The sequence below is a fragment of the Amaranthus tricolor genome, chromosome 4 (genome assembly GCF_026212465.1).
Source record: "Amaranthus tricolor cultivar Red isolate AtriRed21 chromosome 4, ASM2621246v1, whole genome shotgun sequence".
NCBI classification, from domain to species: Eukaryota; Viridiplantae; Streptophyta; class Magnoliopsida; order Caryophyllales; family Amaranthaceae; genus Amaranthus; species Amaranthus tricolor.
Window position 1 is genome coordinate 2,798,872 of NC_080050.1, and position 140,013 is coordinate 2,938,884.

The window sequence follows — 140,013 nt, forward strand, 5'->3', positions numbered from 1 at the left end:
TTACATCAAAAATTCTGAATGATAAAAATAAATCATAAATTATTTTTGAACATTTTTTTAATATTTTTTTCGATAATTTATTTTAATTTATCTTTTATTTAAAAAAATAAAACTTACTATAATAAGTCTTTCGGTTACCGGGTTTACTCTAAGAAAATGCCCCTCAAAATTGGGACTATTCATGATTAATCAATAAGTGAGATTATTGTAGAAAAATCATAAATAAATTAGATTATTCCAAATAATTTTTTCTTAAATTAAAAAAATGGAATAATGTGAATTTGGAAAAAAAAAAAAAAAGGGGGATAGGAGTATTAAGAATAAGCTGGTTAATGAAAGTATAGGCTTTTTTGAAATTGAATTCAGAGAGAATCATTATTAGAGGGTCAAAATGTCGATCACGTGTAGTTGAATACAGCTTACGGCATGAATGATTAAAGATTATGACACTGAATGACATGTTACGCCATTTCATTAATCTCACTCTACCTCTTTCTTTCCTCTTTAATTCTTCCAATTCATCATTTTTTTTAATTTAGATAATAATTATTACCAAGTATGTGATGAGTTGAGGAAATTCACTCGATCTGATATAACTTTTGCATAGTTAATCATTTTATAATAATTATTAATTATTAAATATCTGATGGGTTATTAAAGTCATATATAAGGTACGTTTTTTGGTGAGATTATCTCATATAACATTTTTGTTTTATATATTGCGGCCATTAAGCAAATGTAAAATCTTGTTTATGATTGTTCTTGTTGCATATTTTCATAATATCATATTTTTGTAACTTTAATTACTGTATAAGCTGGATAACTTTGGAGTTTCACACTACAATATAATTTGCTTTTAATGGGATATATTTAGCGACATTTAATTTAAATGTCGCGATTTCAAATTTCTTATAGTATATATAGAGGATTTAGTAACAATTATTTGACCCTTTAGCAGCATAATAAAAAGTCACACTAGAGCTTTTTTCGACATAGGATCTAGTGATATTTCTCACAAATGCCACTATAAAGTATTGTGACAATAAAATATGCCACTAAAGACCAAATAAAGTGTTGTTAAATCACTTTATGGTGAAATTTAAAATAAAAACCAAAAATTATTACATTAAAAATATAAATAAGTGGTAATTTTTTTAATGCCACTAAATCCAATGTCAAAAAACTTAAATTTTTTGTAGTGTGATAACTTTGGAGTTGGACTTACAATCAGTTCCATCGGATTTAATGGGTTAATGCTCTAAATGATTGCTCTTAATGAGTCTTAATTTAATAATTACAAGTTTAGAAAGAATTTAAAATTAATTTAGAACTATATAATGGTTAATGTCTAGTATAGTTTTTGGCGGATTTGGGGCGGGTCTAGTCGCATGGGCCTTAACCAGCTCTAGACAGGGATTTTAGGTTTGAAAATCTTGGACTCATCCGATGCAATTTCGCTTAGTTAATTTTTTAAGCTCAAACGTTTACCAATTGAGTCTCTAAAAACTGAACTCGTGATTTTAAGGCAGATCTAATAAAATCTTGATCTCATAACTATCTATAACTATAATCTAATATGTGTAAGATATTGATATATCTAAGACATATTTTAAATTAAAACGATTACATTTCAGTTAATTATTAATGTAAGTGAACTCGATTCCAAACATGAGTTCAACCTATAATGTTTATTGAGATTGAGTCATATTTCTTAAGACTTAGATTGAGTCATATTGCTTAAGACTTGATTATGAAGGTTATAAGAATTCTTAAATGAAGTGTATATTAATATGTCTAAGAAATTGACATATTTGCATAATCTATCATATTAATATTAATATTAATATTAAAGTAATTAGAGAATCGAGTCTTATCTTATTTGAATTAAAAATCGTATTTTTCAAGCAAAATCATAAAATAAAATTTCTATCTAATTCTTCTCTTCAGTTAGTCCAACTTGTAATCTTAAAATAAAAATATTATAAAATATTAAATCCATAAAAATCTTGTAAACAACAATCAAAATCAATTAAGTGTCCAAAGTTTCACTTGATCAACTCATTCAAATTGGTCAAAATTCAACTTAAATGTGCATGACACAAATTGACATTGACTCATTAGTAGTCCTAGCTATCTCATAGCTCATTTTGACACATATTTAAGTCAATTATGAATTACATCCTATATAAAAATTATTTGGTACTTTTTTTAATGAATTTTTTAAAATATAAAAGTAATAAGGATGGAATATAATTAAAGAAGGTTGGAGTTGTACGAGGACAATAAATGGTGTAAAGTTCCATCATTTTCGTGATGAAAACCTCCCAAAAAGCATCGAATGGTATAGAATGAATGAGCAGAAATGAAATTTGAATAAAGAAATTGTATTAATAACTGCCTGAAACATAAAATGAATGAATGCATGATATGATATCAAAAGAAGAAACCAAAGTCGTGGTCATTTCCACAGTAAAAATATACTTCTAATTTTAAACTTGGGGGACCCTTTTTTCTTCCTATCTGCCCGTTTCAACTGCCCCCTCTTTTTGTCTTTTTCTTTTCTTTCTTTTTCTTATTTCTATGTTTATGGAAAAGGTATTCATCTTAGTGACTGATTGATTTCAAGTCAGATATTTTATGTCGATTTAATATTGAGTATCATGTGCATAATTTATATTGGTTTTATATAATACTCCATATGATTTGTTTTGAAGTGTATCAAAGTCGGGTCAAATGTCAACACCTCATGTCCATGATATATATTTATAAGTTTGCTACTAACAATAATATAACGTGTGTACTTGGTGTATAGGTATATGTTGATAATTTGATGAGATAAACACACTATATTTAAGAAATATCATTGTTTGTTAAAGTAATAGGTTAGGTAGCCTTTATTAGTAAAAAAAAGTTTTTGAAAACGTTACAATTTGTAGTCTTTTAAATTATATTCATTAATTTATGTTTTTTTATATATATTTTAGATAAATTATATTCTATTAGTTATCGTAAACCTGTTTTTACCGACAATAAGATACTTGTTTTTTTTGAAAGGACCAAACAACAATATACTTTATTAAACAACAATACCCAATAACTATAATTGTAACAACTATTCCACACAACTAAGAGCTACACACGACTACTTTGCACCTAACAAGCCAAATATAATATCACAATTAATAGCAAATTTACAAATATACAAATAATTAGGACTTAGAAGTATCATTTTCTTTTGATTTTATCTTCCTACTTTACATTGTGGAGTGTTTGTTATTATAGCACAAATTACAATACCAAATTGAGTTTTGAAATTAATAATTTGATTGGAGTTGATTGCTATGAATTTAAATAAATGTATCATGAGTGAAGAGGCTCTTTGGTCGTACTCTTTTTTATGAATATGAGTTTCCGCATTCTTTCATCTCTAGACTCTACTCATGGTTTCTTCTATGAGTGTGATATGTTGAGTACGATGATAATGATAATGAGTGAGTGTTTTATAGTTGTATTTATTAATTTAAAATTTAACTAAGAATTAGAAAAACCCAATAAGTGAACAAAAAAATTAAGTGAATATAAAAGAGTTTTAAAAGCACACACATATTATATGTAAATAATAATATAATTATTATTATAATGAAAAAAAGATAAGTAAATAAAAAGATAAAACAAAAAAAACGAAAACAAAGAATTTTCTCTCTCATGGCCCCGCTGTTATTATAACCACCCCCTCACATTCCGCTTCATTCATCACTCTCATCTTCTTCTTCTTTCTTTCTCTCTCCCCACTTTCATCCCCCCTTGAACATAGCCGTTTTTCTTGGGGGTAACCATCAATTTCTTAACCCACAAAATAATTTTAATCAATTAATTAATTATTATATATATATATATATATATATATATATATATATATATATATATATATATATATATATATATATATATATATTTGAAGAAAAACAATCTGAAGAATAAGAATAATAGTAAGGAAGTATTTGAATTGAGGGGAATGTTGTCTGGCTCGAGGACTTGTTTGGTATAGATCTTTTTTTGCCACTATTAACAGTCGTCGGACCAGGCTTCATTCCCCCCAAAATCTCATACTTCCCAAACAATCCCTTTTCAGGTTTACTTTTTTTCCTTTTTAATCTTATTAATTAATTTTCTTAATTAATTTGTTTTTTTGTTTTTTTTTATTTTTTGTTTTTGCAGATGATTTTGGTATATTTATAGGTTAAGGTTTAATATTATACAGATTGGTGTAATGATGATAGATTTTGACCTGCTGAAATGAATTCAAAGGTTTTATCATCATTACTCTGTTGAACTTCAACTAATTTTATTTGTTGTTTACTGGGTTTATGATGATGATAATTATGATATGATAATAATATGGCAGGTTTCTTTTGAGTTTTGTCAGTCAGATCTTTACTCTTTCCTTTTCCTTTTCAAATTCTTCATCATTTCACTTATCATTAACATCATTTTTATAGGGATTTGTCTTTCCATGTGTGTGAATCTTTCAGATCTACTTTCCTTTACACTTTTTATTTCTTCTTTTTTCTCTCTCCTAGGGTTTTTTCTTTCTAGATCTACAATCATAAACTTCAAAAAAATTATCAAATTATTAGCTCAACCAAAATATTGAGCATCAAAGGAACACGACAACAAGATTACAAGTTTGAATCTCATCTACCTATTATTCCAAATGGAATAATTAGCTCCGGAAAGAGTTTAATGTGTTGTCCTCCCAACAACTTAAACTTTTGAGTTAAGTTAATTTTTGATATTTGGGTAAGGAGGTTGATTTTAAATTAGGTGTTTTGTTTCAATTCAAAATTAGATTTTGTGTCCATATTATTTTTTACTTAATTAAAAATCTATTTTTAAGTCGGGTCAAATCGACTTTGTTTACAAAGTGATCAAAGGATTAGATCTGTATAATGTTAAAGGACATCACTACTGTAAAATAATGTAAGAATATTTTGATTTTTGAATTATCTGAATCTGTATAATATATATATTTCTTTATATTATCTCCCACACTAAATCTTGGTAATTGTTGAGCAAATTGTGGTAGTGTTTTCTCTTACTTTTATTATTGTATTTGAGTGAATGCAGGATACGAGAGAATCAGTGCACTATATTTGATGGTTCTCGTTTGTTTCAATCATACTTTGACGAGCTTTCTCTGGGTTTAAATTGCCTCGTTGTTCAATAATCACATAATTTATACTAATTAGACTTATATTGTTTTGTTCTAAATTTACAACATTATTTTATTCAGCCTGTGTATATATTGTAGATAAGAGATTCAAGTTCATAACTATTAATCTTATAAGACTCAGAAATTAGAAAATCGTGTCTTGTTTCAGTCGACTCAACTAAATTAGTGCCACTTTTTGTAGATAAAGTTTTAGATTCGATTTTTATCCGTAACATTTTACTAGTTTATCTTACATTTCAACATATTAATTTGCCAAAAAGAAATAAATTGAGCAATTATCTCAACAATGATTGGGGATAAGATATTTATTTGTATATATACTCCTATTCTATTCTAATAGAATGTTTGTATTTTAGAATAAAATTTCAACTAACATTTTTTAATTTTATATAAATTAACAAGTCTTAAACGAGAATGCTTTTTTTAAGATGAATCCTCATAATTATTTTGTTAGTTTAATTTAAGGTTATATATCATTTTAAAACTATAAAAATTGACACTTAAAATCTTTAAAAGTATAAACGATCACTTTATGATTATAAATAATTACTTTAATACACTAATATACTATAAATGATCACTTTAATTAATTTGATAAGTGTACCATGAGAACCTCTCATTTGCAAATGGATAATGAAATAAATACTTAAGTGGGATTAGGATGATTTCATCATCATCATTCATGAATCATCCCTATATATAACTTAAAAATATAAATTGTTTGCAGTATTAGAAATTTATAATTAGGGTTATTTGACTTTTACATACATTTGTCTTACAATACGTAATTACATAGAATTGAAAGAATAAAAGGGATTAGAATGAGTATTAATAGTTAATTAAATTGGAGTATTTATGGAATAAATGTAAGAAAGTGATTGAACAATAATTGAACGTCTGGTGTGTAGTAATAGTTAATACAACTGCAACCGAAGATGACTAATGGAGACTTCACGACAATTGCCATTAAAACAGTCACTTGCCAGCTAAAATGTGTCGAAATACAAGTCAAAAGAACCCTAAAAATATTATTGAAAAAAAGAGTTGTAAAAAAGTAGCTTTCCAAAGAAGAATGTAGGAATACAGATAAACGGGTAAAATTTTAAAAAGAAGTGTGAAAATGGAGTGGGTTCAGATTACCATGCTCAACCATCTTTTTGCTAAAAGCCTAACACTAAACCTATATACGCGCACACGACATATATGGTCGGAGTACCCTTGTCAATACCATATGATACATTATATCAGTCGTGTTCAGCGTAACAGTTTTGAATAGTCGTTAAAAAGCGTGTAACACGACTTTAAGAAATATCGTTGTTTTGTAAAGTAGCAATTTAATTAACGTTTGTTTGTGTATATAATTAATTGTTTGCCAAATGTTATAACGACTTTTAGCATTCGCAAATCAAAAATAGAGGTTTAAGATTTTCTCTACAATTTTTTAACAAATTATGTTTCAACAACAACCATAACCGCCATTAATTAGACAATTAAATAACTAACAAGCATAATCGTACAATTACAGTTACTCATAGTTACAGTGCACCACTTATACGACTAACAGCTATCCACACAATTACATTACGCTAAACAGGCCCATAAGCATGAAGCATGTATTGCACTCGACAGTCAAACACGACTACCATACAATCTTTATCTTTATCTTTTAATATAGAATGAGCAATAGCGCTAGCTAAATTTATGTTTATTTATTTTTCAAATTTCGAATAACACAATCATATGTACTTCTATAGCAATTTTATTTGTCCATGTTAAGTTCTAATTTCATATAAAATTTCCGTGTCATATTTTAAGTATTGACAAGTCAGACTCTTGAACACGTGTTGAACCTCGAAAGTCGAAACTAGGATCTACATTTCAAAGTAACAAAGCATAACAATAACACCCCTTTACAAAGTCTTTAGCTTTTTGTCTCAACTTTTACGTGTGATATGTGATGAGATAACTCAGTGTAAGTACTATGGGAAAATAAATAAAAGGTTAACAGTTGATTTGAAAAGATAAGGGTGGAGCTAGGTTAATGTTGCAGTACATGAGCTAGCAGATACTGCTATTGACTATTCTATTTCTTTCTGTCTCCATTTTTGTGTTTTGGGTAACTTTAGTGTCCGCGTGAATGCAAATCATGTTTGTGGTAAACGTTACTACTCCTACTAGAAAGTTTGTTTTGTAGGTTAAAAGATAAAGTACAAGTTTGACTATGTCTTAATGTCACTTCAAAATGTACTAAACTTTTAATTTAAATTTAATAAAAGAAATATTATAAGTGAAAGTGGAAGATAAATCTAATCTAAATTGAATTAATAAGAGTTTATATATCATATTAAAACTTTAAAAGCCTAAATTATTAGCTTAATCATTTAGTTGAATTGGTTTCTTGACATGATATCAAAAGCCAACTAATTAGAGATCAAGAGTTCTAATCACACCTACCTCTCATCAAAATTAGAATATTTCACGTTTGGTAAGACTTTAACCATCAGCTTGAGAATATTAGGTCTTGATTGCTAATTAAGTGTATTGTATATGTAAAAGAGAGAGATAGCTAGGTGTAATAGGATGATCGAAAGTCCAAGGCCTTATAGGATTTGATCTGACCCTCTTCATAGGGTTTAGTTCCTACTTTTAAGACTCAATGAATTTAGGTTTTCACTCGATTCTAGAAAATATAAATACTCTGGATCTAGGTCTAAGGTTTTTGACCCAAACCTACAATCAACTTGAGCTAAATCTGCCTTAAACTCAACCCATAGTTAAGTTTAAACTCTTGTTAATTTTTTTTAATCTGCATTTTAGACCTAAATTTGACAATAGATACATTATAAACTTAATAATGAGACCTTAAAATGTCAAAATGACAAAATATCAATAGTTAGATTAAAAACCTGGGACCCATAATGGACCCTAATCCCTTCAAAAATAGGGGTTATGTAACAACTAACAAGGGCTGAAATATTATTACCCAATGGGTTCGGGTTCGGGTTCGATTCTAGATCCATGTGAAAAAAATGGTCTAGTTCCGAAACTAGGAAAAGGGAGGAAGGGGTGAAAGGAAGGATAGAAAATACATGACCATCGGTTGTTTGTTGATGAAGGAAGGAAAATGAGAGAAAAATATATATTATTTTCCTTCAAAATCTTTCAACCTTTGAATTATACGTTGGATGGAATAAAATGTAGGACAAGACATTTTTCTCATTTAGATACCAAAATAATCAGAAGGGAAGTATTTGGAAGGGAAAAGTCTCTTAAATTTTAAACTAAACAAATACATCTAACATTAAATAACTCTTTAAGAGGAAAACTCACTAATCCTTCTCTTTCCTTCCCTCTTCCTCTTTCCCAAAATTAGGAACATTATATTCTCTCTAATTTCCTTCTTCTAAATACACCCTTCTCTAAAATTATTATCAAAATAAAGAAAAACATTTTTTTTAAATTCCTCCTATTTCTTTCATTCTAATTTCCTTTATTTAAACATAGTGTTAACAAAAAATTTGTCATGTAGATTGTACATGTATTGAGTAGCTATAATTGGTTTTTTCATAGCTATGTACTTTTTCTTGTCTTAGCTATAATAAGTAAATAATCTTAAGTTTGATTCTTAGTTTTCACATAGCTCTCTTTTTACGTGACCTATTTTATAATAAAAAAATATATTCTAGATTGAATGGGGTTCAAATATCTGTATGTTTTTATAAGATTAGATTAGATTGTAAATTACTTTAGTAATAGTAATAATTTTTTTTTTCTTTTAAAAATTAATTAAAACAACTATTGTGCTATTGATTAATGAATTTAACTATTTGAACATCTCTTTTATGTGAAAGTCAAAAGGTTAAATCTTATCAAAACTTTTAGGTAAAGGGTTAGTGAAAGTGCTACAATATATTAGTATCTTTAAAGTCCATGGTTGTTCACTTTATGTGGGCTACTATCTAATCAAGTCGTACTTATTGTTTTTGTAATATATATGTTTTTTTTGTTTTGTTTTTGACCATTTGGACATATTAAAGACCAATTATGAACCAAATCATATTGAACATACTAATGAATCAAACCAAAACTCTCCAACGATCTTTTATTAAGCCAACCTTAATTAGGTAAAGAATCCTATGTGGTTCTTAAAGGAAATGGAGATTTTCATGGCCTATATATATTTTGGATTATTTGTTTGAATATTGAAGTATATAAGGAAGACACTTGGAACTTATGGTAAAATAATCTAAATCTTGAAAAAAAATATTGTGAACTATTTTAATGATTAATTTTTTATTACAGTGAGAAAGATATAATAGCAGTATATTTTATGAAAATTAAACTATAAATTATTATACCACCATTTAATATCATTACCCTCAACCGAATTGATCAATGTCACACAACCTCATTGTAATATGATATTTTTTTTGCTAAATACACCTCAATACCAATTAGTTGTTAATTGAACATATGAAATCAAAAATTATGAATCGCTAATTTTATTTACAACAAGTGTTTTTTTTGGAAATTAAAAGATTTTATTAAAATCCAAAAATAAAAAGGCATCATGCAACAATCCTACAAAGGCCCCAAAAACACCTAAAGGGGCCACAAAGAAACAAAACAAAAACCAATCAAAATTTACATTAGATGTCCAAAAAATAAAGGCCAAATTAATCATCCAAGTAAAAACACAACCATAGGACTAGAAGCTCTACTAGCCACTCTATATAAAATAGCTTTCATAAGCTAACCGCTCGTAGACCTCCTCTCCATGAAAATACGAAGGTTACGCTGGGACCAAATCATGAACAATATTTCCACCCAACATAAGCTTCGAAGACGATTTTTTTAATTCTTTTGACTTGCATAATGAGAAAACTGAACAATGGCTTCTTGTATAGAGTAACCAAAGAACATATCACCTAAAGGACGAAACAACATACTCCTCACGTCCTGCACAAATTCACAAGTGTGAAGAATATGGTCCAGGGACTCATTAACCAACCCACATAAGAAAGATAACTGGTTTTTACCAAAACCTAACCTGAACAATCTATCACAAGTAGGAAGCCTCCCACGAGCAATCATCCAAAAACAGAATTTTGCACGAAGCGAAGGTAACGAATCACAAACTAAAGACTTCCAAATAACCAGATCATGAGGTTTGTAAGATAGCCAAGTAGCCAAATCTAACTTGGAACTTAAAGATACTCTAAGCTCCATGATTTTATTTAACATTCAAGAGCAAGTAGCTAGCATCTTTAATTCCATAAAATTTCTTCCTTTCACATAATAAGCATGTATCCATCTAATCCAAAGTCAATCTTTTATATTTTCAATTGCCCAAATTTGTTTCACAAGTGACTCCTCAATTCAAATAACAATGTTTGTAAGATTAAGGCCCCCACAACTCTTGGGCAAGAACATTTTAGGCCAAGAGACAGGGCTTTTACGCGAACCAACATTACCAGACCAAACAAAGGATCTACACATACTGTCAACCTTTCTAATTAATAAACTTCTTCGACAATAAAAAGATTTGAGCCCAAAAGGAAACCATACCATGACGCACACTACTCACCAATTGTACCCTCCCAGCATAGGAAAGTGAGCGACTAGTCTAATTAAGGATCCTGGCGAGGATTCTATCAACAAGGCTTTTACAATTAGCAAACTTGAGACGACGAGAAGAGAGAGGAACTCCTAGGTAGCGAACGGGGGGAGACCCTTCCTTCATCCCCAGAGAAGACAAAATAAGAGCTTTCACATCCTCTGAGACACCCCCAATAAGCACATTACTCTTAGCCATGCTCACAGTCAGATCCGAAACGGAAGCAAAATCATCCAACACCCCTTTAATGGTAGTAACAGACTGCACATCATCTCTACAAAAGACTAGGAGATCATCAGCAAAAAGAAAGTCAATTATCCAAAGGTTTTGACATTTCAGATGAAAATTGCAAATTTCAATCTTCGGCTAAGATATTCCATAGCAATAGCAAAGAGGAAAGGCGACGTAGGGTGTCCAGCAAGTTTTGTATAAGACTATCTTACCATGTCACGGACCCATATAATTTTTCTATTTCTCTAATTGAACACTTTAAATTGCAAGTGATCATTTTAGTTTTATAAGTGATCACTTTAAAATTATACACAAATTATTGTATAAGATGGTCTCATTGAGAGACATGCCTTACATACACGGATTAAATAACTCATCTCATACATATTATGAGAATATAGATTATTTGTTTGACGTCGTCTCACCTATAAAAGATCTCTAACAAGAGTAGATCAAAACTGTAAATGATCAACTTAAAATTATATTTAATTACTTTGAGCCAATCCAATAGAAATAGTCTATCATGAGAGTGTCTCATTCAAGAAATCAGCCCGTCTTGTATGAGACTATCTCACGGTGAGACAACCTCAAAACAAGAAGCACATAAGTTAAAATTTTTTATTTTTGAACCATTTAACCTATATAAGACATATCTCACTGTGAGACCGTCTCATGCAATAATTTGTGTTAAGAATTTGTGTTATATGTTTCCTGAACTTAAATTCCAAGAACCAAATAACAGGGGACAAAATCAAGCACAGCCCAGCATAGGTCCACCCAACTTTAAACAAGCCTACGAATACAAGGGCCAGTAGTCTTATGAATACATCCTCCTGTGGCCCAATGTTCAATCTTTTCGATTGGATTACCCAAATTATCTAGTAATGATTCTAATAATTCATCTCGGTAGATACAAGTTATAATGCCTATTTAAAATACCTATTTTTGTATCTTAAAATATTTACTTAAAATTTTGTAATTCCTAATTTAGATCTTATAATGTCCATTCAAAACGCCAACTTTTAATTCTTAAAATACATACTTAAAAAATTTATAATTAAAAAACTTATAACAGCGTACCTACTTTTAAAACTTATAACACCTACTTCAACCACTCTCAAGCATCATCCTCTCCTTCCTCCTATGTTGATCGCCTTATCCCTATATATTACAACATTCATCATTTATATTTCCAAATACTCAATATAAAACATAAAAATAAAGATTCTAAAATATATATTGCATGATAGTAAAACTCTCATAATACATTTTTCATAATTAGTTTAATACTACAAAATAATATAATAATGAGGATAAAATAAATGTTTAAAATAGATAATTAAAAAAATAACCTATGATAATAATAATCCCTGGATTTAAGTTTTTGGGCTTTCTATAAGTTTATCAAGTCCTTTAGGCTTCAAATGTAGAAAAAAAGTAGGAGCATTGGTGCAAAAAAAATGAAGAATAAAAAAGAGGAGTTGATTCTGCAGTTTTTTTTGAATACTTCATCATCATCCTACCCAGTGTATTCCGCTCATAGAAAAACAATGCACAGGGTCTAAAGAGGAAAAGACGGCGGCAATTCATACTCATAATGAAGAGCGCGGCCAAAAGAGTCCTTCGGCTCGTGTTTTTTTAAATACTTATTTTATCTTTTTAAATTAGTTGGACTGCCCAATTAAGATGGTGCTAAAAAGACCGTCTCTTTCAATAATTTGTGTTATTTTAATAAATTAAATTTACATGGATTAGTCTAATGAAAATAATCTCACCATAATAAAAATTTGTATAAAAACTTAAACTCAAAAACAGTATTGGATTCTCTTGAAGCTATATTTTCTAAATGGGTTGCAACTTGCAATATAATGGGCTTTAACTAGCGAATAGTTTGTTGCATTATGGGTTATCAGTTTACAAAAAATCGAAAAGAGTAAGCTTATTATAAAAAAAAATCCTAGAATAAACTTTTGGAAAGCTTTAATTTTCAAAATAAGCTTTTTTGTGTTTGAGCCTGAGATTAGGTATGTTTGATGTTACTAACAATCAACAAAAAAAAATTTAAAATTTTTTATTTGCTGTTACTGTTAGCGAACAAAAGGAAGACAATATCATAATGTTGAAAGTGACACTAAAAGTTTTGGGCTTCATTTACAACGCATGAGTTACTAGTTTGGGTGGCAATTCATCATCATCATCATTCTATCCAATGTATCCCGCTCACAGAAAAACTATGGACAGAGTCTGGGGAGGGAAGGGCGGCGGCAACTCATACCCATAAAAGAGAGCGCGACCAAAAGAGTCCCCCAACTCGAGAAAGATAATAAGACGTAGCTACACGGAAAGGATAAAAGAAATGCATATAAATAAAATAAATAAGTAGAACCAACTACAGAAGAAAATAAAGGAAAACAAAACTAATAATAGAAAAAACGAAAAAAGCAAGATGGCAAGAACACCAAAAGGTAGAGCTGTTCAAAACAAACCCGACCCGAAAATCCGACCCGAAATCGAAAATTATCCGACCCGAAAAATGGAAGTTTTTTAGGTTTACCGAACCGCAATTACCCAAACCGATACTTCACTCGAACCGTTTGATAACCGAAAAGGGCAAAATCGAACTCGAACTGCAACCGAATTTTATAACCGACATATAAACCTTAACCGATGTTACCCGAACTGAACAGTGATCGACCCGAGTCAAATCCGACCCGAATTATACACGTAACCGAATGTAACCTGACTAAAACCGATTAAGATCGAACTGTTTTTAACCCGAACTGATACCAACCCGATCGATTATTAATCGAACTGTTTTTAACCCGAAATGATACAAACCCGAACCGATTGTAAATCGAACTGTTATAAATTCGAATCAAATTTTCGCCTAATTTTAGCAAATTAAGTCCAATTTCAGTTTTCTAATAATACGGAAAAAGGAAGATCACAAGTTCTATACAGAAGAGATTGCATACAGAATATATATATATATATATATATATATATATATATATATATATATATATATATATATATATATATATATATATGTATATATATATATATATGTATATATATATATATATATATGTATATATATATATATATATATATATATATATATATATATATATATATATATATATGTATATATATATATATATATGTATATATATATATATATGTATATATATATATATATATATATGTATATATATATATATATATATGTATATATATATATATATATGTATATATATATATATATATATGTATATATATATATATATATATATATATATATATATATATATATATATATATATATGTATATATATATATATATATATATATATATATATATGTATATATATATATATATATATATATATATATATATATATATATGTATATATATATATATATATATATATATATGTATATATATATATATATATGTATATATATATATATATATGTGTATATATATATATATATATATATATATATATATATATATATATATATATATATATATATATATATATATATATATATATATATATATATATATATATATATATATATATATATATATATATATATATATAAACTAATTGAAATAAATTGATCTGCCTAATATTAGGGCTGGCAAAAGCTGACCCGACCTGCTAACTTGATCTGAAACCGACTCGAAATTAGCGGGTTTGGGTTTAGATTTTTGACCCAATTAATTAAATGGGTCAACCCGACCTGATCTGTTTATTAAATGGGTTAGGTCCAAGTTCAATATTTAAACCCGAAAAAAACCTGTTTAACCCATGTATTAAATTTAAGATGGATCAACATTTGCCAAATACTTCGTAAAACTAAGATAACACCAATTACCATGTATTGAGGGATTTGTCAGCTGAAGATGACTTTCAATAAGAAAGGAAGTTGTCAGTGGAATTTGTTAGCTGAAGATGACTTTCAATAACAAAGGAAGTTGTCCCACATCGGCCATGAAAGATACTAATAAAAGAAAATTCCATTAAATCACTTCCACAGATCTCATACCAACTTACGCAGTCACGCCATGAGCACAAAGCGAACTATTCTTTTTCCTTTTACTAAAGAATACCGTGTGCTCGCTGCATTAAGTGGCATACATTTATTTTTGGAGGAAACCTTTAATTAAGGTTAAATGGGTCAAATGACCTGAAATATATGAATTTAATGACCTAAAAAAAAAGTAGGTTAAATTGGTCATTAGCAGGTTGATCCGATCTGCTACAGATCAGGTCGGGGTTTCAATTTTTGACCCATTAATTAAATGGGTCAGGTTCAGGTTAAGGGTTTATTGACCCATTTTTATATGATCCGAACCTGAAAATGACCCAACCCGACCTGTTTGACACCCCTATCTGTTATATCTGATAAAACAATCGGTAATTATTTTTTGTAAGTAAATGAGCATACATCAATTAAAAACCTGACTATTAACTTATTTCGATATTGACCCGATCAATAGTTATCCGTAACCGATAACTACTCGAAAAATAAAGCTCGAACCCGATCTGTACCCGAAAAAACCGAACCAATTATTAATCGATGGCAACCCGAGACCGATTGACACTCGACACGAACTTCAATCGACACCGAACTGATACTAACCCGATAGCTTGAATAACCGATCTCTAACCGAACCGTGACTAATCGACTCGACCCGAGTGTAACCCGTTGTAACACACAGCCGAAAAATAACCGATCCGAAATGCAACCGAACCGAATAGCACCCGTCCGAAACCGACCCGATCAACCGAATAAACACCTCTACCAAAAGGTAATCTAAGAGGACATCAGTAGTTTAAAACATGGATGTGACGCCTTCAACTACCCCTATCCCTAATCAGGCCGTCAAAGAGGTTTAACTCATATAAGTCAACTCTTGAGTGGCAATCCATGAGCCCAAATAGGTCGTCAAATGCTGCAACAACGTACAAGAGCTTTCATCAAATTACAACCCATAAGAAACTAATAAGAAAAAAAAAATTTAATTCCACACTTTAAGCTTCTTAGATAATAAAAATCTCATTTTTATATTATTTATCCTTCAAAATTACTTTATAGTCGCTTTTATGAATCTTTAAGCTTGCACACAAAATCTTTCTTGGTTATGAATCAAAAGGTTCGATTTTTATCAAGTAGGAAACTAACATTTTCATTATTATATAAAAATCTCATTTTTATGGAGTATCACTTAAGCGTCAAAAGAATCAATTTTATTATCATGTAAAATAATCAAAAAATTTTAAATAAATAATGATATGAAAGTTGAATTTTTTATATATTAAGATTTTTATCATTAAACAAGATAAAGATGAAATTTTTAAATTTTAATATTTTAATAAAAGGAATTTTATAAAATCATTTGCACCAGTTCAATGACGTGGGCAGTGGCGGACCCAGGAATTTCAATTTGGGGGGGCAAAATCCGAACGTCACGTCGTTCGAATAATTTGATCGTCGTCCGAATAATTTTTTTTTTAAAGAAAAATAGAAAAATACAAGAAAAATAGAAAATTACAATTTACAATATCAAATCCGATGTTAAAAGTTTTACAATCCAAAATATTAAAAAAAAAAATACAAGCGTTCAAATAAAAATTACAAATTCATCCTTCGAGTTTTCATATTTTTAAAGCGATCAATAATCTTTTCATCAGAAACTTGTAGAAACACTTCCTTCTCAATGTAAGTAACCAAACAATCATTCACTAGCTGATCACCCATGCTATTTCTCAACTTATTTTTGACAAACGTCATTGCGGAAAACACTCTTTCTACACTTGCCGTAGCAACAGGAAGAATCAACATCAACTTGATTAGCAAATGTATAAGAGGAAAAGTCTCATGTCTCCTTGTTTTAACAAGCATCATGGAAAGAGAATTGATATCTTGCAAATCATGAAATCTTTCATCATTTTGCATAGAATCCAAGAAGACATCAAGTTGAAGATCAAGAGCCGTTAAATCAAAACATGAAAACTCTTCGGGATATAAAGAAGCAAGTTTAAGTATCCTCTCTTTATCAAAAGATGAAAAGTTACCTCTAGGACTCAGGGAAGCCATGCATGTAAGTAACTCCATGTTCTTCTCATTAAAACGGTTATCAATCTCTTGAAGATGCAAATCAATTACTTCCAAAAAGATTGCAACCCGAAAATGATGTAGATTTGTTGCTTGTTTAGCAAAACGTCTTGATCTTCCTTGAGGTACATATTGAGCATCCATAGATGGAACATCAATCTCGTGTTTAGTACAAAATAAAATGACTTTGTCTAAGAGACTATCCCATCCTTGATCCCTCATCTTTTGCAACACATTCGTTGTACTTTTAACAAGGTTAATGGCATTCACAATATCTTATTCCTTTCTTTGTAAAGCAACACATAAATCATTAGTGTAGCCAAAAATAGTCAACATGAAATGAGCCATAAGAATAAAATCAAAGGACTCCAAAGATCCTAAAACAACTTGAGCTTTGAGCTTATCATCCGGAGAGCCATTTTCTCCAATCTCCTCAAGCACTTTAACAATTGAAGGAAACAAGTTGATGATACTTATTAGACACTTGTAATGAGATCCCCAACGTGTATCTCCCGGCCTACTCAAACCACGTTCTTGATTCAAACCCGATCCACTTTCAATTTCCCCCACTTCCAAAGCTTGAGCCACTACTTGAGCTTGGTTTTTTCGAATAAGGTCTCTTCTCTTACAAGAAGCTCCCACCACATTTAACAAGTTTGCAAGTACGTCAAAAAGCCAAGTACAATTAACATTCTTTTTAGCAACCGCAACTAGAGTTAGTTGAAGTTGATGAGCAAAACAATGAATGTAATAGGCTCTTGGAGTATCATTCATAATCAAAGTCTTGAGGCCATTGATTTCACCCCTCATGTTACTTGCCCCATCATACCCTTGACCTCTTATCATGGAAGGACTCAATGAATGTTCCATAAGCAAGGACATAATGGCATTTTTAAGAGACAAAGCGGTAGTATCACCCACATGTAGAATGCCTAAAAAGCGTTCCACTACCGATCCATTTTCTCTATTAACAAACCGCAAAACAAGAGCTAGTTGTTCTTTTTGAGACACATCACTTGATTCATCGGCCAAAATAGAAAAGTAACCATCACCAACCTCTTCTATTATGCGCTTAGTAGTCTCTTTTGCACAACAAGTGATAATGTCTTTTTGAATTTTGGGAGATGTTAATTGACAATTTTTGGGTGCATTTTGGAAAGTATATTTTCCTATTTCCTCAACCTTCCCCCCCAACCACTTCAAAAGCTCAAGAAAGTTACCTCTACTATATGACTCCTCACTTTCATCATGTCCCCGGAATGCCAAACCTTGGCCCAAAAGAAATCTCAAACAAGTTAAGGATGCATTCAAACGAATATGATATTCGTTCATTTGAACCTCACTCGCATTATCAAATACAAATTCAATTGATGTCTTCTTTGCATCTCTTAGATTCACATATTTCTCATAAGCAATATTATGAGCACTTTTAATTCCTCCAACATGCTTCTCAAGCCTATCAGGTTTACTCCACGCTCTAAACCCTCCGACAACAAATGCATCACCCCCCTTGTTAATTTCAACATCCCTCTTGAACAAATAACAAACAAAACAAAATGCGGCATCCATTTCAACACTATATTCAAGCCAATCCCATTTTTTGAACCAATTCAAACTAAAACGGTGTAACCTACCGGAGATATCTCTTTGAGGGAAATCATGTGTTTTTGGTTGGCAAGGTTTTTTGAGAATATATGCTCTCCTAAACGGATTTCTTTCATTAGGGGGATAATCCATTATGTTTTTCCTCAATCCCGGGTCATGAGGAAGAAGTTCAACATCATACACCCATTCATCATCCAATGGTTCATCACAACTACTTGAACCACCTACTTCCATATTAACATCTTCACTTGGAGGGGAACTTAAAGGAGGACTTAGAGGGGAACTTAAAGGAGAAGATTCATTGCCTTCGTTAGATGTTTGTTGGGATTTCATTCTTTTAAACAATAATTCACGAAGATCGGGTTGTCTTCCCTTTACTTTTGACTTTTTCGAACAAGGTGAACTTGAATTACTTGACATTTCCTAATTAAATTAAAAATATGACTCATAATTCAATAATCTCACTTACCAAATGCAATAATCTCATAATTCCAATGCAAAAATCAGTTTATAAACCCACATCAAATTTTATAATTCCAATGCAATAATCTCACTTACCAAAAATCAGTTCATAAGAGAATAATCAACAACAAATTATGTTGAAAAACGTCATAATTCCAATGCAATAATCTCACTACCCATTGCAAAGAACGTCATAATTTTGTTGAAAAAACAACAAATTATGTTGTAATTCACCCAAAACAATCCAAATTTAGAATTTTCATAAGAGAATAATCAACAAAAAAATAAGATAATTAACAAAATTAATAAAATTAAGTTAAGAGAAACTGCGTACCTTCAATGGTAACTCGGGAAGACGATGGGACTGTACTCGGGAAGGCGTCGTCACTCGTCACTTCGTCAGCAAGGAGAAGAGCAGGAAGAAGATTGAGGAAAGATTGACAGTCGAAGTGTCGAACACTCAGAGTCTCAGACGAAGACGAAGACGAAGCGATTAAGCGAAGACGAAGATTGAGGAAGAGGAAGGCAGGAAATTTAGGGTTTGTTTGTGTCGAAGGTCAAGAAGCTCACCAAGTCACCATTGACGAAGCTCAGACCATCAGACGAAGATTGACAGTCAGACGAAGACGAAGAGTCGAAGACGAAGAGTCGAAGACGAAGCGAAGACCAAGCGGGCAAGCGAATGAGCGATGAAGCGAAGACGAAGAGGAAGGCAGGAATGAGGAAATTTAGGGTTTGTTTCTGGGTTTCTCTTTCTTCCGCGGTTCCGCCTCCAAACGCTTCTTTTCAATTTTTTTTAAATTTTTTTTTTTATTTTAAAAAACCGGATTTAATTTTTTAAGATTGGGGGGTCCACTGCCCCCCCTTGCACCCCTCTGGGTCCGCCACTGGACGTGGGGAGATTTCGAACTTGAAACCAACTGGTTTTTGCTCTTAGGGTTTTAATTTTTTAGTTTTTGGAGTTTCATATTTTACGTACATGACTTAGTACATGTGGGATGCACGACTATAAGTCTATAACTGTTCAAGACATATTTGTAAATTTAAAGAAAATAGTATTTTAGTAATTAACGGCTAGTCTCTAAATCAATACTTTTCAATTAGCATCATTTTGTAAAATTTTAGTTTATATCAAATATTTCCACTACTTAGGTTTTTTTAGATGACATCATTTTTTAAAGACATATATATTTCAATTAGACAAGTTGAGAAGAATTTATAAATGCAATAATCAAAATAAAAATATAATAAGTTGTCAATTTTTCAAATATCCAAAATAGTGCACTATTAGTTTTGTCTTAATTTGCCCAATTTGCTTTTGACATGATAGTAAAAAGTTGAATATAATAACTTAAAATAGTGAAATAGTTAAAAAATTAAAAAGAACATATAAATTAAAAATGGGAGGATTGTATCTAAAAAAATTATGAGAAAAATTATTGGTACAAACTAATAGACATATCAGTAAATGATATGGACGATAGTATAGCCATTAATATTATTACAATTTACAAAATATGGTACTAATAAATAATGATATGGTGGCATCATCCATGTTATTTTGGAGGGAAAATAGTTCATGAGAAAATGATAGATGGATAGATTTAGCTAGAGAAAATTTTGTCTTCAAGTTTTAATTTATTGGTTATTATTATTATTATTATTATCATTATTATTATTATTATTATTATGATTATTTATTCATTTATTTTTTTTGGCAAATAAAAAACTTTTTTATTCACCAGAAAAAACCAATATACATCAAAGCAAGGAAAACTCATATTTCCTTATTTGCATCAGTGTGGAAACGAAGCCCACCTTTTATGAAGGGTTTCCTCGTCCCACTCTTCATGTGCATACGAGAAAAGGAGAGGCCTAAATAACAACTAATATACTAGAGTCAGTTATAGAGTCCAAGCTATACAAAGGAGCTATAAGATTTACAGACAACAAAGAAAAAGGCAGCCAACAGAAAACAGCTGCACCAGATTAGAAAAATAGCAACAACCAGCTAAATCAGACCAGAAAGTAAACAATTCACAAGACTAGAAATGTGCAGTAGCTGCACCAGATGTAGACAGCAGCAAGGAGAGCAGGCCAATTCAGCAAGAAGACAAATAGACAACAAATTGAGAGCAGCAAGCAGGTCATCAAGCACTGTAGCTGAACAAGTCTGATTCCAAGAAACCAACAGGTCATCAAGCAAGAAGACAAATGTGGTCATCGACTGCACCAGGCAACAGTAGCATGAAGAAACCAGTAGGTCTCATTCCAAGGGGAAGCTAAACAAGAAAGCAGTAGCTTTAATTCTCCTTCAAAAGGCTTGATATTCAGCACACGACATCTTTGAGATATATTTGTCTTAACCATGTCAATAACACACCTGGAGATCGAACACAATGATTCTATATCACCTCATTCCTGCACTTCCAAATATAGTATATAATGGAAGCATTTACTGCAGTCATCACTTGTTGTTTTAATCGGGAGAGACTGCATTTTCTAAAGTCCATGCGAGTAAATGGCTTCAAAGCGATGCCTGTCCAAGCCTTAATTTCTGCCACACATAAGAGACTAAAATGACACTCAAAGAAAAGATGAGAGTGTGTTTCGGGGTGTATACCACACAATGGGCACAAATCATCATCCACCACTTCGATATGCTTTAGTTTGTCCTTTGTTCTTAGTCCTTGTTTAGCAGCTAACCAACAAACAAATCTAGTTTTTGGTATGGATAGCCTATTCCAAACTAGATGCCTCCATTTCACCTTTGGACTAGTCCCCAAACTAGATTTATATACCTCGTTGATTGAGTATTCATCCTTGCATATCCATGGCCTCAAGATTGCTGTTACTTAACAGAGTTTCTTTATTGTCCAGCTACTTGTAACTGGAGCATTGAAAATCTCCTATTTTGCACCTTTAGTATACATTCCATGGACCTACTTAACCACCCATAAGGTTTCCCTCATCATATGAACGTGCCAAGCTATTTTGCCAACCGCTGCCTGATTCCAAAACTGAATGTTACGCATACCAAGGCCACCAACCTTTTTTGGAGTGCAGATTTCTTTCCAATTAATGTTGCTAGGTTTAGGTGATTGGGAAACCCCAAACCAAAAAAAAGAACGACGAATAGAGTTCACAATATTGATTATTCTTTTCGGAAGAATGAAGATTTGGCACCAGTAAGAAGTAATCCCTATCAAGACTGAGTTGATGAGTTGTAATCTGGCGGCATAAGAGAGATGCTTACTTTTCCAAGAACTCATGCGCTTGGTCATCTTATCAGCCAACTGCTCACATTCGATAATACTAAGGCGTTTGGATGAAAGAGGAACACCTAAATATCTGAACGGGAGTGTGCCAAGAGCAAATTGAGAAATGTCTCTAATATCATCTTTGAGGGAGGAATCTATCCCAACCAAATAGATTGCAGATTTTTTTGTATTAGCATGAAGCTCTGAAGTATTGGAGACCTTGATGCACTCACAATTAACTCTAACTGAAGAAAGGTCACCTTTGTAAAAGATCATCCAATTATTCACAAAGCAAAGGTGTGTGAGGTTAATGAATTTGCATCCAGGATGAAGGCTGAATGTACCTGCAATGCTCTTCAAACTTCTAGACAAATACTCCATCCCAATAACAAACAATAAGGGTGAAAGAGGATCACCTTGTCTTAACTCTCGTTTTGCTGCAAAAATGTTAGTAGGAGACCCATTGATCATTAAGACATAACTTGTGGATGTGATACAAAGTCATAATGATTTTGATGAATTTGTGTGGAAAATTGAGAGCCACTAGCATCTCTTTTATGAATTGTCAATTCATCGTGTCATAAGCCTTGCATAGGTCAATTTTCATGAGACAACTGGGAGCACAACCTTGTCTAGTATAATGTAAACCTCAAGTATAATTATATGTGTGTGTTTACTTTTAATTAAATGAATCTAGTGATGATTGATATGTGATTATAAGAGACTGTGATTGAGGAGTTTTGGGGAAGAATTCTAAAACGAAATGTAATTTAGGTTTTATGATGTATAAATGGTAAATTGTTGAATGTTGAAACAATTTGTTGGAATTATTAATTAGTATGAATTTACGAAGATTAGAATATCAATACGATGTTGGATGTAGAAAGATTATGAAAACTTGATGTTCTTGAATATTAAGGATTCTTGTGAAATTACTGATAGTGGATAAATCTTTGTTGTTGTTATTAATCGAATAGTTGGATAATTGTAAGTGTTGGATATAACCCTTGATTTCATATGATTGGATGTTCTTGAAAGTATCTAGGGTTCGTGTGGAAATCATTAGTTGAATGGATAAATTAACTGTGTTCTTCTATCTGGATAGTTTGTTATTCTTGTTTGGTTTCTTGGTTTTAGTTGATTTGAACATAAAAGTGTTTGAATTGGAAATACAAAGGAAATTGTGGAGACGAAAGATCTTTACAAGAATATAAGCTAGTCTAAAGTAAGGTTATATATTTTGATGATATTGGGGTTTGGAGTTAGAACTTGCGCAATCTTTGAAATTAGAAATATTAGAATAAAAGCTCGAACTAAGATGTTGTCATAGGAGGAGATGTAATGAGTTATATGAACCTAGCTTGTAGCATCGTATGCTTTGTTGTGATGTTATATCTGTTATACTTCAGGAGGCGACATCATCGAGGAACCCTTCTAGTTATCGCGAAGAACCAGACCTAGCTTCTTGAAGTGTTCTTGGTGAGTAGTAGCAGTCCCTTAAAGGGTCTGGCCAGACTACATTCTTGAAAATAAATCATTTTGCTAAAGCTCTTTTGAAATTGAAAATTGTTGAGACAAATGTGGTTGTTGACTACTTATGTTGATATTACGATATGGTCAATGGATCGGGCTTGCGAGCTGGTCATTGACGAAGTTGGGGAACATTGTTTCCTACTCCCTATTTTTGAGGCGAGTTGTCATTCAGATATTGACTAGCTTCACCCGAGACCGACATAGCCTTAGAGCTATGGGGCACCTCTCGAACTAGACTCCTTGTGCGCACATAGATCTAGAAAACAGATGTTGCTTTTAAATTTGTTCGGAAAATTACTGTGTTTTGTTGTGTTGGATTGTTATTTCTCATTCATTTTAATCTGACTCTTTATTGTTTTCAACTTTTAGTTTGTTTACAGATCGGAACCAGTCGGAAATGATGGATTAGCGGAGTGGATTAGCGTCCCAAGGATGTATATTGAGCTGAGCACGTGGGAATTTGTGGTTTTGTATTAGGTTTTTGGATAAATGTATATTAGACTTGGTTATGTTGGTTATATTGGACTTGTAGAGAATTGTATGATTATCTTGTGTTTTAGTTAGATGTTTGGTTTGAGATTTAGCTGAGTTAGTTACGTTAAAGAGCTGGTGACCCTTTTGCTCATTTTTTGGAAGTGTGATTTCAGTTTATTGGGAGATGAACCCCGTGATGACCCGGTTTACTCAGTCAACGGTAAGTCGGGTATTTAGAATATCTTGACAAAGTAAGATGTTATGCATAATACTACGACCTGCTACAAAAGCTCATTGAAAATGCAGATGCAGATACAGATGCAGATTGGGCAGGAGATAGAGATGATAGGAAGTCAACATCAGGCTACTTTACTTTAGTGGGAGGAAATCTAGTCACGTGGAGGAGTAAGAAGCAAAAGGTGGTTGCCATGTCCAGTGCAGAAGCTGAATTTAGAAGTGTGGCAAAGGGAATCACAGAAGTCCTATGGCTGAGAAAGTTACTAACCGAACTGGAATTCACCCCTACACAGAGTTGTGAGTTATACTGTGATAATCAAGCGGCTATCAACATCTCAGAAAATCCAATTCAGTATGATCGCACGAAACATGTAGAAGTGGACAGACATTTCATAAAGGAGATATTAGAAGCCCAAATAATCAAGCTTCCACATGTAAAATCAAAAGATCATGTAGCAGACATTCTTACGAAAGCAGTTGGAACTCAGTTCTTTGAAGAAGTCTTACGCAAGTTGGGTGTTGGTGACCCTACGACCCAACTTGAGGGGGAGTGTTAGACTATGTATTACAGTTACGCGTATAGCGGTTATCTAATATAATAGCAGTTATTTAGTATAGCGGTTATGTTGGCAATATGGCAGTTATGCCTAGGAGCAGTTATTCAGACCTCATGTATATATTATCACCAAATAGTTGAATGAAAGATATACAGAAATTATAATAAACAAAAATTCTCGGTGTTAAACCGGAAATCACTTCTCATGACCAGCAGATGCTTGAAAGAGATATCTCTCATGTGAGGATGAAGATTCACGTGAAGAACTGACCTTCGACTACGTACGTGGCACCGCCTTCACTTTGGGTGGTCGGCCTCTCCTGCCCATGGCCGGATTCTGGTGAAGAATCGAAGAGACAAACGCACAATTAATCGCCTAGAGAGAGACACTCTCGCTAGTGTGAGAAGGCTTTTTGTAATTATTATTATTATTATTATTATTATTATTATTATTATACTTCTATTAAGTTATATAGATGTTTTATTGATGTACATAAATATATAAATAATTTTCCCCTTTATTTTCATAAAATATTAGAGGTGTTTGATGATGGTAATGTTGAAGAGAAAAATGAAACAAAAGTCTCAAAAACTTTTTTTTAGAGGGGATGACAAAATTTAACAAACAAAAAGCAAGCAAAAATCATAATTTTTTAAGAATCAACTAGGGACATATTTGTAATTTTGTAAACTAATCAAGGACATCTAGGAAAAAAATATTTTGAAATTGCAGATTTTAATATCGACAAATATATTGAAACTATTTTATTTAATTTATAGTAATGTAGAGAAACTTTTAAAAATAAGATGAGAATATTAACAAATCTTTTTGAGTTTAAATGCTTGATATTTCTTTTGATTTATATTGTAATAAAGAAAAAGCTGGTGCTACATAAGAATGCAGGGTGCACTATAGATTATGTCAAATCTCACATTATATATGACCTTAGATAAAAAAAACATTACACTTAGTAAATTGCATAATCATTGATTCATTTCAAACGTCATATTTTTCTGTTTCTAAGAAATTGTAAAATTAACGGTTAATACGAATATTTAATAATTAGTAGAGTATTAAATTATTTGTGTGAGATTGATTGAAGATGCGTGTATAACAAAATAAATTTTTTTTAAAAATAATGATAACACTATTCAAATTATAATTAAATATTGAATAGTAAAAAGAACATTCTAAAATAAACAATATAATTGCATTGGGACGAGTAAATATCGGCTAATCGCATTGAAGATATTTTCTTTCAACCAAAGTTAAAACTCAAAACGGATAAACCTAAAATTTAACACCATCCAATATCCACATGGCACCACGAATAACTCGAATAGGTTAATCTCACCACGTCACTCCATTCATGTGGCTCTATCAATCTATATAATCACACACGTCTGAAACACATGATTTTCAACACTAAATTTCTCTATCCATAAGTAGGGATGGCAATTCAGTCCGAATTCGATTCTAGTCCGACTCGATCCGAGGAAAATAATTCTATTCAAGTCCGAGGAAAAGGTTATCCGACTCCAACTCCGACTTCACGATCCGAATCCGAGTTAGAGACGGACCGGAGTTGGACCTTATTAAGAATCCGACACTCCGACCCGACTCCAACCCTAAAGGAAATCCGACTTTGAATTTGACTTTTAACCCAATATTTTGTTTTCTTTAAAACTCTAGACGTGACTAATTCAAGCTCTCTCTCATACTAATTGTAATTTTCGATTTTGAAAAACTACTTGGTATTTTTATTTAGATCAATCAATCAAAATACGACAAATCAGATCAAGAGAAATAAAATATGCCAAATTAAAATGCGAGAATATTTTGTTAAATTGTAGTTATAGAAATATTTCTCATGTTAAACTTGAATTCAAAGTACATATTTTTTTTGTTAAATTGTATTTGAATAATATATTTCATTAACTTCATATGCTTTAAATCATTAGTACAATATCACAACAATAAAGTTTGATAATAATCTGACTCCGTTGGAGGTCCGAGAGTCCGAGTCGGGGCAAACTTGGAGTATGCATAATCCGACTCCGAATGGAGGTGGACTGAAAAAAAGTTCGACTAAAATCCGGAGCAAAGTCGGAATATATATAATCCGAGTCGAGTCCGACCCATTGCCATCCCTACCCATAAGCCATAAATATATATTTTTTCAGAATACTCCACAAGTAAGATGATAGGAATTTAATTAATATTGGAGGTGGTGAGTATTGAACTCTCTTCTCACTTGTTTCGTCACAATGATAAAAGAAAAACTCTCCACTCAATTGTCACAATGATAAGGATCGGGTTGCCTTAAGTAAATATAGACCGGATTGGATAAGTTATGTATAATGAGCATATTTAGTCTGCATTTTAGATCATTCACTAATTTTGAAATACTTGCTACATCACGGTTATTGAAATTATCTATTCTTCACACTTATTTTATACTTCCTCCGTTCTGAAATACTCGCTACATTAGTCATTATGGTACTATTAATCTTTCAAGCTTATTTGTTATATTGCGGGTAATGTGCAAGAAGATATATAGTTAAATGAGATCTAATTTAAATCATCTAATCGTATACATTTAAAATATTAAATTTTTATAATTTTTAGTTAAGCATTGTTTAAGATATAAATGATTAAAATTACGCATTAGATTGCATAAAAAATGAAATGTAGCAAATATAGTGGAATAGAGGAAATAATATATTATATGAGACCGTCGTACCGTGAGACAAGCCCTTATAATTAATTAGTCTAATTTTCTAATCGATTACTTTAAGGTTGTAAGGGATCACTTTAAAGTTGTAAGGTATCACTTTAAAGTTGTAAGTGATCACTTTAAGATTATAAGTGATCACTCTATGACTAAAAAAGTGATCACTTTAAGGGTAGAAGTGAGTATTTTTTGATAATTTGTATATATTGGGCCAACTTAGTAGAAATAGTTTCACCGTGATACCGCATTAAGTATTCGAGAAATTGTGTACAATTATTATGTAAGATAACATATATAGTCAAGTGGCTTCTTATTTAGATTGTGTATTGAGTATTTTTATTATATTAATACTTTCTGATATTTAAGTGAAATATAGTAAGTATAATGGAATGAAGTGAGAAAACTATTCTTACTTGCAAGTTGCAACCCACCTTTAGGCACGCATGTTGAGGCAAAAATTGTACATGGTGAGTAGGGCTGCACACGGTCCGGTCTGGTCTGGTTTGACAGAAAAATCAGACCAGACCAGAAATTCCGGTCTGGAAATTTTTCAGACCAGACCAGACCAGTCAAAAGATCAGACCGGACCAGACCAGACCGTTCTAGAACGGTCTGGTCTGGTCTGGTCTACGGTTTTTTTTTTTTTTTTTTGAAATTTTTTTAATTGAGTGAGAATCTAAGATAAACGATAATTTGTAAACAAAATACATCATCAAATCCAAAATACATCATCATCAAATACATCAGCAATATCCTCCATCAAATACATCATCAAAATACATCAGCAATAGCGACTTCATCCATGAATATGCATCATTGCATCAAGGAACATCAATAACTGAAGGAGCCAAATTGATCTTCGATAACTCTATACAATAAAAACAAACATCAAAAAATATGATTTTATAAAATAAACATAATACTAATCATGATATGAAAGATCACATACCGTTCTCTAGTTGTGCTATATCCTCCAAGCACTCCTCAACTTTTAGAGAAGAAGCACGAAGCCAATCTTGACAAGAAATAAGAGCTTCTGCCATCTTTGGACTTAATGAACTTCGAAATGAATCTAGAACTCGACCTCCAGTACTAAAGGCACTTTCCGATGCAACTGTGGATACAGGAATGACTAGCACATCACGAGCTACAAGAGAAAGAATTGGAAACCTTGAACTATTGTTTTTCCACCATGTCAAAATATCAAAGTCATCTCCATCTTCTTCTGTAACCTCATCTAAATACTTGTCCACCTCTGTTTTAGTCAATTCCCCATCCTCACGAGACTCTTTGAATTTTTTAAACTTAGATCTCATAAGTCCTTTTTTCGGAAGACCAGGTTCTACATCTTTGCTAGAACTTGAAGCACCATCACTTTGAACTATTGTTGCGGATGTGGAATGAAAGCCTTTGTATTCATTATATAAATCATAAAGGGCATTCTTTACCCGCATACAAACAACAGAAGCATCATTATCTTTTGTGTACATTTGTCTTATCCCAAATTCCACAGTTTCCCATTTATATCTAGGATCAAGTACAGCAGCAACATATAGCATAACATTTAGTTTTTTAGGATCCCCCCAATACTTATCACACTTCTCTTTCATTCTTTGTGCCATATCCTTAAACTCATAATTAGGACTTTCACACCATTCTTTTAGCAAACAATCAACATCAGTTATATCATCAAAACAACCATTACAAGTAACATATTGTGAACCAGACACACGCAAAGTTAAATTATAAAACACTTCTAATAATTGAACTAAGCTCTTCACTTGGTCCCAATCATCAGTAGTAGGCTTTCCTAAACCATTTCCATAACCATGGGGATCTAAAAGATGCTCATGAAAATTTGGATCTTCCCCATCATACCTCTCAAATGCCAATATAAACTTCAAAGCAATGCTTAACATCAAATAAGTTGAGTTCCACCGTGTGACCACATCAAGAGACAACATGTTTTTTGATGGAATCTTCTCATCCGAAACACACTTATAAAACTTTTCAATTCTAGATGGAGAAGATAAAATAAATTTAACAGCACCTCGAACTTGACAAACCGCATCAGTAACTAATTTAAGACCATCATTAACCACTAAGTTCATGATATGAGCAATACATCTTACATGCAAATATTCTCCATTCAACACACTAGTTCCCCACGTTTTGACTCTTGTTTTTAAATAAGCAATTGCAGTGTCATTAGAACTAGCATTGTCAACAGTAATGGTCATCACATTTTCAAGACCCCAAGCAAGCAAACATTTCTCAATTGCCTTCCCAATGGCCTGACCTTTATGACTTGAAATTGGACAAAAGTTTAAGATTCTTTTATTTAACTTCCAATCATTATCAATAAAATGCGCAGTTAAACACATATAATTAATTTTTTGGATTGAAGTCCATGTGTCAGTAGTAAGACATACTCTCCTACAATTAGTTTTTAAAAAAGATTTTAGTTTCAACCTTTCATCCAAAAACATCTCGTAACAATCTCTAGCAACAGTCATTCTAGAAGGAACCACAAACTTATTTTGCATCTGTGAGCAAAAGTACCTAAACCCCTGGGCTTCAACAAATCTAAAGGGAAGTTCATCAACAATTATCATGAACGCTAAGCCTTTTCTACAAGCCTCATAGTTAAACATCCAACTCTTTATGTGAGCTTCTTGTCCCCCTTGTTCATTAACACTTGATTGAAAACTCAATTGTGTTTGAGTAGCATTTGATTTGTTATTGAGTGAAAATCTAGTACACTTACTTAAATGTGCTCTATAAGTACTAGTCCCATTTACACTAGGATTACACTTATATTCACGACCACAATAGTTACACTTACATTTATTTTCCATGTTTTTGTTTGTAAATTTGGTGAAGTGATCCCATATGTCGGATCTTGGTTTCACAACTTTTTTCCTTTGTTTGCTCATAACTTCCTCCTTTTTGATTTCATTACCATCTTGATCATCCACTTCATTTTCATCGCAAACTATAAAAGGTTCATCCATCGACATCGCAAACTACAATTGATCATCAACAATCTATTTAGTCTACAAACGAGTAATACCAACATATTAGACAAATGAACTAACATACAGTGAAATTGGGCCATTTAGATTTAATATCAGTTGCTATATCATGTTCAATACATGAGATTATTTCATTTAACATTCAATACTGCAAATTCGTCCAATACTGCAAATTCGTACAATACATTCTCAATTTAGAACCCTAATTCGTCCAATACTGCAAATTCCATTACTACAAATTTCAATTAACATGAAATTTAATACATGAGATTATTTCATTTAACATTCAATAAATCAATACTGCAAATTCGTCCAATACTGCAAATTCGTTCAATACATTCTCAATTTAGAACCCTAATTCGTCCAATACTGCAAATTCCAATACTGCAAATTCCAATTAACATGAAATTTAATACATGAGATTATTTCATTTAACATTCAACTGAAATCAACCAAAAGCTGTATATTTAAAACCCTAATTCGAATTGAAAACTGAAATCAACTGAAACAAAATTGAAAACTGTATATTTAGAACCCTAATTCGAATTTACTGATAAAAAGAACCCTAAAAAATCAAAAAATCAACCAATATACTTACATTACGAGATTCTACACTTGATTCCGTGGTGAATGGTGAGATTGGAGGAGGAGCGTCGAAGAACCACAGAAGCAGAGCGTCGTCGATGGGTTGAAGCTTGCAGAGTTGAAGGAAGCGAGGAAGAAGAAAAGTCGATGGCGTCTCAGACCTGGGCTGCTGGGCGCTGGGAAGGAAGCGAGGAAGAAGAAGATTCGATGGCGTGGCGTCTCAGACCTGGGCAGGATGCGAGGAAGAAGAAGAGAGGATGCTGGATTGCTGGGAAGCTTTTCTAATTTACGGGCGGCAGAAGAAGAAGCTTTTCTAATGTTTGCCCTAATCAGTAATCCCTAATATTACTATATTAGAGTCTATTACGGTTTATTGGTCCGGTTTGGTCTACAAATTTAAAAACCGGGACCGGACCGTAAACCGTTTAAAAGAAAAAAAAAATCGGACCAGACCATTCAGACCGTAGACCAGACCAAATACTTAAATTACGGTTTGGTCCGGTTTGGTTTACGGTTTAGACCAAACCCTGTTCAGCCCTAATGGTGAGTGAACCAACTAATGAAAATAAATAAAACCATAATAACTAATATCTTTCTCTAATTGGTTGTAAAGCTTTTTTTAAGCTAATATGTCTAATTACTTTCTTAATTCTCCGGTTTAAAGTGCGTGCCATGAGAGTAGGCTGCGATTAAAAAAAACACAGAGTAAGTATATTTTAGTAGTTGTGCTCGAGACTACTTGTTACAATTACTTACGAAGATTATTGTCCAATTACAATTATCTTTCAAAATATTTATTTTATTATCATTTCACGCTAACAACGACTTCGTTGTTTATTTAGGTGTTTTTGTGTTAATTAATAATAATAATAATAATAATAATAATAATAATAATAAAATTTTTAACATTTTTTAATTATTTTTTTGTAAATATTTTATTTAAATTTTTTATTGAATAATCTTTTTACATTTAATTCTTTTTAAATCTATTTTCAAATATAAACATTTACTCTAAAAATCCTTTGTGTGATTATACTATAGTTGGCAAATATAAAAGAAGGAAATGAGCATACTTAATAATATTATTATGTATTTATGATATGTACAATAATAATTTAGATCTTATGAAATACTTTAACTATCTTCAAATAAAATTAATTTATCATTTATTTTAATTTAATAACTGCATAATAATTACGTTATATATATGGTTAGTAAGTTTTATTGAAATTAATGGTGAACCGTGCTTGATATCTATCTAATAAGTCATATACTCAATAGCTACTACCTTTATTTCTTTACCTTCATTTCAAAAAAATAGCTCTAAATACAAATAGAGAGAACATAAAAAAGTGGGTAGAAGTGGCAATAAAAAGTTATATTTATGATGAGAAAGTATGAAAAATGTGTGAAAGATATAATTGGATTAAGGTTTTCGAAATAAATGTGGATCATAATTAAATATAGTACAACCCGTCTCGTATAAGACCATCTCATCATGAGACAAAACCCATAAAATTAATTAATTTCTCTAATTGATCACTTAAAAATAATAAGTGATCATTTTAACACAAAAATGTACATGGGTATAGTTAGTTTCATTATGAGGCCATCTCATTTAAGTATTAAAAAATGTAAAAATGAAATAAAAAGAAAAATAAAATAATTAATTAATTTGAAACGCAGGAAGTATTCTCTAAGTACTTATATCAAATAAATAAACTCTTAGTCTTTAATTTAAAAAGTCAAGATCCAAACTCCAAATCATGAAGTTAAATTTCAAAATCAATAATATTTTTTTTTTTTGAATTTACTCATATTTAGTTTTAGACGGTCACACCTTTAGACGTATTCTTTATTTTTGAATTAGTTTTAAAATTACAAAAAAAAAAAAAAAAAAGAACTGGTTTTAAAATTTAAGATTTTGACCCATTACCCATATATGTATAATAATATTGTGTGATTATACTATAATTGGCAAATATATAAAAGAACCAAACGAGCCAACATAACAGTATTATTCTTTATTTATAATACAAAAATAATTTAGATCTTATTAAATTAAATTAAATTAAATTAATTTATCATTTATTTCAATTTATAATGTTAGAGTATATAACATATCCTGGGACTTCAACCATAAGCTTAAGCTTTTGGTTGAATTGGTTCCTTGACATGGTATCAGAAGCCAATGTGACAAAAGGTCACGGGTTCGAATCTCAACCACCCCTCATTCAAAGTGGAATATTGAGCACCATGTATGAGGAGAACATGTGTTGCATCCACACTTCTAGCCCAAAGGGCTCTCGTGTGAGGGGGCGTGTTAGAGTATATAACATATCCTGGGACTTCAACCATAAGCTTAAGCTTTTGGTTGAGTTGGTTCTTTGACATATAAATTACATAATTGTTAAGTTATATACTCCATCCGTTCCATAATACCCGCCACATTTTCTATTTTTGGGAATTTCATATTACTTGCTACATTTCCGTTTTTAGTAATAAAACAATCATTTAAAGTTCTACTTACCCTTATTTTTATCCTACTCTATACTCTATAATAAAATACTATACTATACTCTATAAAGTAACCTAACAACCTATTTTTCCTTTTTCTTTTTCAATTAACAATAATAAAATACTATACTCTATAAAGTAACAATCAGTTACGGCGTAGATAAATCACTTTTCTTAATTTCCGTGCCCATGCAAATGTAGCAACAATATCAGAACAGAGGAAGTATATAGAATCAGTAAATTTTTTTGAAAAATACTCGTAAACCGTGCTTCATATACGAAGATTTATCTTGCAAGTGATAAACCTAATAGCTACTCTCGCCGTCCTAAAAACGTAGCTCCAAATATAAATAGAAAGAACATAAAAAATGTGGCAAAAGTGGTAAAAAAAAAAAGCTATGAGAAAATAGGAAAAAATATAAAAGAGATAGACAGACGATAATTAAAGAACAAAGGTGAGTCATTATCATATATACTTAATAGTGAAATAAAAAGGGAAATAAAGATAATTATTAGGAAGAGAGGAACTATTTTACTAACTACTTTAATCATCAAATGGACTCTTAGGCTTTAATTTAAAAGGTCAAGATCCAACTCCAAATCATGAAGTTAAAATTCAAATTCAATGATTAAAATAAATTCACAAAAACTTATATAAGACAATAGTACGATGAGACAGGTGCAACCGCCTAGAAACCAAGTTATAAAGTGGCTCAAATTGAGTTAATTCTTATTATTAAAATTTAATTTGTGTATATATACCTTATCATTATATGATTTTAAATTTGTACATTTATTTGAGGTTGATGTGATGGAAATTAAAAAAAAATTATATAATGCATAGTCGGAGAAAAAAATTTTGAAACTTTACTTATATAAAGGCTTTTTTAATATTTCGCTTAGGGCGTAAAAATGGTAAAAAAAAAAAAAAAAAATGGCACTTCCAAGGATTGGGCTTTTTCTATTGGTCACATAGAAATGATGGTCTCACATCAGATTTTCCTTAAATAATTTATTTTCATATTTACTATATTTAGTTTAAACGGTTACACCTTTATTTGACATATTCTATTTTTTGAATTTTATTTTTAAAAATTCAAGATTTCGACCTATTACCCACATATTTCCATCTATATCTAAATCTAAACCTAAAAAAACCCTCTAATTCCTAACCGCAATACGGCGTCATCTTTAACTATAGTACAAACTTTTGTGTACTTAAACCCAATCACACCTCTGCCAAACATCCCTCCCTCCCTCTAAAATATTTTCCTACTTCAATTTCCTTCTTTCTTTCTTATTATTCATCTCTTAAACCATGAATTACTCTCTAAACCTTCCTTTTTTCACCAAAATCACTCATCCAATTTCTTTTGTCTTTCTCTAGAATTAATTAATTAATTATTTGATTATTTCCCTTTATATCTTTCCTTTTTTTTTTAATAATATTCCTAATCAATCACTAACAAAAAAATGGGTGGAAATTTTCATCTACATCTACCACACAAAAAACATCAAAATCAAAATAATCAAGGTAATTCATCAAAGGGTAATAATAATAATAGTAATAATAATAATAATAATAATAATAATGGAGTAGGAATAATTCCAAAGGGTTGTTTGGCAATAAAAGTGGGTCAAACAGATGAAGAACAACAAAGATTTGTAGTACCAGTCGTTTACTTTAATCATCCTTTATTTATGCGTCTTCTTAAAGAAGCTGAAGATGAATATGGTTTTGATCAAAAAGGTACCATTACCATTCCTTGCCACGTGGAGGAATTTCGTTACGTGCAAGCTTTGATTGATCGTGATAAATCAATCAATCATCATCATCATCATTCACATCATCATCATCATCATCATCATAATCCTATTGTTAGCTGTTTTAGGGCTTGATCTGATCCAACCAACGGTCTTGATCTTTTCTTGTATATTTTCCTTTTATTAATTAGTTTTTGTTTTCTTAGTCTTTATTTTTGTTGGTTTATTAGTAGAGAAGGTTTAAGATGGTGATGTTTTAACATGTTATGGACTTATGGTTATTTATGAATTATCATCGTATACTTTGTCTCTGTTCAAATTAGTTGTTATATTTCTTATTTTCATGCTATCTTTAGCAATTATTTTTAAAAAACATAAATTCTTAAATGAGACATCTAATAGATGAGAAATATTTCATATATATTTTGTGTGTTGAAGTAATTATTTTTAATCTTAAAATAATAATTACTTATAAGAATGGGTTAATTTTATGGTAATACGGTCTCATATAAGACGAGCTATTTGAAAGAAGTAGTATATAATATGAAATTATGATGACATATATGTTTCAATTTTCATTTTAATTTTAGTTTATAAATGAATAGAATATATCTTCCATTTATTTATATGGAGTTTATAATTGTATTAGTTAATGTATGACTCTTTAAAACCTAATCCATTAAATATAGGAATAGGATGACGATGGTTATGATGATGGTAGAATTATTAATTATGTGACATGCAAACAAATAGGAGTTTGTTGTAACAAATTGTGATAATTTAGCATCATATTTTGGGGGAGGAAAGGGCACACCAACAAAGAAAAACAGGAAAAAAAAAAGGGGGATGAAAAAAGGAAAAAGCGGTGAGCTACTCGAATTATTTGACTAATTTGTAAATAGTAAAGACATTAAATGATTTTGATTTGTGAGTAAAATGTGTGTTATTAGTTTACCATGACGTAATCATCCTCACATTCAGTATATCTTTTAGTATATATCAATTTTAAAGATTAAAGATCACAATATTCACTTTTAATTTGCACCGATTGCAAAATGTGAGAAATTTAATGAAAAAGAAATTGAGATGGAGAATGAGATAAAAGATAATAGAAATGCGGTTAAGATTAAAAAAAAGTATGAATTTGTGGAGATGACATTAAAATAATAAGTGGGAATATAATAAAAAAGAAAAGATTACATAATTAATAGAACAAAATAAAATAAAAAGGGTGTAAATTGAAAGGGATATATGGACTATTAGTTTATCACCCATTGGTTGTTATTATTTTTATTATCTTCATGAGATACTTTTTCAAAAACTTCGTCAAGAAAAAAGTGATAAAGGGAAAAGTGAAGAGGAAATGATTAAAAGAGGATGGTTTTTAATGGTTTTATTTTAATAATTAACATAATATTTATCATAAAAATTAGTAGATGAGTGCTAAACTTGAAAATAGTAATAATAATTATTATATGTAGAAATTTGATGAACAACTGTATTAAAACTATACTTATTTTAAATTTTTATTATATTTTCATATGAAAACCAACTTTGATTTGACACTTGAGAAAACAAAAAAGAAGAACAAATACATGAATTAATATGAAGAATATGACATTTGTGTGAAGCTTATAGCTTAATACATTAGCCTTGAGAATATCGTTTTTTGAGTTAGCCTTGACATTATCTTCGTATAATTAAATTGATAAGATTTATGTTAAAATAATCTACAAATTAAAGGCTTGATTCTTTCTAATTAAAGTTAAAGATTACTTAAAACCATAGATTATAGATGCTCACCTATGATTTGTATTAGTGGAAACTAAAATAATTAGGCTTTACATCTCATTGATTATTTCAACTTCATATTGATGAGGCAAATGCTAACAAAAGGCTTGTAACTCGTTAACTAGCATAACAATATTTATGAAAGAATAAATTAAGAAGAAAACAAAACATAAAAAAAATATATTTTGACGTGTAATTTGGTGATAAATTCTAAATTTTATGTTATATTAGGTAATATAATTAATACATGTATAATTAATAGTTTAATATATTCTAATTTACTATTTAAAATTGATTTATTCTTGTTAACAAATACTCCAGGAGCATTCATTAGCAATATCCTTCTTTTTTTGAGTTTTATCCTATTATATAATACCTACTATATAGTATTATATTTGGTAATAAATTCTAAATTTTATGTTATGCCTGGTGATCTAATTAATACATATATAATTAATAGTTAAAAATTTTAACTTTGAGTGATTTAATTCTAAAAAATCCAATTTTTGATTAATATTTAAAACTTTAAAGTTATTTCATTTTAAAGCACTAAATGACCTCCTACCATTTTAGAAAGTTAGTTTTGATGCTTTTTCATATTTTTTTATGCAATTTTTATTTTTAAAAACTAAAAAAAAAATTCCACCTTAGTGGTTGTGGTGGCCGCGGCTGTGGGTGTTAGGCGTTTGGGAGAGGCAGGGAGCATAAGGGTTTGGATTCAACTCCTTTTTTGGGTTTTTTTAATTTTTTAATTAAAAACTGATTTTCATAGGAAAGATACGTTGACCAATAGGCTACCACATATTTTGTTTAACCCCTTTACTAATTTACCAAGGTGTCCAATGCTTTAAAACAGACATTTTCCAAATTTTGGATTTCTATATATATTAATCAAAAATTAGAATTTTTACAATTACATCACCCAAAGTTAGAATTTTTAAAAGTAATTTTTCCTGTTATTTATTTATATATTTACGGACAATGATTAAAAATAGGGTGTATTTGACAAATAGCTGTTGATATGATTATTGGTTGATTTTTGACTAGTTGAAAATATTACAAATAATTCATATCTTTAAGCTAGCTATTAAGGTCAGTTGTTATGTATGTATTTGCTAAAATTTAATTTTTGGTTCTTGACTATTTATTAAAGAAAACTGTATAAAATGGCAAAAACTAATGAAAATATCTACTTTTAGTAGCTTTTTGTTGGTTAAAGAGTTAGTTTTTCAGCCGACTTAAAATTATTTACCAATTATTTTTTTAGTCAATTAAACAGCTAAAAGTCAAAAATCAATCATACACATAAAAATCAAAGAAAAAATCAATTACCAAGCAATTACAATTCAAGATTTATAAGTGCCCTATTCTTGGTTTCTTCCCATGCACTATTGAATTCTGAAGTACTCCACTACTCCAACTTGTTAATTGATTGAGCAACTGAAATAGATTCGATAGTTGAACCACTGAAATTACGTCATATTTTTTGATGTATGGATAAGAAAATGTTGACAGGTTAAATTATCTACGAGTGTAATGACTATTGACTTGCGAAATTGATGCTATAATTTTCTTGGAGTATCATTTTTGGATATTTGACTATATAATTAAAAAATATGTTTTTCTATTTAGTATTTACTTATTAATTTCTTTTTATACATCAGCATACATATGTAATAGAGGTGTAATGTTGCATGAATATAATATAGTCAAAGTCATTGTCTATCAGCTACTTAATATCTCGTACAAATTAGTGTGATCTGAACATGTTGATTTATAAAAAAATATACAAATTTCTTATCTCGCAAGAATTATTATAAGAAAATAAACTACAGTCCAAGTCCTTATGAATCAAAAATAGAGAACCTTGCGAGATTTGTGAGTTTTTATTAATTATGAGGGAGTCTTGTATTATTTGTTATTGATAATAATGAAAGGATAAAAAAGTTATTTCATCTAAAGAATAAATTTTTGTATCTATGTGCTATTATTGTGGATATATATCTCATCTAAATCAGTTATTTTTTCTAACAAATTAAATTGGTATCAATTATCAAAGCCACGTTTGTGGTAGTAGTGATGGAAATTTTAATAGGTGGGAGGTTTCAATTTGAGCTATTTATTAGTAACAATAATTTTACAATATGGCAAAAAATGATGAAAGATTTGTTGATCCAAAAAGGTTTATGTAATCTTGAGGATAATAAACCTGTAGAGTGTAGACATATAGAGGAATTATAGTGGACTGAGATGAGGTTGTGTTCGTCATTAATTATCAGATTAGCACTTACATCGAATATCAAGTATGATATTTTAAAGATATATAACTCTTAAGATTTTATGGGAGCAATCATCAAAGATGTATTTGTCAAAGTCTTTTGTTAGTAAGTTCCTAAAGAAAACTTTGGTTGGGCTTTCTATGTAAAAAGATGGAAACTTGAGAGATCGTTTAAATTATTTTAACCAATCAATAAACGAGCTAACCAATTTAGATGATAAGTTATTCTCCTCTTGCCATCTTTACCAAAGAAGATAATAATATCATTACCACTTTATTGTTAGGGAAAATAATAATATTATTACCATTTTATTGTTAGGAAAAATATAGTTAGCTTTGAATGTAACCATTGTGTGTCTTCTAGAAGCCGAAAGACTTATGGTGCAAGAATCAGAAGTTGACACATTTGATAGGTTGTTGATAATGACTGAGGCATATGACAAAAAGAATGGGGACATAAAAAAATTCCAAGGTAAAGTGTCACTATTGTAAGGAAATTAGTTATATTCAATAAAATTGTAAAAAAGCAAAAGAGGACATAAAAGAGTTACAGAGGTCGAAAAAAGAAAATTGTTGGTCTTGTGCAAGTTGATGGTGATGACATTTTTTTAATACAAGAGTTGTGGTGTAAGTTGAGTGGATCTTTGACTCTGGGTGGAAGGAAATTTTTCGATCTCAGAGAGTTGTAAAGATAATAAGGTGATTACCCAGCCCAATGAAGAAGAGATGAAAATTGCAAGGTTTAGAGAGATGGAGATTATGCTTTGCAATGGCTAAAAAGCAACTCTAGCTCAGGAAAGATGTATACTTACCTAAGAGAGAATTTCAATCTTTTTAGGTAGGAAGGAGAAATTGGAGTATTATATTTACATGATAGATGGATAGATCATGATCACTAGTGGGCTCTTGGTGATTAGGGTTGGTAAAAGGAACGAGAAAACTCTATAATTACGAGTTGGGACAAGTTCGTCAAAACAAAGCATAGATGACTCATCAATTTGAGTTGGTAACCATGTTGGGTTTCAAGCAAGGTTCGTTAAGAAGTAAACAATATAGATATCATTATTATTTGATAGATTTTCTATATTATTGTTAGGTAATAATTAAAAAATTAGAAGTCAAATATAATCAGGAGAATATTGCTTTTTTTTAGTTTTCTAATTTATATAGGTTTTGTAATAGTGTCCTAGTAATAGTTAGTTTTCTAACCTTATGAAGTCTAAGGTTTTTTGTGAAATTCTATAAATAAGGGTGTTTGGTCTCATTAATTGTGAAAGAGTGTTTTAGAGTTTTCAAATGGAGTCTTGTATTATTTGTCATTAAAATATAAGGGTGAGAGTTCTCAAATAGAATATTGTATTATTTTTCTAACACAAATAAATTGATGAATATATATATATATATATATATATATATATATATATATATATATATATATATATATATATATATATATATATATTTATATATTTTCTTATTTCTATATGTAAAGAAGAATTAAAAAATGAAAGAACATACAAAATAAAAGAAAAACAAGAATTAATTACTCATGCAAAATGATGTATAGTACTCTTTATTCCCTTCACACTTGAGGTTATAATTTAGTTATTAAATAAAATTATCCTCTTTTGACGTGGGAAGACGCTTCCTTGAAGCTATAAGCCTCTTCTCTATAAAGATATATTTGTGCTTTAGTTGTTTAATCTTTGTATGTTTTGGCATATCCAAATAAAAATCCTACATTAAATAAATGTTATAAATAATATTGTTAATTAAGTAATGAAGATAGAAAAACTTATAGAGGGAACATTTTAGTGTTTTAACATTACCATAAACATTTGATCGAGTTGATTTTTTAACAAGGTGTTATAAACCAACATTATAAGAGGTCACAGATTCGAATCACACCGACCCCTCATTAAAAATGGAATGTTTCATGCTCAATATAAGAAGAATTTGTATTTTGTATTTATGCTTATTTTTGATTGGGTTGATTTATTGATATATACAACCATTTTTCATATACTTCATCATATCGTGTCTATGGTTTGAAACTTCTCTTAAATCCCATTTTCTACTTTGGATATTTATCTCACTACTATTTTGAAATAATTGGAAGAGAAAAAAAAATCGATCTAAGCTAAGTGTATACTTTAAATACTTTTGATTCATATTCCAAAGTAATGATATCCAATAAAATGTGACTACTAATATAATAGATTGAAAAAAAAATGTGACTACCAAATAAATAAATATATATATATATATATATATATATATATATATATATATATATATATATATATATATATATATATATATATATATATATATATATATCCATTCCTTGATCAATACAATTTGAAATAAAGATATAAGAAATCAAAGTCACAAATAGTAATGAAAAAATAAAAAAAAACACGTTAAAGATGATTTAAGCATGTGTTAAGTTATTAATGAAATCGAAATATATAGGTTTATAAGGTGGAAGAAAATCAAAATAATTAAAAAATAAAAATTCACGTATTGGTTCAATATTGTTGCTGTTCTTTTCTAACTTGTGTGGAGAGTGGAAGTATGATGTGAATATGATTATTTCATTTGACAATTGGTGATGGCATGCATTAACATAATTTGAAACAATAATAAATATAACACATACTATCAATACATATGTAGAGGGAAATTAAAATTAAGTATTTTGAAAATGTGTCATACAAAATCTGATGATAAGAAGAAAATAAATTAATAAATAGAAGATTCTAGTACTGAAAAAAATAGTAATAGATGGATACAGTATTCCACTTGTACAAACTCCATGCATCCAATAGTAGAATTCTAGAAAGTCTAAATTTCAGTTCATAATTTTGATACTTTGGGAATTTAATAGGAATGAGTTGGTGGGTCGAATTAAAATCAGAAAAATGAATTGCATGGAGCCAACAATTATTATTATTATTATTATTATTATTATTATTATTATTATTATTATTATTTATTATTCTTAAGAAGTCTATTTTTCAAAAGTCAGATATAAATCTCATGTCCTCCACGTTTATTGATAATAGATTATCTAATAGTGCCCTACACTTATGACCATGAACTTTAAATTGTAGGATATATACCCAAGCAAAGGGGCCCAAATTATAGAATTTCTTCTCGACAACTTTGGTTGGTAAATCATTTGATTAAGCTACTTCTTCATTATTTTCTAGCAGCCACTAGAGTGTTGTTTAGCTTGTATTATGGTATATAATTTTTTTACATTTTTCTATTTGATACAACAATTTTTCTAATCTATGCACAGGTGTATAGATTAATTATAAAATTGATAAATTTATTAAAATATAATTTATAATATTCTCTAAAATTGACAAGCGGTAATAAATCATTAAAGAATATATGCACTAGTTGTATAGGTTAGAAAAATCGCTAATAATTAAGATTAATTATACAAAAAGTAATATAAGGATAATTACAGTGAGACCAAATAATTGCTTAATATTTTTACGATATATGCTAAGAATAAAAGAATAAAATAACTAATAACTTATATGGAAGATAATACACTTAATTAACCAACTCATCTAGGGTCTATTTATATGTACTATTTGATTTTATTTGAATTTTAGTGAAGTTAATTGACCTTAATGACTACATACAACTTCTACGAGATATATATTTAGTTGACCCTATAGTAGTATTTTAAATTCCCCTTCCACACCAAACACAAAGTTACATGTGCAACTAGTTAATTAATTCATATATAATACATTCTAGATTGAGTTCAAATTTTATTTGTATTTGATTCCTAAAAAAATAACTATAGATGCAATGTATGATGTTTGAGTCTCCCATTACATAAAGGCAAAAGTCTTATATAGATTTCATCCACCTTATTTGAATGCACCAACTTAATAATAATAAATATTTTTTAATAATTATATTTAATTGTACTTATCAAGTAGTAAAACTTATTATTTTTATATTTTTTGACATTGGTGCAATTTGAAATAACATTGACCAAATTTATATAAGATTTTCTACACATCAGATAAAACGCATAAAAACAAACTAAAAAATCTTTAAAAATTCTCATGTAGTAACGTTTGACATTGCACTCTTATTCCACTTTCCATAAAGGACCCATTTAAATCTCTTTTTCCTTGTTGATTATGATTTTTTTTTACGCTTTATTTAATTTTATTGGAGGCATTTTGATTGATATAACGAAAAGGTCTTGTTTTAGTAGGGCCAGATTTAGCAATCAGACGTAATTGTTGATTAGAAAAACTTAGCCAAATGGAAAAACAATTTAAAGTCTAAAGATATGCTTTTAATGAAATCTTCTTTTCCAAACAATGCGTAGAAGATGTCATACTGTCCTGAATTTGTACTCATCACCCCTCAATATCACTTTGTTTAGCTTTCTACTTCAAACTGAAAAATAGACAACTTTGTGTTAAAAAGACTATAATAACCTTTAAAGAAATGAGTGTAAAATTTAATGGGATATAGGGTAATAAAATGGAAAGATTGAAATAAATAAGATTATTTAGCATTTTAATTCCAAGTATAAGATTGGGATAAACTTATGTCCCAAAATAAGCTTCCGTACGTCCAAGCCTAGCCTCGGCTAAGTCGCTGTTAGTAACAGCGAATTAAGGGAAAGAAAAAAATAATAAAAAGTTGAAAGTCGCTGTTAGTAACAGCGACTTTTAGCTTTTTTTATTTTTTTTTTAAATTTAAAAACTAAACTAGCCGTTGTTAATTAGAAAAATAGCCGTTAGAATGTGAAAATAGCCGTTGTAATGTTGTTGTATAAATAGGTCCATCATTTCTTATACTTCATTTTATCCTTTCTACATCATTCTTATTCTTTTCCATCAATTGTTAAAGTTAACATAAGGTATTTTGTTAGTTTTATTATTGTAAATGTAAACATTATTTTTGAAAGTTCACTAACGTTAATATATTATATGTATTATGTAGATGTCAAAGGAGCATTGTATTGAAGAGCTTTGTGATTGTGGTTATGAAGTTGAGATTAATACTGATTGGAGCGACTTCGATCCAGGGCGTGAATTTGTTGCTTGCCCTTTCTACTTGGCTGACGGATTAGGATGCACATACTTTCGCTGGATTGCTCCGGAGGGTAAAAAATGGCAGAGAGACTTAATAATACGGCTTGAGAAGGAAAAACAAGAGCTTAAAGATAAGGTATTTAATCTAAAGAGACAAATGGATGATATGGCACATAGGAAAGAAGAGACTGAAAGAATTATGAGAAAGTTAACTAAGCCTTCTTAGTTACGGACGCTAGTTTAACTTAATGCATGAAGTATGTAATTGGATTTGGATTTGTTGAACTTGCTTGAAATTGTGTTGAATGTTGAATAGCAACATCCTTATTTGAATATGATTGTATGTTTTTGATTAAATTTATGCTGCATTGTTCGCGGAATGATTCATCGCCCAAAAGTTTGAGTAGTTAACATCAATTCACTCATAATAAACGTGTGATACTACGGTAAAAATATATACATGTACATATATGTTACAATTTACACACAAAAGACCAACAGTTACAAATGAGTATGTACAAATGTTCAATAATTACAAAACTATTGTAATGCTAATCCTCCTCCTGTACCCTGTCTAATTGTGACGGTTTACGACGCCTCCTACGATAGTAAGATGCAGTCGCATGACGCTCGGGTAGGGGAGGGGATTGATAGTTTGATGATGTGGCACCTTGTGAGGACCCGACACCATAGTCCGGACACGTTAAGTCAACCTCCTCAAGATGAACGTCGGGTTGATGAGCAGATGACTCGTACGCGTACGTAGTGGTGTGGGGCGCAGTTACTTTCGGAATGAAGTGTTGAAACTGCGTGCCTAGGAGTATGCCTTGGGCAATCTCCCGTACGGGCTCCTCTTGGGAGGAGCCGATGACTGATGTAATGCCCTGTGCCTGCAGTAAGACTTAATTATTAATGAAATGTTTAAAGTGTAAGTTGTATGGATAATAATTAAAGTTGAAGAATACTTACAAAGTGTGTCATCGTCGGTGCTGCGGGATTGTACTGGGATGCCGCCAAGATACCTCGTGGTGTCATCCATCGGCGAGTAATGGAGAGGAACCACGGCATGTAATCCGCCGTAGTAGGTGCGCCTGCAGCCTCGATCGGCGCACCTTGGGCAAGCAGATCTAGCATGTGCTCCCAACGAGCGACATGCCGCCAGTTGACCTCTAGCCAGTTCTTGGGATCCCGACCCTTGCGAGAGTGGTGGAGCTCCGCTTCTGTGTCGCATGGAGGCGGGATGCCCTGTACCATCCCAAATTGGCGCAGTACGCGCTCAGGGAGATGCACTTCGACCATGTCGAAGCAGATCAGAGGTACAGATGCTCTCCACGCCCCTGACAATATGCCCGAGTGCTGAGGCAATGCAGCGTATGCCTCAGCGGGGTAAGGGTCCCATAGACACTAAACGTGAAAATTCGATTAGTAAATTACTCAATTTGATACTTATAAAACAAGTTGTGACTCGCCTGCATCGTAAGGACACTAGGGTCCAGAGGGCCTGGAGCTGTTGGATCCATCTCTCCTGCAATTAAATAATAAGTAAGCCTTATGTAATCTACAAATAATTAAGAAGTACTGAAAATGTGTATTTGTTTGTTATATAATCCTTACTTTATATACTCAAATATAGATACTATTTACCTTGACGTGCAAGTTCTAGTATTATGACCGTCAATACCACACCGTCGACAAGCGTTGCGTCTCCGCGATCCTTCGTCCATCTCGTTCGCGATCCTCCTGGACTTAGGTCTTCCTAATCCACGAATGTGATCTGGATCGTATAACACCTCAACACCGGTGTATTGAGGCCATGCCCTCTTATCAATTAACGGCAAGAAAATGCATTCATACGTGTTAACATAGCTCTGGGTCTTGTAGCAGGAGTCCACAAATCGCTCATAGGATAAGTGTCGTTTAATGCATACGGCAAGAACATGAGAACAAGGTAAGTGAAATATGGACGGTTTGTTACAAGTGCATTTCATCTCGCTCATATCCACACTTTGTATTTTACCACCCTTGGCCGATCCTCTATTACCACGCCCAGTCTTAACTTGGAAAATGCCTCGTCTGTAGTCAAATGCGATGATCTCATGGTAGTTTGCCTTCTCGGTGTTACGGGTGATAATTCTAGTGGCGTGTGAAGTGTACTTGTTTCCCCCAATTAACCACGCGTTTGCATTCTCGCGTCTTTTTACAAAATAATCATTAACACAATAGAAGGTAAACTCCACAAGAGTGGGTTATAGGCAAGAAACGCACACCCTTCATCACGTTATTGAATACTTCGGCCAAGTTCGTATTAGTAACACCGTACCTATACCCTCCATCGTGACATATTGACCATTTAGACATATCACCAACTTCATCAATCCAAAATAGTGCTTCACGATTAACAACACCAATGGCCTTCAATCCCTCGACGACTTTATTGGGTTGTCTTTGCTCTGCAGTCCTACCAAACATTTTCTTCAACTTCACATTACCCATTTGACGATTGAAGTTGCTTAACAAATGCCGCAAGCAAAACCTATGATGGGCATTTGGAGGTTGCCATTCCGGCTCCTCCATAGTTGCTAGAATGCCCGCATGCCTATCAGAAATAACGCATAACCCTGGACTATGCATCACATGCTTACGAACACAGCCCATAAACCAAGACCACGCGGCTATGCATTCTTTTTCGACCAAAGCAAAGGCAAGCAGGAATATTCCCTTGTTCCCATCTTGGGCAATCGCAGTCAACAACGTATGGCGATACTTACCATACAAATGTGTTCCGTCAATGGCAATAACGGGTTTGCAATACTTAAATCCCTCAATACTAGGTTGGAAAGCCCAAAACACGCGTTGGAAAGTTCTAATACTAGGACGGACATACACACCGACATCATTATCTTCCTTAAAGAACCACTCAAATACGGTACCGGGGTTTGAAATTTGCAGTGCCTTCAGGAAGCGTGGAAGAAGAGGATAAGAATCTTCCCACGTACCATAGATGGAGAGAAGGGCTTGCTGTTTAGCACACCAAGCCCGCTTATAGGTCACTTCCACACCGAATTGGTCTTTGACCATTTGCTGGACAACAGAAACCTTAATTGATGGGTCTTGAGTAACACAATTTCTAATACGATTGTTAATCACGGAAGATGTCAAATGAATGTGCCCAGCTGACACGTTTTCAGTACTTAAAATACAACCCCCGTGCTTCCCTTTATAAGTAATTATCTCCCATGACGGTGAATAGGAGGTCTTCCTAGCCCTAAGCCTCCAACCACACCCTCTCTTACACTTCAACGTGAGCACGGTTTGATTTGAAGTCTTAGTTCTGTACTCAACGTTCCTACGAATATGATACAATCTAACAGCGTCTAACAAGGCATTCTTGTTGTCAAACATCATACCCTTTTAAAACTCTCCTTCGTCGGTGTAGGTTGTATCACAATCCCAAGACCTCCAAGAGTTGTCCTCAATGTGTTCGTCTAGAGGGGGAACCAGTGCATAGGGTGTAGGGGCAACGATTGTTGGAATGTTTCCTAAAGTCATGTCATTAGCTAGAGCCTCCTCGTCAATACCCACATCATCCTCAGAAGGAGCTTCAACGAATTCATTACTCTCACTATAAACATCATCCCAAGGCTCATTTGTATCTTGTAAGTTAAAAGTAACATCATTTGACACTTGAAATTGAACTTGATTGGGTTCATTACAAGGATAAGAGGAAGATGGCATAAAGGGATTTTGGGTTTCTTGGGTAGGGAAGGGCGTATGAGAAGGAGCAGAAGGAGTTATATTCATAAATGCATTTGTTTCCACTACATTCACATCTTTGTTCCCTAGGGGTACCTCTTCTACATATAACTCTAAAGAAGGACTAGGGGTAGACCTTGAATACTCCCACATTGCATCTATAGCCTCCTCATCCTCAACCGGAAAAGCTAACAAATCTCCACTCAGATTGTATTTAAAACTTAAATTAACAGTACTTCTTGTAGTGTCAATGCCAATCCTAGAGCATATAAAATGTTTAAATTCATTCAAATCCATGTATGAGTTGCATGCAAACAGTTTACGTTTTCCCCCAACTTACTTAACATTATTACTAGTTGATCGAATTGAACCATTCCAAAAGCATACAACGGTGACACGAAATGAAGCCATTTCTACAACAACACATAAAAAATCAACATCACCATCAACTTCATAAATATATGACCACTATACATTTTACATTCAACTAATAATTCTGAAACAAACTTTTAAAAGTGAGGATCAATGTAAATAACAACTACATTTGACATAATCGTAGAGCTCAAGTGTAAATGTCCACTACACATGAAATACATTTTAAATTCACCACCAAATGAAAAAATTTATAATAAAAACGAACCTCAATTAGCTGTAGATCAAGAAGAATTACGTAATTGGAAGCTTGTCAACCTACATTAATGTGAAAATTGATTAAAACACAACAAACCCTAATTTTTCGAATATTGAGAAAAAAAACCAAAAAATATTACCTTAGGTCGATCTAAGAAGACTACAGCACTAATTACTGGTACAAACTTGAAACTTGATGACCTTAGTTGAAGGAATGAAGAAGGAGAAAGTAGAGATTTGCGGGTGAAAAACTAAATCGCGAAATGAAGTGAGGAAGAAGAAGCATTCTGGAAAATTATAAAGCTAAAAGTCGCTGTTACTAACAGCGACTTTCAACTTTTTATTTTTTTTTTCCCTTAATTCGCTGTTACTAACAGCGACTTAACCGAGGCTAGGCTTGGACGTACGGAAGTTTATTTTGGGACATAAGTTTATCCCAATCTTATACTTGGAATTAAAATGCTAAATAATCTTATTTATTTCAATCTTTCAATAAAATGCGTAGTTGACCACCAAATAGTAATGGGCTTTTGGGGGTTATGTCTATTTGGGCCTTTCTACCTTGGCTTTCGTAAAATTCATAGTTGATCATGATTGTTATCGTATTCAATGTGTTCCGCTTATAGAAATTATCTACAAACTCTGAAGAGGGATGAAGTACAGTAACTCATATTCATAAAGGAAAATGCGGTCAACGAGTCCCTCAGCTCGAAGTAGACGCTTAGATAGCGAGATTCCTAAAACGAGAGGGAGTACGTAAGTTTAGACCATTAATATTAAAAATAGTAAAAATAGGTAAATAAATAAATGCGTAGATGAGTGATCATCTAAATTAGCTAATTTTATTATGAAAATTAAAATTTAAAATTACCACATAGAGTCAGGTTGTATTTCAGTTGAAGAACAAGTACGAATTATTCTGGTAAGATTTTGAGTTTGATTCTCACTTAGCCCTGTCCGTCCAGTAATCCAAGAAAATCTTACATTTACCAAACATTTTTTTCTAAGTTATTAACCAACTAAAACCCCAATAGCCAATAAAAAACGTTTTAAAAAAACAATAGCCAAATACTTCCTAGAAAAATAAATCAACCATGACAAATCACATTGTGGGAGGAAAAGTAACAATAACAAACTGATAATCACACCAACTAGTCAACCACGTTCACGATCTGTGATAAATAATAAGCCTTGTCAAGAGCACCCTTCAAGTATATAAGGTCATGAGATTAGCCGATTTTGTCTTCCTAGATAAATTTATGATTGAATTCATACATAATAAGACCCGCATATAAGGAGAATTGATTGCACACAAATTTGATGAGGTTTCATCCTAAAACCAATTAGTAATAGGAGCAGTAGCCCATCAAAGCTTATATGTGCTGGGTGAAGGTTGTGTACATGATCTAGGCTCAACGTATATAACTCGTCTATCTTTAGAGATGGGCACAGACCTGGCCCGCAACTCAGGTTGCCAATGCCTCACTATTTATAGTGGCCAAAAGGGTGAAAGATGATGTGAAGCAGTTCATAAATAGATGATTGATGTTGGTCACTGCTGTTGTGGCCAGATGTCGATCCGTATAGTTGCAGGGCTCCCTTGGTTGCTATTGGGTCTGTTGTCCTGGCTATGCTAAACGTGCTCCTTTCCTCTGCTGCCCTCTGTCCAGGGCCCACATTATAAGGGGTAAGAGGGGTTTGTGCCTCGGCTAAAAGAAGATAATGACGCATTTATAGTTATACAAAGTCTTACGGTGAGACCATCTCTATTGGATTGACTCAATGTACGCTTAATGTCAAGTGATCACTTTTAATTTTTTCGTGATCATTTATTATAGTCTTAGAGTGATAACTAATTTTACAATTATAAAGTGATCATTATATCGACTCGTCTCATGGTACGACGGTGTTATACAAGACTTGCTAGAATAGTTAATATTTAGGGCCCATTATTTTAGTTTCATCCCGAACCTTTCAAATTTCAGGGCCGACCCTACCTCTTTCACCACTCACCAGTCAACTCACCAGTCTATGCAGGACTGTTGTTTCATGCTCCACTTAGTTTTTGCTGCTCAGCAAATCTGAATAGAATATGTTGTGTTTTTCTGCTCCTGGCTGATTTGGTAGTTAAATATTTTGCTTTGTTTGCTTAAGTCAGTTAGTGTGGGTGCCTGTGTACACGCTTTTTGTGTTGTTTAAAATGTCCGACATGATCATGATTATTAGTAAATTAAAATTCAACGTTTATACAATACTAATATTAGCCTGCAATCCTCATATGTTATTACGTACTTGTGGCTCTTTATATAATTTCCAATAATACCAAAAACTTTCTAATATATACTTTTCCCTGAATAGCATTCTCTTTGTAACAACCCAAGCTGCTAGTGATTATCCATAAAGGCTATAGACTGACTCCACAGACTAAGACAAGTCCTTTCAACATACTTTGGCCTCACTCGTGCACACCTGAGATAACTTCCTAAGAGGTCACAACATTCTAAAATTGTCCCCACCAAACACTTAATTGTGGAAATCTTAGCAAATAAACTCCCTTTAAAAAAAATTCACTTGTATACCATTCATACTTCCTCAGCCTCTTGATGTTTACAACATACAAGGATGGGCTTTATAACAAAATGGACTTTCGTTCTTATAAAGAAAACAACCTTGAACCAATGATATCTTGGTGCTTCTCTCGATCTAATTTGTTCTTATTAGATAATTAAAATGAGTAAATGTTCGTTTAGTTTTGTTTTCTTTGTAAATCAATTCGAATATTAAACTAACGTGTTTGCTTTATTTTTAAGGTTGGAAAACCAACTTTAATTTAATTTGTGAAATCCTTTAAATAGAAGTCCTAAGTAATTGAATAACGGATAAGGGATTATAAAGCAGAGAAGCGTAAGCAGAAACAGAAAAAGGGAGGAACCCAATAATATACATTTTCCAAAAATTAAACGCCAGAAATGAACAAGAGAAGCCCATTTGAATAGTTGTACATTTTTTGCCTCAATTTTCACAGCTGAGTTAAGACTTAAAAACTAATGTCATTCTTTTATACACATCCTTCCTATGCATTCCCGAAAATCGGGAAAAATGAACAAAGAAAAAAGGGGAGAAGAAAACTTTCCTGAACAACCTGTTAATTAGGCATGAATCTAATTCAATCATTTTCCTTTTTTATAAACCTTGTTTTAGAATAATTATACCTATTGATGATGTCTTGTATTTGAGCTTCGAATCGTCACCCCATGCAAAAATTTTGTATAGCCAAGAAAACTCAATTTCCCATCAGAGCTTCTAATCCAATCCTTTAATATTGAATAAGCAGTAGACCCAAGATTCAATTCCTGCAGTTAATAAGAGGAGATTTAACCAACAAAACTCGATTTACTTTTAAAACTGATCTAAAACAAAAAGCGAGTGATTTTTCGAAAAGTTAAACGTACTCTGGCAAGTTCCTCAACGGTAATAATTCTGTTTCCTTCTTGTTCAAAATGTTCGAAAGCAATAGAAGCAATCTGTTCCCAACCTTCCCGAGCCTCTAGTTGGTGTGTGCTGATTGCAGCTGCACAAAACTCATCAAAATCCATTTTTCTGTAAGAAAGGGTAGTCATCTGCACCAGAAGCAGCACATGAGGTTAGGACTTTTGAGCAATCTTCAATTTTTAGATATCAATTAGGGCGGATGCATTACCGAATTCAAGATATCGGGAACTCTAGATTCCTTCATTGCATCAGTAGCATTACTCACAAGAGCCTGGGAAGAAAACAATATACTCATTTGTTGATCGATGATACACTGGAAACAGGAAGCTTGTACGATAAATAACCAACTGGAAGATAAAAAGAAAAGACGGAAAAGAGCAGAAAATAACCATTCGGAAGTTCTCAAAGGAGACACGGCCATCTTTGTTTGGTTCCAGAAGTGCAAACTGAGCTCTCAGGTAGAACAACTCATCCTCTGTAAGAGCTTTTGAGACGGACTGTAGATCACAAAAGGGAAAAAAAGAAAAAACCAGATATTCAGTCAAAGAAAGCAGCAAAAAAAATTAGTCAAATTGGAAGATGTTCAAAATTTTATAGAGTACAGAATATTAATCAGGTCTAAATAAACCTATGATGTTCACTGGTATTGTTTGTCTGTCACAACTCTCTTCTAGAGTGTCATAACAAGCAAACAAATGTGCCGTGACACTGAGAAGAGTTGCATTGAAACATAACCAATCAAGATATAAAAGCATCATCTAGTTCAAGCCCCTGGCCTCTTCTATAAACGCAACTAAACTGAGAATGGGCCACCTAATTTCCAGGAGTTGGACCAACCCACAGCAAAACACAACTTGTGGATCAAGTGTGTGGGACAACACCTTAAGCAACTTCCAATTAATATATTGTTATAAAATAAACAGCACACCAGGGGGAGTTTAAACTAGAGCAACTCAGAACATCCACATATTTATGCATGAAATGACAACAAGATTCCCATGTTCTGATGAGATGATGCAGTCCTGAAGTACAGAAAGAAGATACCTGGTTGGGGATAATGATTTAATAATTGATTAACATGTTTTTCTAATCAGATTAAGCTACATTAGCTGGAGGAGAATCAAATAGATAAAAATTTTGCACTAAAGAAATAGATCCCTAAAACAATGTCACGCACTGACGAGTAGGTTCGATTTAAAGATTAATCTACATAGTCATCATTAACCAACTAGTCTGTCAGAATGCGCACTCACATAATCGGTTGACAATAAAGCCTTTACATTTGAGAAATGAGAATACTTAACTCCTCCCTTTCACTTACAAATTTACAAGAAAAAAAGTTTTCTAGGATTAATGGATAAAATAAAATAAATTCATATGAACAACCACATTGTATGCAAAAAAAAAAAAACCAAGAACGTTGCCAACTTGGCCAGCAGACTTCCGCCCATGTTAAATTTGGCAAGATATTAAGTCTAAACAATTTACAATTTGTTGCTGCAATTGAATCATTAATAGATACTTCAAAAAATCATGAAACAAATCAAGCAGGAAAAAAGGAAATATGATCTGGAGACACTTAAAACATTTGTAAATTATACAGTATTTGAGCACAGATCAGGAAAATAAATGTTAAGGTGTAAACATATCTATGAGCAAAACTCAAACTAAGCAATCAAATTCATTCAGCAAGAATACACAATTTTGAGAAAGACCAGGATGCGATATAAAACATTGAAAATAAAAATAAGGACAGTAACCCATTTCACGTAACATAAAATTTTACCTTCAGCGCGGCCCGTTTGAGAGGAGTTGCATGGAGATATGACTTTACCAATTTGTATATCAGTATATCTAGAGGAATAGGAATATTTTCATCCCGCAACCAAGGATGGGCTGTAAAAAAAACAATCTCTTCACATCACAAGAATGCAAAATCAACTCCTTATTGGATACTTAATCAAAAATAAGATTGACACTTGACCAGAAACTATGACATCCAATATTCCCGCTCAGAAAACAAGAGCGGGTATCTTTCTTAAACTTCAAACCAACAGTTGATTGAAATTAATCAAAGAGCATAAACGGCATAGAAGACTAGAAAGTTAGAAATGGCTTACTCAAAGCTTGGACAGCAGTCATCCTCTTCCTGTAGTCCTTGTTAAGCAATCTTTTTACAAAATCCTTGGCTTCTGGAGACACAGAAGGCCAAGGCACATCATCAAAATTGGGATCTGCTCTCAGCACTGCACGAAAAATTCCTGATTCAGTGCGGGCCCAGAAAGGCCTGCTCCCACACAACAATATATATGTGATGACGCCAATGCTCCATATATCTCCTTCTAGACTATAAGATCTATGAAGAACTTCTGGTGCGACATAGTAAGCACTTCCCACAATATCATTTAGCCTTTCATCTGCATCAAGAAAAAAGATAATTTCACAAATGAGGAGAAAAAGAGGAAGGCTCAGAATTCTAATACAAAATAACATCTTTTATCAAGTAATCTACCGAGCTCAATCTATGTTATCAACCCTAAATTAGGCAAGGCAGTATAATCTGATTGTTTTCAGTCCTGGATTACCTTGAGTATCTACCTCTCCGAGAAGTTCTTAGTAAATAACGGTTATTTATAAGGTTAATAAATCACCTTTATGTGGTAGGGTGTGATAGGGTGAGAGTTTTGTTATTTTAATTATCTTTTTTGTTGTTTATTTTAATTATCTTTTTTGTTGTTTATTTTAATATTATTCTTTGTCTTTTTGTAGTGATTTACAAATCACAATTATTGATTAGGAATTTTTGCTCCCTCTCCTAACCTTAATTGCTACAGTTTGCCTTGCACTGAATTCAAATGCGCAAGGAACATGCCTCTTACTGAGCGACAAAATTGGAGATAGAAAGAAGAGAAACCATACAAATAATCAAAAAAGAAAAAGGAAAGGAAAACTAAAAAAAAGGAAGTGTAACCCTAAGCTGCACAAAGCTGAAGCAGCCGTAAAAGTAAAATTCCCTCTTATAGTGCTCCATCTAAAAAACCTACAGAGATAAGGATTTGCTGGGTCACTCAATTTCCCCCTCCAAACACCCCCAACACACTCACAAACATGCACAGAGATGTTGGAGCCCAACAGGTTTAAAATACAACATGTAAGGCCTACAAAAATTTGTTTCCCTATAAACAGTATCAATCATTCTGAAAAAGTACTTCAATATTCAATGCAAATTTTCCAGTTTTACCATTCTTTTTTCTCCTCGACACAATTGGATATAACAGAAACAAGTGAATTTTAATTAATCAATGTTATCTTTCTAGATTAATAGTCTCTTTAATATGAGCACACAAAAAGGCCCATATTTTATCAGATATCAATGTGTCTACGATTCTTATTTAATATGCCACAATACATAAACATAGAAATGAAATTAAGCATTTTAAGTATATAAATATACAAAGCTTACAAAAACCCAAAAGTATTTACTTCATAAAGACGTTGCATTTTTTAACAGGAAACTATTCATACTGACTAAGGAATTCAGAAAACCTTAGTAAGTAATAACGCAAGTCGAAAAATACCTTTAATGGTAAGCCATAAGTCTTAACTGAACATGTCAGTCCTCACAAAAGTACATCGTCATTAGCGGTAAACTAACACCAGTATCTGTATCAACTAACAATAATGGGATATACTTTTGACTAGTACCTAGAGGAATTTATAAGGAAAACTTGGCAAGTCAATATCGCACAAGCATCAAAGTGATTAGCTGTTAGCTATTAAGACATAATTGTAAATAGAATACACAAAATACATAGTCCTTCCACCCTAATGAGAGTTCTTAGTATTACCTGGCTTAATAAAGTCAGAGAGACCAAAATCAATTAGTTTCATATCAGCATCATCACTTCTGGAGGTAAAAAGAAAATTCTGCGCCGAAAAAATGAGTTTTTAGGGGAAAAAAGTGATGTAAAATCATGTAAAAAGTAGAAGTATCAAAACAGACAGGTTTCAAAGTAGTAACCTCAGGCTTCAGGTCACGGTGCACAACACCCTGGAGATGACAGAAAGATACAACATTCAAAATTTGTCTGAGTATGGCCTTCGCGTCTTCTTCAGGATACCTTCCGCCTCTGAAAAAAATTTGATTCCTCAACTCCCAAGCAATCTTAGAATCCCCTTGATGAAGAATAAAAAGTGATGAGAAAAATTTACCTTGACAATATACGATCAAGTAATTCACCGCCTTCACATAATCTGACATAGCAAAGCAAAATCGAACACATCAATCCCACAATAAAAACATCACTTTGCAAATTTGATATAGCTATTTCGAGAATATTGAATTCACAACAACCCGACCCCAATAATAGAATGACCTTGATTATAAATTGTGATGGTAAAAAACGGAATGAATGGAGAAGAACAGTCCATATAAACGACCAATAGGACTGATATATGGGTTTATGTAGCCGACCCCAAATTTTGGGATTAAGGCTCTGACATTGATGTTGAATAACCCGACACCATACAGACATAAGATTAAGGCTCTGGCATTGATGTTGAATAACCCGACACCATACAAACATAAGATTAAGGGATACATGCAGAACTTTACATAACCATCAAAACACATGAGCAATTTATCAGTTATTAAGTCCCAAATATATCATTTTCAACTTCCAATAATATTAGTTTTTATCATTTTTTCCCAACAGAAACAATCAGTAATTGCATAAAAGAAAAACATTCAAAATTTAATTTAAAAAACAGAATCAGAAAAAAAAATGTTTTATTAATAATAATAATTTCAGTTCTTTTTATATCAGATAAAGACAACAAGACCTAATTTCAATTAACTAAAAGGCAGAAAAACACTTTAAATAAAACTAATAGTGACAGAAACTGCACCAAAAAAGTGCATCTCATTGAGTACCATTCATCTAATATCCTATGATATTCGAACAAAAGCCAGCAGTATAAGAGAAAAATAGATAGTTCAGAAAATGGTGTGGATAATGCATCAATAGACTACAAAGAGAAGTTTCTATCTGGATAAGAGAAAAGACATACTCCATTACAATGTACACATTGTTCGAGTCCTCGCATGCATCATAAAATTTGACCAGATGTTTATGCCCTGAAAGGCCTCTAAGAATTTTTACTTCCCGGCGGACATCTTCAATTGATATTGCTGTCGTCATCTGCTCAAGAAAAAACAAGTCATGAGAACAAACAATAAATGAGTAACCTTAGATAGTATCACAAATTTACTATAAAAGATACGTAACGCCAGAAGTAATGGAAACAAACAGCTTAGTTCCACAATTAGTAAATTTGCAACTTGTAATGACAGTGCTGATCATGTCAGAAGTAGTCGGAAAAACAAGAAGCAATATAGGAAAGAATATGGACGAAGAATATGCATCTCACTAGACAGGAAGAAAAAAGAATTTTTAACTGGCAGGACAACATTATGCATGAAAAGCCACCATAAAATGCTAAGAGTGCAACTATCAACATAGCAGTAGTCACGAAAAATTTTAACTTTCATGCTACTCATCAAACAAGCCAAACTTTAAAGTCTAGACTAAAGCTATATCGTAACAAATTGAAAGTCGACATTATATTCATTTGCAAAACTACTTAAACCAAGTAGAAGATAACCAAAAAGTTGATAAAGCCCAAAATCATATATGCAGAGCAAAAGGTATTATTTGAAGCCCTTCATAAAACAGATTACTATTTCCAGAAACTCTGGTATTCTCAAACCTGTGAGCAACCCAATAAATGTTCCACATTTTGTTATGAGCAACCCAAAAACTGTACTATTTTTGTTTAAGTGACTAGACTGATACTAAAATCCAAACCACCAACTTAAAGTATTCATTTTCCGTTATAATTATAAAACAAACTGTCCACTTACGCTTCTCCAACTTCATCTAAATAGAAAGAGTTGGTTATTAATCATGGATCACATAATACTAAGTTGCTCTTACATTTGTTTCGAAAATTAAAGCTTGTTATATGGTTATTAATCGTGGATCACATAATGCTTTTTGTATAACAATGAACGTTCATGCATTCAATGCCTGGATCAAATGTAAAATTTTACAAGATCAACATATCAATATAATGACAGATTTTTTTAAGATGGTAAATTGGTAATGAGCAGGAGCAAATTGCAATGGTCTTCAAGAATATAAATAGTTACCAAACAAAACCTAACTAGAACTAAGATTATACCAAGTTACCAACTTAAATGTTGAAAGTTCTGACATCTTAACTAGGGTATTTTGACTGATCTATCTAAATGTGTAGCAAAAAAAACGAAAGAATAAAAGCTCTGAATGTAATTACTTCACAATGTCCCACGAGGGAAATGCCAATGCCAAGTACTTACAATCACACATCTTGTTTATGTGCAAGAGAAAATTTCCCTTATTGTTTAATGTTGCCCCATTAATAGTGTCCTACATCACTCATTCTCAAAAAAGATGATAAAGATTCTAGAAAATCCTTTTCTTTAGGTATAATTTTCCACCGCTACTTCTATATCCAAATGGATTTTTCTTCTTCATTCATTCTAATTTTTTACCATGTCAGTTTTGTGAGTCTGATTAATTTATGTCATTTTTCTCTCATGTCCTCCAAGTCAACTTCGGTTTTCCTCGTTCTCTTAAGTCTCTCGAGCTCCAACTTTATACTTTATCAGTTCGTTGATACTTGTCTTTGCACATACTTAACTATCTTAAACAATTATCTTTCATTAAGTAAATAAATTAACAAAGTTCATCCAAAGTTCTAATTTCTAAGCATCCCCAAATAAATTGCAAAATCAATATAAACGCGTACTTAACAAACAAATCAAAATTAATTAGTTGCTACTTGCTAGTCCATTGTATCCCCGTATGGTCAAAGTTCTAGATAAGCAAAACCTTGTAATAAAAAAAATCTTGTTTATTATTAATCCTTAATTTGTAATCTGAAACCAAACTACAAATATGTGGATCCATCAAGAATGGACATAAAACAAATGAATGCGGTATTTTCGACAATTGCAAGTGAGCTTTTGTTATTGCTTGCAAGGGGAAGCCCAAATCCATTTAGTAATTAGGACATCGAATAGTTTACAATATGGATCAGAATGTTGTGCTTTTAGAAAAGGGTTATAGTCGAAAGATAGTAGTAGCGAAAATGTGAATGTTTTGATAGATGAGTGGGCATACATTGAGGGATAAAATTCGAAACGAAGATATAAGAAAGGGATTAGGAGTTGCAAATATTGAGGGAAAGATGAAAGCAAATTATTTAAGATGGTTTAGACTGCAAAAACGGGGTATTAGCGAATCGGTAAGGAAGATAGAAGCTCAAGTTCGGAAGATTCGAAACAAGGTAAGGAAGACTGAAGATGGCCTGGAGGACATCAGTGGAAAATGATATGAATGACCTAGACTTACAAATTAAGATGGTATAAAATTGAAAAGAATGGAGAAAAAATTTCATGAGGACCATTGAAACTTATATATTGGTTCATGTGGCAAATCACAATCTTTTGGGATTAAAGTTCTGGTATTATTGTTGTAATATCAAAATCCATTAAGATTTTCGAAATGACCAAAGGGAATAAAAAACACATAACAAAAGAATCTAGGTAGTCTCTACTAAAGGAAGTAAGCACCCCTTATGATTGGAATAGTTCCAACCCTAGATAAAGTTTTGCCCAATAGAGAGGTAGTATCAATAATAAAAGAAAATGCAACCTAGGTGATATCATGTTCAAGATATGTTAATTCAAAAAAGAGGACCCTAGCAATAGGCAGTCATAGAAATTCCAATAATCGAGTATATTAGATTTGGTTATAGCGGTATAGCATCTTTCACCTCAACCTAGAAAACTTTATTTCCATAACCATCAAACAAAAAAGGTGGTCGGAGCAACAAATTAACAAGTTATCAAATTTCTTGGGCAGATATAATGGCATTGCTTGACTGTGAATTACATAATTTAACATGATGTGTAAAGAGGCATAAACTAACACACAAACAAAGCCAGCTCCTTTTTTATCATGTGGTGCTAGAATCAGATTTCCATTTAGCTGAGTTGCAGCCCATTGTCACATGATTCCTTGATCTCCTCACGAATTGTGAATCGCAAAAAGCATATTATAGTCGGTTTTAGGGGTATTTTTGGGTTTACTTTGAATGAATTGTGAATTCAAAAGATTCTAGGAGCTTTGTAGACATTAAATCGTTTTGATAATCTAAGAAGGAAAAAAGCAGGTCCTTGGAGCAAACAATATTCAAATTTCAAAACAATTCAAAGGCTGAGATATGTGACCAAGTTTCCTGAATATCTAAAAGCGGAAGCACGCCAACTGGTAACCTAAAACAAGCATTCCTCAGCCTGACAAAAGAAGAAATATTAACCCCACTGAAATTGAGAAGGAAACACCTTTACCAATGGCTATCATTAACTACTTCAGGGATAGGAATACCACATTTCACGAAACACACTGATAAATCGAATATTAGAAAAATTCTAGGATGTTCATCAGCTTGATGCTTACACATGCCTTAATAAGAATGCCATCACTCTAGTAAGGTACAAAAGTATAAATAAAATCAATCTGCTAATGCATTTTCTTGGCACTTTTTTAAATATTATAATAATAATAATAATAATAATATTACAACGATTAGTTCGTTCCACTGTAAAAGCTTAAATTGGAATTTCATAAGCTGCACTTGAAACCATCTTTGACCAACATAAACTTCCAGAATCAATGCCAATAACAACCAAATAAAACGTGTCCTCCTTTCATTCCAAAACAAATCACAATTGACTATTTGACTACGTCTCAAACTCTGTCAGCTTCAGCCATCAGCCCATCACTCTCCATCAATACACCATCATAGTAAAAACAAAAACAAGTAATGTAATAGAAGTAAAAGTATAATTTTGACATAAAATTAAAAGTCAAAATGAATCCATCAAAGTCAAACGTGACCAATGTCATTAGAATCCAAAGTAACAACAAATGAAGAAGTAACAAGATGATCACTTCATGAAATCCAGTAAAGTCTCTACAGAGATTCCAATCAATTCCGGCAACATCACCATCATAAACACCACATTTGAATAAAAATAATAAATAAAATTGTACTTCTACAAAAGAAAACAAAAATTCACAAAAACCCAAATCGCCATTTACTAGTATCAACCCAAAATCAACAGATTAATGCTTCTTCCAAATTTCTACTAATTCACAAACACTACCACTATTATTACCGACTTCTGGTTACCCGCCTAAGCAAGAGCCATTTGAGCGCCAAGGAGACAATGTAATATTTTTCTTGTTTTTGTGGTATGATCATCAATAAATAACAAACAAATTTTCCAATCCAAAACAAAAAGTACAAGAAACCAAATATTTTAACTCAACAAAATTAAAAATATTAATTATAATAATAATCACCTTCGCCTTGGAGATGATTTTAACAGCAACAACTTGATCCTTAAGCTCGCCTTTCTTACCCTTAGCACAACAAGTATGACCAAAATGACCTCTTCCAACTTCTTTGCCTAACTCATACTTTGCTCCAAAATTCTTTCCATAACCAAAAGTCTTATCCAACATTTGTCCACCACCTTCATTTCCGCTGTCCTCTGGTATCGTTCCTTCCTTCGGCTTCCCTTGTCCGAGTCGTTTTGCAAGCGACGCTTTAATATGTTTAGCCGGAGATGGAGGTGGAAACGGTCTTCGAAAAAACCTCCTTGGCGTTGATCTTGCCGGCGACGGCGCAACTCCAGCGGGATAAGGACTCGGCCATGGCGAACCTCTTGTCGGAGTATTCCTTACCGAAGGATTATTCGAAACTTCCGACACCGGTAACGGCGATTGCGGATGAACTTCTTCAGGTGCTACAATTGTTGTTGCAACGTCTCCATTTTCACCTACGGCAGCTTTACCACAGCACTGCCCCATCAAAAGTAGAGGATTCTATAAATTAACTTCCTTTACTATCTATCTCCTAATCTTCACCGTCTGATTAAACGATTAAATCAAACAAAAACCAGTCAAATTGAAGTAAACATCAAACTGTTAGTAAAGTAGGGTTTCTGTACACCAAATTTGACACAGATCTCGAAAATTCTCACCGGAGAAAGAGATCTACAACCGGTGAAAATAATCGAGTACGAGGATGAATCAAAGATCGCTGAATTAAGCAAAAAACAAAGAGTAAGCAAAAAAAGATCTAATTCTTGAACTACTCCATGATTATGATGATTATCATTGAGAAGGAAGGAGTTTTTGCAGAATTTGGATTTTCTCTCACTAGAAATGAAGAAGGTTGATGGAGAAGCTGGTTGAAGAGTAGTTTCAGTAGTTTGTTGATGGTCGAGTCACTGGGGATTTGGGGGTTTCTCTCTGTAAAACAAAAGAAGGTTTGGGGATTTGTCTTTTTCTACTTTTATTTAAATTGTTAAACGCCAACGAGGAAGTAAAGGAAAAAACAAAACGGAAAAGAAAAGGAGGGTGAATTAGGGAAGAGGTGTGTTTTTAATCGGGTGTAGTTGGGTGTAGGAGAATGATATTGAGATGATGGTTGATATCATTTGATCCTTCAAAATTTCCAAGATTTCTTTACAAAAGTGTTTTATTTAATTTGATGAAATATATATCACTTCTTTTTAAACAAGATATTTGGTATGATTATCATTATTCGTCAATTTTGAATCTTTTTTTTTTCGTTATTTTATTATGTATTTGTTTTATTCTTTTTCATTTGGAATATTACATTTTAAGGAGAAAGAAATTTGATTAATAATATTTTTGAGACATATTTATAAGATAAAATATATATATATATATATATATATATATATATATATATATATATATATATATATATATATATATATATGTGAGATCTTGTTAGATTTATCTTAATATATACTATTTGTCGTATATTTTTTATAATTTTATATTATGTGTATTTAAAGATATTAAGGTTTAAAATTTGTTTTAAAAATTGTGCAAAAAGTAAAAATAAAGAGAAAAAAATGAAAAAAGAATGGATTACGAATGTAAATTCTACTTGTAAAAAGTTATCTTGTTTGATTTTTACGACTTATCCATTCATCTTAATTTTTGATGTAAAACATATATCATATAAGTAATATATTTTTTGAAGAAAATTTATTAGTTTTAATTCATTAATTAATTTGTTTCGTCTCAATATAAATTTTATTAATATTAACTTTTATAATTTGTAATGCAATCATGCATAATTAAGGTGAATCAAAAATTAAATTAATACATTGGGCAATATACATTATGCTTAATGCATATTAACTTTAATGAATTGGACCTGAAAGACGATCTCTCGACAGAACTTCTAAATATAAATTACACTTTCTTATGATATTGCTTTTCCATCTAAAGTACTAAGATACTCGATTGTAAAAAATCAAATCACATAGAAGTACAAATACCAAATTAACTCACTTGGATTCAGATTCAGTATTGACGAAGCCACATAAATTTTGACTCCACTTAAATTTTTTAAATAAATATTTTTGCTATTACATTTGAAAAAAATGTCAATTTGACTAATAAAATCCAAATAACCTTTGGGCATTATTATTATCTAACAATTTTAATTCAACCAGTCTTTTAAGATATTTCAAGCCCTAATTTATTAAAGTTTAATGTATATTCTTATTCTATATTTTTGTTATTAAATTATAGATAATTTCTCAAAGAAACCGTTTCTCACAAGAATTTATGTTACATTTGTGATACATGAGATGTTTTGAATCTTTTTGTGTTGGGTAATGGGTAATTTTAATGGAATTAAAGTTTATAAAATGAAAAAATCAATCTACCCTAATCTTAATTTTAATGTATGATTTAATATTAAATTTTATAATCAATTTTGATTTCCTCCAATTGAAAAACAATAAAGCGATGTTGGTGGTGATAGGATTTCGACACGTGTTCTTAGGGAAAGTGAGGATGCAGGGGATACAATGGGAAGGAGGCGCATGGGATGAGACAGGTCAGAGATGACGCGAATTAGCGCATGCGTCGAAGGTTCGAAAATGAGGTGTCAGAGTAGAGCCGGTGGTCAGTTAGTTGTCTGAAACATGGATATTCAATACGCTAGTCAAACCGGCCAATTTAGAAAGTGCGTTATTAAGCTTCGCTACCTTTTTTATTTTATCGTCACTCTTATTTTAATGAAATGACGAAAATGCTTCTGAACTTAAAATTTGTTTAACACACTTTAATCTCACTCAATAACACTTTTATCACTCTAAAAGCACTAAATCAAAACGTAAAATTTCTGAAGCTAAAACGTAGGAAAAGAAATATTGAACACTTTTATCGCCACCCTACATGTATTGAATTTTCAATATCGCCCCTGCGTAATATACGAACTCAAACACAGTGACATCTCTCTAAAATCTACTAAAAACACTCTCTGAGTTAAAACAAGCTAAAAGTTGGAATCGATTTACAATGGCTAACCAAAACGACTATGAATCTGATTCAGTACGTAGTTTAATCGATTCGAATGGTTTTTTTTAACAAAAAAAATAAATAAATAAAAATTGATTTATATTATTTTTTTAACACTCTCTGCGTAATACACGTTTTGTGCGACTCAACCACGACCCAATCGCACGTTTTATGCAACTGCAATTTTTTTTCCCTTTTATTTATTTAAATTAATTTATATTTTATATTTTGTATATGTTGTAGTATATTATTTTTTTAGTAATTTATATTATTGTTAATTGTACTATTTAAATTATTTTTAATTTTTTATTTAAATTATTGTAGTAATTTACAATTTATGTTGTAGTAATTTATTTTATTTATAATTTATGTTCTAGTAATTTATTTTAATTATTTTATATTTTAGTATTATTTAAATTATTTTATTTTATATGTATTTTATTTACCTAATTGTTTACCTAAATATTTATTTTTTAATTTAAATACTATTTATTATTGATTGTAAATCTATGTTACATTTGCAGGACTATAAAAATTTAGGGGACAATGTAGATTACTCTGGTAAATTTATTACGGATAGGGAATTTGATTCTATAAATGAATTACATGCTTGGGCCGATTAGATTGCAATAGGAATTGGCTTTAAATTTACACGTGCTTCATATAAACAAAAAAAAGGACGTTCTAGAGTTAGTTTGTATTTAAGATGTCACCACTATGGTAATATTAGAGGTGATTTGCATAACTTAGATAACGCTACCCGAACGGGTATCAAAAGTAGAACATGTAGGTGTAGATTTATGATCGTATGTAGTAGTCGTAAACCAGGGGAAAAACCTTGGACGGTGAGAGTGTGTCCTGGTGAAAAAGGAACACATAACCACTCGTTCTTAGTGTACATAGATGATCATGTAAGGGCAAATAGGTTGACTGTAGATATTCAGCAGCACATACGAGACCTTAGTGCCACCGGCATGCAACCGCCTTTATCATGACCTCAATTAGACATAATTATCCTGGTTTTTTTGCTAGTATGAATCAAATATATAATGTTAGACAATCAATAAGGAGAGAAGAGATGGAGGGTAGGACTCTGCTCCAACACTGTCTTTATATGGCCACATAGCATAACTACGTGGTTTGGACAGACTTGAACAGTGAAGGGCAATTGAGTAGATAGTTAATTGTAAATCCCACATCAATCCATATGATACGTACATGGCCCTATGTTGATAGATACGACGTACAAAACAAACAAACAAAAGTGGCCGCTTTGTGAAACAATCGGAATGACGCCAACCAATCACAACTTCTTGCTTGCGTTTTGTTTGATGTGAGATGAGGCGGCTGTGTCATATTCGTGGTTGTTGGAGAGATTGAGAGATATTTTCGGCAGTGCTCAGACCCCAAACGTAATCGTAATTGATAAATCGTTCACTAAGAATATTATCATAAAAAAAGTTTCTATCACTACAAAACTTCATAAAAAAAATACACCAAAACAAAATATCATTATTTCTTTTAAAACTTTAACAAAGAAATATAAACTTAAAATACAAAATATTAACTCGAGTTATAGTGGGTCTCATATTTAATAATAACTTAGCATTGAAGAAACTAAAAAATTGAAAAATGGGTCAAAATTCACTGAATTTTGAGTCAAATTCAAATCGGATAAAAGATTAGCAACTCAAACTAAGTGGAGTCGCAATGCCATAGTGGCCAAGGATAGTAGAGATTTACGGAGTAAGCTCTTTTTATTTTACATGATTTACAGATTAAAATTACTTGTATTCATTAAATAAATTTTAACAATTGAAATTGAATTAGCGAATTGAAATTTGATGATTGGAATTGAATTTTATTGATTGAAACTGATGTTTAAAGTTAATTTACTTATTAAAATTGACTTTTATTGATTAAAAGATAAAAATTAATCGGTACCAATACCAATCAAAATAAATTTTATATTGAACTGATTTTAGCTCAATGACTTTTACTAATTGAAATTCATTTTTTCATATTAAAACTTATTTTTAGTAATTGTAAATAATTTTGAGTGTAACAAGTTTAAACGTGGGTTCATTATAACTAGTGATTAATGTTAGTAAAACTACAATCCGCCATACACTAAAAACCGCCATCTAACTACACCTCATTGCTCACACCAGCTGCTGCTTGTCGGACAAGTCTATGGACTACCAATATTATTACACTTACGCCTCGTTTGGTATATGATATTAAAGGGCGGTAATGGTAATAAAATTAAGTAATGAAAATTTTGATTGTTTGGATGCCTTCAATGGTAATGGATGGTAATAAAATAAGGTAATGAAATTACCAAAAATGGCCATTTTCATTACCATCAAACAACATGGTATTAGGCGGTAATGGTAATGAAGTATTACTGTGGTAATAAAATAAGGTAATGTTGTTTCGAGCTGAAGAAAAAAAAATAATGAAGAAAAAAAAAGGTAATGTATGTAATTATCCAAAAAAATATTATTATTAAAAAAAGAATCATTAGATAGAATAATTTAAATACAATAATGCATTTAAATACAAATATACAATAATGAAACTATAAGAGTCATTACCATTTTTTATTACTAACAACCAAATGCAATCAATGGAATATTATCTTCCATTATCATTCTTTAGTCATGCACACTAAACAAAAGAATCTTCATTACCAATTCTCATATCCATTCCTTCATACTATTGTCATTACAACATTTCATTCCCATTACTTCATTACCATCAACCAAACGGGCCGTTACGGTAACGAAAATTAAAGGAGAAAAATGAAAAAACACTCTTTTTATAATTCTTATTGACTCAAGCATTAAAAGTGATCCTCATAATTAACCGCCACTTATACAAGAATGACCTGTTACATCCACCTTGTGGCATTGGTTCCTAAGAAAACAACGTCATAGTACCAAAAATACCAAATAAAAGGCAGAAAAAGCTTGTGATGTTGGCTTCAAAATAAAATCGACACCACAATGTATTTTTTATGTTGGTTTCTTAAAATAAATATAGGCAGATGAAAAAAATAATAAGAAAAAATAACGTCATAAAACTTTTTTAAAAATAAATATAGGTCTAAGATAGAAATTTAGAAAAACCCATTTCATGATTTCCAATAAGCTTTTGAAGTCAATGCCAAAGGAGGTATTAGCGATTTTAGGCAACCCGTAGAACCTCTCACAATGTGAACGATTCTATGTAGTCTAGAAAAATTGGCTTACATATGTACAATAGAGTCAAAATTAAAAATTTAGTGAAGAAGTTGGAATTGGAAATTTGGTTTATTTTGGCATTATTTTGATCAAAACTTCTAAGGGTAACCAACCGTTCAAATTCATAGTCTATTATCTTTTTAATAAACCATTCTTTAATATTTATAATTTATGATATAAGAGTAAATTACGAATCACAAAACCAACAATAGTTTAGTGGATCAAAATAGTAAAAGAAAACTTAGAATACTTTTAAGAGTTGAATTTTCTTTTCAGTCTTAATTAGTTTAGAAGTTTATTTTCTTCTTAATTAATTTTGAATTTTTTATATCATGTATAAGTTACATCAACTAGTCTTGCTAATGTACGATTAAAGTCTGATTCAATTAAAATTCATTTATTTCGGTCTCATTCAGTTAAGGAGAACATTTTTTCATCTTCAGCACTCTAATATAATCACACTATACGTAAACCGCATATTCACCTAGAATAATTTGAAGTTTTATTGATTTTTCATAAAATAATTTCTAGGTTTAATCAGTTGGGACTTGCTCAATTGTTATTTGTAGGGCTGAACATAGTTTGGTTTAAACTGTTAATTAAATCGGACTAAATCGTAATTTTAATATTTGATCGGGTCTACGGTCTGGTTTGGATTTTTTCAAAAAATTATGATTTATGGTCTGGTTCCGGTTTTTTATTTTTTCAGACCAAACCAGACCGCAAACCGTTCTATGACCAAAAATCATAATTTTTTTTAAAAAGATACGTTGATACCTAAATATTTCGAAATGTAGTTATTTTTATATAGTAATATATACTTGAATAATGTTAATGCAATCAACTAATTATAAATTATTATATTTGGTGATTATAGGTGCGAAATATTTGTATAATCACATATATTAATTTGGGAAAAATATAAAAAATAAAAACCATAGACCAGACCAGACCGTTGTAGAACGATTTGGTTTGATCCGATCAAGTGATTGAAACGGTCCGGTCCGGTCCGATCTGAAAAATTTTCCACATCGGAATTTTTGGTTTGGTATGATAGTTATTTGTTGGGATTATTATACAATGGAGTAGGGATAATGAAGCAATTAACCAACGAGAAAGGGGAAGGAAATCAAATTACGTAATTCTAATTTAAAATTGTATTCTAATCAATTTTCTTTATTGAACGTCATTAAGCTGAAAAACACAAATGAAAACAAACATTAACCTCCATTTCGCATATATGCAAGGCTAAAGCAAAGCATGGCAGCTTAATCTTACATAAATATTTGGATTATTCAAAAAGGCAATGCTTTTTGGATAGATCAAACATACAATTTTATAATATGTGTCTAGCATGATGAAGACCATACTATAATAATATACTAATATATATTATAATTATATTTATAATTTCTCCAATTTGAAATATATGTTAAATTAGTATTTTTTAGCATTATATATCTTTCAACTTAATTTTATTTATTGTGGTTAATGTTTAATAAAAAATATAATCAATTGATAACTTATTTGAATTGTCTAATTACATATTTTATAATATTAATTTTTTATAATTTTTAGTTATTTAAAATTAAAATATAAATAATCAAAAAATAATATAGTAAATTGCGTGATAAATTAAATCTAACAAGTATAATGAAACAGATTAAGTATAATTATGACAAAACTAATAATCATAGATTTAATTACGTAGCGTTGGTGATAATGACATGTATGGGTATGGCGGTGTCTACCTACCCGATTGATAAGTTTAATGATTAAAGTATATAAATATACTTCTCATTCCTTCTAATTATATATTTGGTTAGCAACCTTGAAAAGAATCTAAAAAGTGTTTGTGATTTAACTTTTGATTTGAACCACGCACTGAATACCTTTTTTGATTAATTAATGAAATTCATTAGGGTAGTTGTTGATGGATTAAATTTTTATAAAATGAGCCAAAAAAAATACTCATTTCGTTTTTTATTTTTTTATTTAGAATTTGAAAAAAAACCAAAATAATTAATAATAATTACTCATAAGATACTATTAGACATGAGTAAAATAATGTAAAAAAATAAAAATTTTATTAAAAAGTAAGCGTAATAATGTAATAACTATTTAAATTTTATTGGGTGTGTATAAATATAATTACATATAAAATTAAGTAAACTAAAATAAAAACTCATGCATTGCACAAAGTTGTTAGTGTATATATATATATATATATATATATATATATATATATATATATATATATATATATATATATATATATATATATATATATATATATATATATATATATATATATATATATATATATATATATATATATATATATATATATACACACACACACACACACACACAATGTTATCAGTATAAAATTATATAATATTTCTTAGAAAATAGGTTGTATGATTATTTCATATGGCAAATTACTACGTGAATGTTTATTAGATTGTATGTTATGATAGGATTTCATTGGAAATTGAAATAGAAGTTAACTAGTGTAAAAATCTATGCAATGCACGATTTTTTTAGCATCGATATATATTAACATATGATCTTAAAAAAATAAAGTCAAAGATATTATGCAATAGAAATACTCAATTTTAACAGTTATATGTATATAAATTAATTTTGTAAATTTGAAAACTGTCAGCAATATGTTAAGCAGTATATTATATTCCCTAACATACTCAATTAAACTATAAATAAACGTTAGTCGAGGATACTTCAATGTTAGACATATTAGTCATGATAAATTTTTGCATAATTCTCTTTAGTTGTGACACTTAAAATTTTTGACGCTTTTAAGTATAATACTCCCATATGAGTTGTATAGATTAGAGTAAGTGAAATAATATCTTTAAATTATGTTGTTTACTAAAATAGACAGATTCCAAATGATAAGCAAAAATTTTAAAATTTTCAAATGAGGTAAATAAAAGAGAACAAAAGGACTGCATAATATCATATGTCCTAGTTTGGATTCCCATTTAACCCTTTATTTTCTCAACATATCCTGTAATATTTTTTTAAAAAAAAAAAACAAACTTTAAGCTAAGCTGTAAAATTATGTTTATCTTTTTAGTTTGATTCACGCTGCTCCAACTTGTTCTCTTCTTTAATTTGGTATGTCATCTCTTTTATCTTGGATAGTCTATTACACAACACAAGTCCTGTAAACCAAAACAAAAAGAATAATACTTGGTTTATTAAATACTTCCTTCCTTCTAAAATACTCGCTACATTACTATTATTGATATTATTTATCGTTCAAATTTATTTTAATATTATTGTTAATATGTAAGGAGAAATATAATCAAGTGGAATCTTGTTTGAATCGTCCGATCGGATACTTTCAAAATAGTAACTTTTTATAATTTTTAAACGTGTATAATTCAATATATAAATAATCAAAATAATGCATTGTATTGCGTAAAAAGTCAAACATAGTAATTATAGTGTAACGGAGGAAATACATCCGAATCTTAGATCTCACATAAATTTGATCTATAATTACCGATTTAAGTTTTTTGTTGACATGATTCTTTGATATGAAGTCAAAAACCAACGTAATAGAAGGTTACTCATTCCTCATTTCAAGTGGATTAGATCATACTTAATGTTAGGTATTAGTATGAGTCTCATGTAAGACACATGAAGAATATATAACATATTTTGATGTATAAATATTAGTTGAAGTGTTTGGTTGGTATGGGTCATTGACATATTTAATCATAAATGAGGAATAGGAATAGGTCATCTGACTCTGTTTTTATTTGTTGTTCATTTTAGATTTTTTTATTTTACGAGAGAAAAATTTAAATAAAATCAAAATCAAAGAAATGAAGGAGTTTCTTTTATTTTACTTATATGATAACTATTTTGGGTTAAATTTTCTTGTTTCTTTAAAGTCTTGTGTTGCTATACATTGTCTTCAAATTTGTTTAATTTCATAACTAACAATGTCTTCATTCAACTTGAGCTAATAATAATATCAAGATAGGGGAGATATTATAAATAATTAAGGTTTGCCAAACTAATCAATTTGTTTGAAAAATGGGTATGTACGGAAAGAAATATGTCTTAAATGTTATTTCTTTATACTTCATTTCATTTAAATATCCTTCTATAAGACATGTACAATAATAATTTTTGAAAAATAAATATTACCCAGTAATAAATACTGGGTTTTTACCCGTATTATACATAAGATATGTAATTTTTACCTTGAAAAAAATATATGCAATGAAAGTTTAATGCTAGTTATTTTAATTTGTTAACGAATGTTTTAAAATTTTGAAGGTATTTTAATAGACTCTGTGGTTGAACTATGAAATGTTGAATTTAGTTTGTGAAATGTTGCTTAGTAATCTCCGTTGATTGTTTTCATAAAATTTAAAATGTCCAAGTGTATAAATTATTCCTAATGAAAGCTTTGAAGAATGAACACTAAAGCTATATATCTCTAAGTATAGAAGCTTTGATAGTACTTGACTGCAAACAATATGTTTAAAGTCAGTATTTTAAAAAAGGTGATAGTTGATTACCGTTTCATCCATTAAAATCAGATGAATTGAACTCTTTTGTTGATCATTTTCATTCTTTCTCCACATGTAGATCACTTGACACTTTATTTTCAGAAATCCGATATCATTAGCTGTAGCTAGTTCATCGAGTAAAGTGTACTGATTAGCCATTGTTTGTTTGATTGAGCCAAAAAAAAATGATGGGTGCTTTATATATTATGAGATTGTAGGTGATATCTTAAGATTATTACAATTAATCTAAGCATTCAATTAAGGAGAATTACTTTGCATTCAATCAAGGAGGATTAACTTTGTGTGTCCTTTCAAAATTGAAAAGCTCATCAAATTGATAATGCAGTAAAAAAAATGAAAAAGCTTTTATTGATGAAAGTCTTTTAAGACTTTGAATGCCAAAGACCAAATGCAGAGGAATGCCAAAGAACAAATACAAAGCAATGCCAAAGGGAGAAAAAAAACAAAAGTTGTTATTACTTGATAATTCAGAGAGCTATTTAGTTCGTGTATAGATAAGATCTTATGGAAAGACCGTCTCACACAAAAATTTATTTAAGGTTATAATTGATAACTTTAACACTATAAAAAATGATAACTTTAGGGAGCAAATCTCCTTTGCGACCGTTGTATGTATGCGGCCAATTCAAATTTCAACCCAACAATTTTTAATGCCATCATACTTCAAACTTTTCAAAATGCCTATTCCAAGGCTCAAGATCCCAATAATTAAAAATGTACAATTTAAGTATTCAAAATAAACATTTCAAGACTTAAATTCAACATCATACTATAAAGATTTAAATGTCTATTCGAAGTCTTAAAATGTACTCCCTCTGCAACACTTAATTTGCACCATTTTTCATATTAGTTTGTTCTATCCATTTTTCACCTTTTTTTGGCAATAATCTGATGCTCTTTCTTTTAATCTCATTCATAAATTTATTGTCTATCTTTATGTTAACCACTCATTTTTATCATCACTTTTTTTTTGTCATATTCTCCAACTCAATTTCCCACTCCACTAAATTTCACTGAAAAAGTATTGGGTGCATTCTCGTAGGGATAGAGGAAATATATTCAAAAGCTTAAAATATCCATTCCAAGGATTAAAAAGCCTTTACATTCTTTTTCCAAAAGGATTAAGTTTAATGTCCTACTTCAAAATTTAAATCTCTATTACAAGGCTTAAAATGTCTCTTCTAATTATTAAAACCCTCACTCAAAGCCTTAACCTTCTTTTTTTATATAAAGTTTGAAAGTTAACATCCTACTTCAAAGTTTTTAGCGCCTATTCTAAGGACTAAAATGTCAATTTCAAGGCTTAAAATGACCTTTTCAAGCCTTAACCTTCATTTTTCAAAAGATTAAGTTTAACTTCGTTTTAAAGGTCTTTTTAAGTCTTAAAATGTCTATTCCAAGAAGTAGATTGCCTACTTTAAAACTTAAAATGGCAACACCAAGTCTTAAATTGTCAATTTAATCCTTAAAATGTCAATTTTAAAGCTTAAATTGCCTACTCTAATACCTAATTTTAATCTTCTACTTCAAAACTTAAAATATCAATTTTAAGCTTTGAATAGTCAATTTCAAGCTTTAAAATGCCAGTTTCAAAGCTTAAATTGCCTAACATAAGACGTTTATAACTGCTACAACTAGATAATTGAAATGTATCCAAATATAATGACATAGTTGCAGTCTTGAAGATGTCATGGAAAACAAGTTAGAAGTCATAGTGCTACATGGAGATGGAGGCTAATGTAGATAATCAATTGAAGACATTTCATCATCTTCATCACCATACTCGTTATCATCATTTACCATCATTGTCTTTAGTACCAAACCATATATATCCCATGCACATCCACAAATTAAGATCTTGATATTATGAAAGTAATTCAATCTTATATAATCAAGCAAATAGATATACACATAGACGATCAAAGAAAACGATCGAAGCAGACAATTGAGAAGAAAGAAAGATTGATGTAGTGAGGAAGAATTAAAGAAATAGTTGTTTTCTTTTATTTTGCTAAATGGGCTATGAGGTCTCACACATGAAATTGTCTCACGGGAGAAATTTTGAAAATTAAAAGTAATCATTTTAAGATTAAGTCATCACTTTTAGACAATATATATATATATATATATATATATATATATATATATATATATATATATATATATATATATATATATATATATATATATAAAGTCAACTTTGTAAAAATACTTTGAAAATTTGTTATGTACTTTAGTTCAAAGAGAACAAGAGCCGGTATCTCATTTATTAAACTAACGGCCCGTACAATTTTACAACGATTTAACAGGCCCATTCTCCACTAGTCGGACACTGAGACTTATAATGGGCCATGCTACCCTTACCTATTTCGGAGATTTTGTTAAACTTCTTGAAACTTGATAGCGAATTGGACCACAATAAACTAAGCACATATATAACATAAATTTTTATACACAAATTCTCATATGAGACGATCTTACGGTGAGACTATTTTAATTGGATTGGTTCAATTATATTTATTTAGACGGTCTCATAGTGAGATCATTTTTATTAGACTGAACATTTGATATGTTAAATTGATCACTTATAATTCTAATGTGATCAATTAGAAAAATAGACTAATCATATAAATTTTTCTCATAATGAGACGGTCTCATATAAGATGAGTTGTAAATATAAATACTATATAAATACTCCAATTCCAAAATTTGATTACAATTGTAAATTTTAAACACAAATTATAGTATGTTATGGACATATATGACTAGTAGATTACATACAAAGTTTACCATACACACTGTTATTGTAAGTTTGAAGAAAAATTATATACTAACGGCCCGTTTGGTACATGGTATTAGAGGGCGGTAATGGTAATAAAATTAAATAATGAAAAATTTGGTTGTTTGGATGCCTTCAATGGTAATGGATGGTAATAAAATAAGGTAATAAAATTACCAAAAAGGGCCATTTTTATTACCATCAAACAGCCTGGTATTAGGCGGTAATGGTAATGAAGTATTACTGTGGTAATAAAATAAGGTAATGTTGTTTCGAGCTGAAGAAAAAAAATATTGAAGAAAAAAAGGTAATGTATATAATTATCTAAAAAAATATTATTATTAAAAAAAGAATCATTAGATAAAATAATTTAGATACAATAATGCTTTTAGATACAAATATACAATAATAAAACTAAGAGTCAGTACCATTTTTTATTACTAACAACCAAATGCAATTAATGGAATATTATCTTCCATTACTATTCTTTAGTCATGCACACCAAACAAAAGAATCTTCATTACTAATTCTCATATCCATTCCTTCATTACTATTGCCATTATAACATTTCGGGTGGTAAGTGCAAAATATAAATTATGTATAAATTAGGTTGAACCTAATAAATATTTAAATTTATTACGATATTTAGAAACTATTTTGACCATGTATTTGGTTGTTATATATGAGGTGTTGTACTTTGACGTTTCTTGGTGTAGATGTCAACTATATAAATGAGTATATTCCATATATTTGAGATTTTGTTATCAAGAGCTATGCTGAGAAATTGCATTTGAATTGAAGTCATATTTGAATATAAAATAAAATAATATAACATAAAATAATCTTGATGAACTTATTGATGGCATGAAAGTAAGAAGGCCTAAGATCACAATTTGATCTAGGTTCCACATAAAAGAAAAAGTGATATTTGTTGTTTAGAAATGCAATTTTAATTTATTTGAAATTTCAACGAACATAATAATAACAAAGAAAATGAGTAGGAAATATATTAAGAAAATAATTAGGTTTAGGGTTAATTGTTTCTCAACCCTGATAAAACAATACTACTAGGAAGCATTCATCACCCAATAGTTTATACTCACTCCAATTCAACACTAACGTCTTATTTGCTTTTTGGATACTATTCATCTCTTACTTTTAATTTGTATTTTATAAGTTAAAACATAGTCAATTGAAATCTTGTTTTATTCGTCTCAATACAAGGATTATTCATATTAATTTTCCGTAATTTTTAATTATTCACCATTAGAGATATTAACGATTGAATAATTGTATTGGATAGAGTGTATAAAGTAAATGAACATCAATAATGAATTGGAAGGAATATCTATTTAAATCAAACGTAGAATTTTTATTAAGATGAATATATAAAGATGGGGTTTTTTAAATTAATTTTCCTAAAAAAATTTAGGTAATAGAAGTATATTTCATGCAATATGTTTCGGTAATAATGTTCACAAACACCCTCAAATTATATTACAAATTATATCTTTCTTTAAATATGTCGAAAATTGATTTGGACATCGAAAAAAACGTTCTTGTAATATAAATAAATAAAGCCATCTTTATCCTTTCTAGTTTCCTACCATCAATGCAATCAAATTGAACTATTTATTCAGTTCACCAATGACCTACAACTCATCATTGGTCACATTTAAATAAAACAGCTTGTCTTGAAACTTTCTTATCATGAGATGAATTCATATAATTAGTTTATTTCTACAACTGATTACTTTAAATTTATAAATAATCACTTTAACACACTAAATGTCTATGGGTCAGCCCAATAGTTATAGTCCTTTCCATAACACCGTTTCATTTACGAATTTGAGTAAATAAAAACAAATTTTGCAAAAAAAAGTATATATTTATAATATGAGGCAGATATATTTAGTCACGCTTTTAAGATCGAATTCAATCGATGGAGTAGAGCTTAGAGGAGAAGATAAAAAATCTTATCATGTGCAGGTCCAAAATATACATCAATGGTCCCCTTTCCTTAGCTAGTGTTGTCGCATGGGCACTGGCACTGCCCTTAATATCTGGCATTACATTGTTCTATTTCCTTTCTTTATATATAGAAGTATTATTTAGGAATATCATTTCTAGCAACTTGTTTTTTCAATATATTAATTAATAATTTATATTATAGCTCGTTTTATATAAGATCGTTACAGTGACTTTAAAACAAGAAAATCATAGACTAAAAGTTTTTAGCTATTATTAGACTATTTAGCCCAAGTATGAGGCATGTCTCATGGTGAGACCGTCTCATACAAGAATTTGTGTTAATATTATATAAATATTACTAACCCTTTTATTTTATTAAGGATTTGGTGCCACTAGTTTAAGGACAAATCAACTTCCTTGAAAAAGAAATACTTGTACAAGTTTAAGTTATTACAAAGCTTTTGCTAAGGGTGTCTCTATTTCACTTGTTGTGATTGATTGGTTGGCTTAACCCCCCAATAGATAGCTAAATCCGACCCAAAAAATATGCTCAAAATTTTAAAATTGAGGTATAACCATTAAAATAAGATAAGATGACCCTAAAATATCCAAGTGACTACCAAACCTACATGCTTTAATTAAGTACGTCAATTTCATTAGAGGAAGAAAATTATTAGGGTAGATGCACATATAGTGATTGTGGATTCCACCGGTATTTAAAAATATTTTAATGGAGTATTTTTTTTATGGAAAATAGAGTAGTTAGAATTAAGCTTTTTTACGATGAAACTTTTTTAAAATAGAATCTATAATTTAAAATAGTATCTACAATAATGAAGATCAACGCAAATTAAGCAAGAACACAATGATTTAACGGTACCGTACAAGGTAACTGATCTCTCTTCAAAATGATTATATTTCTTTAATAGATTCAACAATATAAGAAATATAGCCCGTTTTGTATGAGACTGTCTCTCGGTGAGACGACCTCAAAATAAGAAGCCTATAAATTTATATTTCTATTATCAGATATTTAACCCAAGTATGAGACATGTCTCACGGTGTGACTGTCTCATACAAGAATCTGCGAAAAAAATTAATCTCATTCAAAGATGAACTAACTCTTAATTAAGAACTCGCAAAACCCTCCAATAAAAAAGTTTTCTCACTAGTACAATGGCAAAACTAGCTAAGGCTTACTAAGCCTTTCTCTTGCTAGTACTAATCCTCACACCATCAATATATTTTCTGATTAATAACCGACTTTTATAGCCAATTAAATTAGAGAAAAGCAATCTCTCATAGCACAACACACACACTATGAATGATCAATAGTTATCTCATGCGCATTTGCTAGACCCGTTCGGACGGGCAAATCTGCTTATCTGCATTTACTGGATTCTACAATAGGAGTTCATTCGAACGCTCCTCCATGCACATTCAAGCACCCTGGCGTTGCACCTCATCTTGGATTCCTCGAAGCTTCATCGCCAAAAGGCACTCCATCCCTTGGCATCCCCATCATCCTCAACAACGATACATGTGTTATGAATTGAGTTATTAGGTGATCACTATCACCTCTATGTATAGGTGATTTGACTCTTGTGCTAATATTTGTAATTTAAAAGAATTAAGAGTATTTTGCGATTACCTTTTTCCTTGAATTGAAAAGAGTTGTATCTCTAATACGATAATGCTACTGTTGAAATAGATCATAATATGATATGTTGCATACATTTTGTAAGTTGTTTATTCATGTACCTATGAATAAAAATAGAATGAATGTAATCACTATTTACTCCATATATGTTGAAGAACTCAACAATTTTATCTATGATTTTGTGATAAAGGGTGCTCTCCAATCATTTGAATAGGAATGCAACACATACATGGGGAAGCTCTGTAAGGTGCTAGCGTGACATTTCGCATAACTTTTAAATAACATACTATAAAAATATATTTTTCTATTTAATTAATATGATATGTTAGGGATAAATTTAGGAAATATTGGGTGGTAAATTTAGGACATAGAAATATTTACAAGATATCGCGTTTATCTTTTTATGGTATCTTGTATGATATATATTGAGGGAAATGAATGATAAAGAGAAAAGGGTTTTCATTGAATTTGTCATGATATTAGAGCCGATGGTTCGATCAAAATTTAAAAATGATAGGTCCGAAAAGAATGACGTTTTTACCTTAATTGGTTACTCCCACATGCTAACTTCTCACATGCGAACTTGACGGGAGTTCGCATGTGAGGGGTTATCCCACATCGACAAATTGAAAATGGTGTGCACGCTTTATAAGCAATTGAAGACCTTCTTCCCATTGCCATATGGTTTTGGAATGGTATATATCTCCTTAGTTTATGAAGTGCGTGCACCTCATGTCTCCGCATTAACGTACTGGCATTCACAATAAGTCCAGCCTAATTTCACATGGTATCAAGAGCTTAGGTTAGGGCAAAATTCATTTTTTTTCATAGCCGTCTTCTAGAATGGCCAAGGACGATGAGAGCTCTTCATCACAACCAACCATGATCTTGAGTATCACCTCGGCTCGAGTGATCACCCCGGAATCGTGATTACTCCTGTCAAATTAAAAGGTCCGAATTATGATGAATGGGCAAAAGCAGTACGTAGAGCCTTGATTGCAAAGTGGAAATTCAGGTTCGTCGACCGCACGATTACAGAGCCTTCAATGGGATCTTCGAAGCACAAACATTGGGTTGCTGTGAATTCAATGTTAGTATCATGGATAACTAATACTCTTGTGATGGATTGCGCTCTACAATTGAGGACTATGACGTGGTGTGTGATTTGTGGATACATCTCAAGCAGAGGTATTGTGTTGTTAGTGGACTCGGGTGTGCCATTCAAGAGATTCCTTAGGAATGTGCAAGCAAGTATCATCCTAGTCGATGACAGAATATTTCAGTAGATTATCCAAGATTTGGGGTGAATTAGTACAATGTTGTCGTGTTCCCCAGTGCACTTGTGGAACATGTAAGTGTAATATTGCAAAGCAGGTGGTTGCTATTCGTGAGGAGGATTACTTACATTATTTTCTAATTGGCTGGCCTTGATGATCTATACGAGGAATCATTGGCACAATCTCCACTTCCTTTGGTGGATACGGCCTATCAAACGGTGATCAACACTGAACGACTTCGTGCCAAAGAGGGACGACCAAAGGAAAATGTGATGACTTTTAAGGTGGATGCATATGGCAAATCGGATTTAGGAGATGGCGAACGACTTTTTTGTACTCACTGCAATAGGCTTGGTCATACCAAGGATGATTGTTATCAGTTGAAAGGTTATCCTGATTGGTGGGATGAAAATCAAAAGGGAGGATGGGGCCGTGGTCGAGGTGGCTCTAACTCTCGTGGTGGCAAAGGTGGTCGTGGTTCAAGTGGGGGTAGTGGAAATACTACTACTTCCTTCACACATCGGGCAAATGCCGTGCATGGTGGGGTTAATAGTAATGCTAATGGTGGTTCTTTGGTCTAAGGAAATCCTACACAAGGGCTTGTAGGGGTAACTTCTGATCAAGTACATTATTGATCTGCTCACTAAACCAAAACAACGAATAGAAGGTAATGCAAGTGTAGTGTGGATTGTGGATACCGGTGCATCTAATCATGTGGCAAATGATATTTCACTTATGAGGAATATCCAGACAACACAGAATTGTCCAGTGGGATTACCGAATGGTCAAGCAGTGATTGCGAATTAATAGGCTTCGGTCACTTTGGAGGATGATTTGGTGCTTGATAATGTTTTATTTGTTCCTCACTTAAATTGCAATTTAATTTCTGTGACTCAATTGAGTGATGAATCGAGATGTACTCTACAATTCGCTAACAAACTTTGTGTTATACAGGACCATTTGAAGAGGACGGTGATTGGAGTGGGTGAACGGTGTAGTGGACTTTATCTCTGTGGTGTGCCGCAAGCCAGGGTGCTAGCAGTGGATTGTGTGGTGGATCTTTGGCATCAACGCATGGGTTATCCATTGGACAGAGTTCTAAAGTTACTTCCACCTGTGAGTAACTTTGTTAGGAGACATAATATTGTTTGTGACATATGCCCGGGGGAAAACAATCTAGAAATAGTATGTGGGTTTGAACAATTATGGTCCAACTGATGATGAATTTGATGTATGGAATGCTGGAAGTTTTGAGGAAGTGAAAGAGACGGGCGTTGAGGTCCCAATTGTGGTGGCTGACCAAACCGCGGAGTCAACTGTGCCGCCCATATATTCAAACACAGCCAGCTCGCTAGGTGACTGTGAGGTATTTATAGGTGATATAAGGGCTGCTGACATTACTTCTCTCCCCACCGGCGTTCAGCCACTGCTGTTAAGAGTGAGGGGGGGGGGGGGGGGGGATGTATAACAATGAAGAGGTCAATTCTAGTGTAGAAGAGTTGGCTTGTGGGAAAAGAGTTTAAATTCCTTCCACAAAATTAAGAGATTATGTCACACATAACACTCGAAAGAATAAAGTCTCTTCACCATCTGCGGCATCACTTTCCTCAGGTAGTCCCTATCTTATAACATATTTTGTTAATTATGATCGTTTTTCCGAAAAACATAGAAATTTTATTACTACGATAACTAAGGCTCAAATTCCGTGATCTTTCAAGGAAGCAATGAAACATGAAGGGTAAAGAGATGCTATGGCATCTGAAATAAAAGCTCATGAAGATCAAGGAACATGGAGTTTGGAGGAACATCAAGTAGGGAAGAAAGCCCTTGGAAGCAAATGGGTGTATACACAGAAGAGAGATGAGGAAGGAAATTTACTTCGTTTAAAGGCACGACTAGTTGTGTCTTGGGAATCATCAGGAAGAAGAAATTGATAACAATGAAACATTTGCTCCAGTGGCAAAATGTCTACTGTTCGCAATTTCTTAGCATTTGCCGCTGTTAAAAATTGGAATGTACATCAAATGGATGTGCATAATGCTTTCTTACATGGTGATTCACAGGAGGAGATATAAATGAAGGTGCAACTAGGGTTTCAGAAAAATAATTCTAACAAAGTTTGCAGGATGAAGAAATCTTGTATGGTTTAAAACAGGCTCCGACATACTGGTTTGAGAAGTTGTCCATAGCTTTAAAGCAATATGGTTTTAAACAACCATATTCAGATTATTCTTTGTTCACCTTGTCAAAAGGTGGATTACAGTTGAGTGTGTTGATTTATGTGGATGATATGATTGATGTTAGGAATAGTACTTTTGCTTTGGAAAGTTTTAAATCATATTTAGGTGAATGTTTTAAGATGAAGAATTTAGGGACACTTAAATATTTTTTGGGACTAGAAGTAGTGCGTAGTAAACATGGTTTCTATGTTTGTCAACAAATTACTTCGACGAAAATATAGTCACAATAAATTATTTTATAATCATTAACCTTTGGTAACGAGATGTTTTCACAACAATTGTCTTTCTTCCTCTAATTCACTTCGGCTTGTTTTCACGCTATCGAATGCAGTATTTTGAACCTTAACATATTTTGTTACGTATAATAAAAAATTATAAATCTTTATATTTGATAGTATGCATTGAAAAAAACACAAACAAGATTTCATGTGACTATATTTTTTCTTATACATAAAAAATAAAATGTAAAATAATATCAATTGATGAATATCAACTACTATTCAAGTGTAGTAACTATTTTTGAACCCTAGGTTTGATCAACCACTTATAAGGAAAAGAAGTAGAATAACCCAAAGCATAAACAATGTAATAGACTCATCATTGAGGTATTCTTTCTTTGGTAAAGAGGATCTTTTCTAGCTTTCCCATGTTAGATGGTTGGTTGAAGAGTTATGAATCACAAATTCTTGTGAGAGACGGTCTCTTTGAGATACCATCTCTAATTGGGCTGACCGAGTATATATTTTTTAAATATTGTAAGTAGGCATTAAGAATAATGTAAGTAGACATTTAAGATATTAAAAGTAGGTATAAAGATTACGGTAAGTAAGAGATAAAATAACAGACACTGTTTTGGTTTTAAGCACTAATGCTATATTGTATTATTAAAAAACAGTTAAAACTTAACAAATATTTATACTAAATAACATAGTTAGGGTTCCCTTAATCATAGGACTACACTAACCCACTAACAGCCATTAATATACTAAAAATAGAACTTACTAAGTAAAGCTATAATATAAGAATTTCAATTAATTTTCTAACACTCCCCCTCAAGTTGGATGGTAGGATCCCTAACACCCAACTTGCACAAAGTATCTTCAAACGGAAGAGCCCCAACCGCTTTTTTCAGAATATCGGCTAACTAGTCCTTTGATCGCACATATGGTAGACTAATTATTTTTGCATCTAGATTATCCTTGATAAAATGCCTGTCTACCTCAACATGTTTAGTTTGATCATGTTGTACCGGATTTTCTGAGATACTAATAGCTGCATCATTATCACAAAAATCTCACAACTCCTTTCTGAAGGAATACCAAGTTCAGTTAGAAGTTTTTGTAACCACAAAGCCTCAGAGATGTCTTTCGCAATACCTCTAAACTCAGCCTCAGCGCTGGACATTGCAACAACCTTCTGCTTCTTACTTTTCCAGGTTAAAAGATTCCCTCCTACCAAGGAAAAAGATCCTAAGGTAGACCTCTTGCTGTCATGATCTCTTGCCTAATCTGCGTCTGTGTAGACTTGAAGATCCAAATGCCCATTTTTACAAAACACTACCCCTCTTCCTGGAGTACCCTTAAGGTATCTTAATATTCTATAAACTGCCTCCATATGCTGCTCTTGAGGCTTATGCATGAATCTACTCACCACTCCTACCACATACGAGATGTTTGGACGTGTGTGAGAAAGGTAAATGAGCTTTCCAACCAATCTCTGATACCTCCTCCGATCTACAAGAGTTCCAGTTCCATCCTCACTGATTTGCAACCCGCGGTTTACCATCATAGGAATCTCAATGGGCTTACAGTCTAACATCCCAGTCTCTGTCAATAAGTCAAGAACATATTTCTTTTGAGAGATAAAAATACCTAACTTTGATCGAAGTACCTCTATTCCTAAGAAGTATTTAAGTTCTCCAAGATCCTCCATTTTAAATTCTTGGAACAACCTCCTTTTCAAATGAGTAATTTCTTCTTTGTCATCTCCATTAATAATCATATCATCCACATAAATGATAAGACAGGTAATTAATTTACCTTGCCGTCTCAGAAAGAGAGTGTGATCAGAGTTACTTTATTTATATCCAAATTCCTTAATAGCTAATGTAAATATTCTAAATCAAGCTCTAGGAGACTGCTTTAGGCCATACAAAGCTTTCTTTAATCAGCAGCCTTCTCCTTTCAAAAAATGTTGAGAAAAACCGAATAGAGCTTCCATGTAGACTTCCTCAGTGAGATTACCATGTAAAAATGCATTTTTAACATCAAACTGATAGAGAGGCCAATCTTTATTAGGCGCGACCGAGAACAATACCCTTATAGTATCAATTTTTGCCACCGGGGAAAAAGTTTTTGAATAGTCGATTCCATATGTATGAATATACCCTTTTGCTACAAGTCGAGCCTTGTATCTTTCAATTGTCCCATCTGCTCTATATTTGATTGTATATACCCATCTACATCCCACAACAATATTTCTTGATGGTAGTCAGCACTTTTCCCACGTATCTTTTTTTTTGAAGAGCTTTGATCTCCTCTTCCATAACTTTCTTCCAATGCTTTTCTTTAAGAGCTTGTTCAACCGTGTCTGGAACTTTGTTGGAATATAGAGAAGTATTGAAGGCTTTAGCACTTAAGGAGAGATTATCAGGATCAGGATGCTTTATTGGATATCTGGATTTGTGATCCTCATGCTCTAGATCATATCTCTTTGGTGGAATGCCCCTTGTGCTTTGAGAGGGTAGCTGATACTTGGTACTTGTGCCCTGTGCCACTGGAACTTCTAACTCTTTTGCCTGTATTCATAGTTAGTTTCAAACAAATTCTCACATTGACTACGCACCTCGAGAGTAGGAGTAGAAAGCTCAAACTGAGGAAGCTCAGGTAAATGTTGCTCAGGATGTTCAGACAGTTGCTCAGAAGTAGTAAGAGGAAGATCAGGACCCTGAAAAATAGGACATTCGACAATAGGGCATTCAGTTGGAGTGCCCACTTGCTCTGGAGGATCGTCAGAATTAGTCATTAATGTACTTGTTAGCCAACTTAGATCATCTATTGGACTTTCCCCCTGACATTGAAGGTGGTTATAGAAGTACTCGGTTTCAACAAACTCACAGTCCATAGTGATATAGACTCATTTTTGGACAAGGTCAAAGCAGCGAGATCCAAACTGATGAACCCCATACCCCACAAATACACACTTGAGTGCTCGAGGTGCTAACTTATGGCGAGAGTGTTTAGGTAAATGGACATAAACTATACACCCAAAGACACGAGGAGAAAGAGAATTAAGAGAGGGTACAGGTGTATGTGTTCCAAGTGAATAAAGAGGTGTTTGATACAGAAGTTTCTTAGTGGGAAATCTATTAGTCAAATAAATAGTCGTATCAATTGCTTCAGGCCACAAATGTACAAGTACAGAGGATTCTAGCATCATCGCACTAGTCATTTCAAGCAAAGTGCGATTTTTCCGTTCAGCAACACCATTTTGTTGGGGTGTGTAAGGGCAAGTTGTTTGATGTATAAGGCCGTTTGTCGAAAAAAAGGATTTCATTTTAGCATTAACATATTATGTACCATCAGATTGAAGAACTTAAAGTTTCGTTTGAAATTGAGTAACAATTATGTTGTAAAAATTGACAAAAGTGTAGAATACTTCATATTTGTGCTTAAGTAAGAATACCCAACACATTTTAGTACAATCACCAATAAATAGAACATAATAAGAGAAATTATGAGAAGCACATTCAGGAGCAGGACCCCAGACATCAGAATGAGAAAGCACCAAATGTTTGTCAGTCTTATTAAAACTAATAGGATATGAATGTTTGTGACTTTTTGCCAAAATAGAGGGTTCACAATTAAAATCCAATTGCAAACTAGCTAATGATGGAAACAGACGTTTGAGATACCCTATCGAAGGATGCCCTAGCCGACGATGCCAAGTCTATTCCTGACTTTCTAATGATCCATGAGCAAGAGCTGCGTTACCTTTTTGAATATCCTCAATCAGGTGATAGAGACCATCCCTCTCAGTACCATGGGCAATAATCCTTCCTGTTTGAGCATCATGCACAATACAGAACGAGAGGTTAGGAGGATGGTACAATTAAGTTCCTTAGTCATTTGACTAATAGACAATAACTTGTAATTTAAATTCGGTACAAATAGATAATTTTGTAAGGAAAAATTATGAGAAATTGGAACATCCCCTGCCCCTTCGACACTGACAACGTCCCCATTTGATGTTTTAATTAACGTTTTCAGGGGAGTAGTAGAGGTTACGAGATCAAATTTTTATTTGTCATCGTGTCAGTGGCTCTACAATCGAAAATCCAACTGTTCGAATTAGAAGGATGAGAATGAGAAGAGTAGGTAGACAAGGCACTTAAATAATTTGGTTTTGGGATTTGTGGGGTCATGGATGGTGGGCTTTCCAAAACAATTTTATTGAAATAAACCCCCTTTTTTGGGATTAGGTTTTGGGATTTGCGGGGTCATGGATTTGCTCTTCCCCTTTGTGTAATGTGCTGAATTTATTAGGAGAGAGTGAGCCCTCTTTTCTCTCATTATATAAGACTTTAGGGGAAGGAGAGAGAGAGCTCTCCATTGCCTTTTTATTTTTTGTATCACCTTGGTCTATATGTACTCCTATTAAAGCTTCACTTAGAGCTCCGAGTGTTCCTCTTCCTTTGCTTTACCTACTACTGCACTTCCAAATTTTCTTTGATTATTTCGACTTAGATCTGAACCACCAGAGCTCCTAGCTTCACCTCTGGTCTCTCTTTTTCGGGAATTTGGCCACCACTCTGAGTATCCAACAAGCTTGAAGCATCCCTTCTTTGTATGGCCCGTGCCTCCACAATGAGAGCACAGAGTTGCAATTTGTCATCAATTCTTCGATTATAGGGTTTGCTTGATGGTCCTTCCCCTTTCGTTACAAGCCCTTGTCCAATTCTTGAGGATTCGATCTCTGATGAAGGGTTTGATGATGATTGCATTATGTCTCGACGTGCAATCTCTCGTCGAATTGCTGCATACGCCATTTCAACAGTGGGAAGGGGATCTTGATTGAGTAAGTCTCTACGATCTTTGTCCAAAGTCTTGTGAAGACCGGCAAGAAACTAATAATAATCGATTTTGTTGTATAATTTGATTATATATGGTTATATCTTGTGAATCTTTCAATGGATTGGGCATCCGTCTATCAATCTCCTTCTAGATTGATAGTAACTTGCTGTAATAATGCTCAATTGCCTCTTGACCTTGCTAGATTTTATTAGCTTTGACCGTTAGGTCAAAATTTTGCAGCCCATCTCTTCCACTACTATACATCGACTTGATGCCCTTCCATAAATCCCTAATTGTCAGATAATCCAAGTATTGATTTGCCAATTCAGCATCAATATTTTCAACAATCCAAGATATTACTATGGAGTCGTTTGGCCCATTTTCTAAAGGATGAATCATTAGTGGCTGGTGGATCTGCAGTTATGGGTTTGAGCTTTCCCCTTCCACTAATGGCCAAATGCATAAGCCTTGACCACTTTGTATAATTCTTGTGATTTAATTTTTCAGTGATGGTCACTATGGAAGAAGTTTTCTATGGGTCGGGTATTTAGTTGTTGAAACAACTCTAGTAATTGGCCCATGATAACTGGTTGTTCGGTGGTGGTTGAGATTTGTTGGTCTGTGTCTACCATTGTAGGTAAGTATTGGGTAAATGATGATACCCCTTTTTGTCTTTTCCGATCACCGGAATCTTTGACGTGGCTTTGATACCAAGATAAAAATAACAAACACTGTTTTGGTTTTAAGCACTAATACTATATTGTTAAAAACAGTTATAACTTAACAAATATTTATACTAAATAACACAGTTAGGGTTCCCTTAATCATAGAACTACGCTAACCCATTAATAGCCATTTCAACAGTGGGAAGGGGATTTTGATTGACTAAGTCTCTTCGATCTTTGTCCAAAGTCTTGTGAAGACCAACAAGAAACTAATATAATCGATTTTTTTGTATAATTTGATTATATATGGTTATATCTTGCGGATCTTTCATCGGATTGGGCATCCGTGTATCAATCTCCTTCCAGACTGATAGTAACTTGCTGAAAAAGTGCTCAGTTGGCTCTTGACCTTGCTGGATTTTATTAGTTTTGACCGTTACGTCAAAATTTGCAGCCTATCTCTTGCACTACTATACATTGACTCGATGCCCTTCCATAAATCCCTTGCTGTTGGATAATCCAAGTATGGATTTACCAATTCAGCATCAATATTTTCGATAATCCAAGATATTACTATGGAGTCATTTTGGTCCCATTTGCTAAAGGACGAATCATTAATGGCTGGTGGATCTGCAGTAATGTGTTTGAGCTTTCCCCTTCCACTAATGGCCAAATGCATAAGCCTTGACCACTTTGTATAATTCTTGTGAGTTAATTTTTCAGTGATGGTCACGATGGAAGAAGTTTTCTATGGGTCGGGTATTTAGTTGTTAAAACAACTCCAGTAATTGGCCCATGGTAACTGGTTTTTCGGTGTGGTTGAGATTTGTTGGTTTATGTCCACCATTGTAGGTAAGTTTTGTGTAAATGATGATACCCCTTACTTTTTGTCTATTCTGATCACCGGAATCTTTGACCGGGCTCTGATACCAAGATAAAAATAACACACTATTTTTGTTTTAAACACTAATGCTATATTGTATTATTAAAAAATAGTTACAACTTAAAAAATATTTATACTAAATTACACAATTAGGGTTCCCTTAATCACAAGACTACACTAACCCATTAACAGCCACTATTATACTAAAAACAGAACTTAATATAGGAATTTCGATTAATTTTCTAACAGTAAGCATTATGGATAACGAAAGTAGGCATTAAGAGTGTGGTAAGTAGGTATTAATCTTTGATGGGTTGGGTTTGAGATACGTCTCTCAAAAAAACGATCTCTCAAGAGACTAGCTGGTTATGAATAGGAATTTATGCAACTTCTTGCCACATTAATCTGCTAGGTGTAAGTCTCCTTCCAAAGCCCCAACACTTATAGCTTCTTTTCAGAGTAGGATACTTTGGGTGGCTTGAAAGCTACTTGTTTTGAATATTCTATATCTCTTGTTTTTTCTTTGTATTTTTGATTGTACACAGAATTATTTAGCAATTTTAGGGTAAAAAATCAAGGTTAATTAGTATCATGTTTAAAATCATCACGCTCATACATTAACATTGTTTCAATGAGTTTCTAAAAATATGTAAACAATATTAACATCAACAATAGTGTTTGACAAACAACTAATACCTTGTTAGAGTGACTAATTTGATCTGTTGATTTGAACATACTGGTAAAAGAAGCATGTTGTAGATTAGCTAAATTATAACAATAAGTAGTTTTAACTAATTAAACTAATTAATTTACTAAACACTAGAATTAAAGAATTGACCATCCAACCATCTATTTGTATCTAAATATATAAGCTAAAACTATCTAAGTAGTTATTATTAAATATGTATAATTAAATATACTAAGGGTTGAATTAGTATATTGATTATTTATTAGAGTGAAAAAGCAAGATATAACTTAATCTTGGAAATAAGGAAGTGTTACTTATTGTATTATTTCTTGATTTAGGCTAAGCATATTTTCTTGGAGTGAAACTTAAAGCAAATAAATTCAGAAAAATGCCTATAACTTATAAGGTTCTGTTTGGATCACCTTATAAAAATACTATTTATAAAAAAATTGTTCTAATTTGTAAATATCAATTTTAATCGATATTAAACTAAAATTTAGTTACAATTAATAAAAATCAGTTCACTGTCATTGTTTGTACATCTTCAAAACTAATTCCAGCTGGTTTCATGCATATATATTTTCATTGAACAAGCAATATTAATTCTAGTATTGTACAACTTGCCTTTTCTATGCATTACTCAAGACTTCCATCTATTTATATATCAATATAAGCATAAGTAATCACTCAAAAGGAAGAACATATACCCTTAAAACTAAAGACATAACTACACTTACATACTTAATAAAGTAGAGTAGTACTACTTGACTAGTATCATTGAACTATGCGTATAGGAAATGACGAGATATATATCTCCTCCATTCCAAAACCGCATCATCATTTTAATTTTTACGCACTCAATTCAATGCACCAATTTAATTCTTAATATTTTTAACTATAAATGATAAAAATTTATGATATTAATAATCTTTGAATTAAAATGAATTAAATAAAATCTCCCTAGACTATGTTTTAATTTATAGATTAAAAATTAATTAAAAATTAAAAATAATAAATAAATAGTGTATTACCTTATAATGTTGCAAGTAATATAGATGGAAGGAAATATTTTATGTCACTGTCCATTTGTAGATCTAGTTCTTGTAATATCCCCATAATTTTGCTGTATTATTTATTGATGAAAGAATCCGTGGTTGGTCGGCTAATTCTTGCACCAAGTATGTTAATAATAATAAAAACAATGGTAATAATTATAATAATATATTTTAAGTACTTGATCAAGTATAGTGACAAAATACTAGTCAATATGGGTAATAAGAAGATCAAATATTTTTAGTACAATTTCTGTCCTTTTTTTTGTAATTACTTTGATTATAATAATTATTCAATAACAATCTACTAATTATTATTATTATTATTATTATTATTATTATTATTATTATTATTATTATTTTAAGTACATGTATAATTTGTCTTGGTATTTTGGTATCTTATGACATCAACAAAAATAAAAATAAAAAAACAAAAATGAAGCTTTCTATTAATGACTTCAAATCAAAATGAAAACATTATTTGTAAGTAAATGAAGTATGACTTTTGTTTTTTCTTGCTTCTTGCTAAAGTATTGTCTAGATTCCTTAGGTATATAGGTTCATCATTAAGTAATTAATAAGTGGTCACAGGAGAAAAAAATTAATTAGTGTGCATTTTTTTTAATTACTTTTACCTACATTATATATATGATGTCATCTTCACATATATTTTTTTGAGATAAAATTACCATCTTTACATGTTATTCAAGTGGTTTTATAAGTGAAATAAGTTATTATTAATGTAGTTATACCTTACTATAGGAGTATTATTTACCTATTTTTTTGGGTAAAACTAGAAGATTAATTGGAACATATTTTTAACTTAATTAGCAATAAAAAGAATTAAGAAGTCGATCATTCTCACTTGTTAAAAATTAATAACCCATATGATTTTTGCCTTATTTGAAAAACGATTTTAGTTTGATTTTTGACTTTTGAATTTTTTTTAAAGGTCATATTTTTAAGTCAAAATTAGAAAACTATTTAAGTAGTTATTTTTCTTAAACTTTTGGGTTTTTAGCCCACAATTTATCTTCTATACAACAAATAGTCAACATAATTTTTCACCAGACATTTCATTAACAAATGGCTTAAATAACTAATAAATTTGCCAATGTTTTTGAACCAGCTAACAATTCAGTCCAATAATCATTTGTCATATAAACTCCTGTATACATAAAATTTTATTATGAGTTGAGATTAAATTTTTCAAGTTTATCAATTATAATTGCACAAATATGCTTTATATGAATAAGAAGATAAAAAGTCAAAACACAAACCAAACTTAACAAAAATTACTTTTACAACATCAACTCAAATTAGGTGCTAGTATTACTACTTTTCGTCTATTTTACAATATTGATTATTTATTATATTTGAAATCTTTCGATAATTAATAAAAGTAGTTAGAAGAGGTTTTACTTTATATTTTATATTAAAATTAAAAAATCAAATTTTAACTTTGGCATAGGATTATAAATAGTCATGTGGGATCTTATTAGTAAATTTTACATTAAAACAAATTAAATAAGAGCCCACATAATTATATTTTAACTTATAGATTAATAATAAAACACAATTTAAATAAATAGTATAATAAAAATAAATGGGACACCTAAAATAAATAAGAGAAAATATTTAATTTGAATATATGAAAGCTTAATTAAACAATGTTTTGTTTTATGTACATAGAGAGTAATAAGTAAAGAAGAGTCCTACAGTTAAGGTAACACTTGGCCATATAATAAGGTCACTTCCCTTGAATATGACTTAACCCTTAAAATAACTTAAGATTTACACTGAAATCAAGACATAATAATCCCAAGACAGGCCAACTACATTGAGATGTCTTAATCTTCATTGCCATTTGTTTATGAAGCATTCCATGTGTATTTAGTATCAGTATTCATGCAGTCACGGATTTGTCAGTACAATCCTTTACTTTTTTGTTTACTTCCAAAAAAATAAAACTACTCCCAACTCTTTTGAGGTATTATGAGCCCATATATTAATAGTTATAAACTTAGTCTGAAAACCGTAACTCTGAGAGACGTCTTTCAGACTTAATCCATTAAAGTTTAACATCTATTATTACTTTACATTTTTTTTTATGGACCAAACCAATCAGAGACAGGGTCTCAAAAAGACTATTTCTCACAAGAATTTGTAATAGTTATATTAGTTGGGATTAGAGGTGTTCCAAACAGATTTAATGATTTGATATTTATTCGATTTTGTTATCAAATTCGATTTTAAAATTAATTCAAAATAAAATAAAAATTAATATGGACACAAAACTCGATTTTAAATCGACCTGAAATACCTGACTCAAAATCAACTGGGTGACCAGAATGAACATCTTTACTTATATATAAAAGACGTGTCATAGTGAGTATTATTCTCGAGTCGAGGGATTTTTTGGCCGCACTCTCCTTTATGGTTATTAGTTGTTGTTTTTCTTCCCTCCTCAGACCCTGATATAATTCCTATAAGCGGAAAATACTGGGTATAATAATGCTAATAATGATGATAAAATAGTCTCATAATGAAACACTCTATACAAGAATCTTTAATCTCTTTTTATCTTCTTATTTTTGTTTTCTTTTTTTTTCCCTCCTCATAAACTCAATCCATTTCCTAATCTTCATTTCTACTCCTACATTCTTCTCCTCATTTCCAAGCTACCCTTTTTAATCATTAAAACCCATTAAATATTTCCTTAATCTTCTCATTATTTGCTGTTTTCTAGTTATGTTTATGTTGTTATTCCAAATCATTAAGAAATGACACTTTTATTCCGATCTAAATCGTGTAGACTCGGTGGTGAGTCAACTAGCTCACCTCCGAGTTCATCTGTTTGGGATGATTCAGATGGGAATGAAACAGAGGAGGAAAAAACAGAGGAATTTGAAGATAATGAAGAAGAATTTGAAGATTATGATCCAATTTCAACACCATTTATAAATACTCCTGTTAAATTAAGTGATAAAAATAGAAAAGAAAATAATGGGCAGTTTCCAATTTTAGCATTTGTGGCAACTGCATTGAGAAAATCATTGCTTGTTACTTGTAGTGTTGAAAGAGAAGATGTTTCTTCTTTGGATATTAGTTATCCAACCAATGTTCAACATATTTCTCATGTTACTTTTGATCGTTTTAAGGGTTTTCTTGGTTTGCCTCAAGAATTTCAACCAGAGATTCTTAAAAGGGTTCCTAGTGCAAGGTTAGATTTTTTATTATTATTATTTTTTTACTTTTGTTTTCATATATTGGTTTCATTTTATATAAAAATATTAAATTTATTGTCGGATTTTAATCATCAGCTTAAGTTAGTATCAGAGCTAATATACAGAGATAAATTTCCTAGGAGTAAGGGAAATGATCGAACCTTATTACTTTCAACTATTAGGCTAACACATGATTTTCGTATTTTATTTTTGGTTTTAGTTAGTTAGCTTTTTTATGTTTGTTTGGTGTTTTAATTGGTAATTAAAGATTTAAACTTTTGTTTGTGCATTTAATTGGTAATTAAAGTATGGGTATTGAAGTTTTTAACTTTTTTTTCTAATTGTTTCATTTATTAGTTTTTTTCTATAGTGTGATTGATTTAAGATATGAGGGTTATAAGAACTTACATATGCATGTTAAGAAGATATTGAGTATAATTATGTGTTGAAATCTAGGAAATTTGGGTTTTTTTGGATTGAAAGGTTGGCTAAAAAGATTTTTATGTTAATTGATTTTAAAAGGCTATAATTTGTTGAATATGATTAATAGGTAGTGATTATACGGTTTTTTGGTTTTAATTTACATAACCTTAGGTTACACTTGTTATGGAAGTAAATATTTTTGGGATAAAAATAAAAAAGAAAGATTATTGGGGATAAAATTAAAAGAAGATATATAATTGTTATATCAAGGGTAATAATTGTTGTAAAGTGATAGAGGAGGACAAATTGAGAAATTATTCTTCATATTTTTTGGTAAATATTTATTGGGAAATATTTCTAATCTGCTCTTTTACCATTGTGTCATCTTTTCATTTGTCATCACTTTTAAATTCACTTTTACTTACCATATTTTCATAGTTCATTTTTATTTTCGATGATATACTTATACTCTAATACAAGTATGCCCTTAAAATAGGAAATATGGTGACTAAAGAACTACCATAATTTAGTGAATATAGAATATATAGTAAAAACAAAAAACAAATATATTTAATAAAGGTTAGAAAAATATTGTGCATTGAATCTAGAGCAGCACATATTTTTATGGAAAAGCAATATGCAAAAATTACCTAATTAAGGACTGAATTAAAGGAATAAAGTTTGTAAATTATAGAGAGCTTCACGTGGGGAAAGATTATTTTTTACCATCCAATGAAATCAAGGATATTGATATTTCTTCTCTTTTAGTATTGGTAAAGATAATTGAGAATATCTTATACTTCCTTGGTTACTCGGTACTTGCTACATTTCTTTTTACACGTAATTTAATATATATTTTAATATTAAATGTTTTTATTTATACTGAACGAAAAATTATAAAATCACATATTAAAAAACTAGATTTTAAAACGAATAAAACAAGATAACTTTTTACTGTATTATTGCTTATAGTTATACATAAGTCGAAATTACCTAAACAAGATTGAATATGAATAGTGCTACTATTCAAATGTAGCAGAGTATTAACACTAACATATTTTAATTAACATAATTAGCTCTACATTCGGATGATGTAGTATGCCACTTAGGGGAATAACCTCGCAACCCTTGCATACATACTTACAGATTTACATTTTTGTTTGAAAATAACCCACATGTGATTGGTTTAAAGATGAATCTCATTGGGTTTGTAGGACTTGAGACCATGATTAATGATCGTTATGATCGTTAGACAGGACAACTTCTGAGCTAGTTAGTCACAAACTTAACGCTCGTCCCCTTTTATTGGACTTGAGACCATGATTAATGACAACACTTATATGTGGAGTTGTAGGACTTGATACCTATGTTTATGAAATATGACATATGATTCTATGATTAGATGGGGGTTTCCCTTCCCTATCTTTCCATATAAGTGTTTGGGATATGGGAGAAGCATCAAGTAATCTGTAAAATCTCTGTGTAAACTCATATTTCATCTGTTTTGAGTCTTCTTTTAAAAGAAAGCTTTCTATTTTGTTTAAGTCGGATATTTGAGTTCTAAATTGTATGATCATTCACACACATAAGCTATTTTAGTGTGACATCCATAGATTTAAATTGATGTGATGAGGCCTCAATATAAAAGTCCTCCAAATTTTAGCATTTATCTTTACTTTCCAAATGATTGTTTTTGTAAATTTATATGACAATATGTCAACAAATTAATACAACCAAAAGCTTACGCATATACTTAAAGCTCCAGATACACGCCCCCTCACACAAGAGCCTTTTAGGTTAAAAATGTAGATACGCGCAACACATGTCCCCTCATATGCCGCCAAATATTTGACTTGAAATGTGAGGGGTGAATAAGAGTTGAACTCATGACCCTTCTGTACGTTGGATTTTGATAATATATCAAAAATCAACTAAACCAAAGTTTAATCTGATGGTTGTGGCCTCATGATATATTATACTTTATCATAGAGGTGTTTTGAGCAGATAGTATGTTGGCTAGAGATTGTCATTTATGCATAAGACTACAATGTAACTGGCATTTTCTCAACTTTGTCTAGTGTTTGCTTTAAAACTCTTTACTTTTGGTTCATACATTGTTTCTTGGGATTATCTTAATATTTGAATTGTCATGTGTTTCTCCAGTGCGAGTGTGTTTGGCGTTTCTCCACAGTCGATGCAGTGCTCGATTGATGGAAGAGGTAATAGTGTGCCTACCATACTTATAAGAATGCAAAAGCGCCTATATGCAGAAGGCGGCCTTCAAGTATGTCTCTTGCACCAAAAGTGTTATTGGTATTGTGTTTATAATCCGTACATGACTGCTGATACGTTTATTGCTGTTCAATCTGGTTGAAGGCGGAAGGAATTTTTCGAATAAATGCTGAAAACAGCCAAGAAGAGAATGTTCGAGGCCAATTGAACAAAGGGATTGTTCCACAGGGAATCGATGTTCATTGTTTGGCAGGACTAATTAAGGTGTTCACATTATCCCGAATATGATTGTGCTGTATATATGTTAGGCCGTGACTATTCGTCTTATGATCACCCCATTGGCCCACTCGTGTGGAAACACCCATGGGGCACCCGTGGGCTTGAGCCCATAAAACCACAAGTAAAGAGCGTTGACTTACATACAATACATGATGAGTTTTACTCTTTCCCAAAACCGTATGGTATTAGGAGGATTACCCATCAAGTATTATATACAACTCTACAACCCACTATTTTAGTGATATGGGATCTTCATCACATGTGAAGTATTTCCAACACTGTATCCCTTAAAATGACAATTAGCAGCTACTGACCCATTGTGCAGATTTACGTTTCTGCATTTCAGCGATTCTGGCTGATCTAGCAATGCTTGACTGCACTTTGGCTCACTCGCTTTCTTCGTAGTAATACGTAGTAGGTTCTCAAGTTCTGATGTAAATACTCGTACTGCAGGCCTGGTTTAGAGAACTACCGAAAGGGGTTCTTGATTGCCTAAAACCTGAGCAGGTAATGCATTGCAATACAGAAGACGAGTGTACTCAGCTTTTGAAACTGCTCCCGCCAATGGAAGCTGCACTTCTCGACTGGGCTATCAATTTGATGGCAGATGTTGTGCAGAATGAACAATATAACAAGATGAATGCGCGGAATATTGCTATGGTCTTTGCACCGAACATGACTCAGGTGAACCTTAACTCCCGTTGAACACTCTCCTACTCTATTAGCTTCCTATTCATCTATGAAAAGCTCTTATTTGGGGCCTCAACCATAGGCTTAAGCTTTTGGTTGAGTTGGTCTCGTGACATGGTATCAGAAGCCAACACCCTCAAAGTCAAGTGAAATATTTCGCGCCAAAGTATGAGGAGGGCTAACTACAACCTCAACCAATAGCTTAAGCTTTTGGTTGAGTTGGTTCTTTGGCATAATATCAAAGCCAACACGACAAAAAGTTCAAATTTAATATCCTTCTCATATTAAGTGGAATATATAGCACCGGGTATAACGAGGATCTATGTTGCGTTCACACTTCTAGTCCAAAAGATTCTTGTGTGATAGAGCGTGATAGAATATATAACACCAAGGCTCAACCATCAACTTAAGCTTTTGATTGAATTCGTTCATGACAATATCTTCCATCAATAGCACGTTATACGACTTACATGATCAACTACACTATCTTTGAGTTGCAGATGGCTGATCCATTGACAGCATTGATCCATGCTGTACAAGTTATGAACTTCCTAAAAACATTGATTGTGAAAACCCTTCAATCAAGAGATGAATCTGCAGACAAAACAAAGGTTCTTTCATCATGTTCCGACTTCTCGGACAATGCTAGCAGACCTTCACACAAGTCTACTTCATTTGGTGAATTAATCTATGAGAAAATGCATGAGAAAACAACCAATGTTAATGATCAAGTACATAGCAAAAAGCTTCTAAGAAGTGTCACTTTAGACCGACTCGATTGCACCCCCGAGAAAAAACATCGAAAATCACATAAAAAGAACGAGGAGGGAAAAACGTATAGCTCTCCGATTGTTTCGGTTGTATCTGAGTCTTTGGATGAAGATCGAGAAGTCGAAGTTGGAATATTAGATAGAATAAATTTCAGGAAAGGGATGAAAAAACTTTGCAGGCATCCTGTTTTTCAGTTGAGTAAACAAAGAAAGCAGCTGAGGTTGGGATTGTAAATAGTAGATAAGATAAACATTTTCACTAGTTAAGTGTAGAATGACCATTATATGGTGTTACTCAAGGATTTGAGTACAAAATTCTTTTATTTGTGATGATGTTTTCCTAGTTTTGATGTAATTGTGTGAGTATTTTTAAGTAGAATCTAACCAAAGTTTTTAGATAATGCTTATTACAAAATTCATCATATATAAGTGTTTCATCTTTAATAATATCAATGAAATTGTGATTATATATCTTGTACATGATGATAATATAATAGATGAAGATGAGAAATTTTGATGTTCTCATAATAAAAGGCCTTCCCTTAAGAGTTCTTTGGTCCATTGTCTCTTGACTCTTGCCTCTTGCCTCTTGGAAAGGTAGGCTCTTCAATAGCATCCGATCTATACGAGTTGTCTATGGTTAACTATGCATTTCCTTGTGGTGACTCATACACGCCCTAACTGCGTAGCTACAGGAACTGAAATAATAATCTCCATTAACATCATCCTCCAACTTTCCACCAATAATCATACTCATAGATTTCAAGTCTCATTATACAAGTTCATATATAATTTTTTGTCTTTCTTTAAAAAAGTTTCAAGTTCATAACTCAAGTTTCATGATTCGATACGGTTCTCAATTCTCATATTATATAACATAATGGAGTATAAGAGATATGATATTGCGTGTAAAGTAGCGTAAAAATCACATAACAAACTAAGTAGACGCTTTCAGATTCCTCTTTTAAGTTCACTTCCTACAAAAATTAATATGTATAACAACATGTTCACCACCAATGAACTAACCTATAATTACTCTAACATGGTTTAGAACTAAGCCATCATCATATAACACCCAACTTAAATTCATAAGCATAGAATACACATACACACACTATACACATTTTTACTATTACGAAAACGACTAAAATTTTAAATTAGTCCAAAATAGTAGCTTAACAGTTTCAAACTCAAAATCCAACTTCACCGTCGCGTTTAGAATATATGAAAACCTACGACATTTTGATTTCACCGTTGCGTTTATAATTTTTAGAGTACCATAAGTATATTAAACATACTTCAAGGCTAAAAAGTGCCTGCAACGACGTTTTTTCGACAAATTAAAGACCTACGAAATTCACCCAATTTTCCTCAAATTTTACCAAGTAAAACACCAATATATTACTGTCAAAAAAATAATTTTCATGCCTGTGAACAACATCATCAATCATCAATTTTGATTTCATTACAATGTAATGATAACGATAATCGAACCTAAATCCAATAAAATTATTTGACTAATTAAATCTGAAAATTTCAACCCTTTAAAGGAATTATACTAAATATGAAAATTTTATTATCAAATCATACACATATACTTCAACATTTCAAATATGTGCATACATGCTCTTAATGTACTAATTCAGAAACAAATGTTCTAAACATTACACTTATGTATTCAAACAACTAAAACAACCCCTAATCATGTCAAATTACAAAAATCCAGATTCTTATTCTTATAATTTCATAATTTTCTAAGGAGCACAATTAAAACTAAGAATATACGAAGCAAGTGTAAATGTGTAATGAACGTCTTTGATTGTGCAACAAAGAAAGAAAATGAAAGCGCAAGCCTCAAAGAGGTTTTACAAAGAAAAACAAATGAAAAATAAAATGCAAAATGAGAACACAAGTGTTTATGAGGTATCTTGAATACCTCCCCCTCAAATGTAGTTTATTATAATGAATTCAACAATTACAAGTATAATAAACTCCCTTATCTTGAGAACAATCTCTCAAGATCACAAATACTAAAGCAAAGTAAGAACACTCTCAAGTTTCTAACAATGCAATAGCCCTCTCAACAATATGTGTGTTTGTGGTGTATGATACTATGAGTGATGAATCCTATTTATAGGCAAGGCATTCATCACCCTTAGTATTCCCTCATAAATCACCATAAACTCACAATTAACATCCAATTAACTATGACAATAAACATTACAATAAACAATAGAAGTAATGCACCACATAATTGCATAGTCACTTCACATTCTGACGAAATCAGAATCCTATGCAGCCTTCTGAACTTCCGCTCGACCCGAGCCACTACCTCGCTCGGTCGAACGAGCTTCCAGAGAAGCTACTGACTTTTCTGCACACATTGCTCGACCCCTGCTCGACCGAGCCACCCCCGCTCGACCTGTCGAGCCACTCTTTGCTCGACCGAGCGGTTGTTCGAGCCACTCACAGTCAGCCTCTCTTCTTGTTGCTTTGATCAAACAACTCTCATCAATCGTTCCAAACCTTAAACCACCCATATTCGACACATCTTTATCGACCCTCTCTAAAGTACAAGACAAAGCATGTTCGACTATATGTTTAAAGTGAACGTCATCACTAAGATTATTGGCACTTGCTTTAACAGAAAAACTTCTTGGTGAAGGAAATAAGAGGGAGCCGTGAGGCATTAGAGGGAGGAGGAGAGTTTATGTGCTTTTATTCTTGTGCTAAGTAAGCAGTCCGTCGTATATGAGACCGTCTCATAGTTAGACGACTTTGAAATAAGAAGCCTATAAGTTTAAGGTATGTCTCGCGGTGAGACCGTCTCATAGAAAAATTTGTAATAAGTATTTTTATCATAATGTATGTAAGTTAATTTAGGACGTTAAAGATAAACTTTTCAATTTCCTTAAGGGTCCGTTTGGTAGGTGGTAATCTATTGTGGTAATGGGAATGAAAATTAGTATATTTTTGGTTGAAAAATCTCTTGTTACCTTGATGATCATGCATATCCAACTTCAATTATTTCATTTTCTTCATAAAATTCATTGCAATGCATTTCAATTGAGAGATGTGACATTAGGTGGTAATGAAAATTTATAAATAAAAAAACTTTTGTGATCAAAGTTTCATTACGATGAGAATGATATGAAACCATTAATGAATTTTTACACTTACACTATAAAGTATTCTCATTACCACCATTTAGTACACTAACCAAACGTGTGTTAGCTCCTCCTAGCACTTGGGCCTAAAGGCTTATGGTGTAAGAATGATCCAATCCTATATAACTCCTTGAACATATAAAATAAGAGCTGATTTTCTGAGACACCGTTTCTTTGAGAGACGTTTTGTAACACCCCATGATTTATCGGGTTTAAAAAGAAAATATAATAAGATAAAAATAAATAAGATTATTAAATTATATTATTTTACATATACAATTATAAGAATAAAGTAATTAAATTTTAACGGTAACGAGTTTTATCACGTACGATGTAATCGCGTAACGTTTCTTTTCTGTTTTAACAATATCATAATAATTACTTAATTAATTAATTAATTTTTTTTAAAAAATAATAATAATAATAATTATTATTAGGGGAAATTGAGGGGGTGGCCAGTTGGTGGAGGCATGGGAGGAGTCTTGTAACTCCTCTCATAATTGTGTATTATGGCACAATTATGGCCATTATCTTAAGTGTCTATTAATCTTTAAACTCCTTTGATTTTCCTCACCATTTCAAAACTTCAAGTAAACAAAAAAATTCAGAAATTCTTTCTCCCTTTTTCCTCCTTGAATTCGGCACATTCAAAAGGAAAAAAAAAATTCTTGTTGTTCAATCCAATCTTTTGATCAAAGGGTAAGTTAATAGAATTGTTAATTATAGATTTTATTTACAAAGATTTCTAAAAAGAACTATATTTTATGTATGATGATATCCAATGACTTATAAGAGGATTGAATATTTTTCTTTTATATATGAAAATTTTCTGTAATAATCCTTTAATAAACTTTAATTTGTTAAAAGGATTAAGAAAAGAACTTCTTGATCAATATTCTTTAATTAAATTTAAATTTGTTATAAAAATTAAGAATTAAAGTTATATTGATATTTAAATAATTTTAATGGTTTACTTTTCTCTAACAAAATTTCAATTGTTAGATGAAATTTAAATGGTATAAACCAAGTAGTGTTGTTATTCACGAGATTGTAAATCCTTTAGCAAAATTTGATTTGTTTGAAGGATTGTGTTTATACATATACATTTTGATTTAAAAGGGTGATTTGGGTTTTACCATTCTCTACAAAATTTTAGTTTGTCAAGAGAATTAAGTATTTAATTTAATTATCATAATTTATGAAATTTTAAGTTTCTTGAAAGATTTTGTGAATGTGATCTTGTTAGATGTATTTTGGTCATGGGATTTAAAAGTTAAATCATTTGAATAATTTATATATAAAAATAATAATAATAATAATAATAATAATAATAGTGATAAAAAAATATTCGGGCAGCAGCTGTTCTGTCCCGGTAAAGGTGTCGATCCGGAAACGTTAGTCGTGTTCTGTTATTGGTTTGTGTATCCGATGCGTTAAAAAACTCGTTAAACGCTTGAAATAATTAAAAATAGTAATTGGATGTTAGAAATTATGAAATTTGGTACCCAAGGTAATTGATGTATTCCGGACGCACTGGTGAAGTCGGATTTTTCATTTGAATTTTCTAAACTGTCCGAAATGGCCAATAAAGCTTCTGGTCAGAAATTAAATTTGGAATCATTGGAAATTGGATGAAAACATTTAAAATTATCAAGTCTTAGTAATATCTTAGTAGTATGGAGTGGATTAAATGTGTAAACATGTTCTAATACGTGACCGTTTTGTGTGTGTGTTATTTAGGACCTCGATTCATAAGAGGACGAAATTCATATCGTGCTTAAACGTTGTTTGGTTGCAGTACTTAAAGGTACACGCTTAGACCATACTGTTTATGTGGCTGTGCAAGTAGTGTTGTTTCAAATCTAATCGAGGCATTGTAAATCACATAAGGATTAGACACCTCAAATAATATGAAATAATTAATTGAAATTTGAATTTATGTGCTTGTCACCCAAAGGGGTTGACGTTTGGTTATGTTACCCAAAGAGGTTAACGATTGGTTTGGATTATTATAATTATTGTTCCCATGGCAGTTTTGGATCATTACAGTCACCATGGGGGTATGCATACTTTAGCCTTTGTCGACCCGAACAGGACGGGCAACGTCTTAGGTCGGTGGTTGCCTTGGGATTAGCTCTCCCAAGTGTATTCCACCAAATGGATTGGTTTTATACTTGAACGACCCGAACAGGACGGGCAACGTTTCAAGTTAGAAATTATCTAATAATGAATGATTATACTTGAACGACCCGAACAGGACGGGCAACGTTACAAGTTGGAATTATCGGAATTATGAATGTATTAGAGCCTATGCATGCTAGGATGAACACATTGCTTGTTTTTCAACCTGGTTGATATTTGTATGAAGTCTCGGACGTGTATTGAATTGTTTCTTTGAAACCTACTGTTTGTTGTCTTACGACGACTAGTAGGTTGATTGCAGGTGGGATCTGGAGTGAGGTCTTGACTTAGAACCTGTAATCATCAAGACTATGCTATTATCTTTTGTATTAGATTATGAGTAGAATGAAACTCTATATTTATGTACCAGGAGATAGAGTAGTTTTTCTTTTCGCTTCCGCTACTTCAATTAGTTGGTTTAGAGGCCTTTAGGCTCTCTTTTAGGCTCTCAAGTTGTACGTTAGAACTTCCGCTGACTTATTATTTTTCACGCTGGTACTGTTTTTGTTTTATCTATATTTCTTTATCGACGGAACGTTGACGGTCCTAGAGAAAAGTCTTCTCTGAAGTCCAAAAAGGTGAACCGGAATTTGTATTATCATATGGATTTCCCGGTCACTTAAATCGGACCGTTACACGTTTTTTTGGCTCAGCCCATTAAACTTTAATGTCCACTTACTGTATCCTTAATGCATACTTACTTTATCATTAATGCCTACTTACAATATACTTAATGCCCACCGTAAAAGTATTTAAAATGCCCACTTACAATATTCTTAATGTCTACCGAGAAACTTAGCCTACTAGCCCACTTACGACATTCTTAATGCCTAGTTACTATATACTTATTGCTCTCCGTGTAAATACTTAAATACTTACAATACTCTTAATGCCTACCGAAAAACTTACTCTATATTTTCCTTTTTGGACTAGCCCAATTAGAAATGGTCTCTCAAAAAGACCATCTCTCACAACAAGAATTGAAAAAATAATCTCTTCTTAATTAAAATAATACATTTAAGGGAAATTTGCAAAGAAACACCTTTTAAAACCCCTTTTTTGTAAAGAAACACTTTTTATAATTTTTTTTTTGTAAAAAAAAACCTTTTAAGAGACCTTTTTTAAAAAAAACACCTTTAATCAGTTTCCGGTGACTTTTGTCAACTTTCCGGCGTTGACTATGCCATTTGTCAACTTTCCGACGTTGACTTTTGAGCTCAAATGGCATAGACAGTCAACGCCGGAAAGTTGACAAAAGTCACCGGAAACTGATTTAAGGTGTTTTTTTTAAAAAAAAGTCTCTTAAAAGGTTTTTTTTTACAAAAAAAAATTATAAAAGGTGTTTCTTTACAAAAAGGGGTTTTAAAAGGTGTTTCTTTGCAAATTTCTCTACATTTAATATTAAATAATAATTAATATATTAAGTACATAAAATGATGGGATGTTACGTTTAGACTGAGCTTAAATTCCTATCTAACTCGAGAATTATTGCACCAAATTAAGGGTGGATTGCACGCCTTAATTTGCCCCCAAGTACTTGATTTTCAGGTTGACGGATTACACTCCAATGGTTTCATTCACCACCTTCGTGTAATTGATACTGCAACCCAAGGATTGACTACCTTGTGGAATGCAAGATAAACTTTGAAATTTTATAATAACAATTCAAAGGTTCGAGTGTATGACCAACACTCAGGAACTCAAACAATCAATCGAGTGTATGGTCAGCAGGGACCTGTGTCTGATCTGGCAGCAAATCTACTGAACAACCGACCTTTAGTACTGTTTCTTGGAGTCTTCCCGTGATAGTTAGGAGGTTCCTTGGACCATGACAGAAAGGCCCATGTATAGAGATTCCAAAACTACCCTTGGTGTCTCTCAAGGTGCTCAGGTGTGCTGTAGGTGATGACTGCAAAGTCTACTGGTCAGTAAGATTCAGGGTCTGGCAGTCTTGTTCGTATTCTGTGATTTCCATGAACGCCTGTTGCTGTATGGTTTGTTTTACTTGATTGATTTCCTCCTTTTTTTTGATTATCTACCAATGTCGTCCTTGAGCCATATGTGCCTTGCATACTTGGTTCAACTATAAAAGAAGAAATTTTGGATAGTTTTTCAATCAAGGAAAAATCTTTTTGTATGTGACCTTTAACTTGCAGGGAGTCTCCCAACTGGAGACTAATAAGGGAACAAAGGTGGTTCTAACCATGTTTAGCATGTTCCAGTGTACAGAGCCCCAAGAAATTGGGAGTCTCAATATTAAATTGTGTAGTATATATTTAGTTTCTAAAGATACAAAATTGATAGAAAAATATCATAATTTTTAAACTTATACAGGGCCTTTAAAAATTTTTCTAACTTTTACTCCGCCCCAAGAGGGGAGGTCCGCCAAGTCCAAAGACATAAGGTCCACCTTGTACTTTCCCACCAAGCCAAAACTTCGATCCCTCAATAATACATGCTCTTCATAAACCATGATGCATAATCGTTTGGATTTTTTTAAATATATTGCACTGCTTTCAAAAGAAAACTTAACCTTCTTACGTCACAAAGGAGTACGTCATACTTCTATATTAATTTTTGTAATTTATACATCTTATGAGTATCATGTTTCCTTTTGTAATTTTTAATACTTTAATATTTTGGTAAATTACACATGTCCCGTCCCAATCATTCTTCATGGACCAAACTTGGCCGAGTTCAACTTAGCACGTGAACGTATTCCTCAACCATAATAAAAGTTGACCTATGCCCCCAACTATGGTTAAATACTCACTAGCTCAATTACGAACAAATGCACCTAATATCTAAATTTTCAATCAATATTATTGACTTTTTACAAAATAAATTGATAGAAGTATATCTATATACATTTATAATAAATAATATTATATTTTTACATTTATGATGAAAAATATCTTAGTTAATATTTATGGAAGAAAAAGTATTATGAATACTTGATAAATGACTTTTAGGTTTTTTTTTTTTTTCTTTAAGCTTTTGGCTTCATTGATTAAAGTCAAATAAATGTTTGGCAAATAGCGTTCTAGCATGTTGAAAAGCTGACTAATAAGTCTAGATGAAAAAACTAATTTTTTTTATGTTTTTTCATTAACTTTGGTTTATTCACCTGTTTTTTCTCTAATAAATCAGCTAATAGTCAATACCTAATCAATTTTACTAAATATCTCTCTAAATAATAGGTTAAAGCCAACAATCAACAGCTAATAATCAACTATCATTTTCAAGCACCCCTACATCAATGTTATATCTCGTGGAGTCACATTCTAGTTACAAGAGGGGTTAGGGGTTCCAATCCATGATCGTTACTTGTTGAGCTTTTGTTCCTTTTCTAGGTGTCACATTTTAGTAACCTTTGTGTTGGATGTTAAAGAAAAAGATAAATCTTTCTCATAGACTTACCGATTATCTTTGCCTAAATCAAGAGTAATCAATTCTTGATGGAGGGTTGCTTCAAGAGTTTAGATTTTTAACAATTGTTCGAATGCTTGGCCTAAAAACAAAATCAACTTGAAAATTAAACAATTGCGGAAATTAGAGTTTTAGAAATAGTTTTCTGTATTATTCAAGGAGTAAACCATTCTCCAATATATACATGAATACTAGCTTCTACTCTAGGGAACTAAATATTCTATAGATTAATTAAGGTAATTTAGAATAATCTAGAATAATCTAAATATATGAAATATATACTTTCCCACACTCCCCCTCAAGTTAGGTCGTGGGATCACCTATGCCTAACTTGCATAAAGTACTATTGAAGACCTCTGATGAAACGGCTTTTGTGAGAATGTCAGCTAGTTGGTCTTTCGATCTAACAAAGGGAAGACGGATGATCTTGTTCTCCAGTTTCTCCTTGATAAAATGCCGGTCAATCTCTACATGTTTCGTTCGATCATGTTCAACCGGATTCTCGGAGATGCTTATTGCTGCTTTATTATCACAATATAAAAGACTTGCCTGTGTCTGGTGGAAATCTAGATCTCCTAAAAGTTTTCAGATCCATAGAATCTCTGTGACCCATTTTGCTATTCCTCTAAATTATGCTTCAGCACTAGATAAGGCAATTACCTTCTGCTTCTTACTCTTCCAAGTGACCAGATTACCCCCTACAAGGGTGAAGTATCCTGAAGTAGACTTCCTGTCATCCCGATCACCAGCCCAGTCTGCATCTGTGTAACCGATAAGATCAAGGTTATCATTCTTTGAGTAGAAAATACCTTTATTACTGGTTCCCTTTAAGTATCTGAAGATCCTCAAAACTGCTGCCATGTGTTCCACTTGAGGTCGATGCATGAACTTACTTACAGCTCCTACTGCATAGGCGATATCTGGTCTCGTGTGAGATAAATAGATCAGTTTCCCTACCATCCTTCTATAACGATCTTGATTTGCCATTTCTGCCCCTTCAACAATTTGCAGACCATGATTAGCTACCATAGGAGTCTCTGTCGGTTTACAATATATCATGCCTGCTTCTGCCAGGAGATCTAGGGTGTAGTTTCTCTGATTAATGAATATCCCCTTCTTTGACTTTAAAACCTCTATTCCAAGAAAGTATTTCAATTGTCCGAAATCCTTCATCTCAAATTCTTGGAATAATTTGCTTTTGAGCCGATCAATTTCCTTAGCGTTGTTCCCAGTAATCACCATATCATCAACATAGATAACGAGACATGTAATTTGGTTTTCACTCTTCCTGAGAAATAGAGTGTGGTCTGAGTTGCTCTGTTTGTATCCAAATCCCTTCATTGCTGTAGTGAATCTTCCAAACCACGCTCTTGGAGATTGTTTAAACCGTATAGCGCTTTTTTTAGTTTACACCCTTCTCCTTGATTATATTCATCTGAGTAACCTGGTGGAGGTTTCATATAAACTTCTTCTTCAATCTCCCCATGCAAGAAGGCATTTTTCACATCAAACTGATATAGGGGTCATTCTTTGTTTGCTGCTATAGAGAAGAGGATTCGGATAGTATCGATTTTAGCCACAGGTGAGAATGTTTCCGAGTAGTCTATCCCGTATGTCTGTGTGTACCCTTTCGCGACAAGCCTCGCTTTATACCTCTCAATGGTTCCATCAGCATGATACTTGACCGAAAAAACCCATTTACATCCAACAGTCTTCTTGTTACTTGGTAACATACACTTCTCCCATGTCCCGTTTTTCTGGAGGGCCATGATCTCCTCATTCATAGCTTGTTTCCACTTCAGATCTCGGAGGGCTTCTTCAGTGCTTTTTGGAATAGTACTGGAATAGAGAGAAGCATTGAAGGCAACAGCTGTTTATGATAGTTGTCCATCATCCCGTCTACAAATAGGATATCGGGATCTCTGGGATTCAAACTTAGGATCATATCTTTTGGGAGGCATTCCTCTTGTACTCCGTGGGGGCAATTCATATTTCCTGGGAACAGTAACTCTACTTAGCACAATATCATCAGTAGATATATCAATGAAAGGAGGAGGAAAACTTGGTGTTACCTCTTGTTCGATCGGATGCTCAGGGACTGGAGTAGTCTGAGGAGATGGATTAGTGACAATGTCGGTGGCAATATCAGTGGTAGTGCCTACTTGTTCTTTGGGGTCTCGACTATCAACCAAGAGATGAATTAACCAGCTAAGATCCTCACTCATACTCTCCCCTTGAGATCGAGGCTGGGTATAGTAGTAAGATTGTTCAAAGAAGGCACAATCCATGGTGGTATAAAGTTTGTTATGGAGGGGATCATAACATCGATAGCCCTTCTGAGTAATGTCGTACCTAAGAAATACACAATTGACTGCCCGTGGTTCAAACTTGGTTCGTTCCCTAGAGGGAAGGTGGACATACACTACACACCTAAATATGCGAGGAGGAAGGGAATAAGAAGAGGGAACAAGGGTAAAAGTATGAAGGGTGGCAAGAGGAGTTTGGAAATTGAGGATTTTAATAGGGAGACAGTTCATGAGATAGGTGGCAGTAGCAAGAGCCTCGGGCCAAAAACGGACAGGCATACGAGCCTCAAACATGAGAGCTCGTGATATCTCAAGCAGGGTACGGTTTTTTGCGTTCAGCAACCCCATTTTGTTGGGGAGTGTCTGGGCAAGAGGTATTGTGGACAAGACCATGATCGAGAAAAAATTGTTTCATAGCAACAGAAATATATTCACCACCATTATCTGAGCGAAGGATCTTAGGTTTTGCATGGAATTGAGTAAGGATCATGTTATAGAGTTTAACAAATACATCAAAAACTTCAGATTTGTGTTTCAAGAAATAAACCCAGCACATACGGAAACAATCATCAACAAATAACACAAAATATGCAAAACAATGAGAGTTAATAAGTGGAGCTGGCCCCCATACATCAGAATGTACTAAATCAAACGGTTTGAGAGCACGAGTATGACTGGGTAAATAGGAATGTTTATGGCTCTTAGCCAGTACACAAGTTTCACAATTTAGGGACGTAGTACAACTATGAAGAGAAGGAAAAAGTCATTTTAGATAACCTAGGGACGGATGACCTAAACGATGATGCCAAGTCCAAAATTAGTGAGCAGGAGATCCGTGAGCAAGCATTGCACTACTATTTTGAATCACCCCATCAACATAGTATAGTCCATCTTGTTCAGTACCACGCCCAATGATCTTCCTGTCTGAGCATCCTGCACAATACAATTTTCAGAGGTTAAGAGCACAGTATAATTCAATTCCTTGGTTAACTAACTAACAGACAATAATTTATGAGATGAACTGGGAATTAACAAACAATTTTTAAAATGAAGAGAAGGAGAAATATTGACAGGCCCAGCTCGGTTAACCGGTACACATTCCCCATTAGTTGTCTGGATATGGGTTCGATTAGTAGGATGAGTTGATAATAAATCACGGGGATCAAAAGTCATTGCATCAGTTGCCCCGCAATCAAATATCCATTGAGAGTGGGGTTTATGGCTAAGAAGGCTTGGATATTATGTGGTGTGGGCCAGAAATATTAGTGGGTTTTGTATTTGGGCCTAAAGATATGGGTTGTATGTTGGATTTGGGAGTATGAGGTAGGGTTGTGGGGTTATAAATAAGAGAGTGAGTGAGAAGGGGTGTGCTTCCCTCCCCATGTGTTGCGGCTGTTTCTCTCTCTTCCCTTCTCTGTTTCTTGTTGTTGTTTATGTTGTCTCTTTGGTTTGTGGTCACTGTTTACTCTCCTTCCCCCTTGCTGCAACCCCTCACTTCACCTGATTCCACACATGATGATGGTTGGTTGGCAGTAGTTAGGTAAGCCTGGCCGCCGATCGGCCTTGCCGGTGCCTTGGTGGCGGCTTTTCGCTTCTGTAAATCGTTCCACCAATCGGGGTACCCCACAAGCTTGAAACATCCCTCCTTAGTATGCCTTGAGCCACCACAATGAGTACATCGAAGTTTTCTCCGGTCATCCTCTTCTCGGTTTCTCTGGAGGGTCTTGTTTCGCACGGCTAAACCCGATCCGATCTTTGAAGGACTCGTTCCCAGTGATGAGACGCCGTTCATTATTCTCCAGCGTGCTATTTCCCATCTGATTGTGGCGTAGGCTGCCTCCACAATTGGTAGGGGGTCATTATTGAGGATGTCCCTTCTTTCTTTGTCTAGATTATCATTAATTCCAGTGAGAAATTGATAAAGTCTTTGCCTTTGTATATACTTGTTAAATTATGTTATGTCCTTCGAGCATACCATTGGATTTGGCATTCTCCGGTCAATTTCTTTCCATAATATATTGAGTTTACCGTAGTAAACCTCAATGGCGTCATTGGCTTATCCTAAAGTTGCTGCCTTTGAACTCAGATCAAAGATCTGGAGTTCGTCTCTACCACATCCCAAGAGACTTTCAATTTCTTGCCATAGGCTTTGTGTAGTTGTATAATCCAGAAATTGATTAAGAATTTCTCCATCTATGTTTTCAATAATCCATGCTATGATCATGGCATCCCTCTGTTCCCATTGAGCATAATGGGGGTTTGACGGTGGTGGAGGTGCGGCAGTGATGCGACTGAGCCGCCCTCGACCTCCAATGGCTACGTGCATTAACTTGCACCATTTTGTATAATTGTGATATGTAAGTTTTTCTGAGATTTTGACAGTGGTTAGATTTTCGGTTTAGGTTGTTGTTTTGTTGAGTTTCTGAAACATCTGGAACATTTGTTCTATCTGTTCCATGGATATTACTTGTTTTAGTGTTTGTTCTTCTGAAAAATCTGCCATTACAGGTAAGATACAGTAGATGATGAGTCCTTCCCAGATCTAAACCCTATGACTCTGATACCATGAAGATTAAACAGTTGTGGAAATTAGGGTTTTAGGAATAGTTTTCTGTATTATTCAAGGAGTAAACCATTCTCCAATATATACACGAACACTAGCTTCTATTCTAGGGAACTAAATATTCTATACATTAATTAAGGTAATTTAGAATAATCTTGAATAATCTAAATATATGAAATATATACTTTCCCACACAACTATGACTGGACATGTTTTTTCTTTCAAAAGTTTTTTTAACAGTCAAGTTAGACAATTTTCGGCGATTACAACATAACATTCTTTTAATGGGATATATTTAGTGACATTTAATTTAAAATTTAAATGTCACACCTTTAAATTTCTAATGATATATATAGTGGATTAGCGATATATATTAGACTCTTTAGCAGTATAGTAAAAAATCACACTAAAATTTTTCGCGCCATAGAATCTAGTGACATTTCTCATGAATAGAAAGATATGACATTTATTATGAAATCGCTCAAAATAGAAATGAAATATTTACCTTTTTATGAAAAAAAGAGATATTTACTTTCAAATTGATGAAGTATTTTCTTTTATATTCTTGAACAATTTTTATAATTTAAGATAAAAAGTTGTGCAAATTTATATATAAAAAAGGCAACAAATGTGATGCATCATTCAATTTCACCACTGTTATGATTTTTCTGGTTGTATTCTTATAAGACCGACTTCATATAAGAATAAGCTCAAATATAAGAATGAGTGTTGTAATATCAAAAATGTAAATTATAACATTCAAATTACCATGTCAAACATTAAATAATTAAAGTAAACATTTAAATTACAAAAGTGCATGTTTAAATTTAGTTGAATTATTTAGTATATTTTACCATAATTTAAGATTGTCTTATAATGAGATCGTCTTAAATGAGAATATGTGAATTTTGATTACTCCTTCACCCATATGATTTTTCCTAAGTGGAAACGATCAAAGATTAAAAAATTTGGGTTGACTTAATTAAAGTGGTGAGGTCATGTCTCAAAATCAAGGTTGATTATTCATTTTAAGGCTCTAAAGAGAAAAACAAATAGGGCTCTTAAAAACTTAAAGCGTAATAAATAATATAATATTTATTTTTTATTTTTATTGTTGACATTTTAACTACTTTATAAAAAAATGTTACTAATAACTCATACAGTTAGTAAGAAAATGCAAATTCACTGCAACATAATATACTTTTTGTGAGAACCGTCCTCTCTTTTTCTCGGTTCTCTCTCTAAAAACTCCAATCTCTAAGTTGGTTTGAAGCCATGGGTTGATGGTAAGACCCCAATTTCTTCGTTTTAAACTTTTTGAATATGATTAAAATAAATATTTATTCTCTTTCTATAGAAGAGTTGTTTTACCCATTCAATGGGTTGATTCTATCCATATATATTGGGTTTTGATCTATCTCCTTGTGAGAGTTTGAGGTTATAAATTTTTGTCTCTAGTTGATTTATTAGTAGAAATTAATGCGATAACGCAGCAGACACCAAAATTGCAACTACCATCAACAACATCAAATTCAATTCTATCTCAAGACTACAACAGATCGAATAATCCTCTCGTAGAAGGTTGTATCAAACAAAGATGTAGAAGAGGATATTCGGAATCGTTAGATCTCATACACAACGATCGTAATTTTATTAATTTTGAATTATATTTGGTTAAAGTTGTTATGTACTTGCTAATTTTTATCTCTTATGTAGATGTCATATGACTCTTTGATAATGAATCAGGTACTATTAAAAAAATATACTTTTAGTGGGATATATTCAGTAACATTTAATTCAAATGTCACTATTTTAAATTTCTAATGGTATATGTGGTAGATTTAGTGATATTTAGTAGACCTTTTATATGTATAAATAAAAAACCATACTAAAACTTTTCACAGCATAGGATCTAATGACATTTCTCATAATTGTCATTATAAACTATAGTATTAATTACATACGTCACCAAAAGGCCAAATATGCAAATATAGTGTCACTAAATAATTTTGTAGTGGAACTGAAAATAAAAATTAATAATTATTACACTTAAAATACAAATCAATGACATTTTTTTTTATGTCACTAAATCTTATGTCGCAAAAATTAATTTTATTTTAATGATTATATCTAAATTTAATTCAAATTTATATGAACCGTGTATGTGAAAATACATTTATTGGACTCTAAAGAATTGAAATCCTTACCAGTATTCCATTTTACTCTTATTAATCAACGATCATGCTTAATGGGACGAAATAAAATGAAATATGAGGCAAATTAAGAGACAGTGTGAGTAATAGGTACCCATATATATAACTTACATTCATCTTGTACACACATGTTTTGCACTTTACATATATATATATATATATATATATATATATATATATATATATATATATATATATATATATATATATATATATATATATATATATATATATATATATATATAACTTACATTCATCTTGTACACACATTTTTTGCACTTTACATATATATATATATATATATATATATATATATATATATATATATATATATATATATATATATATATATATATATATATATATATATACATATATATATATATATATATACATATATATATATATATATACATATATATATATATATATACATATATATATATATATATACATATATATATATATATATATATATATATATATATATATATATAACTTACATTCATCTTGTACACACATTTTTTGCACTTTATTTTATATATATATATATATATATATATATATATATATATATATATATATATATATATATATATATATATATATATACATATATATAAATATATATATATATATATATACATATATATATATAAATATATATATATATATATATACATATATATATATATATATATATATATATATATATATATATATATATATATATATATATATATATACATACATATATATATATATATATATACATATATATATATATATATATATATATATACATATATATATATATATACATATATATATATATATATATATATATATATATATATATATATATATATATATATATATATATATATATATATATATATACATATATATATATATATACATATATATATATATATACATATATATATATATATATATATATATATATATATATATATATATATATATACATATATATACATATATATACATATATATACATATATATATATATATATATATATATATATATATATATATTTATATACATATATATATATATATATATATATATATATATATATATATATATATATATATATACATATATATAAATATATATAAATATATATATATATATATATATATATATATATATATATATATATATATATATACATATATATATATATATACATATATATATATATATATATACATATATATATATATATATATATATATACATATATATATATATATATATATATATATATATATATATATATATATATATATATATATATATATATATATTTAAAACCACTTTTAGCCCTTTCTCTAAATTTTTATCTCAGTTGGTACTTGATCATATGTACGCTCTTTATATTACCAAAGATTTAGGGTTCAGTTCCTAGTACACTCTACTTTGTAGATCTGTTTTTGTTTAATTTCGTTGAAATTACTTGCTGACCTAGAATCCTGTTGGAATCTGCCCATATATAAAACACCTAGTCTCTTGAGAGATCATCTTTGAGAAACGTTTCTCAAGTTTAATCTATTTAAAATTATTACATACTTACTGTTACTGTATATATGTATTAATCTGTCCTGATCTGACCCATTGACCCGCAACATAAATACAATTTTTAAAAAAATTTGCAACCTACGAATCGGATCATAGGCCAAAATTTAAATAATGCGGATACTCGATGAACCGCTACTAATAAAGGTAAAGACCATTATTTTTCAGATTTGCTTCAACAATATTCAACATACAACTAAAATGGGAAAATGTAGTTACCAATGCAACAAAAAATCGAACATCTACTTTAAAAGACTTGATCTCTGGGAACTGGATCCATGTTTTTCTCACTGATATGCATTCGGCAAAATGCTTGTTGGCACCAAGAAATATTTTGGTTGGCGAAATATACAAGATTGTTCTTTCATTTTTATATTTTGAACTTTTTTTTTTTCGATTTTTAGTCTCATCGTTTTTTATTGTCTAAAAATTTCACCTAAAAAATATCAATAAAATCTCCTACAAAATTTACACAAATGAATTCGGGTATCCGGTGTCCCGACCCGATTATAAACATCCCTACTTATGTTCTCTTTGAATTGCATCAAAGAGGAAGTAGGCAAGTTTTAAACAAGTGGTAATAAATGAAAAGAAAGAATGAATTGTGTCGATGAAATTAGAAGAGAGTTAAAATATATGGATGAGATTAAAAAAAAGTGATGAACCATCGTCAAAAAATAAAAATTATGCAAATTATGTAGGACGAATCAAAAAGAAAAATAATATAAATTCAATGAGTGGGAGTGATTCAGTACTGTTACAAGAGTACAGGTGTCGAGAAGTGGTTGGTTTAATATGGCATTTTCATAGTATTGCTATCTTGGACTTACTTCCGGTTGTAACCAAAATTTAGAAACCACAAATTTGTGGACTTAAAAAACTGTTTCCACTTGCAATAAGTTAGATTGTGATAATTTTTATGTACTGTCTTTATCTTTCACGTGAGGGCCGGGTCAAGAATACGAATTAGTATTAACTGCTTTAACTTTTTTCAAAACCAATAGCATTTCTTGTAATTAACTAGGTTATCAATACTACATGTTGCTAACTGTACTATATCATGACTGGTAGAGTGCTCATCATCATCATCTATATTTGTGCAATCTCGTACGGATCAATCTTAAAATGTATTAAAATAATAATTATTGGTATTTATAATTTTAAGGTTTGTATATAAAAATTAAGAAATTCTCTTTTATTATCAATTTTTTTTAGTTTTTTAAGAAAATCTAACATGAAAATTGAAAATAATTAATATTTTAAGTAATTATTTTAACTTTCTAAAAAAGAATAAATTAAAATAATAAAATATAATAGAATATGTCATATTTTCAAAGCAAATGTTATACTGAATTACATTAAAAATTCACTAGATTCTTTCTTATATATAGCCTTAAGGGTTGTATATATCATTCTCCTAAATAATAAGTGTTTTTATTTGACTAGTGTAATCAAGTGCAATTATTGAAAGACAAATTCGTGTGAGAGAATGTCTCTTGGAGAGACCATCTCCAATCGAGTCGGCCCATAAAGGAAAATGTAGAGTAAGATACTGGATGGGCATTAAAGATATTGAAAGTAGATATTTAAGATATTGCAAGCTTACTCGGTAGACATTAAGGATAATGTAAGTAGCCATTTGAGATATTGTAAGTAAACATTAAGAATACGGTAAGTAGGCATTTAAGGATGATGTAAGTAGACATTAAGGATGTCGTAAGTCGGCATTAAGGATGTCGTAAGTCGGCATTTAAGGATAATATAATTAGGCATTAAGGATATGGAAAGTATACATTAGCGATACGGTAAGTACACATTAAGAATACAATAAGTAGGGATTAAGAATGATATAAGTAAGCATTAAGGATATTGTAAGGAGACATTTAAAGATATTGTAAGTAGGCATTAAGAATACGGTAAGTAGACATTAGCTTTAATGGGCTGGGCTAGAGAGACGTCCCTCAATAGACCCCTCAATAGACCGGTTGTTATTGAAAAATACTTGTTATCATTAGGTTGATCTACATTAAAATAGTAGGCATTTAAGACATTGTAAGGAGACATTTAAAATACTGTAAGTAGGCATTAAGGATACGGTAAGTAAGCCTTTATGGATTATGTAAGTAGACATCAAGGATACCGTAAGTAGGCATTTAAGGATAATGTAATTAGGCATTAAGAATACGGTAAGTAGACATTAAGGATACGGTAAGTAGGCATTAAGGATGATTTAAGTAGACATTAAGGATATTGTAAGTAGACATTTAAAAATATTGTAAGTAGGTATTATGAATATGGTAAGTAGGCATTAAGGATGATATAACTAGGTATTAAAGATACAATAAGTAGACACTAAGCTTTAATGGGCTGGGCAAGAACGACGTCTCTAGGAGACCGGCAATTATTGAAAAATACTTGTTATTATTAGGTTGATATACACTAAAATAGTGTAGACCAAGTCTATATTAAAAACTTTCACCCAACAAAGTTGATCGTTAACATGTAATACAGCTCCTCGTCTCAATGAATTAGTAGGAAACACAAATTAAATATAGTATTTTTTAAGAAAAATATAAATATTTGGTAGTAAATGCAAATAGAAAGTAAATTGTGTTATTGAAATCAAAAGAAACTTTATATGTATTGATATTAAAAGAAATGATGGTTGGTTGTTCAAAAATATAAATAATACTCTTTTTGTTTTTTTGTCCATTTTGCTTCTTGTACAAATTTTAAAGTAATTTTGAGTCTCAATATCTCTGAGTGCTCATCATAAAAAATTGTAAATATTATGTATTTTGCATCAAGACGAATCTAACAAGATTACACAGTAATAATTTTATCTTCAATATATACACTAAAAATCTAATTTAAATATCTCTCTCTTAAAGTGAAAAAACTTAAAATAGACAAACAAAAAACATCGGATGGATTATAAAATAAATACGTCTAACAAAAAAACAATAATGTTAAATAAAGGGAGTACTTCTATATTTATGTTTGCAATAGAAACTTGAAACTAATTTGATTCAACTATTCAAATGTCTACTTTTATGAAGACATTGTTGATGTAATCGAGTGATTGGGTTTGTGTTAAATTTGCATTGTGTTATATTGTGGATTTTAAATGGAGTTTAAAATACTACATAGTATTTTTGTTAGGATTTTTTTATTTCATGACAATTAATTAATAATAATGCTTCTTCTAAATTGATCGTGACTTTGTACTTAATTTTATATTTATGTTTGCAAGACACATGAAAATAATCGAGGTAGGTAGTGGGATCTCGCCTCATATAAATATGGCAGCTTTTATCATATAACTACAGCTGTCACGTGACATGTCATCATAGTTGTTATGGTTTTCTCAGGGTGTTGGAGCTTTTATCTCTAAGCACGATCTTTCCATGATTAATCTGTCATCTTTGTGGGTCCTGTCACCGTAAAACCTTTATTTATGGCTTTCTTGACCTCCTAGGAGGTTTTGGTTTCTTTCTCAGGGAGTTGGAAGATCTAAGAAAATCTTGATTGTTCTCCTTTTCTCGGCACAGGGAAGCAAATGAGGTTCTTCCTCCCTGTGATGGTTTCAGAGAAGAATGTTATTATTCTAAAGCTGATATTATCACAAGCCAGGGTGCTGATACCCCAGACTAAATTTTGGCACGTACAAAACTATACAAAAGTAATGAAAAAAAGATTGTAAACAAGTAGATCAAATACATAAATTAAGACCAAATTTGAGAGGTGGAGAATTTTTTAGGATTATAAAACCCCAGCTAAACAATTGGTAGACAATTTCATTGATGGTTGAATTTTTATTTTTATTTTTTTTGTAATAAAATGAGTCCAAACCCTTAGTTGGAGTGCACCCCTTATAACGAACCAATGACCAATTAAAAAATTCAAAACCTCTCAAGAATTATTCACAATATGTAATTACTTGTTAATATTATCTAAAGGCAAAATGAATGATTATATATTTACTATACAAAGGTGACTTAATTAAATGTCATGCAAAAAAGTAACAATAGGCAGAAAGTCGCATGCAAAAACAAGGGATTCACTCTACCAGGCCAGATTGAGCAAGTGATGCTCGATCCATTAAGCAGCAGCACTGTTCTTTTACTATCAAACATAAAGCATGATATTCCATCATAAAGAACCATAAAACATATTTGGATTGAGCTTATTGAGTTACTAGATAGATTTCCGTATAAAACACGGATGTAATAAATATTTACTTATATGAATATATTAATATTAATTTATAAAATTAATTCATTTATAACATAAATTTAATTATTAAATATTTGTATTTTTTTTATAATATTCTAATTGACAAAGCGAAGAAACAATTTATTATTATATTAAAACATATATGCAGAAAAATAGACAAAAAATTACTATCAGTCAATAAAAATTTATCAAATTGATTATCGTTAAGCTATATTAATGCAATAGAATACTTTGTTTATTATAAAAAAATTATTCTTTTTCTATGATCCCATCATTGAAATATTTTAGATTTTCTATCAATAATTATATTTTAATCTAATTTGTAGATTATTATCATGTATGATTATTAAATATTTTTAAAAGAATAATTAAATATATAAACTGAACATAAAATATAATATAAATTTTGAGCTTAAGACTTACTATTGTGTATATTAAAATAGAAAATTAAATTAATTTAATTTTGTCGTTTTATGGTTCGGTCAATTCTTAATGAAATAAGCTTTGAGTTTATTTAAGATTTGGGATAAAAAAATTAAAGGTTTGTTTATAGTCAATTAAAAAATATTATATTTTTTAATGAGTTAATTATTTCCTTAAATATCAAGTCAATTATCAAAAATTTCCATGTCAACAATTAAAAAAAAGGCGGGAAAATTTTTAGAGAGAACATTACACATGTTCAAGTCGTTTCTTCTTTAGTATATTTTATTGATTTTGGATAAAAAAATTTAAAGGTTTGTTTATAGTCAATCAAAAAATATTATATTTTTAATGAGTTAATTATTTTCTTAAATATTAAGTCAATTATCAAAATTTCTATGTCAACAATTGAAAAAAGGCGGGAAAATATTTAATGAAAACATTACACGTGTTCCAAGTTGTTTTTTCTTTAGTATATTTTATTGATCACATCAACAGAATCTATGTAGTGACGGAGCTTAAAAGATTTAAAACTCATTTACAAAGTATTTAGGTGATTAACCAACTAAACTGTCATTAATCTTAATTTTTGTATTCATTGTTTCACAGTTGCAACAATATAACACCGTCTATATTATTTACTTTATCTGTCTTTTTAAGTTTACATCTTAAAATTTAAATATATGAAAAAAATATTATTTTTAATTTGTAAAATCAAAAGAAGAAAGGGATCATAAATAAAATGATTACATGTATCAATTGCAAGTGGATTATGAACAACGTTGAAAAGGGAAACAAATCTATCATCTATCCAAAAAGAAAATTCAATTCCCCATGTGCATAATTCGCTATATGTTGACAAATTCTATTTATGTTATGTTCGAGAATAATGATTTTATTTGAAAATTTGAAATTTGCTCAAATTTATTGTTTGGCAAATTAAAAATTTTTAAATTTCATCATTGCTTTTAAAACAGTTAAAATTGAGAATTTGAAAATGACTACCTATGCCTTGTCATTCTCAAATTTTTCATTTATGATTTTATAATTAAATTTCGTAATTTGAAATGAAATACTTGTTTCCAAACACTACATAAAATAATATCTTATATATTTTTTTTCTTTATCAATTAAAATGTTTTTATTGGACGGCATAAGGATTATCATCAACCAATAGATTGCATGATTCATATTTGTCCAACAATGTCCTTCCAATAGTACTATAAGCCTACCTATCCTCTGTCTCACCAAATTTTCCCAAAGTAATGTACAGAGAAATTATGAAAGTTGATAATGTATTGATTTATGAGAAAGTGGGAGAAATATTTAAATAAGATAAAAAGTTAAATTAAATGTATGAATGATTATTAAAAAAAATTGATATATAACAAAAGATAAAATTAAAGCAAATCTTTTAATACGACAGATTAAAAACAAAAGTGAAATAAATTTGGTTGGATATAAAGAGTAGAGCTAGGTTGGTTATATAGTCCTCACATTACAACAAAATAAATTTAGAAGAAAATTATAATGCTAAACTTAATTGCATAAATCTTTAAAAAAAATAATTAAAAAATAAAAAAATAAAAAAAAAACTTAATTGCATAAAATTTTTAGATTGAATGCTATTCCAGATCAAAAATAGTTGGATATTATTTATTAGTTGAAGTGTTAACATTAGATTAGATTAGACTTGAGTCTCTCATGTGTAGCCATATATGGGGACCAATTATCAATTTGGCTTGGGATCTAAAAATATTAGAAAAGTCTTGTATAGATGTAATCTATACTATTTTGGTGTATACTAACTTAATATTCGTAAGATTCATAACTGTACTGTATTTTATTGTACTTGTTAAATAAAAATACTTATTATTTTAATATCTTTTAAGATTGATGTACATTAAAATAATTATAAACCAAATTATAAGAGACTTTCTAAAAAAATTACAACAACATGAACAACATTCATGTCTTAATTATTATTATTAGTATTTTAATACCTTTTAAGATTGATGCAATCATAAGTATGAATATTATATACTGTACGTGGCTTTACCTTTTACTTATCTAAAACTAAAATCTGATTTAAGACCTACATACATTTTTTTTCTCATTCTATATGGGTGAGTTGCACTTCTTTGAGAACCTGATCAATGATAAAAATAGTTGGAGACGTCAAATTCGTATACCAGACTTTTGATAGTCTCCTTGCAGTAACCTTTTTTTCCCTATGCAGCTTTTTGCTTATTTATTTATTTTATTTCCTAACGGTCCTATTCTAATCCAACTTGTTTGGTGTTTTGCATTTGACTTCTCCTATGCTATCTCGGTGCTATTCATCTCTCATGTTGTAGGACTCTTACTACCTGAGGATTTTATTTGATTGCGCGCATTTCTCATGTACTCTTCCTTAATTTTTACGAGTATAATTTGTTCGTTACCTCCTCTATAATAATCTCTTTGTAGAGCGTACTGACTCACAATGACGTGATTGTGTTAACCTAATACCAACTTGTTTTTTTTTGTTGAAGTTTAATTAATAACACAACTTAATTGTATAATATTTTAATTTTAGCTCAAAATAATATAATATAAATTAATACTCTTTTTGTTTTCATCTGTTCCCCCATTAATTTTTTGAAACAGATTTCAATATAAATTTAAAAGTCAAATAATTTTAATTGTGAGCTTTTAAAAAATTTTAAAAAGTTAATATATTGAGACGAATTTATCAAGATCCTACATAAATATTTGTTTTTCATATAAATCGATGAGAAATCATAGTGAAAGTTTAACAATAAATTTCGTAAATTTTATTTAAAAAGAACATGTAAAAACGAAGAAAGGATAATTGATTACACATTGTAAATTTTATATTTCCATATTTGCAAGAGGGGAAAGAATGTTGACTAGGAGAATCGAAGGTGAAATAAATAGTTTTTAACCACTAGTCCAATTGATGATTATTGATTATATCATAAATTGTTCAATAAGACTTTCGGTGATATTTGTTTAATACAACTTTTACATTCTAATTTTGTGAGCTTATATACGTGCCCATATAATATACGGTATACTCATGTCTCTCTTCACTATTTTTTTTCCAGAATACACTATTGTCTTTTTACCATGTATTTGGTGAGTGGTCATCTCTGATCCACTCGGATTCTCTCCATTACTTAAAATGTAATGAAAGATTTATTACTTACTTTGATGACTATTATTACTTGATGGAGTTTTAATAGCGAAAATTTTAACATTTTATTTTTTATTTTAAAATAGGTGTCAGAATTTTAAAAAATAATAGAGAAAAATAATAAATAGGATCCTAATACCAAATATATGTCCTGCATGTTTATAATTTATCAATGTACTTCACCTTATTAATTGTTGAAGTATGCTTTAAAATTTTAACAGTGGATCAAGTTGAAGTCAAGGATCGTTTTTATGAAATTTTGATTTAAGAGGGAGTGTTGAGATTTGATTTTATTTTAGGAGTTATTTATTTAGTAGAGTAATTATATTAGTGGGTAATTAATTTTGAGATAATGGAGTAATGGTCAACAGTTTATGGGGTAGTGGGTTCTTTATTTTAGGTATTATGTTAGTTACATTCTATTATTATAAAAAAGAGTCTAATTGTACTTTTTTTTTGTATAAGGTTAATAAAATTTATTTTCCATCTCTATTTAAATCTCTTTTATAGCTTTTCATTAATATAATAAAAAGATAAACAATATATTGATTTTACATTTATCACACTAACATACTTACTTTCTTTAATTTTTTCCCACAGTATTAATTCAACATAATAGATATTTATGAACTTAATCTTGATATTATCATAGTATTTGATATTGATGTTATCGTCAAGTTAACTTCACCATTCATCTAGATGTTTCATTTCATTGATTTGAATTTCAAATAATATTTTAAGCAATAATTCATAATTAATAATCGTAATTTGTAAATCACTATTAAAAGACAAAAATTATAATAACATAAAGAAAATCAAAAAAAGTAAATTAAAATAACAAAACTCTTATCCTATCAAATCCTACTATATAACTTTACAAATAACCGTTATTTCTTAAGACTTCCTCTATTTTAAGTATAAATTCTCATTAATCTATATGATTGATAAGACATGTTTATGTGAGACTTTGATATATTTTATCAATATATATTTTACAAACATCACTTTTTTTATAACTTTTAGAAACTTACCTAAGATAAAGTTATTTAATTTTTATGTTTACATTAAATATATGAAAAAATGAATAAGAATGAGTGTTTTTTCAAATTAATTAAAGAAATTGACTGATTATATTAACTCTTTTCATAGTGAGATGGTCACCTATAAGACAAACTCTAACCTTTATAGAAATAATTAAGTTTATTTTTTCCAATAAATTAAGCAAATCAATTCCATTCACACACATCTATACTCTATTATCTAAAATAATTAAAAAAAATTAATACAAAAATATTATGAAAAGGGACGTAATAAAAAGTTTTTGTGATTATATTCGTCCAATAACGTCTTTTCATCATTGTTAAAAGTTATACACCTCATTTTTTTAATTTGTGCTATTTTTCATTCAAGTAAACTGATAAGTTTATCTTATTTTTATTTTCTCGATAAATATTTACAAATATTCTTAATCTTTTTTATTTTAAAATTTTTTAATATCTTATTCTAAGTTTTTTAAATTTTCATATACTAAATCAAATGAAGCTAAATAATTAAGGTACTGGATTAGACCCTCTACTTTTTACCCCACGGGTTCTACACGTTAGTATATCTATATCTATCCAATCGATACTTAATATATATATATATATATATATATATATATATATATATATATATATATTGCTATTTTTTAAAATCCTTAATCTTATAATATACTCCCTCCTATTCACCTTAAGAGTCTCATTTGACTTTTCACGAATTTTAAGGAGAGTCAAAAGTGGGACCCTAAGGGTAGGAAAGGGAGTGGTATTATGGGTTTTTAATGTAAGGGAGGAAAATTAGTATGGGTAATGGAGGGTATAATTGAAAATAAAATAAAGCTACTAAGGACATAAAAGTCAAAAACTCATACCAAAAATAGAAATGAGACAATTAAAATGACTTATTATTGATATTTTAGCTGGTATGTAACAAACTGAATGAGACATAATAATATTTAATATTCATTCACGTTTTAAAAACCCACAAATGTAGCTTATCACTAGTCCTTTCATCTTGCAACACACAATACCTTTTAGTTGTCCCTTCATAAATCACACCCAAATAAAATATTCTCCACACAAAAAACTAAAAACTCAATGGGTGATAACATGATGATTTCATCTTCATCTTCATCATCCTTATTATCACCACCAACCCTTGAAAAGAAACTTCAAAATCTACTCCAAAACCAACAACAATGGTGGAATTATGCCATTTTTTGGCAAGCTTGTACTAATATTAATCTTGATGATATTTGTTCTGTTTCCTTAGTTTGGGGTGATGGCTATTTTCATGGCATCAAAAACCCATCAACTTCCAAACCCAACTTTCTAATCAAAGATCACGATCATGATCATGATCATTTTGATGGAAGTATTTCTTCCTCCATTGATGATGTCATCTCAAATACTGAATGGTTTTTCATGACGTCACCATCAAAATCTTACCCTATAAAACAGACTATGATCAGTAATGAGACTGAAAGTAGTATTCCAACTACTTTAGCTAAAGCTTTTACTAATAATGCTTTGGTTTGGCTTAGTGGGGCCCATTTACTTCGTTCCTGCCGGTGTGAACGGGCCAAGGAAGCCCTATCTCACGGGCTTTTAACCCTAGTGTGTATCCATGTCCCTAATGGGGTTATTGAGTTGGGCTCAATGGACTTAATTATGGAGAATAAGGCTTTAATTCAACAAGTTCGTTGTTTGTTCGAACAAACAACTAATCTCGATGCAGCAAGTTTAACGGGTAATTATAAAGTAGTTGACTTTACTATATAATATTTTTCACTTCTTTTCTTATTTAATTTTTTCTAGTTTTCAAAATAAATTTTTAAAAAATATATGATAAAATTATAGTTTCCACATTATTAATTTCTTTATGGTATGTGCTTTTCAATGACCTATAATCAGGATCTTATTGGTCGTATAAAATACTGAATAATCTTATTAATTTTCCTAAATATTAGAAAAGATATTTTAACATATTTTATTTTCCTAAAAAAATATAAACAAATTCTTAATTAAAGCCGTCTCACCGTGAGATGGTCTTAATATTAGTTGGCCCAATTTTCAAAAAGCTAGAGTGGTAATTACCTTCACAATTGCATGATTATAAATTAAATGGGCTACTCTTCACTAGACGATCTCATACAACACTTGCTAAAAATAAATCATTAAGATGAATTTAATGAGATTCCACAAATATGTTTTATGTTATTCTAAAAATCTTAATCACATTTCTCCCTTCTTAAAATGGAGGACTCTAAATGAAATAAATATTATAGAGCAGAGGTAATACAAATTTATATGAACTTCTAATATTTAATTATATAAATATCTTGTTTGAATTATCGGTGATTATTCAGAATTTAATACTCCTAATTGAAGTATTATTTTGGAAAATCTTATCCTCGGCAAGTTGAAAAGTAACTCATTGATCCTTATATATAAAATTCTTTCTTTTGCATTTATAATAACATTTGAGTTTTCAATATAAAAAGTTCATTTTTTTAAAATCTATTTCTATTATTAACATCATTATCACTAGCTCTATATCTTTGTAATAGACTAATGCCTTTACAAACATAAAAATAACGAAAGAAGTAAACTCTATTTAAGGATTTTTTGTTATTTTTAATATTTTATTTGTATTTTATTTATTTTTTTTATACTTTTTTCGTGCGATTATATTGCTATATTTTTCCTTTTACCTTCGTATCAAACTATTTGCTACAATACTATTTTCGGCATTTGTAAAAAAATAACCAAATTAAAATCTAGTTCGCCTCTAGTTTTTTCCTAATTTACCCCTTATTAACTTTCACATCTATATTATGAAGGTTATAATAATCTTTTCAACGCAGAGATTCTTATTTCTTTTTTTTAAGATTCTTATTTTGTAAATTTACTACAAAAAGAGAAATATAGCATCCTTTTCAGAACAGATGAAGTATGTAAGAAAACTAACGAGAAAAAGTTAATATTAAATAATTACAATGGTTGAGTTGAGAAGTCAACCACTATCAAATCAACCAGGTTTAACCGTTATTGTTTCTTGTTTTGTGTACCCTTCAGATGGGGCGACGAACCGTGAAAAGGTGGTGAAAAAGAGAGGAAGAAGGCCCGGCCCGGCCCGTGATGGACAAACCAAAATGGTAAACCATGTAGAAGCTGAACGACAAAGAAGAGAAAGAATGCACAGTAGATTCTGTGCACTTCGATCAGTTGTTCCAACCGTGAGTAAAATGGATAAAGCTTCATTATTAAGTGATACAGTAGATTATATAAATGAACTAAAAAATAAAATTAAAAGTCTAGAATCACAAATACAAATGATGAAAATGTGTAATAATAATAATAATAATAATAATAATAATATTGTTAATAATATTAGTAAAATTCCAATTGAAATAGAGATAAAGGCATTAGGGAATCAAGCAACAATAAGGGTACAATGTGAGAATGTAAATTATCCAAGTGCAAGATTAATGGATGTGATGAAGCAACTAAAACTACAAATTCAACATGCAATTGTGTCGGTTGTTGATCATATGATTATTCAAGATATTGTTGTTGTTAATGTTCCATTAGAATTGCAAAATGATGTTTCATTAAGGGTTGCTATTTTTAGAAGGCTAGAACAATGATACAAGAACTTTTTTGTCTTTATATTTATTCTAGATTCTAGATGTTTAGCTTAATTATGGTCTATCTTGCAATGTGCTTAATAATAAGTGATAACATGTGTACTAGTATTAAAGTTTGTATAATGCACATTTAAAACGTTAAGCATTGTTTATTTGGGATTGGAAGGTTAGAAATTAGGGATGATAATTAGGTCAGAATCTGACCCTAGTCCGACTCGATCCGAGGAAAATAATCCGATTCGAGTCCGAGGAAAAGGTTATCTGACTTCAACTCCGACTTCACGATCCGAATCCGAGTTAGAGACGGACCAGAGTTGGACCTTATTAAAAATCCGACACTCTGACCCGACTCCGACTTAAAATTTCACTTTTAACCCAATATTTTATTTCCTTTAAAACTCTAAACGTGACTAATTCAAGCTCTCTCTCATACTAATTGTAATTTTCGATTTTGAAAAACTACTTGGTATTTTTATTTAGATCAATCAATCAAAATACGACAAATCAGATCAAGAGAAATAAAATACGCCAAATCAAAATGCTAGAAAATTTTATTAAATTGTAGTATTAGGAATATTTCTCATGTTAAACTTGAATTCAAAGTACATATTTTTTTGTTAAATTGTATTTGAAAATATATTTTGTTAACTTCGTATGCTTTAGATCATTAGTACAATATCACAACGATAAAGTTTGATAATAATTCGACTCCGTTGGAGGTCCGAGAGTCCGAGTGGGGGCAAACTTGGAGTATGCATAATCCGACTCCGAGTGGAGGTTAACTGAAAAAAAAAGTTCGACCAAAATCCGGAGCAAAGTCAGAGTATATATAATCCGAGCCGAGTCCAACCCATTGTCATCCCTACTAGAAATACATCCTACGAGATAGGTCGTATCCTGTTTGGACCACGCGCTCGAGTCGTATTTAGTTTCTCTTATCTTGATCATATATAATATATATAAACACATAAATTTTCAAATGAGACTGTCTCATAATGAGACCATTTTCATTAGACTAACCTAATGTATATATATTGTCATAAAATGATTACTTATAACATCAAAATAATCATTTATAGTTTTAAAGTAAATGCTTTTTTTATAGCCTTTCATAAATCACTAATAACCATAAATTGATCACTTAGAATATTAAAGTGATTAATTATAGAATTAAACTAATTAAATGGGCTCGTCTCATGATGAGACAGTTTCATACAAAAATTGTTGATGTATAAGTTTCATTTATTTTTTTGCCATTATTCACAAACCACTCTTACTTTCTATTTTATTCTAATGTATAAACTAAAAAGGATCTTTTTTAATTTGGCTCAATTTCTATTTTGTTAATATTAAATTTTTTGATTTTTATTTACCACAACAATCAAAGATATTTAAAATTCAAATAGTGTCGACAAGTGTGCAAAATTAAATGAAATATTTGATTAGAATAAAAAGTGAGTATTAGTTAAAACATTGACGTACAAGTCTTATTTGATTTGGATCTCTAAGTATTGAACTAATACATTAGTAGTAACTAGTAAGCTAGAATCAAATGAAACACTTAAAATAAAGGAAATATTACCCTGAATAATCTAATTTTTTACTAATTTTTCAACATTAATCTCAACTTTTGACTAAACATAATTAATTCCAACTATAAGGAGTGCTTAACAAGAATACAACAAGATAACCTCTTATATTACCTATACAACAAGTCATTTTGCATAAAATATAAAAAAAGTAAAATAAATACATTATAAAAATTTAAAAAAATAAAAAAATCATGTAAGTTTATTTTTTGATTTTACTTATAATTTTTAATATTTTTAGGGATGATTTTTTTTGTAGCAATTAACCTGTAAAAATTGTTCATTATTTAGGCAATAATATTTTTGGGTAAGTAACCCTAAAATTGAGATTATTCGTAGCTAATCAAACGTTGGGATTATCATAAGAAAATCAATTAAAAAAATTGAATTATTCTAGCTAATTCTTCTTAAAATAAATTAGAGGAATTATTAGAAAAAGGGTTAAATCTCTTTGTCTTTGGTTTTTTGATTTTAGTTACAGATAAAATTCATTTCTCTCTATATTATTGGGTTATTCTATCCATTTATTGAATTCGTTCTACCCATATTTTGGATGTTAAATTTCTTATGGTGAGAGTTTGGAATCTTATTATCAATTTCGATGGTAAAAAGGTATATGACGTTCTCACGGGTGTACATTGTGCTAATACAATCAATAGTATCAAACTTATCTCTATTTTAAAGCTACAACAAATCAAAAGACTTCCTTAGAGGAGACTGTCTCAAACAGTGATATGATAGAGAGAAGACTTCAGTTAGATCTCCTTTATAATAATCGTGACTTTTTCTATATAAAATTTTATTTGATTAAAACTGTTATGTATTTCAGTATTTAATTGATTGTTATTCTATTATAGATGTCATATGATATTTTTTATGAATCAATTGTTAAGTTCCTTAAATAAAAAGAGGGTTATATACACTCTTTATGAAAAAGATTACTATTCTAGTGTAGATAGAAAATGCTTGGAAAATATCATATTTTCCTATGGGGAGCTCGTTGGTTCATTGAACTTATAGCTTTATGTCCCAATCAAAGGAAATTCCTTTCCTAACAAGTTTGTCCCTTAATACTAAGATTTTACGTTGCATTTTAAATTTTGTAAGATTCTTTTACTAGAATATAAATTTCTACACAAGTTATGTATGAAACAGAATGCTGTAAACATGAGTTGAATAGTTCAAACATATAAAAATTTTTATAAGGATATATAAGTTTATTATTTTAAGATCGTCTCACTAAAAGATACCTTCTCACAATTAAAAATAGCTGTACTATTCAGGTTGAATTTGGACCCATATTAATTTGACGGATTCGAGTTTAAATTTCAAACTGAACTAAAATTTATGGATCCTGAGGACTCGTTTTATTTTGGAAATGTTTGTTTTTAAGGTTTACATTTTTAGAGATTTTTATTATTTTACGATAAACTAAACAATTTTATAACTCTATTTTCAAGATTTTTGATTTTTAGAGTTAACAATTTGGGGATTTTAAAAAAAAAATTTCTTGCTTATGTAACTAAATAATTTAGACTCATTTTGGATTGAGGCCCAATCCTGGATTAGTAAGATTCGCATTACGGATCTGAGTTCTAAAATTTGAACCTATAGATTTTGATTCAAATCTAAGTCCTACCTATAAAAGCTGATTTAGATGCAAATCGATCTGAATACAATTTAGATTCGACCTGTTATCATTCCTACTTATGCTATCTATTCTTTATTGATCCAAACTCAATATAGGACATAGTATTACGTATATACTACTCCTATAACATTTATACTACTCCTATTTATTTTCGGTAGAGTAAATTTTCCGTCCATAAAAATAAGGTATATGAATATTATCCTCTTATAGATGAGAATTATGTGATTGAAATACAAATACATTGTACACTCGTTTGACTTCTTTCTCATTGGAAAAGGATGTCTTCCAACTCATTACAAGATTAATTTTGGTAGGCAATTTGCATCCATAAAATGAGAAACACATTGTCAATATCTGAATAAACTCAAAATAGCATAAAAACTATTCATATAGGAGTGCTCTACTAAACATTGATACTCTTCCTTAGAAGTTAGAGCACCATCATTCATGAGGATATATATATCCTTTCCCATTTTCTCTCTCCTTTTCTACACTTGACACATCATTTTCTCTTTCCTCCACATCACTTCCCACTATCTCCATCCTTTTACTTATCCTTTCCCTCAAAATTTCCCAACATCCATGAGTATCCTTTCCCACTTTCTCTCTCCTACTTACATATACCCCACCATTTATTCCCTTTTCAAATTATATATATATTTTTTTTGAGGGGAATTAATAAACTTAATTATTATTATTATTGGTGTACATGTTGTTAATAATAATTAATATGTAGATCATTCTATTAATTAGACACATTAATTAAACGAGACGAATTCTAAAACATAAAATTCATTGATTAACAACATGAAATACAAAGATTAAACGACACGAATAAAAAAAACATGACTTACGTTGATTAAAATAACACGCAAAGAAAAAATAACAAACATAACTTTAAAAATTACTAAAATGTTTAATTTTCATCCGACCTCCTAGATTGTGCCCATAAAAGCTCGATCAAGTCGTTCTTCAAAGCCATATGGACATTTCTATCACGAATCTCCCCTCTCGAAGCTATCAATGTACCGAAATTATCTGGATCATAATGTTCGGGAGTGACGGTGAATGTTGTTGCATTCCTAGTTGAGGACGACCCCGGCATATTCTCAGGCTGTTCATCGGCAAACTCGAGTGGATCTTTATAATTTAAATATGTATCACGCTCGTCTTCAACAATCATGTTGTGGATGATGATGCAAGTCATCATAATTTTCCACAACAGATCTACAGTCCATGCCAAAGCAGGCTTCCTGATTATTGCGAAACGAGCTTGTAACACACCAAAAGCACGTTCAACATCCTTTCTCGCACTCTCTTGACGTTTAGTAAATAACGTATCCTTGGCTGTTTGAGGGGCCGTAACCGCATCTATAAATGTCGACCACTTTGGATAAATGCCATCGGTGAGATAGTATCCTTTTGTGTAAGTGTTTCCATTAACTGTGAACAGAACTTGTGGAGCACGATTACTTATTGTATCATCAAACACCGGAGAACGTTGTAGTACATTAATATCATTGCACGACCCAGGAGTCTCAAAGAAGGCGTGCCAAATCCATAAATCCCTAGATGCAACCGCTTCCAAGATAACAGTGGCCGTTTTAGATCGGCCTTGATACATTCCTTTCCATCCAGCTGGACAATTTTTCCATACCCAATGCATGCAATCAATGCTGCCAAGCATGCCGGGGAAGTTTCTAGCCTCCCCTTCTCTTAGTAGACGCTGCATATCTTCCGGTGTTGGCTTGCGGAGGTACTCAGTTGCAAATTGAGCAATAACTCCATCGACAAATTGTGAAAGACATTCTCTAGCAGTACTTTCACCAAGCTTTAGATATTCATCTACTTGATCAGCTGAACAACCATAAGCTAACATACGTATAGCCGCGGTGCATTTTTGAAGGGGTGAAGCACCAAGACGCATGGTAGCATCGGGACGTTGTTGGAAATAGCGATTACTTGCGCTTAATGCGTCCACAATCCCAAGGAACAAGGGTTTCCTCATACGAAACCTCCTTCGAAATACGGTATCATTGTATACCGGTTGATTACTAAAGTAATCTGCAACTAGATTGTCGTGAGCCGCTTCACGATTTCTAGGCACAGTTTCCCTTCGTTTTCTTGGACGTTTTTGATTATCATGTTGTACTGAATTGTTAACAGCTACAAGCACCGACTTTTGCATCGCAAGTAAACGTTGACTCTCATTTATATAATTCATGACCATGTGATCATAAATTTCATCAGTTATACTTGAGGAGGAAGAGCTTGAAGAACTTGAAGAGATTGTATCTAAGCTCATATTGCATTTGGTGTTTTTATTTTGGTGTGTTTGTTTGTGATACTAGAAGATGGAAATCATATACCTTAAATAGACAAAAATAGGATAATGTTCGTCAGAAGATAAGATTTTGTTGAAACATAATTGGTGCACATAAGATATGGGTAAGATAAGGATTGTATGGTGATGAGTTTGACCAATGCATGCATAATTTTGTACGGTTAGTTTTTTGACTAATGCATATACGTACAACAACATTACTAGTAGCAGAAACAATTCAAAAAAAGGAAAATAACTTGCGTACCTTACAATACCCTTAAATTAAAATACAAACATTGCAAAAACTAAAATGAAATTAAAGCGAAAACCTCCTACTAAATTCGTCTCTCAGTTTGTTATACATTGCTAATTCCTTGTCATCAAGAACGGGCTTCTGCATTAACCTTTCCAACATTCTGAACTTCATGGCCTCCTCCTTCTGCCTTTTCTTTTCTTCCACTCGGGCCTTTTGTTCTTCATCTCGTTCCTTCATCTGCTCAAGTAGTCGCTCTCCCAGTTCACCCAATTTATCTCCCATTTCATTAAAATTTGTATTTAAAGAATCAAGATTTACACTTGACGAAGTACTTGATGCTTTACCTTTCATCTTTGTCTGTTTTATGCCAGAAGGTCTTTTAGCCCTTCTGCCTACCTCACACTGTGAATCGGGTTGGGATCTTTTACCGCTCCCCCCACTATCTGTAGATGCTTGACCACCCGGTAACATATCAGACTGAACTTTGGACAAGGAGGGATCCCACTTGGGGTAATTCCTCAGAATTGCAAAACAATGCAAATAACAAAACATCTTATTGTTAGTTGCTTTGTAATCTATATGAGCGAATCTCTCCAAATTTTGCTCAGATTCACCACTACCCTTAGTTCGAAAGTGATAACCGTAGGCGTCAACCCATTTACTAACATGTAAGTTTATTTGATCCCATCGATTTTGCAAAGATTTAACGTTTCTTACCTTAATCTCATTGAGATTTTCAGCTCTAGCCTTTTCGTACTGGTTGTGAATTTCTGCCCATAACCCACTTCTCTTGGTTTTCGTTCCCCTCTCCACATCGCCTCCCGCATTTATATAGGCTGATACAAGAGCATTGTCTTCGGCGATAGTCCACGCTTGGTTTTTCCTTTGTGCAGATGTATTATTGAGTTGCACTTCCGGAACAATTTCGACTTCATCATCGTCAATCTCTTCAAGATGTTGTGCTCCTGCTAATTCTTCAACATGTTCACCACTTAACTCAATTGGAGTAGCATTGCTACTACAAACTCCACCTGGAGATTGATTCATATTTTGAGTTAAATGTTCTGATATAGGGAAAAAAGGGGTATTACCAAAAGATTGTTGATATGATTGGGAATTTTGAGGAAAATTTGGTTGCATTGGTGGAATATTATTGAAATTTGTTGGTCTTGGTTGACTACTACACCATTGAAAAAATGCAGCTTGAATTTGAGGATTATTCAACATATTAGGGTCAACATGAGGATTAGATTGGTTAAATTGAATGTTTGAATTGTTAGGAAAATTCGGGTTATGGCCGTAATTAGAATTATTACGATCCATATTGAAGACTCTAAGAAATTGGAAGTAAAATGGAGAAAAATAAACTTGAAAATATGGAGATTAGAATAATTTATGTGTTTAAGAGTATTAACTGAAAATGAAAGTATGTGAAAATATGGAAAACTTATACTCATTTTATAGGGAAAAAAATTTTATGACCGTTGGTGTTTTCAGTTTTTCCAAATGTATTACCGTTTACAAATTATGGTAGTTTTTTATTTTTTAGACATATAAAAATACCCACCCACCCATAATCTGACAAGTGGCGTTATTTCCTTGCTCAACAAAAGCAATATTACCGTTGCAAAGCCATGAACTTCAAAAATATGTTACCCATTGCACTGTTTCTTTCCTCTTTTCAGTATTTTTTTTGGCTTCTTGTACAACTTGTGCTCGTGGGTCGAGGAGCCTTCTCCCTTCCATGGAAAGGAATACCCAATTCCTTTTTCTAACAGGATCCTCAAACTTATTTTTACATTGTTATTCATCAAGATAAGTACAAGATAAGGGAGCTAAAAGGAGAGTAGTCCTCAACAATGTTGGTGCTCTTAAGCTTTATTCCTTTTATTCCAACCAATCACCCTCATATTTTCCATTAATTCTTTTTATTAAATTTATTTTATTTTTGTTTTTAATTATGATCCTTCTACTCTTTTAATTCACAACCATAATTTTAAACTTACATTCATCTCATACACACATTTTTTCCCTTTATTTTATATATATATATATATATATATATATATATATATATATATATATATATATATATATATATATATATATATATATATATATATATATATATATATATATATATATATATATATATATATATATATATATATATATATATATATATATATATATATATATATATATATATATATATATATATATATATATATAACTTACATTCATCTTGTACACACATTTTTTGCACTTTATTTTATATATATATATATATTTATATATATTTATAAATATTTTAAAACCACTTTTAGCCAATTCTCTAAATTTTTATCTCAGTTGGTACTTGGTCATATGTACGCTCTTTATATTACCAAAGATTTAGGGTTCAGTTCCTAGTACACTCTACTTTGTAGATTGGTTTTTGTTTAATTTCATTGAAATTACTTGCCGACCTAGAATCCTATTGGAATCTGCCCATATATAAAATAGCTAGTCTCTTGAGAGATCATCTTTGAGAGACGTTTCCTAAGTCCAACCTATTTAATATTAATACATACTTACTGTATTTTTAATGCCTACTTACATTATCCTTAATGTTTCTTACCGTATTCTTAATGACTACTTTTAATATTTTAAATGTCTGCTTACATCATTTTTAAAGCTTACTTACAATATTTTAAAAAATATATAATGGGCCGGCCCAATTAGAGTTGATCTCTAAAAAAGACCGTCTCTCACAAGCATTTGTGTATTTACAATATAAATCAGCCCCTCTTGTGTGAGACCGTCTCACCCTGAGACGAGTCCATACAAAATGTCCATTATACTAAAAGTTTCTGTTATTAGGCTATTTAACCCAAGTATAGAATACGTCTCATGGTGAGACCGTTTCATACAAGAATTTGCGAATATAAATTTAATTTAGCGGGAATTTTGGTATTGGGCCGGCCTTTTTCTGGATGTCTAACGAAGAAAATTATTCGGTGAGCTTGTTCATTAGGTATAAAAAATTCGGCTATTGGACCCTCAAAAAGTTTCGTATATAGTAGCAAAATTCTCATTTAATTAGTAGATCATAAGAAAAGACTGTCATAAATTAGGTTAAGTAGTTTGACTAAATTAATTATTTGTAATTAAAATATTTATTTTTAATTGTTTAATGTTTAATATGTTATTTTGAATGTAAAAATTAACATTTTAGATATTAAAATACTTTTTAGCGGTTGAAAAGTGGTAATTTAGATTTAAAAATTAGTCACTTAGTTGCTTAATATCCACTTTAAAATCTAAAGTAATTTTTAAACGACAATAAAGAGACTTTAAAAACCAAAGTTGAAATTGTGTTAGTTTTGCTGAAAGTGCGTTCTTTTTTTTTTTTTTACTTCTTATATAGACATATCTTATTGTAAGATGATCTCATATAAAATTCGCTTGTACATTGATCGAAGTAATGAGAAAATTATGATAAGAGCAACTATTTTGTCATCATGTTAAATTGTTCTCCCTCCATTCCACCTAAACCTATTAAATATTGATCACTCGAAATTGACCCGTAACCTAATTGAAAATTAGCGGGTCAACATTGAAAGTTCATATAACCTGAAAAATGAACCAACCCAAAAAAAAAAAAAAAAAAAAAAAAAACCATAAAATTAGGTCAAACTCTTTCTTAATTTTGTCAAATTTTAAAGTTCTACATCAAAATATTTTGTCATGAGTCACTATATTTCACCTTTAGTATTTTGAGTGAATATTTTCATGTTGTACCTATAGAATTCATATGGTCGTTTTTCATAAGAAAAAGTTTAATTTAAAAATATTTTGTATAGTTTCGAAAAAAAATTAATAAAAAAAAATCAAGTAACATAAAAATTGGTTTTCACCGTTTTACCATTTTAATTGTTTAAATTAGATCCTCACTGAAATTTAAATTATTTCTTTAATACTAGTAGATAATAGCAATATTTTTTTCTATGTAAATTAAAGTTTTCTTTGGATTATTATTTTTTAAAAATTGACTATACTGACAATGATAATTGTAGGTATTATACTACAACTATTGGTCATTCCAATAAATAAGTCAACTACAATCTCATAAAATTCAAATACTTGTAAATGACCATTATCTTCATTTATCCTTCACGGACCAAAAGAAATATATTGACAAAACTAGATTTTTTTTTCATTTATTTATCTTGGCATAAATTGTAAAATTTGCACTAAAAAGTGGGTAATTTTTTTTTTTAAATGATGGAAACATAGTTAAAAAGACACAACAAATATTATTGGGTATGGGCCCAGGTTGAGGTTTGGGCCTAGGTACTTTCTTGTTTTTATACTTGTTTTTGGTTTTGAATTTAATAAAAGGCTTTCATTTTTCTAATAATAATAATAACAATAATAATAATAATAAATTTTTATTAAAAATAATTCCGACGACTTATCCGCTGGAATACAAGGACACGTCCCTGGACTGGCGTGTCCCGTGTCGGACACGTGTCGAACACGGACACGCAAAAATCCGTGTCTGACACGCCAAATGAAGCGTCCAATATTTTAATATTTTTTCGGACACGCGGACACGGCAAGGACACGGAAGGGACACGGCAAGCAGTCAAGGACACGTTTTTTTTAAAAAAAAATAAATAAATAAAAAAATTTTCTTTTTTCCTCTTATTTCTCTGCCACCACATGTGAGCCCCACTAACATCGCCGCCTTCTCCTTCAATATGTGCGCCACAACCACTACTGACATCCTCACCTTCTCTGCTCCTCTACTCATGCATTTAGGCCACCACGGCAGGCCACAAACCACGCACCACCATTTGTTGCCCCAAACCGCACCACATTCACTTAAAATTTGTAAATTACTTATGTTGATTGGTTAGTATTATTATGTTCATCACTAAT

General features: G+C 31.1%; 7 protein-coding genes and 1 non-coding gene across 8 annotated transcripts; 4 read left to right on the forward strand and 4 right to left on the reverse strand.

Moving 5' to 3' along the window:
- The first annotated feature begins 15,150 nt into the window (after positions 1-15,150).
- On the forward strand, positions 15,151-15,266 carry LOC130811952 (U5 spliceosomal RNA). The gene has a single exon (XR_009041564.1). It is a non-coding gene; the product is annotated as a U5 spliceosomal RNA (small nuclear RNA).
- Positions 15,267-17,489: 2,223 nt separating this feature from the next.
- Positions 17,490-19,238, reverse strand: LOC130810250 (uncharacterized). The gene is made up of 2 exons (XM_057676232.1): positions 18,789-19,238; positions 17,490-18,743 (listed from the first exon to the last, which is right to left on the reverse strand). The coding sequence occupies exons 1-2, from the start codon at positions 19,236-19,238 to the stop codon at positions 17,490-17,492; spliced, it is 1,704 nt and encodes a 567-aa protein (XP_057532215.1).
- Positions 19,239-35,396: 16,158 nt separating this feature from the next.
- LOC130810410 (auxin-responsive protein SAUR32-like) lies at positions 35,397-36,467 on the forward strand. The gene has a single exon (XM_057676461.1). It carries the CDS (start codon positions 35,686-35,688, stop codon positions 36,109-36,111), a length of 426 nt encoding a protein of 141 aa, XP_057532444.1. The 5' UTR covers positions 35,397-35,685; the 3' UTR covers positions 36,112-36,467.
- A 9,317-nt stretch (positions 36,468-45,784) lies between these two features.
- LOC130810543 (uncharacterized) lies at positions 45,785-49,284 on the reverse strand. Its single transcript, XM_057676647.1, has 3 exons — positions 46,774-49,284; positions 46,099-46,654; positions 45,785-46,019 (listed from the first exon to the last, which is right to left on the reverse strand). Exon 1 carries the CDS (start codon positions 48,532-48,534, stop codon positions 47,341-47,343), a length of 1,194 nt encoding a protein of 397 aa, XP_057532630.1. The 5' UTR covers positions 48,535-49,284; the 3' UTR covers positions 45,785-46,019; positions 46,099-46,654; positions 46,774-47,340.
- Positions 49,285-52,417: 3,133 nt separating this feature from the next.
- On the reverse strand, positions 52,418-63,649 carry LOC130810203 (CDPK-related kinase 3-like). The gene is made up of 11 exons (XM_057676179.1): positions 62,481-63,649; positions 58,075-58,205; positions 57,217-57,258; positions 57,026-57,134; positions 56,853-56,931; positions 55,125-55,421; positions 54,791-54,900; positions 53,394-53,501; positions 53,213-53,275; positions 52,965-53,132; positions 52,418-52,865 (listed from the first exon to the last, which is right to left on the reverse strand). Exons 1-11 carry the CDS (start codon positions 62,988-62,990, stop codon positions 52,725-52,727), a joined length of 1,758 nt encoding a protein of 585 aa, XP_057532162.1. The 5' UTR covers positions 62,991-63,649; the 3' UTR covers positions 52,418-52,724.
- Positions 63,650-94,179: 30,530 nt separating this feature from the next.
- LOC130810582 (rho GTPase-activating protein 3-like) lies at positions 94,180-99,729 on the forward strand. Its single transcript, XM_057676695.1, has 5 exons — positions 94,180-94,860; positions 97,451-97,571; positions 97,664-97,783; positions 98,252-98,482; positions 98,989-99,729. Exons 1-5 carry the CDS (start codon positions 94,421-94,423, stop codon positions 99,490-99,492), a joined length of 1,416 nt encoding a protein of 471 aa, XP_057532678.1. The 5' UTR covers positions 94,180-94,420; the 3' UTR covers positions 99,493-99,729.
- A 26,887-nt stretch (positions 99,730-126,616) lies between these two features.
- On the forward strand, positions 126,617-130,145 carry LOC130811133 (transcription factor MYC4-like). The gene is made up of 2 exons (XM_057677313.1): positions 126,617-127,368; positions 128,697-130,145. Exons 1-2 carry the CDS (start codon positions 126,717-126,719, stop codon positions 129,266-129,268), a joined length of 1,224 nt encoding a protein of 407 aa, XP_057533296.1. The 5' UTR covers positions 126,617-126,716; the 3' UTR covers positions 129,269-130,145.
- A 2,942-nt stretch (positions 130,146-133,087) lies between these two features.
- Positions 133,088-134,844, reverse strand: LOC130810367 (uncharacterized). Its single transcript, XM_057676398.1, has one exon. It carries the CDS (start codon positions 134,811-134,813, stop codon positions 133,425-133,427), a length of 1,389 nt encoding a protein of 462 aa, XP_057532381.1. The 5' UTR covers positions 134,814-134,844; the 3' UTR covers positions 133,088-133,424.
- Positions 134,845-140,013: the final 5,169 nt, after the last annotated feature.

Excerpts from the sequence above, each read along its gene's own strand:
- LOC130810203 (XM_057676179.1), bottom strand. The coding sequence starts at position 62,990 with ATGGGGCAGTGCTGTGGTAAAGCTGCCGTAGGTGAAAATGGAGACGTT. Across the intron at positions 57,135-57,216 it reads CTTGATCGTATATTGTCAAG|AGGCGGAAGGTATCCTGAAG; the intron begins GTAAATTTTTCT and ends AATTTTTTTCAG. Across the intron at positions 54,901-55,124 it reads GACTGCTGTCCAAGCTTTGA|CCCATCCTTGGTTGCGGGAT; the intron begins GTAAGCCATTTC and ends TTTTTTTTACAG.
- LOC130810250 (XM_057676232.1), bottom strand. The coding sequence starts at position 19,238 with ATGTCAAGTAATTCAAGTTCACCTTGTTCGAAAAAGTCAAAAGTAAAG. Across the intron at positions 18,744-18,788 it reads GGGATTGGCTTGAATATAGT|AGGGATGTTGAAATTAACAA; the intron begins GTTGAAATGGAT and ends TATTTGTTCAAG.
- LOC130810410 (XM_057676461.1), top strand. The coding sequence starts at position 35,686 with ATGGGTGGAAATTTTCATCTACATCTACCACACAAAAAACATCAAAAT.
- LOC130810582 (XM_057676695.1), top strand. The coding sequence starts at position 94,421 with ATGACACTTTTATTCCGATCTAAATCGTGTAGACTCGGTGGTGAGTCA. Across the intron at positions 94,861-97,450 it reads AAAAGGGTTCCTAGTGCAAG|TGCGAGTGTGTTTGGCGTTT; the intron begins GTTAGATTTTTT and ends GTGTTTCTCCAG. Across the intron at positions 97,572-97,663 it reads ATGCAGAAGGCGGCCTTCAA|GCGGAAGGAATTTTTCGAAT; the intron begins GTATGTCTCTTG and ends ATCTGGTTGAAG.
- LOC130810367 (XM_057676398.1), bottom strand. The coding sequence starts at position 134,813 with ATGAGCTTAGATACAATCTCTTCAAGTTCTTCAAGCTCTTCCTCCTCA.
- LOC130810543 (XM_057676647.1), bottom strand. The coding sequence starts at position 48,534 with ATGATGTTTGACAACAAGAATGCCTTGTTAGACGCTGTTAGATTGTAT.
- LOC130811133 (XM_057677313.1), top strand. The coding sequence starts at position 126,717 with ATGGGTGATAACATGATGATTTCATCTTCATCTTCATCATCCTTATTA. Across the intron at positions 127,369-128,696 it reads CGATGCAGCAAGTTTAACGG|ATGGGGCGACGAACCGTGAA; the intron begins GTAATTATAAAG and ends TGTACCCTTCAG.